This window comes from Chaetodon trifascialis, chromosome 22 (genome assembly GCF_039877785.1).
Source record: "Chaetodon trifascialis isolate fChaTrf1 chromosome 22, fChaTrf1.hap1, whole genome shotgun sequence".
NCBI classification, from domain to species: Eukaryota; Metazoa; Chordata; class Actinopteri; order Chaetodontiformes; family Chaetodontidae; genus Chaetodon; species Chaetodon trifascialis.
In genome coordinates, this window is record NC_092077.1 from 13,377,617 (window position 1) to 13,520,303 (window position 142,687).

Sequence of the window (142,687 nt, forward strand, 5' to 3'; positions counted from 1 at the left end):
CATATAAAAGATATCCGCATCGGTTTTTTTTTGTTTTTTTTTAACCTTTTTCCACTCAGATGCTGGGAAGAGAAGAAGAACCTATTGTATAAGCACTAAATACCTGTGACTGATATTGATATTGATTTGGGGCTGTCAGTAAAGTTGGCCAACCCATGGGATTCCTAATGACTGAGGACCACACACACACACACACACACACACACACACACACACACACACACACACACACACACACACACACTCATTCTTTTTCCTTCCATATTTACTCCCAGTTCACCTGCTCAGATGCAATAACACAACTCACACACCCTTTCTTCTGAACTCCCGATGGTTTTGCTAATTTACTGTGCTTTTGCTTGTTTTCTCTGCCTCTTTCCCTTCCTTCTTTTCCCTTCTTTTCTTCTCTCTCTTGACTCCCAAATGCACATGATTGTTTTCTGGTTAGCCTACAGCGTGAATTTAATCAGAGCTCACTTTCGTGCAGGCACCTCTCGTGACTGGGGAGGATTTAGGCCCACTTGGAGAAGGAGTGCAATTAGCTGAGACAAGGCTAGTTAATCTTCCCCATCTGAATACCCCCAACAGGTCCACAACACCTTTTATTTATAATCACACCTGCCGCTGAAAGACAGTTATGCGCGTTCGCCCATGATGTAGTCAAGCCAGGGAAGCCATCAAGACGATAATGTGGTGAATTGTTCCAGTGTAAAGTGTTGGTGTGGTGAAGATTCATTAAGGTTACGTTCTCCTCAAACTCCCGGGTGAAATCAGTTTTGACAGGTGTAGCTTATCTTTACACTTTGACAGTATCAGTGAAAACACTGATGTACAGAGAGATATATGCACACAGACAGACTCATCTTTGACTATACGGTGAGAGTGGTCCTGATTAATGCGTCCTCCTGAACTTCCTTAACATGTGCTGAGGGTCAGCGCCAGGGCAGCATGTAGCTCAGACAGCCCTGAGGCCAAAGCAGAATATACCACCTTTTATTGTACATCAATATACCATCACTCACACAAATGGCCACATGTAGTTAAAACTAACAAGCTTGTGCTTGTGACCTGCTCTGCGCTGCATTGCTGTAGTACCATTCACAGGAACTCACCATAATATCAAATTGGATGGAAAAGATTTCCATGAGCCTGATGAAAGGAAAAAGCCACTTTGCTGACACTATGCGTGCTCGTGAAAGCAGACGTCACCCCCCAATTTTAACATTTTACCCACTAAGACTGCAGAGTGAAGATTTAGAAAGATATATTCTACAGGGGTGCTGCATTTAAAACACCTCCTTTGTAGTCCTAGAAATGGTTGTGTGATGTTCTTCGTGGCATCTGGGGATTATTCAGACATGAGTTTCTTACAGCTTTGACGTTCAATCAGCCTGCGATGTCTCACTTTGAGAGGAGGGTGAAATTCTGGATGTCTGGTAAAAGACATTTATGATGACAGTTTATTGCAGATATATTTGACGCCAGACTGGACGGCCAAGTTTATTTATTTACCTGTGTAGCTCCTGGTTTGATTGTCGCATGCTCTTAAATGTATCCTGTTGAAAAGGTTTTTATGTTGTGTTCATGCAAACACTCCTTTTACAGATGCAGCTACAGCAGATGAACCATTATCTACATTTCCGTTGCCTTTGTTTGGGAACCTGGCAGTGCTGATGCATTCACTCTATACAGATGAATGGAGATGGCGGCCACATTCTGTATCCCTGTGAGAGGTGGGACTGGATGCTCTTGAGTATACATTATATCAGCAGCATTGCATTGTTGTACCGCCACGTCCCTACACACCATCTCGATCACCAGAACGTGCATGTGTGTGTGTGCATGTTGAGTTATAGGATGTCAAGACTGACAGCTGGCTAAACCTTATTAAACTGGTCACCGCATTCCTGGGGTCCACCATTAAAGGTGACCCAGTGCCCCTCAACACACACACAAACACACACCAACTGAAAGAGGCTTGTAAAACACGACAGATTTATCCTCCTTCCTCTCCTTTCTGTGTTGAGAAGGTGTTTGCTCTACAAGCTATTTTGGCTGGGTTTATATGAGTATACAAACCTTGAATACGGAGGTATGCAGGGATTACAAGAACTCCTTTTACCTTTGCTGTGTTTGCTATTTTGCCTATTTGATGTGACATATTGTGTTGTTAGGATGAATTGGCAAACGTGAGGTGCAAGTATAGTTCAAATCACAACAGGGATTTTTAGAATAAAAAATATTTTATTGCCAAATGAAACAACCGTGAGTAAATGAAACAAGCTGTAAAAGAGCGGGTCAGTAAGGTGTCAAATCTTCAAAATTATTTGCGCCACTATTTGCAGAGTTCGTCCGAGGGTTGACTTCTTTCTGCACGCGTGTGTGTAGCTGAGAAGGTTTTTAGTGGATTTTCAGAGTCATTACTCAAGGAAGATTCAACTTACAGTGTGATTGTGGGTGATGGCAGGCTTAACCTCCAAGTCCTTAACATCATTTTAAATAACTGCTAATTCTGTTACCCTGAGGTGAAAGCCGCTGTCTGTGTCTGCACCTCCACGTACTACACACATGCGCACACATGCACTGTAGAACAGTAGCAATGCATTCCTGGCAGGGTCAAAGCTCATCAGTAACCCCCACTTCTCTCTCTCTCTCTCTCTCTCTCTCTCTCTCTCTCTCTCTCTCTCTCTCTCTCTCTCTCTCTCTTTGTCTAGTTCTCTGTCTCTCTCACTCTCACTGAGCCAACAGGTTACAGCAGCTTCACCCCCACCCTTCTTCCCAAACTTTTCTGCGCCTCAGCAGAGTCCAGGAAAGCAAGTCATTCATCCACTCCTTCACACATTCAAACACAACTACCTCCTCTTTCACTCAGATACAGACACACACAGATACACACATTCATTTTCATGTGCCATTCGGTCGATTATCTCTGATAACACCCTCTGCAGGAATACAGCAATCCAGACTTTTTTTTCCCTGATTTGGATGAAACTTTTTTGTGTGTTTTAAGGGGTATTTTTCCCCTGTCGACCGGCAAGAGGTCACCTGCACTGGGAAGATAATGATGATTCACTTGTCTGCAGTGGTGAGTGAGAAGGTGTGGGCCCATTTTAGGGCCATAGTCAAAACCCATTACTTTAACTGCACTTTAATGTGGTACTTTGCAGAGTAGTTTTGAATTCTTAACTGCCCAGATACCCTTTGTTACAGGCAAAGTGTCTGGATTAAGGCCAGCATTTTTCATACTGAGCCTTTACTGCTGCTCTTTACTGTACAATTTCTCCTTAAACTGCATTGCTTATCTGATATTAGTACTCGCTGGTTGCCTCTTGCTGTCTGAATTGAATGTATGTGATAAGGTACAGCAATTGCTGGAAATGTGCCACTCAGTTTCAGACCATGCACTTTCAAATACACATATTTCCCATGCAGTGTGTTTGCTTGTCTTTGGCAGAAGTTAATGCAAAGATTTCGCAACTCTGAAGTCAACAGGAGCATAAAAACAAGATGTCACGCATTTTACGCTAATGCCAGCTCTAGTGTATTCATGAATAATACGAGCATACCAGGTTGTTTGTAAGAGCACTGAGCAGGAGATGAAACTATGCTGAATTAATTGTGGATTTCTTCCTCTCATGCATAGACTTGTCTGTGTTGGCTGACTGCAAATGCAAAGTGATATTAAGCCAGTGTGCTGCAGTTTGGGAGCTGTGTGTAAGCGTGTTTGATTTTATTTGTTGGAGTGTGTTTTAGCTGTAGATCTCAATTTCATTGCACCAAAGACATCTGTCATCATATATTGTAGGTCTGAGCTGCGGGTGTGTGTCTCTGTGTGTGTCTTTTCACTGTTACCAGTTTCCCACCTACAGGGATAATCCATCCTGTGAAGTGGCGAGGTGGAAAATGCCATTATGTAGAAATAGCTGACATGCAGTTAGACTTGCAGGGCATATGATGTGTGAGAGAGAGAGAGAGAGAGAGAGAGAGAGAGAGAGAGAGAGAGAGAGAGAGAGAGAGAGAGAGAGACAGAGAGAGAGAGAGAGAGAGAGAGAGAGGAAAGGAGATAGGGAACGGAGAGGGAGTATAAGGGCCAGAGACAGTAAAGTTCATTTTGTGACATTATTTAATCCTCCGGGGCGGTGATAAACTAAAGGCTTCGGACACAATCCACACACTGACAGGCTGGACAAAGTGCTTGTGATCCCAGCATGGTGTGAGTGATGGATGCAGTCATGTGCAAGTGTTTTTTGATGTGGGATCATTGCAGGTATGCTCTCTGAGTATCTGACTCAGCCTTATGATCACAGACATTGCAGGAAGGTATTGAGGTATGGTAGGAATAAACTGTGATTTTTGCCATGACTGTATGGATGGTTATGTCACTCAGTACGGCCTCCAGACTGAAATATCTCAACAGGTATTGTGTTGCTTGCTATAATATTTTGCACAGCCATTCATGGTCTCCTTTTGGTCCACTTTTCCTTTAGCGCAAACATTACACCAAATTTTTAATTTCCCCAATAATTTGGTTCATGATCAAACGCCTCCAAGCCTCAATCCCATTATCCTCACATGCTCTTTCTGTTTAGCGCTAATTAGCAAATTTTGGCATGTTAACAGGCTAAACTAAGGTGGTGAACATGATAAACATTATACCTGATCAATATCAGCATGTTAGCATTGTCATTGTGAGCATGTTAGCATGCTATTGCACCTCAGAGCTGCTAGCATGGCTGTAAACTTCGACCCGTAAATTCCACGAGGCACAGCTGCGTCGCATTCAAGCTAATCGCAGCCATTCCAGACAAAGCTTGTGATTCCACCAGAAGCATCCCAGACACGGCTCTCGAATCTGCTCCATGGCGCATACATTTCTAGTCTATTTTTGATATTATAATAATAATAAAAGGACAAAAAAGAAACCGTTTAGCTACATTGTCTACTTACCCAAACATCAAGGGAAAATGACCAAATCCACAAAATCTGAGCAATGCAACAAAATCAGGCAAGCAAGATGCTCTGTTTCTAAAATGCTCTCAGTGGGGTGAAGCAGCATGGAGGATGGAACAAAAGCCAGTCCCAGCCAGGTTAGTCTGTATGGGTGGGTCATGTTGTAACTTCACTGAATCTTTTTAAAATCAGCTGGACTCAGAAACACATGTAAGTCAAGCTAAAACCTTTTGTATTGTAATGTATTGTTGCACTTTGCTGAACATTAGGATTTGCTGCAGGAAACTTCTGACTTCTGATAACATGAAGAAAATAGCCTTCAAATGTATTTGCTGCTTTTCTTTGCTGAACACACTTGCAAACCTATATAAAAATCACACCCTAGGATAGATACAAGACAGCAACTGTGTACTTCTGCACTTGCTGTCATTCATCAAAAACACAGGTTTGTCCTCTCTGCACTTAAGTCATAAGAAGATACATGCAGAGACAGATCTTAGATCTGCATTGGTATGTGAGGGCTAGAGTGGAGTCTTTTGGCTGTGTGACATTGCCAGATATCACTTCCATCTGCAGAGGTTGTAAACTAGTCAGCCTTGAGCCATTCTGATTTTGTCAGACCAGGTGATCCAATCACACTGGAGAATATGCTGGAATTCAGATTGTTTCACGTTGATCTGATTTATCTTTCATGTCATCACATAAATTTATAGCCTGAAATATGCCCTCATGAGGAAACATTGGAAGTGATATATTGGTGGATAATTTGATAGATGGTATGTGAATCTTTTAAGCCAAAAGAAATCTGTTATGTTTTCATCTCATGTATAGTAGTTGAGTAAAGGCAGATCTTTCTTTGATGTTAAGCTTATGAATTTGCAAAAGCACATGCCCATACAGTGCACACACCCACAGACACTAGGCGCACATACACACTTGTGTAGAGATGTGTGGGAGTTAGCGAGCTAATGTAAAACATAACAGCATGAACCATTTCCTACATCACAGTTAATGCGTTGAACGTGTTGCTCTCTGATGGGGGTTCATTCATTTCAAATGGGATAATCCTTTACTGCATGATTCCTTTGCCAGTGTGTTGTGTGCTGATTTAAGTGTTGGATTTACTCTACTTAGGCACTGAGTATGCTCACTTTACTAAATGTTGTTGTAGTTCTTTCTGTTGATATATTTCTGTGGTCCTCAGTATGCATTTAAAGGAGGGTTTTAACACTCAAACATTTTGGCTGCAGGATCCTTGAGCCAAATTTGAAGTGGACCATTGAGCAGCACGCTTTTACAATAAGTTACGATAATTGCAGTATACTTCCAGAAATGCTTTTAAACATCACCTTCTATAGTACAGTTTCAGTGGGAGATACTATGCCAGTAAAGCAACGTTTCAAAGTGACTGAATTGCCAACACTCAGTGTATAATGCCAAGTCAAAAGCTGTAGACTTGGGGCTAATTTCTTTCATGCTAACCTGAAGTTTCCTCTGTCTCTTCAGTGAAAAAAGAGGAGGATGTTCTGTTTCCCAGAGCGTTTACTGTACCTCCATTTACTCTCGTTGGCGGCTCCAACTCTCCCTCCATCTAGACTGCTGTGAAGAACAACTGTGCATTCACAGTGAGGCTCATCAGTCTGAATGTGTACCTGCCCTGCTGTCATTGTCTCATCCAGAACTAAAAGCTAAAGCTAGAAGAAAGCTAAACTATAGCGTGTGTCTTGCAGCTTACATGTAGCTTAGAAAAAATTACCTTGTTTCCAAAATATGATCTCAGTGAAGCAAGTGTGATTGCATTTCCCCCCCATCTCTGTCTTTGTTTCTTTATATGCAAAATTGAGTAACAAATTTTACTCACATGCTGCCTTTTTTACACAAATTCTCTATGGTGTCACCATCAAACGTGAAACACCAAAACACACATATATACACACACGCACAAAGCATAACAGAGGGCAGGTGGAAACTATAATTAGACACACTTGTTGCCTGTTTAAGCAGATTTACCATGGAGCTAAATTTTTTTTGACCAAGCACAAGTGCATGCGCACTCACATTGGAAGCAATTAGCCATGCTGTCTCAGCCCTAGCTCAGTGGATAATCACCTCTGCAGTGTGAGTCCCAGGGCATGGCAGGCCCTCGGGGAGTTTGGCTAATCCTCAGTCGAGGACAGGTGCATGTGGTCTAGAGGTTTGACCGGTCTAAATATCTTTTTGCACCTCTGGAATCATACAAGAGCTTCCTTGAACCTGTCACCCAGGACTGTGCATCACTCCTCTTCCACTTTAACGGAAAGCTTTCCAGTCACTGCTGTGATTTTCATGCCATATCAGCAGTAGAGATTCTACGGATTGATCAGTCATATTCTGACATCTTTGTCTTCAGTCCATAAAGAATATTCTCGTTTGACTTCAACATAGCCTATGACAGTGCTTACGAACTGTCGGTTTCAAGTCATGAAGAGTTCTTCTCTTTTAATAATGTCATTTTTATTTATTTCACCTTTCTTTAAAAGAGAAGCTCTTAAAATTCGTTTTCAGGGGAGACCTAGCCGACATAGCATGTTACAAAGATTCTAAAATAAAACGTGAAGAGCAGACAGGGGACAGTTAAACAAAATGAAACACATTAAAAACAAACAAGGGACCACAGATCCATAATACAAAATCCACTGTAGGAAAAAAGCAATTGCACTCTTCAGTTGCACAGTTTTTTATCTGAGCTCTGAACTCTCACAGGGAGACAAAATCATTAAAATGTATTGCGCTCTGAAGGTTTTTCCAGGACCAGAATAGGAGAAAGCTGCTCTACCAACTTCTGAGCAAATCTTGGGTACGTGCTAGAGCAGCCATATATAACAGCTGTTGATGAGTGATCAGAGATTACACAGAGAAGAAGGGAGTTTACCCAGTATGGCTTTGTAAATAATGATCTGTATGCTGCTGTCTCCTAAGGCCTAATGAAGACCGGGAAACCAGATCATAATGTAAACCAGGACAATGAGCTGGATATAAAATGTAGAGAACTGTGACACACAGAGTTGAGGCAGCAAAGTGTAAAGGAGGCAGTATTCATATGAATAAGGGCCCCAGTATATGATTAAGTACATATCCACAACTTAGAGAGATAAGTGCTAAAAACTCACTGGTTTGATTCCTTTCAAATCTAAATATGTTCTTATCAACAGCCATTTATGCTGCCAAAAAGGCCTTTAAAGCAGACACTAACATCAATGAGTAACTTTAATGTCCCCATCAACAAAAAAGGGCAAACAGGTCATTTTAAGAGACTGATGAACAGTTACAAGTTAAACAACAAAACAGCGGCAACCATCCAGGTCAGCCTGCAGGTTGAGTGTGAGGGAAACCCTCCTATGTAAGACAGTTATTATAGATTACTGGGCTAGCAACTTTTATTGTTCATGTCCATAATGTTTAGACTTCCCTATAGCTGATTTAACAGCTGGGTTCATATTGGACAGTTTAAAAGCCCTTTTGATGCTTTTATTTCCATGGCATCATTGGAACCTGTTGTAAAACTGTTAACAGGAGGAACTGTCTGCAGTTATACATTTGCAATGATGGAAGCAAGTACAACATGGTGCCAGCCTAATGTATATTGGCCTGATTAATTACAATAATAAATCAACAAGAAGATAATTGATTTATTTTCAGTGTGTTTATTTTGGTGTAGGTCCTTCTGCAAAAAAGTCATGAGTCCTTTACAAATGGAGAAAAAAAAAGTCTGATTATGTTTTATCTCTGCGTGCCTCTAATGACTTCCCCCCACTCCCTATTCATCTGTATGCTTTCAGACAAGAGGGAACAAGACTTGGAATTGATGATTGTGAAGTGGAATTCAGGAATTCGCAAAGAGAAGAACTGGGAGGAGGAGGAGCAGGTGATCGAAGGAGCAAGAGGAGGAGAGGAAGAGTATGTGTCGCTCCTCTGTGTGGATTTTTCTGCTGTCCCTTTCTCTGTCCCATCAAAGCGTCGCAGCACAAGCTGAAGGTAACGGTCGACATTCCTACACCCAAAGGACACACTCAAACACAACAATTTGCTCCCCTGGTTTTGTGTTTAACTACCCATGCTTCACCATCTTCTTCAGTCATTAATTTATTCAGAATTTCAAACAGTGCCTTATGGTACCATCAAAGCCATATGCCTGATTTCCAGCAATGTGCACAGATCTATGAATTAGACGACTTGGATGTGTAGGCCAAAGAAAGGGCAGGTGCTCAATGAACACAGTCTGTGCGAGTGCTCCATCATTAAATCTCCACACATGGGTTGGTACACGGGGCAGACACTAACCCAGCTCCAGTTTCTCTCCAGACTGTGTCTAGTCAGGGAATTTAAACATCTGCTAGCCTCATGTACGGCACAGCACTCTGTCTGCCAGCCTGTCAAACCAATCCCCTAGATACAGACCTTAGCCTCAGGTGCTATTGGATGTCACCAAAAGGTCAATCAGCCAATCAAAAGTTAGATTCGCTCCACCTGGAACGTGGTTGGCAGAAAGTGATTGGTAAAGTTGTTGGGCAGAATTATGGAAGGATATAAATAGCCCAAGGCCATATTTGAAGCTACTGCTCCCTTGTACCGTTGTTTATTCTTGACAGCCTGGAGAAACCCTCAAAGGCACAATATGTAATATACATGGAAGATTTTTAGTTTAAAAGAGTCAAAAATTATCAACAGAATGTGAAGAAATGACAGTTTTGACATGATGTCAAAGACGTCTATGAAGTGTGTAAAACACAGTCCATTAAAACTCAACAGAAACAAAATAAAGCTCATCAAAACCTTTTTGGCTTGAGCCCTCAGTGTAAAGACCAAGACTCCCCTGTTGCTCCAAGGTCCCAGACCAGGCAGATTCCAGCTAATAGGGCCACAAGCTGCACGGAGCTAACTAGCCAACAGCAGCTAGTAGCTACAGACATAAATAGCTGCAGTAAAGAGTATAGCGAGCAGCATTTGGGGATACTTTGGTGATATGCTTCTCCCTATTTGTTTGAAGTGACCTTTGACAATTAGCCTATTCTTACACATTGCACCTTTAAGGCCTAGCTGTTCATATTACACACAAGAAGTTACTGTCAGGTGGCCTTAAGCATGACTGTAGATGAATGCTAACATTGCTACATGTCTACTGGGTGTGTCAAAGCATTTGCTTTAGCAATAACAACTTGATTATTTTGACCACTGCAGGGCAGCAGAACGAAGCCGTGAACACAACACCTTATGAACACAATACAACACAACACAAAACAACACAACAGTGGCAAACCTGTGAGCTATATGTTAGATATTTACACATTCAGCAGACATCAAGCAGCATTAGCATTCATTTTGAGTAGCGTTTCTATCCACCTGACAAATGCAAACCCAATATTCACTCTCCTCTTATCTATGTTTTGGTCTCCTCCGCCTCCTAAGGGAAATATCTGACTCTTCTGCTCTCTTTATGCTCCACTAAGTTCATCAGCTAATTGCTAACTTTCTGGGCAGGCAGCCTAGAAAGATGGAGTGATGCTCAGCGGAGCTGAGGTGAAGCTCAGAGTCAGATGATTCTCTGTGTGTTTGTCACTTTAACGGCCCTTTTCACATCACACATCGTCAGTGGTCCTTTGTTTCTATGATTATATCAATTAGTGCAGCTTTAAGAGAATAATATGTCATGGAAAGGGGTTTAGCAGCTTGTCGTGAAGTTCAGCTTCTCCCAAGTGAAGAGAAAATGAAATTATTGCAGCTTTTAACTGATATTTTTATGCTGTCACTTAGGTTGCCTTATGAATGCTTAATGTTGTCTCCACAGTGGGAGTGGTCAAAGGGTCAAAGAGCTCCATCAGCAGTTCATGATTATTAGAATATTGTTTTTCTGAGCAAGTGCATCTATTTGAGCTGCATTATATTATATTGTATCAAATCAGATTTCTTAAAACATGACAGAATTTATCATTTCATCTAAGAGTAAAGTTTATGTGATGGTGATGAGACAGTCGTGTAGACCAAACAATCTGTGCAGAATTGGAAACAACAATCGGTTCAGAATCCATCCCTCTGGTTGACCCGGTTGCAGCTTAGTTTCAGCCAGCTGTTTGGTACCAGGCTATATGGTTCCCTCTCTGCTTTTGTTTTCAGCTCCATAATTTACTGCGTGAAATTCAAATTAGAGCAACAACGTTGTGAGAAGAGTAGTAGACTGACTTGCTTGTTTACATCCAGTGAATGTCCCCAGTGGGGTAGGCACATGGCACTGGAAACAGATCCTGGGGAAATGACTGTGCGTTTGTCACACTGGCTGTGAGAAATGTTGTCAGTATTTGGTCTTTGGTCATTTAATATTTCAGTCCTCCACTTTGTAGCCTCCTCTGCAAATTACTGCAGTTTCTTTTCACATTCATTTGTCTGGATAAAACCTGAACCTGATGGCCCTTTGAGTTTCTTAGACTTGTGCTGTCTGATGGTTTACATATTTTCTCTTGATCTTGTTGGAGCTGAATCCAGTAGTACATCATTATTTCTCAGACTTTTTCTTTCGTGGCAGAATTTTCTGCAGCGTATACTGTAGTCACTGAGCTACGTCTAATACATAAATCAATGGTGGTCCAACACAGAGGTGTACACAACCTTTGAGATATCAGCATAGATAACCTTCAAGAAAACCATTCCTAATCCCTCAGCATGTGTTGTCTCCTTAGCCTTGGCATGGGGTTCTCACCTGCCAGCCCAGACAGACAAATTTCTGGATAATTGATCTTGTTTTCCACCTCAGTCTGTGTCGGTCTGACATAGACCAGCCTCCAGTTGCTTCTTTGCTCAAATATTACAGAAATTTAGGGAGTAGAAAATGTATTCCAATAAATGGACGAGTCAACATGTGTATTCAAGGTTTGTTTGCTGCCAATGTGAGGCTCAACTCAAAATGGAGGGGACGAGCATTGTATCCTGTTAATATGCATCAGTGGATTTAACTGTGAATCCACTGCTGAATTTATGACACTAAAGCTTATGTGTAGGCAAAAGATAGAAGCCTGGAGAAGCCTCCAGAATGGTATCCCAATGATATTTTGTTTCCTTGGTGTGTGGCCAGAGATGTATAGATGTGTGAGGAGGGAACATAATGTTAGGTCGCCATGGGCTGGAGACATATGTCACCCCCAGTGAATCCTGGGATTGCAGCCAAAGGAAGAAGGGCGAGATAATAGAGGCGAGAAAGCTCTGTAATGAAATAGAGGATAGTAGAGAAGCTGAGTTATCACTTACAGGACAATCAGTGGTGCCTATCTCTTATTCACTAGCCTAATCAATGCTGTCGTCACTGTTTTATTGCATATGCAATGCCAGAATATATTGACTCAGGGGGCGTTTGCACACGCAGCAGATTTCTGTGTGGAGCGTGTGTGCGTTTTCCCCGTACAGTACTGTATATCTCTGTGGGAACATGTGCAGTCATGTGCATCTGAGACAGAGTTGCAAGAGCTAATCTATGTATGTGTATGTGTATGTGCATGCAGTCAATGCATCAGCGCGTCTGGCTTTTTGACTCCACATTAAAAATGTCTAAATCCTGCCAAACGCAGCAGATCCATATGTTAAATGCGATTGTTTGCTTGAGTGAGGCGACTGACCCTGATTTTGGGTGTGTTTACCTTATTATTCTAAGCGTTCCTCATTGCTGTACTAAAGTTTTATTGCTGGAGTGCTCAGAATATTGATAGTCTCTTTGGCTCACTTGTGTCTTATTAAAAATTCATGGGGATTTGTGTGGTGCTCTGGCTGCATGACAGAGGTAAGTGAAAGGAAAAATCACAAGATCATAGAACAAGACTGCTATCTGGTGGTCAGTGTAGGAACACAACCTGAGGTATTCATTACAAGCCTTACCCTTTAACTTTAAGAAAGACTTTCATTGGATTTTTTTTGCATGCACCCCCTGCTCCTCCCTCCATGGTATTTGTGCACAGACTAATTCATCCACTCTTCTTCCCTCAGCATGCAGGACGGTGGTGCAGGCAGACATAGTGTTCCTGGTGGATGAGTCATTGAGTGTGGGCCAGACCAGCTTCTCCAGTGTCAAGGACTTCATCTCAGCTATGATCTCCTCCTTCAAGGGCAGTGTGGTGGGAACTGAGGGGGTGCGCTTTGGAGTCACTGTCTTTGGGGATGTCCCGAGGTAAAATTCAAATACAGACACACAGCACAGACCTATTTAACCAAGTGCCATCGAGCCTCTTTTTTGGGTATTATACAGAGCATTTTCCTGTTGAGAGTCCCAGAAACTCTAATCAGAGAAAACAGACAACATGAAGAGCCAAAAGGCCTGAGGCTTAGAACCAAATGTGACCGTTTGCACTATCTGTTCCATTATTTCTACATGATCCAGTTTTCCTGTAATCATTTCCTCGCAGGATGCGGATTGCTTTGACGGACTACAGCTCACTGGAGGAGGTCCTCAGAGCCATCAGAGACCTTCCTTATGAGGGTGGATCCAGGAGGATTGGTGATGCCCTCCAGTTTTTGGTTGACCCCGTGTTCAGCCCTGTCATCAGTCGAGATCATGCCCCAAAGGTAATGCTTCCGCCAGGAAGATGTGACCACCAACACATTGGAAAAAAGCCAAAAAAAAGTTCCCTTGAAACAGTCCCCCAAACTGGCTGCACTTCCTGTAGTTAATACCATGCAAGAGCAAAGGTAAAAGAGGTCACATCACTTTAAAATAAAGGTCCATGCTGATTAAGAACTGAAGGGCTTAAATCTTGTTAAATGTATGACAAAGTGTGGACACACAAGCAACAGAGAAACGATTGAATTAAGATTACAGCCCACAAAGAAAAGACTATTGCTTCCAGCTGGCCATCGACATGCATATATTGTATGTTCTGGCCCTGTGTGAAAGGAAATGACTAGTCAGGAGTCTGTATTTGTACTCCAAAGAACATTGTGGACAAAAACAAACAAAACAAAATGGTCTCCCATTTTCTCTCCACTGTGAATCTGATTAAACTGTCTTGCTCTATGCTTGGAATACAGACTGAGAATATGTCTGAAAGAAAGTTACGTCAGGCAAAATGTTTTGTTTTGCTTTGCTTTTTTCTTTTGCTTGTGGAGGAGCAAAAAGAAAAGGTGGAGACAATAAATTTCTCACCTGTCGATTCACTGTGTGCAATCAGCTGAATGGCTGTCGATAAGAGAAGACTAGTGCCAGCAGTGCCAGCAGTGCCAGACACTGGAACGAGTCCAGTTGATGGTCATCAAGTCCCATTGAGATATATTGGCCTGCTTTGTGGGGCTGCACGGTGGCGCAAGCAGGTAGTGCGCGTGCCTCACAGCAAGAAGGTCACCGGTTCGATTCCCAGGTCGGGCCTTTCTGTGTGAAGCATGTTCTTCTCGTGCATGCGTGCGTTCTCCCCAGATACTCTGGCTTCCTCCCACAGACAAAAAAAATTGGTCTAAATTGCCCCTAGGTGTGAGTGTGAATTTTTTGTGCCCTGCGACCGGTCCAGGGTGTACCCCGCCCGTTGACAGCCGAGATCCCTCCAGCCCCCCCGCCACCCCGAAAGGGATAAGCGGCGTAGAAAATGGATGGATGGATGGCCTGCTTTGTCACAGGATCTTCAAAAACATGTATCAAATTGGTTCTGGTCTTAACTTTTGACCCTAATCTAAATGCAATAGTCAGCAACTTACTAAACTTCTCTCATAAGTGCCTTGTCAGATACGCAGATGTCCTTCCAACTGCTCCCCATTTCTGGCAACTACATTTCTCTGACAGTCTAACACAGCGGAGTAGTCTCAGTATAACACAGCTGGTTAGCATTCCAATCATCTCTCTATCTCTGAGTGTGCGTGTGAATCATCTTGCAGCAGCACACTTGACGTGGGAAGGCAGAGAATTGAGGATTAGGCTGATATATTGAATTGTACAGCCGGAGCACATGCAGAAAAGCAGCTACATTCTAATATTGATGCTTTCCAGCCCCCCTCTTCATTGACTGAGGGATGAACTTTGAATGAACTGAGTAAATTTTCCTTAATAGGCAAATTAGCAGTCTTAGTTGCAAGCCAGCATCCTTGAATTCGACTTTGTTTGATTTATTTAATCACATATTTAATTATGAGTTAAACCGTGTCAAAAGTCCATGGGGCTTTTTGAGAATAACACTGTTTGCAAGGATGTTCTTTTTACCCAAAGAAAATGATATTTAGAGCGTGGATAAACCTCCATTGATGCAAAGCATAGATTTGGTAAAACCCAACACATTTTCACACTGAGCTACAAAAACAAACCATACCGGTATGAATTATTCTGCAGATTATTTGGTTATTGTTTCAAAACATGCCATTAATATTAAGGAGATTACACACTGATCTTTCATTATCTAATTGTACCAGTTATTAGTTATTGACCTTGATGCATGTACATGTATATGGCAGTGTGTGAATAATATATTATTATGTTCATTTGATTTTTTCCTGTCTCACTGCTGTTCAGATTGCAGTATTGATTACAAACGGGCGTTCAGACGACCAGGTCGACGCCGCAGCCAAGGTGGTAGCTGACAATGGGATTTCTCTCTTTGCAGTAGGTGAGCGTGGAACTTAGTATTGTGAATTCCTTCAACATCCCCACTGCAGCGGGCCCTCTGATTTTATCCACGCTCTGCCGGCTTATCTGCAGTGTTTGCAGTTAGAAATTCATGTCCTGTACATTTGAATTCATTGGCTTCAGTGTGGGTATTTGTAAAGCGTGGTTGAGATTCTTGTTTTGGAGTGTCTGGGTGCACTCATGCAGGTGTATGCACTGTATATATATGCACAAACATAGCACAATCTACCAGATATGCATGCAAGAATAAGTGAGTGATTAATTCAGCTCCTATAGTGTATAGTGCATTTTCTGATTCTGTGTGTTGCGTCAGCAAATCCACTTTATCCTCCAACCTTTCCCCTGCTCATGAATACACACTGCTGTTTACCCACAAGTTTACTTACACATATCTTACCCTTTTCTCCTACACACATGCATAAGCACACAAGCCCACAACTTACTCCTCTCAGCTGGGAGCGGTGCAATAATTACTGCTCATTAGCCGATGGTGTGCTAATCGCAGCCATTTTTCATTAGGCGATTCACTGTCCCCCGTCTGCACCTCTGACACTGAGGCCTACTCCTCTCATTTATCACTCTCGCGGAGAAACACCACATGCATCTTGTGTCTTAGTGCAAAACCAATATGCCTGGAGAGCCTGTGTCGCATGGATAACACGTTACGTGCAGATATATGCATCAAAATACATGTTCAACACATATGAACAGCAAGTAAGAAAACAAATGCACATTTACCTTATCTCCAGGTTCAGGTAGCTGTGAATTTACTCTCCCAAAAAAACATGCAACATGTGTCTGCTCCTGTCAAAATGTCTTCCTTATTACATTAATAATAGAGCTTTCAAACCCAGATTAAGGTTTTATCAGGTGTGTGGCAGGGCCCACTTCCACAAACTGCAGCCTGACAAACACACATATAATTTGAGATAGGTGCCAGAAAGTGTTTGATTACACCTGAGTGTATCTGCAATATGCATATGTATGGGTATGTACAGCTTCTTGTACTTGAAATAAATTACTTGTAATGCCACAGCTCCCCCTAGTGGTGTAAGAAAGTATGTGGAGAAATTGCAAAGAAGAGAGGAACGAAAATGCATAATTATTACTCCCACAAAATCTCACAAATATCAAAAGTCCCGCCATGTATGTACAGCAGGTAATTCAGCATTATGTTGCTTTTGAAGTGTTGTTTTTGTCTGCATTGGCAAATATAAGTGGACTCATTTTCCCATTGTCTTTTTGTCCATCCTGAGACCAGCTGTCAGGGGAGCTGATGAGTCAGAGCTGATGAGGATTGTGTCAGAGCCATGTGAGGAGCACCTATTGCTGGGCCCCGACTACTCTCTCCTTGAAACCGTCCTCCCTAAGCTGTCCCGCAGAGTGTGTTTTACTGCCTCTGAGCCACCACGTCCTGTGAAAACGTCCCAGCCTGGTGAGTCAATACATACCCTGCATGAAAAAACAGTTCTTTGTAACAAACTTAGATTTCCTTAAAAGAAAACTGCCCTTGTACTGACAGCTGTTGCATTTTTATATTGATGAAGTAAATTTCAAACTAGAGCTTGAAAAGTATAATAAAAATGCATCATAGTTTTCTCTTATTTCACTCTGCCCTGCGGCTCTCGCACTAAGATTGATTTATCTTGCAAATTGCATGCTTTATGTTCCTCTCCTCTTTTTCTCTCGTTTATTTTTTCATCTCATCCCTCTTTCTGTGCCAACTCTAGTCGAGGAGCGCGTGGTGGGTCCCAGAGACCTGCAGATTAGCGAGCTGGCCCACAGTTCCCTCAGACTGACATGGAGCCAGGCCACAGGTGATGTCACGGGATATCGTCTCCTGGTCACCCCTCTCAGCTCCAAGGGACACCTCCTCCCCGTACAGCAGAGACAGGTGAGGGGTTACGCTTGTGCATGATTATATGAGTGTTGCTACTGAGCTGGAGCGTAACAGAGCATAGACTGAATTATCATATTGGAGGACATATTGTTGTACCTGTTAGCAGTAGCTTAGTAGTACCTTAGATATGATTTCCACATAGACAGTAAACCGATCACTCTCCAAAGCTCACCATAATACTGCATTAAATGGTATTGTTGTCCATTCCCATTTCTCAGTTGTACCCTTGACAGAAAATTAGCTTACAATAAAAAGACAGGGATGTTTTAGTTTCTGCATTATGTTACTAGGCACAACACCTAATCTGAATATGAAGAATGAGAGGGTTTTGAACAGAAGTGTAAACAAAGCTTCAGGGTGCTGGTGGTTTTTATTGAGGTAGACACTCACTGAGAAGTGAAGATATAAATATATTTTTTACATAAGACAAGATATTTACACATTTCAGAAGTGTATCTGTGTATTTCCCTCTTCCGCTCTGACTTCAACACTTTCTTGATCAATCGTCTTTCGCTTCGTCTCAGTCTCTCTTGCGCTCTCCTGCTCACACACTTCGCTTGTTCTCGTTCTCCTGTGTTCTGTATATGGGACAGATTGATCTGAAGGCAGATGTGAGCACAACAGTGGTGACGGAGCTGAGTCCTAAAACAGACTATTCCCTCACCATCTATTCCATCTACCCCAACTTCATAGGAGACTCTGCAACAATCACCGTCCAGACAAGTGGGTGTCGCACATCACTGAATGCTCCTTGTAGACAATACATAAATACTTCTGTGCATCTGTTGTGGATTTCACTGTACCTCGCTTCCCTGAACAACACGTTTCTGTCTTTTAGCCCCTCTGCCTCAAGTGTCCAACTTCCGTGTTATTGAGGAGGGTCTGTTCTCTCTGCGCCTGGGCTGGACGCCTCCGTTAGGGAAGCTCAACGGATTCAAGATCTTCATCCCAAGATGTATGCTATGCAATTGTTATTCCATTTAGATTAATGCATCCAGTGTCACAGGAACAAGTTGTTTGGGATTTATATTTCCTGAGTATTGATTCTCCTGGATTTCTGTTCTGCAGCCAACCGACCAGGATTTACTTATGAGCAGCTGCTTCCTGGAGACACCTCTTCTCATGTGATTGACAGCCTGGAGGAGGATAAGAAATACATTATCAGTATTTATGCTGTTTACCCGCAAGGACCAAGTGAACCAGTTTCAATAGTGGGCAAAACATGTAAGTTTATTGGCTTTGATCAAAGCACCATAATTCTGTTAAAGCTGGGGTAGGCAGGTTTGTTTTGTGTGTCACTGGCAAACAATCCCATAATAACTTTACAGCATATTGTAATTCAAGTAATTTGAGGGAAAACTAGACTTCTGCACCACCTTTTGATTCTGTTAACAGGCTTTAGAAAATCTTGACCCTGATGCACATGTGCATCCCTTCAGATGGTGAAAACCTGATTCAGTGGTGGAAAAACACACGTAAATGCATTCGGGCTCCACGCAGAGCTTCAGGCTCATTATGTTTGATGCCACAGCGCTCATATTGACGATGGCAGAGAGGCATGATGACAAACAGTGGGGAATACCTTTTGTGGGAGGACAAAGGTGTGTGGGGTGTACTAGTTTCTTATCCCGCTGTTAGATGGTGTCACAGCTGCTTCTGAAGCCTCGGGCGCTCTGCCCTGGGGGTCACAAAGTGCTGGAGGGTCATCATTGAGGAGATGAGTCACTGCGAGAGGGACCGGGGTCTTGGCGAGGCTCATGCTGTGGAGAGCTGACCCTGCATGAGGTTTCGCAGGGCAACCAATTCCCTCTGCTGCCATTCAAACTTGTGGATTTGGTGGAAGGGTCTTAGCAGAGTGAAAGAAGTGGAAGGCTTTGCACATGTTTTGCCTCATGCAGCTTTAATTTACATAAACAGAACAGACAAAGATCAACCTCAACTTTTTCACACTCAAGTTCATTAATTTACCATATATAACACTCTTACACATTCATTACTCCAGATAACTATGAAAAAGAGCCTGGATAGCTGTACCCAATCAACAATTGCAGGACAAAATCATGCAATAGAGTTTGAATCAAGGCACAATGCAAGGCAGCAAAAGCTGCGGTGCAGTACCATAATATATCCACAGCAGGGTGATGTTGTTCTAGAAAATCATAGCAGCATTGGACTCTGATTTATCTTGATTTCATTACATTATTCTGCCATTACTGTGATTTTATGGATCACTAAATAAGCTCAAATGAAATTTTAAATTCATGTGTAAATTTGTGTATATGTGTGTGTTCCACAGTAAAGCTTGTGCAAGTTCAGCAGTTCCTGGTGCAAAACGCCACCACAGACACTGTCCAGGCGAGGTGGTCCTCCGTCAAGGGTGCCACAGGATACCGTTTGACGTGGGAATCCCCAGGTAAGGGGAGATAATCTTGGTTTATGAAATAAATCCAAAAAGTGTGATATTAGAGTTATAGATGGTGCCATCAGCAACATCAACGACAACTATTTTATGGCATTCAACCATTCAGCGCCTCTGTGTGTGTGTTTCAGATGGCCACATAGAGAACATAAACCTTGGGGACAACTTCAGCTTCTACATGATCCAGGGCCTCCACCCAGGCTCTGAGTACACCATCACCATCAACCCCATCTTTGGAGACACCGAGGGGCCCATCACCACCACCAAAGTCAAGACATGTAACTACGATACAGCTCAAAAATACAGACTCACGGTATTATAGATGTAGGAAAGACTAGATTTAAAGGACAAAAACTGTCTCTCTCTGTGTGTCAGTGGAAAGCAGTGCAGTACAGACTTTGAAGGTGTCCGCTGTGAGCACCAGTGCCGCTGTCATCTCGTGGAACAGCGTCCCAGGAGCCACAGGATACAGACTGGCCTGGGGACCAACCCCAGGTGATTTACCCTTCCTGTTTTGTTTACACCATAAAAGTATATCCATACATTGATAAGATCTATTTGACTTCTAGTGATGCATACATGTATAAAATATCTATACATTCTTGGACTGTGATGTCCTTCCACAGCAAGTGTCAGGTTAAGGTCATGTGCTTTAAAATGTATGTATGCATGCACGCCCAGGCTTTCTGCTGCTGTTGGCTTGCTCCCTCTCTACCAGTGACAGGCTCACTCTGATGAGAGCTTTTGAAATGCCACTGCTTTTACAATGGACACATCCACACTGCCAGTCTGCCAGGAGGATGTGACAGGTGGAATGAGGACTCACTTTGATGAAATACAAATGTCGAGTGAAAAGGAGGAGGATGTTGTTTTCCAGGGCACGGTGCTCTGGTGCTGAGCCAGAGTTGAGAGGAATGCCACGACGGTGAGGAAAGAAAGAATGATGGGACTGCACTGTCAATGTTAATTCTATTTTCAGAGTTTCTTGGTCGGGATCGTCCCAGGCAGTTGGCTCTGAACGGCAGCACCACAGAGTACCATCTGAAGAATGTCGCCCATGATACAGAGTACGTCCTGACTCTATATGTGCTGTTTGGATCTGTGGTGGGGCCTGGTATCTCTGCCACCTTCAGAACCTGTGAGTACCAGTATTCAATATGTCTCAAAGTATAAGGCTACACTGGTGAAGTTGCAGTACAGCTTCTTTGTTTCACTAACATGTCATATGCCCACTTTAACCACCATCCCAGTCATTGTTCAAAGGGATTTTTCATATTATTGGTGAAATCAGGTCATCAACAATGTATTTACAAGAACAAATAAAGCTTATTCATGTTCCATCTTCCTCTTTTGCAGCTCCGTTGGGCTACGTGTCCAACTTCAAGGTGATATCCTACACCAGTACCTCCATAGATGTGGAGTGGAGTCCCATTGTTGGAGCTACAGAGTACAAACTCTCCTGGAAAACAGGTGATAAACTTATGCAAATGTTTCAATGCTCCAGCTCAGTACGGGGACTATTTATAGTTGTCAGGCAACTTGCCAGCCCCTTCAAAGCCTTTATATTCTTTACATACAGTAAGTGAGTAGGAATTGCAGGCGTGATCCAAACTTCCTCCACTGTGTGTAATATTGTGTGTCTGCATGTTTGCAGGTGATAACAGCCCTCAGTCTCGTTACCTGGACCGCAGTGTTCTCTTCTACCATATCGAAGACCTGAACCCACAGTCCTCCTACACCATCACCATCTGTGCAGTGTACGGCAACTCAGAGGGACCCGAAATCTCCTTAACTCAGCTCACAGGTACAGAACAGAAGTGAGGGCTCAGGGTTTATTTTAACTGATCATGATTCATCTTCAGATCTAAATAGCTCTGTGCAGCTGGGCCCCACGTTGTAATTAAATGGGTTGGGACAGTGAGGTTCTTCACCCCGTTCCACGGCGCCCTGCTTGATTGACACGTCTTGTACTTTGGCCTTCCTGTTTTAACCACAGTTCCTGTCGTTGTCACTTGTAGTATGTGTCACTGAGTCCAAGTCTGCAGAGCTGCTATCATTTTATCACCGTCACTGTCAAAGTTAGTGTGTCACGCCAGGCTCCAAGTGCCAAGTTTATTACACTGGCAAATGATAGGGTGTGTGAATGAAGCCACAGCAGGTCATTCAGCGCAGATTTTGGACTTAATGAGATTTTTTGTCATAGAAATGACATCACCTGACGTGGTTGTGTGCCGTTATTTTTCAGCTGCTGTCTCAGATTCAGGACCAATCCAGGCAGTGAAGGAGGTGAAGGTTGTGGACATTGGAGTCAACTCCTTCACTCTATCCTGGAGGAAAGCACCAGGGGCATCTGGGTACAAAATCTCCTGGATCCCCTTCCTGGGTAAGGAACACACACACGCAGAGGCACACAAAACTCTTGTGGCTCAGTGCATCAGTTTAAACTGTAAATGTGTACTCTCACTCTAGGGGGCGATGAGAAGTCCCATGTGGTGTCTGCAGCCTCCACCACCTTCAACATCCTCAACCTGCGGGAGAGCTCAGCTTATAAGATCCAGGTGTCCTCCATGGTGGGCAACAGGGAGGGAAGCCCAGTCCTGGTCACTGCACGCACCTGTGAGTCCTGCCTGCCCAAAACAGTGAGCAACAGTATGAGATGTGTCTCAATCAGAGGTTCCAGGGAGATATTTTCTACAGTTATCAGAAGACACATTAATACCATTAATGTCTCTGTAGTATTTTAAGTCATAATATATGAAAGTTCAGAATCTTGTAAACTAGTATTTCCAATCACAGGATTCTCCAGTCATGTCTACACTGATGCCTTTTCTCCATCAGACTTCATTATCCCTCCCATGAAGAAATAATGATTACTGTCAGGGGTGATGCCGACCTTATTAGGCGGATCAGATGCGATGGGTCAAATTCAGTGCTTCCCTCATTTATTTGTTGGGTCACAGCGAGCTGCACAGCAATCCCTGCCCTTACATAAAAATAATGTTCCATGCAGTGTAGTATGCAGTTTTTATATTTGGAAAGAGGAGAGCAGCATATTCAGAAAAACTGATAATGATGGTGGTGATGGTGTTTTTTTTTCTTCCAGTGGATCTTCCAAAGGTAAACGGCTTTGCCGCTCTGAACACGACAGACAGCAGCACTGTTCTGAACTGGACACGTGTGGCCGGCATCTCTGGATACCGTCTCTCCTGGAGGCACATCTCAGGTCAGCGGTGAACCGCTGCAGAGAGTCATCCTTAATTTAGCACATGTTAACTGCTAACTGGCATAGGCACTGTTTTTTGTAAAAATGGTATTGCTGTGAGAAATCACTATTTATTTGAGTAAATTCTACGCACAATGTGACTGTAATAGTAATATTTTTTTCAGTTTCCCGCAGGATTTGAAGTGGATATTTAGCATGACACGTTATTGCACTGAGTATTGAGTCTCAGCACAAGCACTCTTTTGTCGGAAAGGGAAATATTAAGAAAAACATTCCCAAAACTAATTGTCATGTTTTATCATACATGCATGAGTTTTACAAGCTCACTTGGCAGGAAAGACAATCTCTCATGAGTGTGTTAACACAGTATTGCCGTCCTCAAATCATGTTCCTCTGTGTGGTTTTTCAGTGTTGGAGACCAAAACAGAGACCCTGGGCCCTGGTTTCACCTCCTATAAGATCAGTGATTTGCTGTATGGAAGGACCTACATTTTCACCATCAGACCTTTGTATGGAGAAGTGGAGGGCCCTATAAGCACGGTGTATCAGAGAATACGTAAGACATCTCTATTTGGCATGCTACAATATGATTATTCATTGCAATATTCTAGTTTAATACATTGATTGTATTGTGATAAATGCTTTTCTTTGCTGCACTGCTTTCTGTGGGTTTAAATGTAAAACATGCTGCACAATAACTTTATCCCCAATGAGAAATGTTTGTTCTTCATCAAGGTAAAATATGGCGTCAGTTAGCCAGGTTAGCATAGTCAGATATTTCCTTCTCATTCTAAACTGAATTCTACAAACTCTGAAACACATATAGTAATAAAATAAAGCAATACCTGCATTTAAAAAGGGAGTTAAGTTAATAAATTGCTTGGCTTTCCATTTTTGGCAGATATGTTGCAGCTCATGATGCTGCAGAGACTTCCTGTTTACGTAGTTGCTCGTTTTTGATTGGACAACATCCCGGACGTTTCCTGGCAACTGATTTTCACATGACTGAAGTCTTTATTAGTAAGACATTCTTTAGGTTTAAGCAGTGTAAACTTATTCAGTGACCAGCTAAAGAGTACAAAGAAGTTAGGAAAGACTTTACACACAAAGTTAAACAACTCAATAAAGTACATCCAGCTTCAGAGAGCAGTGCAGCTGCAGTTTACTGCCCTTACAATCCTATTTTCCTTTGCTGTGTCCGATCTGAAGCAAACAGCAACCAGTCTGCTTCCATCCAGAGACCTTTAGAGTTTGATTTAGCTTTTTTAATCAGTTATGTTATGGCTCTGTTCATCTCAGTGGGACAGGATCCTCCAGTGGTAACCGTCCAGTCTGTGCCAGCCACAGTCGCCCCTCACATCACGGCTGCCTCCATCACCAACACCACCACCGCTCACACAGCCATTAGGACCACCCGGCACCCCATTGTTGTGCCACAGACTAAATCCATAACCACCAAGAAGCCTCCAGGTCAGCCAAGTGTCACTGAAGCCAAGGCAGGAGTCACCACCCCTCAATTAACCACATTCAGTGCAGCAACAACAGCTCCACCAAGACCAGGTATTTTAGAGAGATGTTGCTTCGTGCATGTATATTGCTAAAGTTTTCTGATCTGCAGTGTGAAGATTAAGTAATAAAGTGTGTGTCTAGTCTACATTAAATTGTATGTATTTAAGGTTTGTGTGTTTTTCTGTTTTGTCAGTGTGTGGTAAGAGCAAAGCAGACATAGTATTCCTCGTGGATGAGTCCTCCAGCATTGGCGCAAACAACTTCAACAAGATGAAAGACTTCATATTCCGTGTGGCCACTTACTTCCCTGTCATTGGCTCTCAGGCCACACAGGTTGTAAAAACCTTCTTTGTTTGATCTTATTTCAGCTGGTCTCTTTGGCCCTAAGTTTGTTTAATGTGGTAGGACAATTGCACACTGGACTGGATTGCAGGGATTTTAAATGTTAATAGCTGCTGCAAGGTGGCAGACTGCTGCAGTGAGTCTCCTGTGCAGGCCAGTACCATTACCAAGAACACAGTCTGCAATTATTTCACCTAGTGGGACAATCTGACCCAAACATTGGCAGAAAGGATTGACAAGGCACGATGCCACATGGCTTGTTGTCGCTGAAGTGAAGAGTAGCAGCCAGGGAGCCAGCCTGTAAACATGCAGAAATATGTACAGTATGTGAAGATCATTGACTGTAATGAACTTTAGAATTTCTGTACAGCTCAAAGTGGCATTACATTCAATTTGGCTAAGATGATGATGTTATGATCATGTGTATTTTCTCCATTAATCTTCTCTTAGATAGCTGTGGTTCATTACAGCAGTGAGCCTCGAATTGAATTCCGTCTGAATGACTTCAAAGACAGAAACTCTGTGCTCAGGGCGCTCAGAGCCCTACGTTATGTAGGAGGCAACACCAGAACAGGTCAGTGACACTATCTCCTTAGCGTCTGTCTGCCACCTGTCATCAGATGGCATATTATTCCTAGCCTTCAACCAGCCTTCAACAGCTGTCATGTTGATGAGCAGAAAATATGCTATTCTTGATCATATAGATGCATTAATACTGACTGCTGACGTAGCTCGTACCACACGAGCTAACCTTGTTAAAGAAAACTTTTACTGTGTCATGTAAGAAAAATAGAAGTTGCATTTAATTGCGTTTGTTTCCTTAAACATCACAGAGAATTAAAGAGAAGGGGAACAAAATTTTGGTTGAACTTATTTGGAGCCCACAAGACCTTAAAGTGATCATTTCATACATGAAAAGAAAATAATTCCTTTTAATGACTGCTTCATGAAAAATAATGAATTTATCATTGTTATTTCTGGAAGATATCTTTGAAAATAAACTAGAACTGTTCCTCTTTAACCTGGCTTTTGATTGGCGTTTATCCATCCATCCATCCATCCATCCATCCATCCATCCATCCATCCATCCATCCATCCATCCATCCATCCATTTTCTCCCACTTATCCGGGGCTGGGTCGCGGGGGGAGCAGTCTGAGCAGGGACTTCCCTCTCCCCGGACACTTCCCCCAGCTCTTCCGGGGGGATTGTATTCTTGTTTTTATTGTAATCTGTTTAATTGTTTACTTGACAGGCATTTATCACAGTAATACTCCCCAAAGTTTAACTGTTTTCTCCTCATACTTTTGTGTACACCCAGGAAAAGGCATCAGCTACGTCCTGCAGGAACTGTTCCAGGAGTCTCTGGGGATGAGGCAGGATGTGGCCCACGTTCTGGTTCTCATTACAGATGGCAGGGCCCAGGACAATGTGGTGCCTCCCTCTAGAATTGCACGTGCTCTGGGTCAGCACAAGTCACTGTGAAGCCTCCAAAATGGTTTAGTGTAGCAATGTGGTTATAGCAGAGAGATGCATTTTCTTCAATGAATCTGCGATAAAGGTTTCTCTTGGTTTATCATGCTCTGAATCTGCTTCTCTCCAGGCGTCAGCATCCTGGCAGTCGGAGTCTCCAATGCGGACATTGAGGAGCTGAATAAAATAGCGGCACCCACCAGCTACAAAAACATCTTCTACGCACCAACCTTTGACGACTTCCCTTCCATAGAGAGAGAGTTTATCAATAGCATCTGTAGTGAGGAACTCCTCTCCGAGTTCAAACTGCAGGAAGAGGCAAGACAAACGCAAAGCGAAACTGTCTCATTGTTTCCTTTAGATTATTCAGATGTGGAGTTCAAACAGACTTCTTGAGAAGAAATTTGAAGCACCTTACATGCATGCGAATTAAGCCTTTAAATTACACATGTAAAACCAGACCACCTCTGGTGATGGTTAGGCATGACCTCGTATGAGATACAGTAAATGTAATGTAAGTCACTTTTTTAATTGACTCTGTGGGTGGAAACACTTCAGTTGTCCTGACTTTCCTGCCGTTTTGTGCTACATCCTGTTAGCTCTCCCACAATATCTGAGACCAGTCCGTAATTGATATTTTTTCCCTTGTTTCTATTTTCAGTTCGCTCAGTTAGACACTCCAACTGAAGACCCAGAGGAGCTCCTGAAGCCTCAGGGTCCCTGCCCGTCCACGTGTGCGAAGGTGAGGACAAAACCTTCCTCCCACCGCTGGTTTTCTCATTACTGTTCTCATTACTATCACTATCATATCAGTCATAGTTCAGCCATATGTGTGAGAGGGTACAAATCACCTCAAGATTAGAGATTCAACAGCATTGCATTGTGTCATTTAGCTGAACTTCTCATGTTAACAGTGGTTTGATTGATGAGTTCTCTTAATTAATGGTATTAATTATTTGTTTATCCAGGGCCAGAAAGGGGAGAAGGTGAGTTCACTGAAATGTATATAACATGATGATGAAATATTAAATAGAAATGTATGCAAAAGCAGTGTTATTCATACGACTCTCTTTCTTTCAGGGAGATGGTTTTGGTCTTGGAGGTCTGGTATGTTTTATCAGGTTTTCTTATGGCCCCTGTTTATGATAATACTTGACATTCTCCACCGTCCTCTCTCTGTCCTGCATTAATGTTCCCTCATTGATCTGAATTCAATTTTATTATCTTTATTACTAATTTACTTTTTTGTTTTTGTATGTAGAAATTTAGGCAAAGTCCTGGACAGTTTGATCCTTTCGTTTCTTCCAAAGGAGAAATGGGACAAAGGGTAAGAATCAGCACTACCACTACTATCATCATCATTGATAATCATTTGTTGTCAAGATTACCTCACTCATCTGCTGTCTGTTTGGCTGCATTTTTCATGCTTTTTGCATACAAGCAAAAGTGCATTTTTAAACTGTCACATCACATCAACTCATTGTGATGAAAGGGAGATGGCAGCATCAACAATCTGGGTCCAGAATGACTCACCCCACCTTTAATCTGCACATAATTGGAGCCATAAAGACACAAACTTTATGTAAAAAGGATCAACCCAGGACTGCATTACATATGAAGTGAAAGCCTCTTTACTCTGTTGGGCATTGACAGATTCACAGGTGAACAGATGTTTCCACAAACTGTGCCGTGTTTGCGATCGTGACTCATCAGCTCGAAATATTTACAGTGCAGATCGGTCCAAACGAGAGGTGACCCACGGCCTGTTTGCTGTTGTTCATTCCTTGAGTCAGTTACAGTATGAATGTAAACACAGCTCCTCTGTCCTCGCAAGTCCAGTGAATCACATCAATGTCGTCATTACTTTTTCATTTGAGCTGTATCCAATCTCACAACCACGCTGCGACTGTGTGGGTGAGTGCAGCTTTGCTGTGTGTGTCTATTATTTCATTTTCCAGCACAGACCATAATGTTTCAATATGACAGGGACCTCCAGGAACAGATGGTGTACCTGGGTTGCCAGGACGACCAGGGAGAACTGGACCACCAGGTTCTGCCGGCCAACGGGTAACTAAATTGGGGAAAAAAACAAAACGTCACACTGACTTGGTTAAAGTTTATTTTATTTAGACTCTGAAAACGAAATATATTTTTTCTTTTCAGGGCCCTCCAGGCGTTCCAGGTGATATGGTAAGATGGAAATGACAAAGAAATGTATGAAAAAAAAGCTTTTATTATGGAGCTTTTGTCCTGTCTTTAAATGTGTGCATCACCTGTTCCCTTTACCTTTCCACTGTGGACTTCATAAATATATGAAGTATCAAAACCTAATCTTTTTATTCACCTGCAGTAGACAACTCTTATTTGTCCTTTAGGGTCAGACAGGAAGTGGAGTTTTATATTCATCATTCAACTTTTTGAGAACATTTTTTCAGAGCCTTTACTTAATAAGAGACAGTGGAAAGGTCAAGTGATAAAGGGTGGATGCTGCACAGATTATAAATCCTTAAAGCGATTGCCATACATGGCCAGCATCTTAAACCCATCAGCATGCCTCACCATTAAACTTTTCCATGTTTTACTCATCTATCAGAATAATGTCTTGGTTAATAGAGTTTGTATGTGCTCTTTCCCTGGCAGGGTATACCTGGACCAGCTGGTTCAAAAGGACAGAGAGGAGAGAGAGTAAGCCTAACATGTGCATTTAATTTGGACTGATTGCTTTCTGCTACTGTATGATTTGAGCTCAAAACACAGCTATCTTCTGGATTTATTTTTCTGTGTTCTGTTTACGCGTAGGGAGAGCCTGGATATGTTATACCCGGCACGGACGCAAATTTCGTTCCTGGACGAAAAGGAGAGCCGGGATCTTCGGTGAGTCCTTAAAAAACTCTTTTGGAGTTTTTCAACAGTGAACTTCAGGAAAACTCAGTTTGTATTCACTGCATGTTACAGGGTCCTCAGGGACCTCCTGGTGTACCAGGGGTCAATGGATCTCCAGGACCACCTGGCCAGCCCGGACCAGCAGGGTCACCGGGAATATCTGTCAAGGTAACATGGATCAGTGAGCACTGTCACAGCATAATGGTGTCTCTCTGTTGATGATACTTGATTCATTGTACAGGTGTCACACCCTGATATTGCATCCTATAACATCAGACCAACTAATAATATTCAGTATGAAGTGTCACAAAATACCAGTAATGTTTTTTTTTTATGTCTGCACTTCGTAGGGAGAGCCTGGAGAGCCGGGAGCAAAAGTGAGTAGGAAGGCTGCTTATGAAAAGTTTGCACTAGAAGATTTAATGTGCAGCATAAATATCATGCATCACAAATGTTGAAGCCTATTATAATGCCTCAGACTCATATCTGATAATTATTCTTATCATTTTTGAAAGGGTTTACGTGGGAAGGCGGGTGTGAAAGGAGACAAAGGAGAGCCAGGAAGAGATGTAAGCGCATAGTTGATCAAATTAGCAGAAGTTGCAAAAGACGTTGCACAACACAAATAGAAGATTATTCAGAGCTGCCCTCTGAAAAAAACAAAAAAAAATCTTTTGCATAATTTTAAGTGCTTTTTATTCTCACTTCTTTTGTTTCTTTCCTGCTGTCACTCACACACAAACTCTGATGTACGCGCACGCATATGCAAACTGCTGCAGGGTATTGCAGGTTTGCCTGGTCCCATTGGCATTGATGGGGTTCCCGGTTTAGCAGGCCTGAAAGGAGAGAAGGTAACAGTCTCATTGATCGAGAAGTTACGACTTTTGCGCTTGACCAACCTGCTAAAAATACATGAATATAGACTGGCCTGATGAACATTTATTATTTACAGGGGGAAGAAGGAATCGGCATACAAGGTATTCAAGGTCCTCGTGGAGAGCCGGGGGAGAAGGTACATTACAATAACTTAAAACAAAAAAACTTCTATAGAGAGGGAGTATTAGAATTTTATTTACAGCAGAATGCAAAGTTCAGTGACAGCTCTGATATGAAGAAGATGTCTGCTCTTAGATGTTTACCACGATGAGAGCAACAACTTAGACTTAACTGTCTTATGGGGCAGATTGTTAATGTGGAACGTTGTCGCTCTGGATGCGTTAATATGAAATCCAATTTTTGTGTCAGTCTTTGAACTGTTGTGTTGCAGGGAAATATTGGCTTAACGGGACCAGTTGGCTCAAAGGTAACAAACATGAAAAGCACATTTGTACAGTAGTTATTTTCCTCTGAATGTGAGATGTTTTTGTTGAGGGCGTTTGAGGAATAATATTTGCAATGTCATTTATATTTTAAGGGTGATCTTGGAGAGCAGGGCATCCAAGGAATCATCGGGCCTCGGGTGCGCACTTCATTATTGTCTCCTGTTCAATAGCTAGCGACGACTTCCTGCATATTTTACCCTTAAATTCATATGAATTAATTCCAGCTTAGTCTAATGAGATGAAACCAAACCTATTAAACTGTGGGTGAATCTTCTGTAAGAATCAGTGATGAAAGGATTCAGAGCTACTGATTTATTTTTACCTGCAGGGGAAGAAGGGATTCAAAGGGGAGCAAGGGGACAAGGTGAGTTCATCCCCCACACATCCACTCGCTCTTCATTAGGCTGAAAATATGCGCTTTATAATTAATGCGAGGAAGTGAAAGAATCAATTTAATTAAGAGTCAAGCTAATAGGTGTTTGAATAACGCTAACATCATACCGTAACTATGTGAGGGTGTGCGTGCATACTGTATGTGTTCAGATTTAAGTGTTGAATTAAAATACATTTGTGTCTTTTAAGGGAGAACAAGGAGAGATGGGACCAATCGGACCTCGAGGACCCACAGTGAGTGAGGATTACATCTGATACGATGTGGTCTTAATTGACAATACACATATACGTTTGTATCTGCCTGCACACTGGAGCACATCATGAGCTTCTTCAACCCAGATTCCCCAGAAAAACATAGGACGCTGTTTAAAGCCTGAATTAAACAGAATGTGATCATTTGCTAAGAAACTCAACATTACAAAGACAATATATTTAATGTTTGACCTCATCAGCTTTGATTTGATGCCACGTTCCAACCAAGTTGGGACAGGAGCAACTAAAGACTGGGAAAGATGTGGAACGCTCCAAAAACACCTGTTTGGAGCGTTCCACAGGTAAACAGGCTCATTGGTAACAGGTGAGAGTGTCATGATTGAGTATGGAAAGGCTCAGTCGTTCACAAGCAAGGGTGGAGAGAGGTTCGCCACTTTGTGAACACATGATTGTACAAAGGATATTACTACATGGGCATGAGTGAACACAGTTTGTTTGCAAATGATTGCTTTGTGTCCTTTTGGAATCGCGGTTGTACTTACACACCTGAGCATATAAAAATCTGCTGTCTAATTAATTTTTAATTACAATGAAAGCCTGGTGCAGGATGCAGCATATCTGTTTGGGACCAACTCTCTGAAAAAGTGGGTAATAATCTATTTAATAACTGTTTTCTCCAAACAGACATTTACATAAATAAATGAACAAATGAGGAAGCCATTTTGTTCTGGATTATCAAGATTAGGCTCTATCAGAGATTTTAATGATTACACACAACCATGAGCCAAATTGTCAAACCTCAGTGGGTATCTTAAGCAAATGGCTCATTTTGTCCTGCATCATTGGTTTTTAATTTGAGGCAGCGCAGTCCTTTGGAATGCCCTCATGATGGCCATATTCTTCTCTTTTGTAAAACAGTGTGCAGTTTTCAGTTCAAAAAAGTTCAGCTTTGAACACAACAGCTACTAAAGTGATGGTTGACAGAGGATGGCTTCAAATTAACTATCAATCATAACAGAAATGGCAGTACGCAGTTCAGAGATCTCCCTCATTTCGTCTGACTTTTCCAGGGACTGACGGGACCACTGGGGTTAAAAGGAGACGAGGGTCCAAGAGGAGCCCCTGGAGATCCTGCCAAGGGTGTAAGAAAACTGTTTCACTCATTTTTACTTTAAACTAGATATAGAAGTCCTTGATACTCAGCACTCAGTCTTGTTTTTCCTATCACAGATAATTGGTCCAACTGGAAAGAAGGGTGCCAGGGTAAGTGACCAAAATCAGCATTTCTTCATGCAGGAAAACATGTTTTTGTGGCAGCGTGCACCACCACCACTCTTATCTGTAACTAAGGTAAACAGAGAAAAAGGTCCTTGTTAACACCCCAGAAAACCTGCTTTCAGTTACTTTGCTATCACTTTAGATATTTCATCAACAGCAGCCTGGCAGCTTAAATAAACAACCCGATAACTGGCATCACATTTTCATTCAGATGCTGCTCAACTCTACGAAGCTAATTCCTTTATAATGAAATCCAGCTGTGGTTTCGGCTGTTTAATCAGCTCCGCTCTACCTCCTGTGTGTCTGAATTGACTCACGACGCCATTTGCTGTTGTTGAAGGAAAATTACTCGGGACATTTGTGAGAAAATCACCAGCACAAGATATATTTTTTTACTTGTACAGGAAGACGTTCTGTACTGTCTTGTATTTCAGCCACACTGTGCTTGTTAGTGAATCGTAGGACGTTTGAAAGGGAGGAGCTCGGCTACCTAACGTTGTGACTGTGATCTGTTTCTATCGCTATGAGACGAAAAAGTGTCAATTCTCCATATTTGATTACATAAATTAACTAATTCAGCGTAACAGATCCTTGAAGTTGAAAAGGGTTGGACATCCGGTGATAATCAGTGCTTATTGCAAAATGAGTTTGGGTTTTTCTTGTCCATGTTGCTCACAAGTTGAGGTTCAAAGTTTGTTCATCAAAAACTGGTTTCACTCGACTTCTATGATTACATTTTCGTTCTTCTTGTGCATCATATACCTGCTGGGCTCTGTGAAATCTGCCTTGTTCCAATTACAATTCAAAGTATGTCCTTTTTTACCTGTCAAAATACCCTTGAAATGACATCTGTTCCAGTCCACTGAGGTTTGACTCAACCAATAAGATAACTCATGGCCTCCAGGAAGCTGTGCCTCCGAGAAATGTTTGGATAATTAAACCTTAAGTCTGCGATGGTCTTCACCTCTGAGCTGCTCAACTACAATCTGGAGTTTGAGAAGTTGTTGAAAGGAGAAAGTGGTTTTTGCAATTAGTCGAAAGACTGAAAGTTTAAGTTGTTTGTCTGTATTTACCTTAACTGGCTTAAAATAAGTCATCCCGCCAGAGGGAAGTGATTCTCTTAATGTTTTATTCCGTCGAGACATTCTTAATTAATTGTTTGGGGTATTCTTGCAGACTCAGACTCAGTCCTCTGGGTCTGCTCATCAAACACAATTAAGATTTTCTCTCATTAGCCCTTGCAGTGGGAGTGAATGCACCAATGAATGGGACTTCTTTAATCTCAGTCCACAGGGTACCATTTATCGTGAAGAGTTTTGTTTTGAAACTGCTCGGATAATTTGAATCATGTTGAATGTGTGCAAATATGTGCTTATTTTCTGTTTGTCAGGGAGACGTTGGTCCAGTTGGCCCCACAGGCCCCCAGGGGATAAAGGGTGAACAAGGAGTCAAAGGAGAGAAGGTTAATATTGAGAAATACTGTACATTGGGCTTGAATTTCATCTTTTCTGCATTTTGTAGAGTAGAACAAATAGCTGTCATGCTGTATATGAAGACATGGCTATGGTTGGCTCTCACGTGTGCAGGGCAGTCCTGGTTTTGGGATTCCAGGACAGCGAGGACCAAAGGGAGAGAATGGCGAGAGGGTGAGTCACCTGAAAAAGTTAAATTATTCCTTTTAACCCTGTTATCATAATAAAGGAACAGAAAACAGCTGTTGGTTGTGATTTGTGTTCTATCATTCACAGGGAAATGTTGGCTTGTCTGGAAAACCAGGACCGAAAGTAAGAGAACTGACTGTTTTGGACAAAGTTAGCAACTAGCTGGTGAAAACACAGTCAGATTTTTCACTCTGCGGTTGGTGGAGACCAAACCGAAGCTCATGTTTGTCAGCTGTTGACACACACGGCTCTAAATCAATGCTAATGTTGCTCAGATTCTGCTCTAAATGCTGGAGGCAACTTAAGCTTAAACGTTTATGCTTGTGCTGCTGCCCCCCAGTGGCCAAAAAATATTTATCACTTTTCTTTTGCAAATAATTTTGTGTATTTTGATGAAAGACTACTGCAAGCGTCCATTGTAGCTATTTAAAAGCCTATCACAGATGTCATGTGGTGTGTTTCCAGGGGCAGGATGGCTTCAAAGGTGAAAAAGGGAGTCTTGGTTTACCAGGCAATCCTGGAGAACCAGGATTAAGAGGTAAAGATGTAAGTAAATCCTGAATGGCTGCTACAGCCATGATACAAATTTTTTGTGCAATAGAATTCAGATGTACAGTATTTTTCTAACAACAGTTTATTTCAAAGCAGAAGAAAACCCAGAGTATAAATCAAAACATGAGATGGAAGAGTCAGACTGTGATCTGTACAGATGAACATTCAGCTTGTTCCTTTGTCACATTTATACTGTATGTTTGCACTCTGTTTATATTGGAGACAATGAGACAATTACTGTTGACTTTGTATGTAGGGTGCAAGTGGAACTAGAGGAGAGCAAGGAATTAAGGTACAGTCATCATGTTTACTTGATGTTTTTGTTTGTTCTGTTGGTCAGCCGCGTTGCTCAGGGGGTTAGCTTGCTCAGTGATGGCATATATACTCAATACAGTTATAAACACACATACAATCAATGCAATCGTGTACTCATTTGAAGTGATGGCATCCTGTTGTTTTTCACAGGGTGAACAAGGACCACCTGGAGAGCCTGGTGACAGAGGAATTAGGGTATTTCTTTGATGTTTTCCAAGACTACAAGCCAACATATAATGAAAACAAAGAAAAAAGAATAATACATGTGTATACAGACGTAAAATACCCCCAAAACAGCAGCAAAGACTAAAGCTGTCCAAAAAACATCTTTTTTCTATATTATTTAGAAGAGAAGATAAAGATTGTGTGACTCAGTGTGATGATGATGCAAGTCTGACTAAAGGACTAATTACTCTTCTGCTCACCATCCGTGTCTGAGACACAATCAGCAGCTTAATTTGCTTTGTTTATATTGCATTTCTATTTCTCTTCATTTACAATCTCTGGTTTTAGGGCTCTTATGCTAAAGGGTGCCATTTAGCGCCTTTAGTTAGCCCAGAATTTACAGTCTCCATTGTCTTTTTAAGGCCTTCAAACGTGAATTTGCATGGATTTGCAGATTTTTTCTTATTCTACACGTTTAAATTTGTATCGATGGTAATGTCGCTTTAAGGCTGCATCTTGTTTTGATTCCTTCGTTAATATTGATCAGGGTCCGCTGGGATTACCAGGCCGACCAGGAGACCCAGGAGAGAAAGGAGATCCTGGGAAGCCTGGTCTGTCAGTAAGTTCTTTGAATTTAATTAAAAGAAGATAACTATTTCCTTACAGTTCAGTGTATTATGGAGTGTAAATGTAACTTGAATTGCAATGTTTCAAGAGAACCTGTGCTGTTCATTTTATTTTGAAGGGCAGTGATGGAAAGAAAGGCGACAAAGGGGAGTCGGTATGTTTGTATTCACCACCATCTCGCTCTCATTTGATGAGCATGTGTATTGTTTCTCCTGCTTGACGCCTTCTGATCATTCTTCTGTGTCACTCACCATGTCACAGCCTCACAACCTGCTATCGTCCTGTGACCTCACGATTTCTGTTTTGATATGTTCAGTAATTAAGTTTTTGTGTGTGTGCCACCCTTCAGTGCGTCTGCTATTTTCCCTTTGTGCTGCCAATATGGACTGTGTTTAGCAGTGTGACATTTTAGATTTTAACTGTGCTTTCTTGTGCTCTTCTTTTTATCGTGCTGCCGTTGTCACAAAGGGAAAACCTGGACCTCCGGGAGTGCAAGTAAACAAACCTCTGTTATCATTTTTGACAGCTTCTCATCAGTTCAGCCATGTTTGTCAAGGGCATTCGTTGTAACAGAGCTCATAAAGAACAAAGGGAAAAACACAACTCTCCCATGAGACCTTGGAAAATGAATTTCTGCTCTCAATTAGCTGGAATTGTGTCAATTACCACGTTAACTCTTGATTTCTCATTTTGTCCTTCCAGATTGTTTCAGACAGCAATCTACTGACCAGAGTGATAAAGGTAACTCACATCCAACACGCTTGATGTCATTCTTTTCATTTTTCATCAGGGAAATTAAAGTTTTTTCTTCTCCCCTTCCCTTCAGGGAGAACCAGGAGAGCCTGGTCAGCCTGGTTTGAGAGGAGAAACAGGTCTGCCTGGACCAAGAGTGAGTGTCCTGCCTCTTGCTGCACATGTCACAAACTTCAGGAGCACACCAATCACTACTACCGTCAATAGCAGTGCAAACCCAAAAGCAATCAGTCCATTTATTGATTAGGCAGTTGGCAAAAAATTTTGGGGTATTTTTGTTTTTTGCTGTTATACAACAATAGTAATTTGAATATCTTTTTGGATTTGGACTGTTGGTAAGACAAGAAATGCATTTGGAGACATTACCTAATGCTATTTTTTGACATTTCTTGGACTAAACACTTGAATGATTAATGATTTAATTGAGAGTAACCTGTAGATTGATTGGTAATTGGGACAATAATAACTAAACTTCAATCATCCCATCGTTTGTCTCTCTCCACAGGGTCCAGAGGGGAAACCTGGACTACCAGGACCATCTCTGGTACGTGCGACATCATTTTAAATGGCATTTATTACGGTGCTGTTTGTATCAACTGGACTTGCGTTTGTTTAAAGATGTTCATGTCTTTCATGTGGTTCGCAGGGTGGTTCAGGAAGAGGTGGAGCAGATGGTTTACCGGGGACACCAGGAATGAAGGTTGTGTAAACACAGTTTGACTTGTGTTATTTAAATCTGCACCCGTGAACTGCGTTGAATGTTGACCATTTACAGTATGAACACCCTCATAATAATGATGTCTCATAATGACTGCAGGGTGACCAGGGACAGAAAGGAGAGCCTGGTGCGGTGAGTGCCCTGGTGTTTTATTATTACATCATTATTTGTGCAAAAAATCAGAACTAGAGATGTTTTCCAACATGTAGAATCTGTTTGACTGAAGCTGAACTATCTCATTAGTGGTTTCATAGAAGGATTAGCTGGTCATCCCTCGCGAGCTGAGTTGAAACTGTAAAGCGATAATTTGATTCACTTCAGTCCAGTTCACTTTGACACGTACTGTAAAACTCATCCGATCTCATTAAGCAGCTGTTTGGGTTTGTGACTCAGTTTGCTGTGATGCAACCTACAGACTGATAATGAGTTTCAGTACATTATCACACCCACACAAATACATTAATGAAAGGGAAAGCAAAGATGCTGTCATGTCCTTTGGAGCTTTATGCATTTAACTCCTCTTTTCTTTTATTGCGCTTTCGTTTTGCGCCCATCCACTTTAGATGTGTTTGTCGTGGTTCATTTTGTCTGACGTTTCGCCACTTTTACATTCGGATTCTGAAGAAACGTGGTTTGGTTTTAATTATAATTCTTCCAGCTGACATGGCTTATAAACTTGAAGCTTAGAACTTACAGTGAGCAAACTGCGCTTAAGCTATGATGATGTCTTTAGACAAACACAAATGCACACCAACTAAGTCAGTGGAGTTAACCTCCCTTACATCCTCTTAAATAGATCAAAGTACTTTCCACAGCTGTGTGACAGAAGTAGAAGAAACGCCCAGAAACTGCTTCTGCCTTATAGGTTTAAGAACTACTTTGATGCCTGTCACATAAGGCAAGAAATATAAAGATTTGGTTCCTGAGAGGGGAATAAAGGGTGAACAAGAGAAACTTATTTGCATACCATATGGATCACATACTCTATGTGTCTCCTTCATTTTTATACATCATATCCACGGAGGTATATTTGGCACCATGAATTTTGCAAGACTCCAGTTTCTCTCAGCTGTGGCTCCCCAGAGATGTGACAAACATAAAGTAGATGAAACAAGCAGCAGAGCCGAGACTTAAAGCTTCACGAATCAGATCAAATGACTTCGCGTCGCTCGTACTGACATCATCACAGATAATCGTCGCCCAGCCCTGAAGATCCCCCAGCTGATCGGAAAGTTTTACCCTCATCCAAGCCATTGTTCTGGTTTTACAGCTCGCAGCTTTGCTGTATTGGTTCACTGTCATTTGCCAAAAATCCAGCAGCAGTAGGGGCTATATTCAGTAATAAACCTCTGATAAATCAGCTGCAAAGTTAGCTTGATAACGCAACAAAGTATTCAGCAGCTAAAGAGCCAGATATTTGTCCCAGCTGTTGGTGGAGACCAATGCAGAGCTAAAAGCAGAGTGAGTGTTGGACTTGCATTTGCTAGATATGCTACTCCAAGTGAATGTAAATGTTGCTTGATGTATACTGGATGTCTAAATGAGCAGCTGTTTGCAAACATGTTTGCCATATAAACTTTGCAAGGTAGTGATAAAATGTATATGAGCAAGTAGTAATACCTACCAACCCAATTACAATTATGACAAAGAAGATAATGGAGTTAGAAAATAAAAGTCTTTTAGATAATTAGTTCATTTGCCCAATTTAATGCAACACTCATATGGACAGAAGTCACAGAGCTGTGACAGCATAATAATTGGAATAGGAAAAGTGTCAACTTAGTTGTACTGATATTACAACTGATATAATGATATTAGGTTTTGCAACTAGTTATTTGTCAGTGTTTTGTACAGTGTCAATATTTCAATACCATTGTTTTCATATGTGTGCATGTGAGCAGAGGGGAGACAAAGGCGACCAGGGCCGGGTTGGGATTGCTGGGATGCCGGGTTTACCGGGAACTCCAGTGAGTATCACTCTGAATCAATCATTATATATATTCACCCTTAATACAACCCCAATTCCAAAAAAAAATGTGACTCTGTAAAACATAAACTAAACAAAATGCGATAAGAAGCAAATCCTTTTTGACATATACTCAATTTGAAAACCATACAAAGCTTTTTTCTAATCAGGGTTGTACATCTCTGATTCAAACAGTCAGTTCTGGAGTCTACATTAAAATGAAATGAGCTGCAGCAATCAATCTGAAAGATACCTCCGCAGCTGGTTGTTTTATTTCTTCTGCTCTACAGGGGAGACCTGGTATTGATGGGAAGAGAGGCCTGCCAGCAAAGGACGTGAGGAGACATTTTCATCACTCCTATGCTTAAAGTCGATGCTATTTCGACATTTATGGAAACAGAAGTGCTCAAACTAAGTTAAAACTGAAATTGTATTTTCTTTTTGCAGGGAGAAAGAGGACCACAGGGAGATAGTGGCGAAAAGGTTCTTAAAATTTCTTGCATCCAGCTGAAACATCTAAGACGCTAGTTTCTAAATACAACTGTTAATGTTCCTCTCGTTCCAGGGGGACAAGGGGGATGCAGGCGCAAATGTAAGAATTTCAAAGATAAAAATTAACAAATTATTAAAAATGACGTTGTAACTTCAGAGCATCTTTCTTCCTTCACAGGGTAGAGATGGTAGTAAGGGGGAACCGGGACCTCCAGGTTTGCCTGGCAGGCAGGTGCTTGTCACTCCAGAGGTAAGTGATTTATGAAACAGATTTCTTATTTCCACTGTCTTTCCAAAGCAAAGCAGTAAATTAAGCAGCTTATTCACAGTTGTGCCTATAATGATGATCACTTATGGCTCATTTCTATTTGCCGGTGATTCAGAAAAACATTAACCAGGTCCACCTAGACCTGCCTGCCAGCTTGAATTTATTGACTTTCATGTGGATCTGTTCTCAGGGCGCCACCATTGATGAAATCCGTCAAGCATTTCCAATCCCAATGGGTCCTCCAGGAGCTACTGTGAGTTTAATACTTACACACAACATGTTTCTTCATACTTAGAGCTCATGATAACGACGCTGTATTTCAGCTGTTGCACGGCATAATTCATATTTGCACGCATGGCGTCTGAGTCATCATCCAGCGATGACTGAACAGATATAGCAAGCTTGATGTCATGCATTATAGATGCATGTTCCAATGTCTTGCTCCTCTGTTTCTGTGTGTTTAGGGTTCACCAGGAATGAAGGTAAGATGGTGATGGGGTTTATACTGAAACTCGGTTATTAAAATAAATAAAATATTGGCTGTGTAGCTCATTTGTCTTTTGTTATAGGGCGATAAAGGAGAAATAGGCCTGAAAGGAGACAAGGTAGTGCTTCAGTGTTTTCCCCACATGTGTATATGGAGATGTGAATCACACTGTTTTCACTGCACTCACTGTAATGTTCCTGTAGGGTGATGCTGGAGCTCCTGGAAAATCTTTTGAGATGAAGGTGAATGAAGGATTTAGTAATTCCTTGATTTAAATTACATTCTCGTTTTGTGCTTTGAGCAATATGTTTGTCCTCTTCTTTAGGACATCGAAGTGATGTTTGAAGCCTACGGAATAAGGGTGAGCTCTGAGCGTCACACTGTATGCGTTTCTAGGCTGGTAGAGTTTGCAATAGCATCCCAGTTTGACCTTCTCAATGAAAACCTTCTTCTCAGCTGCCTCTGCTGAAGGCTTTGATTGACAGGCTGCTGCAGGAGGGAATGGAGGAGCTGCTTCATGTGCTCGGCACCTCCTCGAAGACAAAGGAGGACACAGAATCTCACACCTCCAACATCATCACTGAGTACACAGTATGTAAACTCTACAGAAGAAGTGTGTGAAACTTAATGAATTAAGTGAATTTTATTGAAGTTTAAGCCAAATTTGCCTTGACAAAACAACAGAACAGCTGTCTGGCTGTGATTTCTTCCCTAATTCACAGTAACTTTCAATAGTTTATCCATCAACTCCCTCATATAGTTTATGTAATTAAACAAAAGATCACAAAATTTCCACCACAAAGTGCCATAAAAACAAAATGCTGCTTATTTGTGTTGTCTCAACAGAGTTCAGTGAAGTTCGACCTCAGCGGCCAGCAGCCGGACACCTTTGAGGACCCCGATTTGGACGACCAGCTTCCAGAGCCTTTCTCAGCTGTAAGTAATCTCAAAATCTGCATCTTGAGTCTTTAAATCCAGTTTAAATCCAATTGAGGAGAATAACACCTTCGTGCAAGATGTGATTATTCTGTCCTGAAGGCTCAATATGGGTGTAAATTACTCAATAAAGATTTGAATGTTTTCATGAGACACGGTGCCGTTGGCGCAATCATGTTTCATTGTATTAAACTACAGCAACACTTGCCACTCTCTCATTTTATTTAAATGTTCTTTGTAACATGTTGCATGGTGACACTGATGAAAGCAACGAGCCAAAACATGTTGGTCTCACAACAAACTTGTTCTTTATACTACAAGTGTTGAAGGAGTGTTGTTGTTTTGACCTCCTCAGACTATTTCCCTTCTCCCTGCACCATGCAAGTAGATGAATTTGTGCCAAGAAATCCCTACTCTAATTATACTCGCAGCTGTCTTCACACTCCCTGTGTACTGTATATTGTATTGGTCCAAAACTGCATCTTCTCTCACCTCTGCTAATTCTAATCATTTTGATGTGAAGGACCCTTTAAATGAAACTGCAGACGGTCCCACTTTATTGGCTGTCACCTCGCTGAACGGACAGCAGCAGCTCGACAGGATTGACACCAAGTTAAAGGGGTCCAGGGGGAAGGAGGGGGTGGAGGGGGGCAGTGACGCTTCCCTTAAAATTAACCTGACTGTAGTCAACTCTACTTTCAATTACACTACGACCCAGGAGGTAAGGACATTTTACAATAAAATATGTCAGCTTTAAATGTATGTATGAATTTTAACACCTTAAACCTTTGGAATCAAGCTGAGCAGCACATGTTCACACCTTTTAAATGTGATTACAGCATTACATTGCTGTTAACATTTTATTCTCACTCGTTACCATCATAAATACAGAAAAAGAATAATTGCGAGAGAAAAAAGTGTTCTGTGGAACCATGTGGAAGTACAGAAAACATGACACTGAAGCCTCAGATACAGGTTGTGTGGTCCAGCATTTATGCTCTGCTGATTACAAAGTAAAACAAATTAAAATGTGTGTGTCAGACGGTTTCAGGGTTACCAGAAACTGTGGTGGAGACTGTGCTCTTCACTCAGGAGGACTCCCTGAAGAAGAGCTTAGGACAGAAGAAGAAGAACAGGGAGCGCGGGAAGGTATGGACATGTTATTGATGACTGGGTTTGACTGATCAAAAATAAGCCCTGAGTATTGTTTCATCTATTATATTCAACATAAAACAAGTAACAAGTGTAACGATGTTTCTCACTCATTTAAAACTTAAATTTATATTATTAAAGGAACATACTAGTACTGCATGTTTTAGCCCAACCTTCCTTCATTCCAAGCATTTACTGATTTCAGTTCAGGCCACTATACAGGTGAAAATTACAGAGACTTTTTGTTTTTGTTAAATTATTGTTCCACTGTAATGCACATGGGATCAGGAGGTTTTCATGAAAACATCTGTGGACAAAATCGTCACTGTGACGGATTATCTACTTCAAAAAAGACTGACTGATTTGCTTGTTTAATTTCTAATTCAAAGCATTTGTGTCTTAGATGCTTTGTAATTAATTATGTTGCACCAACAATTTCATAAAATATCAGAAAATTATTAAAAACTGGCCAAATAATGACCTGAAATCAGTGGCTGTCTGGAAGGACAATACATTTCATCCCAAGTTAAACTACATGTGCTTTACTTTGAAGTGCATACATCACAAGTGATATGAATATATATTAGAATCTAACTGATTTATGGAATACCTCATCAATAATGTAAACTATATAATAATGGGCTGAAACATGCAAAACCTCCAGTGTGGTCCTGAACAAATAGGTCTAAACCATCAAGCAAGTTTAACACTAAGGGTTCCCTAAATACCTTTAAGTGAAGGTGTTGGATTAATTTTTTATATTAATTAACTAGCTGACTACTACCCCTCTTAAATATCTCCCTCCACTTACAGTATCAGCTCGTAGTTTCATACTTGATCATCAACGTCTCAAGCATGAGAAACCTTTGTCTCTTTTTCTCTCCGACTGTGAACTTCTTAACCAGGGCAAAGGAAATAAAGGACGACATAAGAGGCAGAGACAACGCCTGGTAAATGTCCTTGAAGGGGTCAAACTAAACCTGAAAACTTAACTCCACCAGAAAGACAACCAACTAACACAAACGTCTCACCCTGCAAGATTTAAACACACTGGCTATCGCTAACATGATGTTAACGTAATATTATCTGTGCAGAAATAACAGCTTCAGTGCTAAAATGTCCTAAAAATAATCAGAATAACTAACATTTTTTAAACATAACAAACAGAATTAACCAATTATTGTGTACATGGTGTGGCTAGTAAAACTAAAAGCATGCTTTTGTCTCAACGTCCACGTGCTTCTCATTGTGTTGATAGCAGGTTTGAACGTTTTTGATTAATGGGTTGCTTTGTAATCGCTTGGCATCGTTGTCTCCCAGCCACTGACACAGATGATAAATTGTGATGTGTAACAGTATCTTCCTGTAATTATTGTCACGTCTCCTTTATCTAAAGACAAGTGAAGAGGACAGGCAAGAGGAAGAGGAGGAAGAGGAGTTTTATAACGGTGAAGAATACAGTTACGAATACGAGGTGGGCAGCCGCAGCAACGAATGACTAATTCACGAACTGTGGGAAAGTGCTGATTGATGACGCGGGGGTCGCAGGCATGGAGCGCTGTGGCTTCTTATTAACGCACCTGTCAAACTCATAATCAGACCGCCTGTTTTTTTTTTTTTTAATATAGCAGCTTCTCCTCCGTGCCTACAATAAATGCAGAAGAGAGCTGATTAATGACACGCCCACTAACTGAATTAATTATTAAAAAATAAATTAGTTTGTCATCACAGCCCACTGCATCTGCTCTGCACATCAGCCGCCAGAGTGTCTGTAGGTGTTTAAAAGTTCCAGTGAAATCATTCTTTTCTCCAAACAGGAAGAAATTTACCCGGATGACCCCTCGGTCTCTCAGGAGAGCAGAGACAACAGACAGGTAGACTTGCTTCAAAGAGCATGCTCTCATCTGTTTCAGCTGGATTGAAGTAATGTCAAATATTGTCCATGTTTTCATCACATGCAGCTTGAAGTCCAAACGGATGAATTCCCCCATCGGCTGGATAACAAGGTGAGCATTAAGGATTCTGCAGCCCGGATAATAACAAAAACTCATTCACTGTTGCAAGACTGCGCTCTGATAGAAAGGCAGCAGAGACAGCTGAGATCAGTTATGTGCTGCTCTGCTGTGCTTGAAGAATAATAACATGTTTTTGGTCTTTGTAGGAGGAACTATTACCCATGCACGGCCCTGCCCAGTTAGAAACCTCCAGTCGTCCTCTGACAGCCTCCTCAGACACAGAAACTGCACTTAACGTATGACGCATTACAAGATTTATCTGAAACATTTAAGTCCAAGGAGCAACAAAACAGGTCCAAAAGCCATAATCCCTGTTTGATTTTTCTTCCCCCAGGTTGTCTTGACAACCACAGAGCCACCATCTCAAGCCATGGGCGATGCAGAAGAGGTATGAGGGGCATCTGGCCATGTTGGATCTTACTGGAAGTGTTCAACATTCACTTCTGAGTCGTTTTCACTGTCACAATCTCACCTATGCTTTATTGTTCTGACCAGGATGAAGCTTCACTGCCTACACCTCCCATCACAACAGAAGAACCAGGCAAGGTAGAGCTCTGCTTTTCGTTTAAATCATGCAGGCTTGAATCTTAGCTGAGATCCTTGCATGCCTTGGAATGCGATTCTTTTATTTACACTTAACACGAGAGAGTGATGGACAAGTGCTTGAATAAAATGAAGGATGGGCTTCACTTTCTCTCTGCCGTAACATGCATAAACCATAGATGAGCACTTGGCATCGTATCTCAAGGCCTTTTCTTCTTTCTACCTCCTATGAAAATTTCACCAGTGCAAAGTCTAATGTGAACACTGTGGGAATGTACCATCACAGAGTTTATAATTCACAAACCTTACCAAAGCATGAGACAGGAGAGCATTTTTGAGCAGCATGCTTTTAGCGTCACTTCTCCAAAGCTTGTCTGAATGGGAATGAGCACAAGTAGCAGCCTAGTCCGCCTCTTCAGGAATGATTTACTGGCAAAGGAACGATTCCAGAGAGTTACCTTTAATACTTTCTCTCTCTCGTTTTTCTAAACAGGACATCTCTTAATTCCCGAGACTGACTATAGAGCTTTAAGCACTCATAAGAAAGCACACGCCACATGGAGAGTGTGATTAGCTGTGAAAACTGTTTGGCTGGTGAGGAGCCCTGAACCTGACCAACGTTTCATGAGGAAGGACTTCTTTCCACACAGAGACGATGTCACTTGCCCAAACCTGTGGCGAAAGTTCATATCTTGTTTGAGGGCTTTAGAGTATGCAGAGCTCTATAGAAAATCAGGCACTGCAGTTAAACTCTCACAATTGTTTCCTCGTGTTCAGCTTATTTTCAGTCTTCACTTTGTTCCATGTGAACGCCAGTGCAGCCTTTGCTTACCTTGTCTACCACTCCTAATTTATTTATTCAGACAATTTTTGTATCACATTGGATGGAAACACAAAGCTTTTAGTCCAGGAATTTGAATACATATTTCCTTTTCAAGTTGTACTGAAATTTATTTATTGAAAGATGGAAAATATCTTGTGTTAGTGCTTCACCAAACATCTTTGAAGACAGTGGTATTATTCAAAATGTATTAATATTATAGCAAATTTATAGCCAGGTCAAGCACACTTTTCACTGGTGAAATTTTCCCCTGTCATGACAGTGTTTTGTCTGTGTTTAGCCTCTCTGTGCATGTATCCTTCAGTAAAAAATGTTCAATATCTCTCCAAGCAAGTCTGTGTCTTTCTTTCTTACAATGCATCAAAGCACACACATTCATTACTGCAGCTGTTTGACAGGAAGCATCAGAATTACTGACGCTAAATGTGCTCATGAGAAGTTTTGGGGGGCTTGACAGGTGCCTCGATCCCAAATCAGGGTGAAGAAAAGCGCCCCCTGGCCCGATTCCATGGTAAGTTTCATCTCGTTTTGGAGAAGGCAGATTAATAAAAATAATATTGAACGGCAGGAGTGATGATTTTTATATTTTAGGTGTTCATGCCAGGTGCCCCGGGCGGAAGAGATCGTTTCAAGGAGGCACAAAAAGTAATCATTCTTCACTAGATATTTCCCGTCTTTAAAAATTAAAATTTCATACATGTGAGCTTGCATCAAATAAAATATGAAAATGCCCCTTTATGGAGCATATATGAGATTTCCCCTTCGTTTTAATTTCAGCATCTGTCCTCTGGAGCTCAAGATTACAACAGCTGGAACGTAAGTCTGTTATCGACGGTAAAGATGAGTTTTATTTCAAATTAAGATGAAGCAGCTTATAAAAAGACTGCTTTGTGATATACATCGTGTTTCTCCAGAGGAAGAAGCAAGAAAACCCTGACCTTCAAACACACTCCAGGAAGCAGAGGCAAGAAAGAAAGGACAGTCAACAATACCGTGATACAGAAAGAGAGGTTTATACAGAAACACAAGGAGGAGGAGAGGAGCAGACTAAAGCTGGAGAGGAGGAGGAAACGGAACAAGAGAAAGGAGTAGAGACAGATGGATATTCAGAAACAGGCCCTGATTCTGCTGATGGAGAGGAGGAGAGGAGCGGAGACTACGACTGGGAGACAGAGGAGGACGTTGATCGAGAGAGGGAAGGAGAGGAGGAGGACCTGGAGAGGGAGAGAGAGAGGGATAGGATAGAGATGGAGAGAGAGAGAGAGGAGCTGGAGAAACAGAGGGAGGCTGAGCTGCAGCTGGAGAGAGAGAAAGAGGAGAGGGAGAAAGAGCTGGAGAGGGAGAGGACGGAGCAGGAGGGGGAGAGAGACTTGGAGAGGGAGAGGGAGGAGTGGGAGAGGAGAAGGGTGGAGATGGAGAGGAGGGGAGAGGGGGGTTATGATGAGGAAACCGGACAGCCATACCCATACCCTCCAGAGTATTTTCACCTGAAGGTAAGGGCACAAAGTGTGCTATCCGTTCAAAATTAGGCAGAATAAATGTCCAGTTTAATCATGCAGTGCTGCTGATGTGCTGTGCATTTCTTATGCAACAGGGGCAACCAGGTGAGAGTGGACACCCAGGACAAAAGGTGACCGATCTTTTACACATTAAGAAGAAACTCTATCGAAACATAACTACCCTTGTTAAGCCACTAGACACTATCCATAATGTATAACAACTCATCTCTCACTTGGCCATGTGATAGTTTTATTTGATCAGATACTGGGATACGTCTCTGGGAGATTTCTGCCAAAACTGAATGGAATTTGGTTTGTGGTGTTCAAAGGATTTAAAAGGCTATATGTACAGTGGTGCTTTGAGCAGGACATTAGCCTGCTAACGTGGTCACAACAACAATGCTAAAATGCTGATATGTAGTAGATATAATGTGTATGTTCACTGTCTCAGCGTGCTAACATTTGCTAAATATTGGTGCTTTATTATTATTAAGATTCATTATCTGGAGAACATGAATATCTGTATAAGATGTGTATAAGTATTCAGATCCTTTTCCAGAGTAAAAGCATCAATACCACCCAATGAAAATACTCCACTACAGTTAAAAGTCCTGCTTTCAACACCTTGTTTAAAACTATATGTTTTATCATCAAAATTAACTCAGAGTATGAAGTAAAAGTACTCATAGTGCAGTAAATGCTCCCTCTGTGTATTATTATTATATCTCTTTGTGTGATCTGACCCTTTCGACTGGAGCAAGCACTTTAGTCATCAGGATTTACTGACATCACCCCCTGATCAGCTGATTTGAAGCATCATTATCATCATCCTCAGATCACAGAGCCAGAATGACAGTCGCCACACGAAATGTGCCACCAGTTCATAAAAATATCATCGCTGCTCTCCCCGCCTACCCACAATGCATCAGCACATGACATCAGAGCTCAGGGAGAACTTCTCTCCCGTCTCGCCTGTCAGGAAAGCCAGTTGACTGCAGGCCTTTGATGTCCCCTCTGCTCTATTTCTGTTTGACTGGGAGACAGTAGATTAAAGCAGACATTAATAATTCCCCTTGTAATACACGCTGACAAGTTTTTTTTATTTCAAATTCCTCTGTGTTGGTTTATTTTGGCTCACAACATTCAGAGGTGCACTTCAACTGTCTGACTGATATGGGCTCTTTTCGTCCGCACTTTTTCAGGGTGAAATTGGTGAAAAGGGACAAAAGGTAAATGTGATGTTTTTCCATAAACTGTTATTTATGTAGTTCCTTTAGCTTGTAACAGTAAAACCTGGGTGTTGAGATGTAAACTGAAAGGAGTGACAGCGAAACATTGTGTTTGTTCTGTGCTTTTAGGGAGAGCCAGGCATTGGCCACAGGGGTCCTGAAGGCCAGGCTGGTCCTCCAGGACAGAAGGTGAACCAACATATTAAAAGAAAAGGAAGCAATCTCTTATTTATAACATCCCTCTAATTCAATTAATCCCCACAGTCTTTTCCATCGCGTTCACTTTGATTGACTTTGGTTCCCATCATGGTTTTAATTCAGGGAATTTAATTGGCTCAGTGACTCACTCACTCATTTAAAATTGTGTTTGAGCATAAATGTTGATAAAGGAATGAAGGGCTTTATTTGAAAGCAATTATTCAAAAGGAATAGAAGAGCTGAATAATTACATTACATGAAAGGAGTGACCTTTAACTGTTTGTCTTCCAAGCATTTCATTTGTCTCTAGCTTTCCCTCTCTCTCACTTCTCTATTTGTTTGCTTCAGGGTGAACCAGGTGAGCCAGGGCCTCCAGGTGCTCAGGGTATCCAGGGTATACATGGCAACCCAGGCATCCAGGGCTCACCGGGTTTTAGGGGTCCACCAGGGGACCCAGGAGAGCCGGGCAGAGAGGTACATCATCATATATCACAAGTTTAGCTCACTGTGATCGGGAAAAATGAAGACAGTGATAGTATGTGAATGGATGCTTTCTAATTGTGAATGGATGAAGAAATTGGCAGCTGAATGTGCTACTGGGTTTGAAGCAGAAGATGTTTTGTGTGTTGGTGCAGGGTGACCGGGGTAAAAGAGGGAAGAATGGATCACCTGGAGCTCCTGGACCTCGAGGAGCAGCAGGACCTCACGTAAGAAACGACAAATGATCTGAAGGATCTCTACAAGAGCTGATTTCACAGATTTTTCATCAAACACACGTAATGATATTTTCTTTTCTACAACTGCATCTCTTCAACAAAGGGTCCTCCAGGGGTACCTGGAGAAAAAGGAGAAAAGGTACAAATACTGTATATATGATAACTGACGCAGATAGAGATGAATCTCTATCATTGCTCTTTTATAACATTGTGTAAAAAAGTTGATCATTACTTTGTCTCATCTCATCAGGGTGACAGTTTTCCTGGAGAGCCTGGTGCTCGAGGGTTGGCTGGCTTCAAAGGCAGAGGGGTGAGTCGTCTCCAGCTTATGTTTTGTATCCTCTGTAATGTCGAATATCACAAGATCACTGTTTCCACAAGTTTGTGTGACAGTTAAGGATTATTAAACGGTTCCTGATCTACCCATTAAAGCTTCTGACGCACAGTATTTAGTGCATTCCTGTAATGTTGCAGGATTATGCAGAAAACTTTAAATATTTCTTTTCTTTTCAGGGGGAAAAAGGCACTCCAGGCGTTAAAGGAGCTCCTGGGCATTTCGTAAGCAGCTTTTCAAAACCATACAAACAAGTCTAATATTTGACTGAAGACTATCCTCGCTTCACTAATGTTCACTTGGAGACAAAATATTTATTACCAATTAAGTAATACAGATGACCTTTTTTCACTAGGGTCCAAAAGGATTGCGTGGCAGCAAAGGTGAAAAGGTGAGCTTTAACACAGTATACCTGCACATTTAAAAATGAACCTGTTAATGGGATTTCTTCACTTAGCTCACTCATTTAATGAATCATATACTAATACTGGAATACTGCATGTTTGACACCAATTTGGAGTAATTTCAGCAAACAATACTTTGTAAGTTGTTAAAATTCCTTCGAAGTGATGACCAAATACAGGCTGCAAACCACATGTTTCACCTCCTCTGAAGGTGCCCGCAAGGTTAAATTGAGAAGCTGAAATTGCCTTTTACGTGAGCAGAAAGTGCGGTTCTGAAAAGACGCTTCTTGTCGTCAGCAGCGTTTCATGAAATTTTGCTCGTTTTAGCAAGGGACCCAATGTCAAGTCACTAATGCGAACCTGCGCTGTTGCCAGCAGGGGGGACAGGCAACAGATTTTTGTACCCAGACATCGATGAACCACGCAACATTCATGCTGTTTTCTGACCTCCTTCACCACCAAAGTGTGTTCACCCAAAGGCCCGCAACTAGTAACTTGATGTTTATCGACAGTTCAGCTTCTGTCAAATCTTCCACACCATGGTGCACAAAAAGCAGGACGGTGCTGCAGTTTCTGAGACGCTGGAGCGTCAGTGAACTTCTTGACCTTGTCTTTCTTCACGCACTTAGTCTTTATTTACACCTGACTCACTCTTTCTCTCTTGGTTTTGCGTCAGTGGTGGCGTATATGGTGTGAAAGAAGAGGCCAGCATTGACATTTGACTCCTTTTCATTTCAAACATAACAACATCCCACTCAGTTTGAAGTGTCAGCATGTCCAGGCCGTGTTGTTAGAAGTGAATTCAATTGTCAGTCAGACTGTTTTCATATTTGTTTGTTTGTACTTGACGCAACTGAGTGACTCCTGTCAAACTTTTTCCATGTTGTGCACCGCTCATGACATTTTATCGATTTTATTGTATTGTGAAGGGAATTATTAATTTTCCCATTGCAGCACCAAAGCAGTGAGATGTATAAAGAGATATATCCACTTTTGTTGACGCCTGGAAGTGAAATAGTCATGTTCAGAAAGGCGTTTTAATAAACATTTTTCTTTGCAGGGGGATCGTGGGTTACCTGGAGTCAGAGGAGAAAGGGTATGATCATTTTCCTGTTTCTTGTCAGAGAGTATTTCGCCTTTGCACTGATTTTTATTACACGCAGTTTGTTTGCTGGTAGCACATATTGTGTATCACACACAACCAAACAGACAGAGGTATACATGATTCATGGCTCAGTGTATCTATAATCTCTTCCTCTAGGGGAGTGTGCTTCAAATCCAAGGACCCCGTGGATTTAAGGGTTCTAAAGGAAACGCGGTGAGAGCCTCTTGAAATTGTAGTAATTTATGCTCTTGCTTATTATATTTACATTCAAGTTAAGAGTGACAGATGCTCCAATGAGGGCATGTGTACTCAGTATCTCACTACTCAGGCTGACGAGAAGAAAAAAAGACAAAGCTGAAACAATCAAAGGTTATAATCTTAAAAGCTAGACATTAAATTAGGAATAAATGCATTAATAAATATTATAAAGATTGAAACATATCAATTAAAACACATAAACACATAAAAAGATGAAGAGCTGAGTAGATGTTTTGTTTCAGGGAGAGCGAGGCCCACCAGGTTTTGATGGAGATAAAGGAGAAAAGGGTGAGGACGGTCCACCTGGAGTCAAGGTAATGAGTCCTGAGGAAAAGATCTAAAAAAATGAAGAAGAACAAAGCTTGTAATTCTAGATTTAGAGCTTAGAAATGCAACCATTATTAGCTTGCTGCATACTTTATAATAAACTGGACTAAAAAACAAGTCATGACTACAGACAGCATTTTAAATTGTCTCTATAAGGGCCTGAAGGGTGATGCAGGTACGAAGGGTGCGTTGGGCCGGTTTGGAGCACGAGGACCAGTAGGCCAAAAGGTGAGTAAAGGTTCGGTTCAATATCAACATTAGTTTCATCAATCAATACTTTCATGGTGGTACGTTTTTTACAGGGCGACCCAGGAGAGGCAGGACTCAATGGAGTGATGGTACGGTCGAGCTGCAGTACAAACATAAGCAAATAAACATTTTGGAGCCAAAATTCAGTGCTAGCTCCAGCAATCACATGCAGTCATACCGTGATGTGATTTAAGGGGCGCAACGGGGACCATGGAGTGGACGGGGCCAAGGGGGACAAAGGAGATATAGGACTGCAAGGCCAGAAGGGCAGTCAGGTACACTGAGAATTAATATATAACCAATCAGGACCCTTTTCAGTTTCAAAGATTCAGGATTTTTTTGTGTTTTTTGGTCCCCACAGGGTGATCGAGGAGAAGCAGGCTTACCAGGAGACAAAGGAAAAAAGGGAGAAAAGGTGCAGCTTCTTTATTTGCATGAAGTCTCTATTATGACTTCTGTTTGTGCAGTCGTGTTCTTAAGTGTTACCTGCTGTTACAGGGTTTCAGAGGTTTACCTGGACGCATTGGGAGTCCAGGCCTGGATGGAGAAAAGGTTAGGCCTCAGTTAGCATCTGATTGACCACAACAGAGCTATCTAACGATGTCATCTGAAGAAATCCTGCCAATAATCCTGGTTTCTTTCCAAAACAGGGAGATATGGGGTTCTCCGGCACCCCTGGCATACCTGGACTGAATGGACTCACAGGGCGCAAGGTAAACATTCAAGTGTGCACATATTTCTCTGTCTGTCTTCAATGAGCATATAAAAACTCAATATTTTCTTTGCTTTAGGGTGATAAGGGAGCAGGAGGCATCAATGGTGCTGATGGACAGCAAGGAGAGAAAGGAGTAAAGGTTAGTAAATTAATACTGCTGGTTTCTCATCACGGTTGTGTGTTATTTTATACAGAAATTTGTCTTTCAGTTATGTTAAAGAGCATCATAATATGTTTTTATCTTCCCCAGCACACAAAGGAACCCTCACGTGTTGGTGTGTTAATTCACTTCCTCACATTGTTCTTGATCTGTGCAGGGTGCAGCAGGTTTCCCAGGTTTCCCGGGGTTCAAGGGGTCAGCAGGGATTCCAGGAAGGGATGGAGATGAGGGACCACCAGGGCCCCCAGGACCCCATGGGGGCGCAGGGGCTAAGGTCCAGTGTTTCTGGTGTTTGTGCTGCATTGATAATGCATTATTGTGCTGATAATATAGATGAAAAACACAGGCTAAAGAGATAAATTATCTAATTTATCAAGATATCAAGCTTCTCTCTTGATTGCGAGCCTCACTGCGTCACTCCCTCAAGATAACATCGATAGTAGTCGAGCTCTTCTCCTTTGACAAGGTCTTATTTGAAGGTTATCTCTCTCATCGGTGGCTCATCTCTGATTGTGTCAGATCCTCATTACAGAAGAATTGTTGATCAGTGATCTGTCAGGCTGAGCTGACATGGATAGACCACAACGAGCACACTTCAAGTCATGATTTCATTTATGAAAACAATGCTTGACACGTCAAGAAAACCATATGATTAAATATTTTTTTGGGGATCATACGGGCAGGGTTGAAGAATAAATATGCCCGTTTAAATCACAATTAGCTTTCTTGAGATGCAGTTATTTTACATGAACAGGAAGTCATTAGCTCACAATTATAAGCCCCCCAAAATTATCCACAATCACTCCAAGCTTCACTCACTTTTGCGCACACATGAATCATTACTTTAATGAAGTACGCACATCCAGAAGAAGCCTAATCACCTTTAACTGAACGGTGCAGTCACATCGCAGCCACTTCTTTAACGAACACTGAGTTACGGCGGCACAAAAAATCCCTGGGGCTTAAACATACAGTGTCTGTACAGCAAAGCATTTCTCCTCAGGGTAAGATATATCTATCAGTTTTTAAAAGCTACGTTTCTTCCTCTGAGTGACGAGGAGGAGGAGTGAAAATGTGACAGAACACAATGAGCAGAAGGCTCGACTGAGCTTGATTACAGTCATCGCCATGTCTGTCTTAAAGAGAGAGACTGGCAACATGTATACTGCAGCAGAGGATACAGCAGAGACATGTCCTTAATTAACGCACACACATACACTCACACACACAGGTCTATTTCCGTCTGCAGCTTTCAAGTAATATCTTACTCAATTAGCTCCTTTCAGCTACAATTACCACACTTTCAGAGTTGACAGAGTGGCTGGAAACCTCTAATGAGGATATTCCAAGGATGTACCTAATTGGTCTGTCTTTCATACTGCTTATAAGTGAGCGGTTGGATGTGCTGCTGTGGATTCTTGTTAGCGTAGAGGTTTTATGTGAAAGAATTTCTAAACTCACTATCTGTCAAACAGGGGGAGAGGGGCAGAAGGGGCAGATCGAAGCCGTGTCAGAGGGGAGCGCCCGGGACTCCAGGACTCAGAGGACAAAGTGTGAGAGTCGTACATGAACACAGTTCTCTCAAACAAGCTCTTCTATTTTCTACAAACACCTATAACGTGATAGAATGTAATTAATCCCATGGATTTGTAAATGTGTTTTCACTATAGGGTGCAGTGGGTATCGACGGAGGAAAGGGGGAAAAGGGGGAACCTGGACTCTCTGTACGTGTTCGTCACACACAAACATTCACACAGAGAGAGAGTGATGGCAAAATCAATGCGAGAAAGAAATGACTTTGAATCTTGTTGCTGTCTGTGTCAAGGCTGAAGAGGTGAAGGAGCTGGTCACTCAGGAGGTGGCAGAAAAGTGTGGTAAGATTGTGTTTGTGTGTGTTCATCCTTGCTCAATGAGGACCAAGTTTTTAACCAACAGAGTAGGGACATTTTTGGAAAGTGAGGCCATTTTGGCAACTCCTCACAACTTCAAAGGGCTGTGTGACGCGTCAAACTCGGTTTAAAAGGTTAGGCCAGACTTAGGTTTAGGTCAGGATTCGGCGTTTAGTTGTGATGGTTATGGTTGGGTGAGGGGCTAGAGAATGCATTATGTCAATGATTGTCCTCACAAGGACGGAAGTGCAGGTCTGTGTGTGTGGGTGGGTTTGAAGTGGATTTCTTGGTGTGTTTGTACTTTTCTGTACATTTAACCGAGAGCGAATAAACGTGTGCCTCTAGATAGGCCCACATATTGTGCGAGTGTCTGTACGTTGTGTGTGCGTGCGTCTGCGTGTGTGTTTCTCTGCGTGTGCGTGGTTGTTTGGTGTAGAGCTCCAGCATGGCAGGAGCACGGCACCCGTGGGTGTTGTGCCATCTGTTATGTTCTCTCAGAGGAACACACGCCATGGTGCCACCAACAGTGGAGCCATTCACAAACACAAGACTGCCATTAAGTGGGACGCCTCACCAAGAATCCACTACACACTTAAAAGACACTTAGAGGATCATTTGTCAGCCTTTCTGCTATCGACCTTCTTCACAGGCGACATTTTGACATGTTAGAGTGGGAGAAGCACAGGTGTAGATTATGGTGCACTCAGATCAGCCAACTCTGCTGAGTGTTTTAAATCTCATCTCAAATGTTTATTCTCTGTTTGTTGCATCAATTTGTTCTTTTCAACACTTTTGGGGTTTCAGGAGGAGGAGCTCCACAGGGAAGTATAAAATAATGAAGTTGTTTGGATGATGTAAAATACCTGAAACTGTGATTTTAATGGTCTCAAACTTTGCCCCTGGCTATTCTATAATTTCAAAAGTATGTTGATGTAAATATAAAATTAATTCTTATTCTGTGTTCGTTCATGTGAAATCCCGTTTGTGTCATCACAGGGTTGGAATACAAGTTAATGGTCAAGTCTGTGGATCCTGATGGAACAACCGCAGTGACTGAACACGAGCCAGATGATGTGCTCCCATTTGTCAACCGTGACCTGAATAAAGAAGGTGAAGAAGAAGAGAAGGAAGAATACGGAGACAAAATGGGAGAAATGACCAGTCCTGCCCCTGTGATCCGCGAGGAAAATGGGATCCTACCAAACCGCACTGGTGATAATGATAATTTCAATATTACACAAAGAGTGAATGCTGTGGGGGCCGAACACACAGATGTCTGAGATACCGTCATTTTCAAAACTGCTTAATTGACTCCACAACAGGTTTATAGCAAACATAGCTAAATGTATGTCATACTCTTAGTTTTTCTACTGTGTGAGTCCAGACGTGGGCACTTTGCAGCAGAATTAATGCACTCTGAGCGCAGCCGTAATCATGTTGCTGTAGTTGCCTGCCACGGTTCAAAAGATTTAAAGCTAAGCTAAAGGTGGCGCTACTGAGCAAACTCGATCTTGTTGACAGTAACTTAGAGCTTGATATGGATGATGCTTTGATGAACACTGTGGGGTAACGCACAGCATATATTTTGCACGAGATGTTAAAAAAGGAGGTTTACTGCCATATGCTGTGGATGCAAGCAGAGCATAGGGGTCAGAGGGAAGCATCGTTTTCCATCCAGAAAAAAGCTCAGTGGCTAACATTACATCACAGCTCAGCTCCTGGACTGCTCCCACGACTGCAGCTATCAACATCAAGACAAAAAGGCAACCACAAAGTGAAGCAAAGGGTCAACATGTGCCAGGAAATCACACATTTCGTGAAGCTCATTAGCGAATGCAGCCCACAGGCATGAATGGCTGTCTGCGTCCCAATTTATTTTAATTCTTGCTTCAGGTAAACCACAAAAACTAATCAAAGAGAGCCCGTCATTGCCCACTGTCAATGTCAGGATGTTTATCCATAAATTACAGTCATTAGATGTAAGATTATGACATTCAGCTCATTCTGCCTACAGACTAATGAATGTTGCACCAGCACTGTGGGCCACAGTTCAATATTTGCACTTTAATATGGAGACTTTAAACAAATTAAATAAGATTGCCACTTGTACCAGCCTCTGCATTGCTATGGCTCAATGTTTTTCCAATAAATCCATTTTATTGTTTTACAGCACAGAAAGGAAGATTAGCAGTGTCCCTTTAGCACATTTTTATTAATTGGCCTCATTAGAATATCTCTCTCTCCTTTCTTTCCACTGTTTGCTCATCAAAACACTCAGTAAAGTGGGAGATTTGCGTGTCATACATTGTTTAGTTCAGGCTGAGCACAGAAGTCGTGCTAGCATTAGCTGGTTAGCATCGGCTGCTTCATTCATGCCTGACTGTGTGGCTACCAGCTGACAAGGGACATCCAATCATATTCATGCAGGTGTACAGCGCATTCCTTTTCATTAGTGTCTTTGACTGAACTGACAGTTTGTTGTTAGAGATATTGTTTGATCAAATCGTATGAAAGGAGATCAACCCAGCAGACTTAGAACAAAGAGCTAGAAACTGTGCGTGCTGCTTTGTACCTGTAAACGTGTTCCTTCCAGCTCTTTCAGTTACTTTTTAATGGATTTCCACTTTCATCCGTGGTTTTAACGTTAGCACCGTATGATTCGTATGATTGTGTAACAGTAATTCCCTCGAACCAAGTCTTTGTTTGCACAAAGAGATCAAAAAGACTACCAAAGACAGCTCCGTGTTGCTCAACTGCTTGGAGAAACAATTTAAAATGAGTCAAAACTCCGCTGGCTTTCATTAAGTGTCGGTGCAGTCAAAGTGGTTCCTTCCTGGTCTCTAATGACTGAATCCTCAAACCTGTAAATCTCCTCATTGATGTTGTTTTCCTTCAGATTCTCCGGATGCAGAGTGGGGACAGAGGAAGAAAAGGAGGGTATTTGGAGCAAACACTGCTGGTGAGTGGCCAAGGCAACTGATTTCCTTCTCATCTTTCTGCCTCCCCTCTTTTTTCTCTTGTTTACCTCCATTTTTGTGTCTGTTTCTCTTCATATTTCATAATCTATGAGTAATTAGTTTGTTTGCAGTTGTTTGTTAAAAGCACAAGGTGGGAGAGAATGATAAAGCCAAAACTTAATCCATGAATATTTCACAGCCTGTGCTAGATTTCATGAGGTAATTTAGGAGGAAGAATATGCTGTGAGAAAGGTCTGAAGTGTGATGAGGAATGTGGTGACTAAACCTCGAGTGTAAGTCAGAAAGATAACAATAAATTGATAACATTAAGCAGCTCAGTTTATGGGTACTCATTCATATTTAAGGCTGTTTAGCCTAGCTTAGCACAAAAACTGGAATTTGGAAGAATATGTTGTATCTTGTATGATAGAAAACCAGCCAGCAGAGCATAAAAACAATCAGCAAACACTTTCACTGAAGTGGCTCTGATGCTTAAACTAGCTTAGCACGCACTTTATGCACAAATACCATGTGTGACAACTAAATAAGACAACTTATTTACCCTGTGTCTTATGAGATAGCTGTTTTTCCCTCATCCAAATCTCCTTAAGAAAGCAGGTATTCTTTTTACACAAACACTTGTCTCAGCGGCGCAGCAGGTGAGATCTTCTCAGACATATTCTCATATCTCCTTACAACTCCTCTTAGTCATTGCTATACCAGACATTTTGCACGCAAGTGGTCTCAAGTGATATCTCTACATATCTTATTTTCTCAGTGTTAAAGACTTCATCACGCAGAATCCCACTTGAAACATTTTCTTCATTTTTGCAGCATATCCAACACCTGAAATATAGGAAAATACAGTGTTTTTAACCTATTTTCTGCAGTTCCAGCGACTGACCGCTGCCTGGAGCCAATGTCGGAGGGGGCCTGTACAGAGTACGTTCTGCTCTGGTACTTCCACCCTCGCTCAGGGGAATGCAGGCCATTTGTGTTCGGGGGCTGTGGTGGAAACGGAAACCGCTTCTCCTCAAGACAAGAGTGCCAGAGTTGGTGTGAGGTGGAGAGGAGAGGAGGGGGGGTACCAATCAGATGACAGATGAAACGTGCATTGTAACAGCTACAGAAAGGGAAGAAAGAGTTTGGGTGTACAGTATGAATACTATAGATGTAAAAATGGTCATTTAAGATAATGTAATATTCTGATCACCTTTGTCATCACACGTGCAGTATTTACACTTCATCGGGTACTGACTCCAGACCAACCCCATACAAGAAAATCATTTTTGTACATAACTGTGTAAAATGTTTAATACTGGATTTATTTATATAGTTTTTCTTGAGTTTCATTGACAGCCGGGTTGCAAATCAAAATGTGAATTTCAAAAATGTTTGTTTTGTGATGTATGTATGTTTCTGAATCAGACTGACTTTCGACCGAGTTTACAACTGAAATATTAAATCCGTCTTTTCTTTTGTGATGTCTTTCTCGTGCTTGTGTCTTCTCTCTCCGTCTCTCGAGTGTCTTTACGGAACGCCCAGTCATCTTTCTTGTGTTTTGTCAATTGCCCTGCATCCTGTGCGGTGTGAAAAATAAGAAGCTGGCAGCTGACTGCCTGCTGTCACCTCCACCACTACATATGCTCCTTTGGCAGGGGGTGTTATGGGTCAGGCTGGGAGCCAGATGAGGGGCCAACAGGGGCCCAGTGAGGGAGATCACGCAGGGACTGTTTTAGAGGACTCTCCATCAGACCGACGCAGCAGTAGCAGGGGATTCCTGCGTGGGTGTTGATGTGGGGGCAGCACGCATTCAAGGTTTTTTTTCTGGCAGTGGAAATACACGACCCAGCTTCGACTCTCCGGTTGCCATTGGTTGATGTTGGAAAGGGGATACTGCAGTGTGAATGCTCATGTCAGTGTTTTTAATTTAGCATGCGCCACATCTTCAGTGCAACATGCTGCACCAGCTCCACCACCAGGTTTCTCAAACCCGCTCACTGACAATACTCTGTATTCGAAGCAAAAACGCCATTCACCTCAAAGTGTCAGACGAGTCTTTCACCAACAAGCCTCCGGAGGCTTTCGTCATGTTAGTCACGATTCTTCACTGTAATGTACTTCAACATGCTGAGACGCTTTTTTGATAAGCAAAATGTAATAACTCAGTCTACAGTCGCAGGCTGTTATCACTGAACCACACCCCCTGCCAAACTCAACTAGTGGAGACCCTTTTTTTTTTAATTAAAATAGATCTACTTCTCCTCTATCTCCTCTAGAAATAGATAGTAACTATTTTTCTTAAAGCCCTGAAAACTTGGTTTCATCTGTGTCAAGACAATTAGATTAAAGAACAAGTTCAGATGTCTTCCATCAAATAAGGAATGAAAGCACCTCATCTCAGTAGATAGATATTCTTTTACTTGCTAAAAATAACATTCTGTACCAGAATAAAAAAGGTGAGGTCAACACTCACCAGCAAAAGCCCTTAATGGAGAACTACATCCTAATAGAAGTGAGTAAAACAACATAATCTAGCATGTAATGAAAGTGTTTTTTCCATTGAAGTCGAAGAGGAACAAGTAATTCCATTTCAGAGATCCATTGCAGAGCGGATGTAAAAGTGGGAGGACATCTTACTGCACAGTGTGTCACAGACTGTGATTACTCCAGCTGTGAGGACTTACAGTAATCTCACAATGAAGTTGCTCATTAGAGCTTGACCCAACAGCCTTTGATCCTCTCACTCCTTCCATGCTCTCCCTTCATTTTGACATGGTAACGTTCATCTCTGCGGGCGGGTCCCATGGCGTGTGTTGAGTTTTTAATCAAACCACGATGTTGTCCACATCTCAGATGTCAGTCTGCTTTTGAAATTAAATAGCCACATGTGCAGCATGCAAATTAAATATATGATAGATACATTTCAAACACAGTTTGCATGTTGTCATTCATTTGAAGCTGTCACATATACTAAAAGAGGAGACAATGTACATTATTAATTCCATATGCATGAGTGAGTAATATCAGGAGTATTATACTATGATGAGGCATTATGATATACTATATGGGAGCTGGCTTTGTTGAAAAAAAAAAAGTTTCTAAATAAATTATATAATTTTTAAAAACTATTTATATTTACATTGTAGCATATTGGTTAAAACAAGTGTCACCACTTTCCAATAGGATGCCTCGTAATGGGCTTATAAGCAGTAAATAATGACTTTATTAATGATTACATCATTTTTGCAGACTTTGATCATTCATCAGTGGAGCCACTTTTGGGTTGTCCCAAGATGATGTGTTCAGATTGCTTGTTTTATTCAACCATCATCCCAAAACATAAATATATTCAGTTTACTCTCATACAAGACGAAGCAAAGCATCAGATCATCATGTTTGAGAAGCTGGAAACAGCAATTATTTGACATCTTTGCCATTAAAAGCAGCGTATTGATTATCAATAGTTGCTAACTAATCAAACTGATTAATTCATTTTATGTTTAAAGATATACAAGCTTTATGTCACAATATATCATCTAACAATGTGTCTCTCATAGAGAAACAAGCAGTCAGTGACTTCATGGTGAAAATAAAGACTTTCCGTTTTATATTTAAGTGCTTTGAATTGAAAGATGAGAACTGTCCCTGGTCCTGAACTGGAACTGTCCCTGCAGCATCTAACATGTCTTTAAAACTGTTTAATTTAAGACGGACTACAATAAAAAAAAAAAAAAAAAATAACGTGTTAATGGTAAAAACACTTCAGCTGCATGTAGAAGACACACAAAAGTCCTCGGCTGCGTGAAAAAACAAGTTCCTCTTCGTATCCGTGGTCGTGATGTCTCATGTTCACCGACAGGAGGTCGCATTTACCAACTTTTTTTTTTTTTTTTTTTTTTAATGTACCACTACATCACCGCATCACAACCAATGGGGTCCCTCACAGCGAACCGAAATGTCAGCGGGATGACGTTGTTGCTGGCGTAAGGCTGCAGTTTGATGGCTCCTACTAAATGAATGCTGTGGGAATGGACGAGCAGGACACACTGCTGGTCAGACAGTGCGCGCTGCTGACCTCCGCACACGTTTGCAGTTTCTCAGGATTTCTTAGCAGATTTTGACCTGCGAGGATTTCAGCCTGCTTGGTGTTTTTCTTTGCAGAGATACGTGTTGGTTGACCTCCCTGACTGTATTCTTTATTATAGGACACGAGTGGTAAGTTGTGCGAAATGTATTGCTTTCATATTTGCGAGTGGTCCGTAAATACATACGAAATGTTCTTGTGCAAAAGCTTGAAGACTTTTTTTTTCTTTCTTTTTTTTTCTTTTTTTGGAGACGCAAGCAGAAGTTGTTCTGAACTATTTATCTTAAAACACAATCTCAGAGTCCTTAAACCACATTTCTAATAAGAGAAGGGAGAAATGAAAGACCAGTTCATTCGCTTTCAGTGTAAATCATCATGTTTAGTTGACTCCATTGGAAAGACAGCGCTTGTGAAAGCAGTGTTGAAACTAAATGCACTTTATTTTACGATCCACTTCACTGTCAGTCCGTTTTTTCTCACTTTCTTTAAGATTAATGCACTTAAATGCCGTTCAAAATCAAATATCTTGTTCAGATGGAGGGGGGTGTTGTTAAGATGTTACAGACTAAATGGCGTGTGGCAAACTTTTTTTCTTCCATCTCCCTCTTCACCTGTGTCGGTCCCAGAGGACACAGCATGCTGTCGTCCCTGAAGACCCTGCTGCTGCTCTCGGTCCTGTGCACGCCGACCTCCAGCCTGTGCCTCCGCCTCTACCAGTCCCGCTCCGATCTCCTGTGCGACGACCAGCTGGCTGTCGGGGTCCGGAGCGACGAGGACGAGCCGGGTTACTCCCCCCTGGACGGCTGGGGGTCCCTCCTGCAGTCGGCGGAGTATCTCTCCTCCTCTTCCTCCTCTTCTGCCGAGTCCAGCCGGGAAAAAAGGACTTCAACTCCCGCAAACTACCGCTTCATGAGCCGGACGAAGCTCAGGGGGCAAATGCTCCGCAACAGCAGCAAAGGGGACCGAAGGAGCAGGCTGACCTTGTCCCTGGACGTCCCGACCAACATCATGAACGTCCTCTTTGACGTGGCCAAGGCCAAAAACCTGCGAGCCAAAGCGGCTGAGAACGCGCGGCTGCTGGCGCAGATTGGACGGAGAAAGTGAACATGTTGGACAAGTTCGATTCAACCGACAGCCATGACCAGTGTTGGCCTCCTCGTTACTCAAATGTAATGAATTACTTCTTATTATAAGTAATGGTGATTTGTTTCTCCAGGGGAAGCGTGTTTTCTTTCCACTCACGGTACAGATTAAAGATTTCTAATATAATTTAGTCGCTCTCATGTGAAAAGTCCTTGGACTCAAAGTCTCTGATAATATGATTTTTCCTCCAATGAAAACGCTGGAAAAAAAAACTCCATTAGGGACAATAAACGATGTGAACTAATTAAACTTTGTGACTAAAAGCGGGATGATGATTCTTCAAACTAAATAAATGACACGTTTGGTTGATAAATCTGGTAAATCTGAGGCAGCAGATTGTTCATGCTCTTATGTTACAGTTTGAGTTAAAACTCAGCCTTTGTGGTGAGAATCGTGCCTGTGTTTCTGAAACTTTGAAGCAGCAGTGACACTAACCTAAATCAAGACAGAACAGAGCAAAAGGGATAAAGTTATTTTACTTGTATCAAGATAATTGATCATTTCAGGCAAGAAGACATGAGACATCTTTTGCATTGGACACAGATTAAATTGTCTTCGCTTTCAAATCTGAAAAGAAGATTTTAAGGCTTTTAAAATTTCACTTTCAACATGGACATGGGTTGCAGTAATGCAGGACTGCTTTTAGCTCAGACAAGCCATTAGATTTTTCTTTTTCAGTGAAATGAATGTTTAATGTGGTTAGTTTGCCTCAGCATCATCAAATTTTAAATCTCACTCTAAACAAGAAGAAGAAAGCAGTTGGCATGATTCATTCTCAGCAAAAGACCAGTGAAATATTTTGTAATCCTGTTGCATAATCATAACATTATTTGAAATATTTTTTTTTTTTCCCATCCTCTTCGCTGCTTCATTTATTTATCTTTTAAGAGGTCTGCTGTTCAGACATTGACATGGGAGCCGATAATGATTCCAGATTCTAGAGTGAAACACAGCACTGACCCTGAAATATTGTACAAACCTACCGCAAGATCATGAAATACAGTAAAATGCAAATGCATGGGAATGTATGTGTTCATCAGATGTCTGTTATTTTTCTACTCAAAATAAAGGATTATTTTTCCTCAAATAAAGCAGATGTAACTAAGTACATTTGCCTCTTTTATATAGATCCACAGCTTTTTGAACAATGGGATCCAGAAAATATTCCCCTTCCTAGGTTAGTTCCTAAGTTTTCCTCTTTTGTCTTTTATTGGCCAGTTTAAGGTGATTATACATATACTGTAGTATGTAAGTATGGATGTACACTTGACCATCAAGTAACGAGAAATTACAGTACAGAAATGTTTTAAAATAAGTTTACAATATATGGTAAAGATTAAAAAAAATTAAATAATAAAAAAAAGGTATATGAAACATCAGTATCAGCATCTGTCAGGCTCCTCTGTGTGTCCATTAAGATGTCAACAAATACGAGGAAACATATTAAAAGGCACTGAGACTGTCATTAACATGCAGTACATCAGTCTGACTTCAGTTAGTATAATGTAGGCGGTTGAAATGTCACCAGTCAAATGCTGTTTAATTTTGTCAGTAGATGAGGAGTTTATGTTTTTCCACCCAATTTAACACTTCAGTAGCTACTGGCTTTTCTCTCCGGGGTCATGCAGTTCACCCACCTGAGACGAGACTCAAGACACAGAGCAATGTCGCCATCTAGCGGCCATTTGACCGAAAGACACCTCAGGTTATGAGTCATCTCTGCAGGTCAGTTTGCTGAGCGCGTTCTCCCTTTTCATTCGTTTGGTTTGTTTTGTGAGATTTTGATGATTTCTCCTGTTGCTCTTTCAGCTTTTTTCGTCCTCCCATACCTTCCCATGCCCTCACTGTCCTCCATAAGGTTGAATTACCAACCAACAGCGGTGCAAAGTGCATTTACTCAAGTACTGTAGTGTTTGAGGTACCTATACTTTACTTGAGTCTTTTCATTTTATGCTACTTTATACTTCTACACCATCACAGTTATGATGTAGTTTAATGGATGAGATAAGGCTTAATTAATGTCACTTGGTAAAATTCACAAGCCACCCAGCAGTGTGATGTGTAGTAAATAAAAAAATTGCCCCCATCTTTACCAGCTGTAACAGTAATTATATATAATAATATAATAAACATAATAACTGAGTAAAACTGTATGTTAATAATTGTTAGTAGTCCTAATAATGGAATTTGTGACTCGTTAATTGGACATGATAAACGCAGTATAGACTGTGCTGTGTAGCTCATGAGCAGCGCCCCCTGCCGGAATTGATGCTGAATGATTCTTGCGTAATTTCCGTTGACGTGGAGTTTCAACGGGAAGACAGTTTTCATTTTGGCTACGTGGAAGTAGCTTCTGTGTTAACCGAGGCAGAGAGCATCTTTTGCCCTCGCTCGTCAGCTTCATTCCGGCATAATGATTAAAAAGTTCGATAAGAAGGACGAGGAGTCTGGTAAGTTTGGAGAGTCATAACTTTAAATAGTGACAGTGTTTGAAAAAGGAAATTTGCGTTTGGACTGACAAGGTGTTTGACGCTTTGGAAGCTAACGAAGCTAGCTGGTTACAGTTAGCCGACTAGCTAAAGTTACCGATAGCTGTCAGGCTAAATTAACCTGGCCGATTACTGTGGCTTGCAGGCTACTTAATATTTATATATTAAGCAGATATTTAAGATTAGTCGTAACCCGATTTGTAGCTGCGTTAAAAATTTTAAACGCTTTTATTGATGTATCAGCAACACCAACACCAGTCCTGCGGTTAGTTTAGCGTTAGCATTGCAAGCTAGGGTAGTGTCAGCTGGATGTTGTGATGATAATTTGGTTTTAACATTTGCTCAAAATGTAGATGCTTGAAACTTTCTGCGGTGATACTTGAATTAAATCGAGACCTGCCTCCAAGTTTGCATGCTTTTTTTGGCTCAGGATCCATTTGTGTTAAGTACATATTAGCATTAGCTTACGTCAACTCTTCGTCCTTTTTCGTGTGTTTGCTTTAAATGAAGTTCATTAAAACAAGAAAATATGGTTTAACGGCACAGACATCTGACTCCACTGTTTTGACATTTAGGAAGTGGGTCGAACCCTTTCCAGCATCTGGAGAAAAGTGCCGTGTTGCAGGAGGTAAAGTCTGCATTTCATATTACTTAATACATGTTGTGCACTTGCATGAGTCAAAACGTATGAATCTCAGAAACAATATCTGAAAACCTGAAATGAAATTAAACTTCTCCTTCACAGGCACGTATCTTCAATGAGACCCCGATCAACCCAAGAAGATGCCTCCACATTCTCACCAAGATCATCTACCTCCTCAACCAGGTAAAACGTTGTTTGACTTAAAAGTAGAACAGCTTTTCATTGGTGTGTGTCGAGGTGGCACCTGTCCACCCATCTTAACCTCTGAACTCTGTCTCACTCCATGTTTTTGTTCAATTAGGGAGAGCATTTTGGGACCACGGAGGCTACAGAGGCCTTCTTTGCGATGACCAGGCTCTTTCAGTCCAATGATGTAAGATATTGTCCATTTATCAAATCAGTCATTAGTTATAAGCATTTCTAGTGTATGTTTGTTGAGTCCAAATATATATTCTCTGACCTTACATTCTTCTTTTTCTCCCAGCAAACCCTGAGGAGGATGTGTTACCTGACCATCAAAGAGATGGCCAACATCTCCGAGGATGTCATCATTGTCACAAGCAGGTTTGTACTATGATGTTAAAGTGTCACCTGTATCCAAATACTGGTACCTCCTCCAAGAGGTGTTGTTCCTTAGCTGATTGGAAGTACCTATGAAAGAGTTTGTTTACATTTGTTGTGTTACTGTAACTGTTCATCATCCAGCAACACCAGGATACATAAAGTGACAGATCTGCCTTTGACGTTGCAGTGTCTAGAGTTATTCCTTGTGTGGTATTTTGCAGCCTGACCAAAGACATGACAGGGAAGGAAGACGTGTACCGAGGACCTGCTATCAGAGCCCTCTGCAGGATCACAGATGTAAGTGCTGCTTCATTTCCTTCTCTTCCTTGACCTTGTCCTCTCATGCAAGAAAAAACATCCTGCCTGTATATATTATTTTATTCTTACAATTAAGAAACTGAAGCACTGTTTGTTGAACTTTCTGTCTCTTTCGCAGACCACCATGCTGCAGGCCATTGAGCGATACATGAAGCAGGCTATTGTTGACAAGGTGCCCAGTGTGTCCAGTTCAGCCCTGGTCTCCTCACTGGTAAATAAATGGCACAGTTTCATATTTTACTTCGAAATCCAGAAACATTTTTTTCAGTTGGGTCTGGATTTCAGTTTATTTTTCTGGTATTTTGTGCTTCTGTGTATTTGAGACAAAGTCGTGTAATTGCATATTGCACCACTGCTGGTGGGTATTGAAATCTTTTCTTTGTGTGTGTCCAGCACATGGTGAAGATGAGCTATGATGTGGTGAAGCGTTGGGTGAATGAAGCCCAGGAGGCTGCTTCTAGTGACAACATCATGGTCCAGGTGGGTAATACAGACATGCTTAAAGACTTCAGGGTTCATGCTGTTTTGAACCATATCTTCAAAGTTGTTTGTGTGTGTCCTGTCCTCCAGTACCATGCCCTGGGCCTGCTGTATCACCTCAGGAAGAACGACCGTCTTGCCGTCACCAAGATGCTCAACAAGTTCACCAAGTCTGGCCTCAAGTCCCCCTTTGCTTACTGCATGCTCATCAGGATCGCCAGCAAACTGCTGGACGAGACAGAGGGCGGGTGAGTGGACCTGCACTGATCTGATGCTCGAGTGGAAACACACAGATAAATGATCTGTTCTCACCTGTAGTGTCTCCGAGTGGGACTAAAGACATGGTGCCAAGTGTAGGGTTGATGTGTTGCCTTTTACAACATTTTTATTCTGCCTTTATGTTCTCAGTCACGACAGCCCCTTGTTCGACTTCATTGAGAGCTGCCTGAGGAATAAGAATGAGATGGTGGTGTATGAGGCTGCCTCTGCCATTGTCCATATGCCCAACTGCACTGCCAGGGAGCTGGCCCCTGCTGTGTCTGGTCAGTAATTTACTCTCACCTCATTCATTTCACATTTCTGCCTGTGTTACTGACAGGGCTGTGAAATATGACTTAAACCTCATGTCCTGATGGAGGTCATTTCATACCCAGATAACACACCACAAAGATATATATTCATATTGCACAGCCCCAGTTGTTGACTGAAGGAACAGAAAGATGTGCTGACTGTTATGATATTTTACCAACTTATGAGTCTCATTGTGAATGTGTTTTTCTTCCTGCAGTGCTGCAGCTCTTCTGCAGTTCTCCCAAAGCAGCCTTGAGGTACGCTGCAGTCAGGACCCTCAACAAGGTACAGCTTCACCCTCCATCCCTCCTTCACAGGGCTTGCTTTACTATATGTAATCACAGATCACTTTAATTGATCAAAAGCTAGTCTTATTGCTGGCCTATTTGGTAATTGCACATGTATTGAGGGCATGATTTCTCAGCTGGATACTTGAAAGATAAAAATAGATTGTAACTGAATGATCTACACTGGTGCTTCCTTTGTCCACCAGGTGGCCATGAAGCATCCCTCGGCTGTGACCGCGTGCAACTTGGACCTGGAGAACCTGATCACTGACTCCAACCGCAGCATCGCCACGCTGGCCATCACCACTCTGCTGAAGACCGGCAGTGAGAGCAGCGTGGACCGGCTCATGAAACAGATCTCCTCGTTTGTCTCCGAGATCTCGGACGAGTTCAAGGTCAGGCGCTTTAGCTTTCATTTAGCTTTGTTTAATTCATGCACAGACACAACCTGCTCAGGTCTTACATTACCCTTGTTTCCACTCCAGGTGGTGGTGGTGCAGGCCATCAGCGCTCTGTGTCAGAAGTATCCCAGGAAGCACAGCGTCATGATGAACTTCTTGTCCAACATGCTCAGAGATGATGTAAGTGGACCATTGACTCGTGGTCCCTCACACTTTGGTCTTTGCCTCATGGAGGAGCAGCCTTATCAGTGATATCCTAACCTGTGCAGAAAACACGCTGAAAAGATAAATGTAGTAGCTTGCATGCAGCATTCAGATTACTTATATCTGGTTTAGGGTGGTTTTGAGTACAAGCGGGCCATCGTGGACTGCATCATCAGTATCATTGAGGAGAACCCAGAGAGCAAAGAGACGGGCTTGGCCCACCTGTGCGAGTTCATCGAGGACTGCGAACACACAGTGCTCGCCACGAAGATCCTGCACCTGCTGGGTAAAGAGGGCCCACGCACCCCCCAGCCCTCCAAGTACATCCGCTTCATCTTCAACCGAGTGGTGCTGGAGAGCGAGGCAGTTCGTGCAGGTGAGACAGAGTGAGGTGGACCACAGCTTTGAATTTTTGATGATTTCACTTATTTTATCCAAACCTTTGACGGCTCCGGAGGCTGACATCTAACATTCGAGCTGAGCATCTGTGTCCTCACCACTGGCACTGTAGCTATTTTCATGGCATTTTATAACCAGTTAAAACATTTATTTCCTCTTCCATCCTCAGCTGCAGTCAGCGCTTTGGCTAAATTTGGAGCTCAGAATGATGATCTGCTGCCGAGCGTCCTGGTTCTCATGCAGAGGTGCTCATTTCATCTATCTGAATGCAAAGAAAACACTGGTTAAATTATCTATGAATATGATTGTGAGAGTCCGTAGATGTGTCATATATCCTGTACATTTGCCTTTTCTCACAGATGCATGATGGACAGCGATGATGAGGTGCGCGACAGAGCGACGTTCTACATGAACGTGCTGCAGCAGAAGCAGAAGGCTCTGAATGCTGCCTACATCTTCAACGGTACAGACACACACTTTGGTTACACTGCCTGGGATTTTGATGAGTGGATAACTGTGTTTGTGGCTCATTAGCGTTAACGTCTCCCCTTTTGTCTGTTGCTCTCAGGTTTGTCTGTGTCCATCCCCGGCCTAGAGAAGTCCCTGCACCAGTACACTTTGGAGCCCTCGGAGAAGCCTTTCGACATGAAGTCTGTCCCTCTGGCCACCACTCCGATCACAGAACAGAAAACAGGTACAGCCACATGACATATTTACTCATCTGCACAGAGTTTCTCTTCATTTTTTATCACTGTCAGGAGTCAGATGGTTAACAGGTGGCAATGTATTTTTTTTCTTCCCAGAAATTGCCCCTATTGCCACCAGCAAACTGCCAGAAAAGTTGGCCCCATCACGCCAGGACATTTATCAGGGTAAGATTGGAAACGCTGTCCGTCCCTTCAAGATGAGTACTGATATTTTGCCTGATACAGTTAATAAAATGCCATTCTTGTCTTTCCTCTGTCTTCATCGACAGAACAACTGGCAGCCGTCCCAGAGTTCCAGGGTCTCGGCCCGCTCTTCAAGTCTTCGGAGCCGGTGCAGCTGACGGAGGCTGAGACAGAGTACGTGGTTCGCTGCGTCAAGCACGCCTTCGCCCAGCACATGGTGTTCCAGTTCGACTGCACGAACACTCTGAACGACCAGCTCCTGCAGAAGGTACCGGCATTATTCACTTAGGTTTTTCCAGAGACCTCTGCGAGACTTCATTTGGACTAGTCATCGTTTATTCCAGGATTTTAGATGCAACAGAAGTGAAACTGAAACACAGGAACAAATTTGATATGAATGCATCGTGTCACTCTTCAGGTCGTAGTGCAGATGGAGCCATCGGAGGCCTATGAGGTGATACACTACATCCCGGCCCCCAGCCTCCCCTACAGTCAGCCTGGTTCCTGCTACACTCTGGTCCGCCTGCCCGACGACGACCCCACAGCTGGTAAGATCACTGGGATGTTACTGGGCTGAAAAAGGGGTTTGAATGGATTGTTAAGTCATAACTTTCAGATCACAAACAGGTTACTCAAAGTCACTCAGCTGCCCAGCATGCAAACACTGAAAGGAGCACCTTGTGCATGAACACGATCCAAAATAGTCACGTTTAATCAGCAAGTTGTGAGAGAGTCAATGTCTGTATATAAGAAGAGTGTGTTTCCATGTCCTCCGTCTGTCCACAGTGTCCTGTACATTCAGTTGTACTATGAAGTACCTGGTCAGAGACTGCGACCCCAACACAGGAGAGCCTGACGATGACGGTTACGATGATGAATACGTGGTACGTGATCGCAGCACATTCACAGACTATCAAACGAGAACGAGTTGTGCGTATTTTCAGCAATGTGCATGATCTTTCTCGTCCTGCTCTCCTGTAGCTGGAGGATCTGGAGGTGACGGTCGCGGACCACATCCAGAAAGTGTTGAAACCAAACTTTGGAGCAGCGTGGGAGGAAGTGGGAGATGAGTTTGAGAAGGAGGAGACGTTTGCGCTGGCGTCTGTACGGACTCTAGACGGTACGCAGAGGCCAGAAATTTAGGCTGAAATAGTGAATGCACTTATTCAGAATTCAGCATTCAAGGCTGAAAGACAGAGGTAGCATTTACACACCATGTTAAACAATGTTTGGTTTATACAATAAGCGAAACCCAGTGTAATCTGTGCTTCTCTTTCACAGAGGCGGTGGGTAACATCATCAGCTTCCTGGGAATGCAGCCATGTGAGCGCTCCGACAAAGTTCCCGAAAACAAGAACTCGCACGTCCTCTTCCTTGCTGGTGGGTGTTGCATGGCGGCGAGCACAGTGTTTGCTCTTTACCAACGTTGTTTTACACAATAAATCATTCAACAACAAATATAAATAGTAGTTTGAATTCAGATTTTAGTGGATTCCCACTTTGATTGGCTCTCCTTCCCTCTCCTCCCCAGGTGTGTTTCGGGGAGGTCATGACGTGCTGGTTCGTGCTCGCCTGGCGCTGGCTGACGGCGTCACCATGCAGGTGACGGTTCGCAGCAGCGAAGAGACGGTCGTGGACGTCATCCTGGCGTCCGTGGGCTAGAGCGCTCACGGTGCAGCTTCGTGCCAACGCAACCACCAGACCCTTCATCTGTCTGAGACGTCACATAGTTCTTCTTCAGAGCTCTAAAATTTAATGTATACCGATATTGTGATGATGCTGCTGACATCAGCCAACCTGACAACCAACCTAAATGTTTTATTACTCCAGTAAATGAACTAAAGTGTTTCTTTATTCTGTCTGCTGTTTTCTTTGCAGTAGGAATATCTTCTGTCAAATCTTCAATAAAATCTGTCAGAGTGCATCAAGTTTCATTCATTCAGTTTTTGAAGACACTTTCTTTTTTCTTACAAAACTAGTTTTATTTGAAGAAAAGTTAACGTTTAGTTAATTCATTGACATCAAGAGAACTGTAGAAAATCATATCAAAATTTCCTCAGAGTGCAGCTGACTGCAGAAATCCACAACCAACAGAAGATAGAGGGATTGAAAACAGTGTCCCGAAGTGATCACACAACCAAAAAAAAAGCTGTCATGCTTCCTCTGAGAGCTCATAAATGAACAGTCTCCATTAGCTTAGTCAATTAGTTGCATTAAGTACAATTAATCATGTCTTAGGTCACATTTGATTTTTTTCCAATGCCAGTATTTGACATTTTAGGGCTTGATGCTGGTAAATTGGCCCAGCATTTATGATGAAATCACTCACATGCAGCGTCTATCCTGCTGAGAATCATCAGGAAAGGTCATTTATCACTTTGAAGTGTTGCAGCAGTACCAAACAGCTCGCGCAGGTTCTTGAACACAGGTGCTGCATTTGGTTCCTCTTCAGAAAGAGTGAATAAAGTTGAAATAAGCGTTGAGGAAGCCAGTGGGATCCTCCAGCTGAGGGTAGTGACTGATGTGTTCATCCAAAATGGTGATTGTTGACCTCTGGACCAGCTGCCTGCAGGAGCAAGATGCATATTTAAGACATGTGACATCATCACAGACAAACGATATCAATACTAGAAGTGAGGAATGATGCTTCAGTGTCTGATTCCTCTGGTGGGTGAGTGGTTTATGCTGCTGACTGTAAATCATTATTTTGTGGGTTCAAATCCAGGCATGGACGTATATTGCAGGATTATTGTTTTCTACACAATGTTGATACCATCTTTTTTTTTTTTTTGATGGATAAAAAAAGGTTTGAGTGCAGATGAAAAGGCACTGAAGAACAAACTTTTGTATTACTTTCATTCTGACAATCGCAAGAGCGAACCCATATTTCTGACTACACGCTATGAAAGAAGATAAACCGATGATGCCTCTGCAATTCTCCTGTGGTCTAGTGGACATGTGTGAGGTCTCATTCTCTGAAGGTTGCAGGTTCAAATCCCACCTAAGGCATTTTTTTATCCCTGAGTTTGTCTTCTCAAACACTCACTGCTGCATTAATGAGGACAACTAGTGAAAACGAACTAAACCAAGTGCGAAAGACGGTGGTTGAGCGGAAAAGTGTGCGCCTCTCAGGTGTGACGTTAACGGTTCGAGGCTGGGCTGAGACTCTGAGGAGACACTCAGGAGCAAATGAGATTCCCAACTGTGTGCGAAACTGACAAAAGATGGTGGGCTGAGTCTCTGCAGAGACAACAAAAGAAGGGGTGAAACTAATGAAAGATGGTGGACAGACTGTGCTGACACTCAGCAAAAAACAAACAAGATTCCAAACTGTATGTGAAAGTACAGAAACATGGTGGCATAACTGAACGCAGTGAATAAACTAAGTAAATGAGATTCCAAAGTGCCATGAAGAGAGCAAATGAAACAGACAGCAATGGTGAAAGTGAAGAGTCAAGCAAAGCAAAGGAAGAATTAAAGAAAAATTGACAATTTTTTGTATTTTTTTGCAAAAAAAGCCCATTTTTAAAGCCTAACATTGTCTTGACTTTGCCCAGGATTCAATCCCACAGTCTTCAGGTGCCTAACCCCTTTCTTTACCTCTACACCACCTCCTTCACATGCAATTGGTAGTGTCAGATCTATTTGACAGAGAGGAGGCATAACAGGTGACCAAAAGAAAAAAAAAAAAGTATATACCTACCAGAAACTCCTCTAAGGCCAAACGCAAAGCCTCTAACTACAATTTCCTTAATACAATACTCATTTTGAACATGCATTTGCAAAGTGAGACCTTTTTCCTGACTTACAGGCAAATCACAGAGAACAGCAGAAAAGAAAAGAATTCAGACCACACGTAAAACCATCCTTTTCTCTTGCACTTCATGCAGGAGATGAGCGTATTACAGGTAATCTGAACGCGGGTTTAAGGATCAGCGGCGGGGGCACTCACTGGTAAAGACGGATGAACTGGGGATGAGGGTTGACTGGGTCCAGGGGGCCGTAGATCATGTGCACTGAAAGACAAAGAGGGATGAAAAGATGGAGGAACGCTGAGAAACGTGAAAGAAAAGTGTCTTAAAGGAGACACTCCTCGGCTCCTCATAATTTAGCTGCAGCACATGGCAGTCAGCATGCTCAGTTTGGAGAAGCAGAGAGTAGCACCAAAGAAAAGGGCTCTACTACTCCTACTATCTACTGCATAATACACTGACTGTGTATAAGCACCTCATACAACCCCACCTCAGAGAACCTGAACTATTCCTTCAGCCTGTGAACTCTTACAAAAAGGTATAAAGACAAAGCAGCGGCTCTGTGAGGCTGTACTTTGAGCTAAATGCTAACATCAGCATGCTAACATGCTCAGCAGGTATCATGTTTTCAATGTTGACCATCTCAGTTTAGCAAGTTAGCAACATTTTCTAATTCGCATTAAAGTGCTGCAAATTGAGAGCATCATTAGCTTTCAGGTAGTTGGTCATACTGGACAAATTAAACGGTGGGGATATTTCAGTCTGGGCCGAAGAGTTTTTGGTGCAGATATAATCTGATATCTTGCAGGATGCTACATTATACTTTTAACCGTTTCACCTTCACCTCACAAACCCTGGCTCGAGCCTCAAGGTCTGTGTCAGTAGCACACATCCCTCCCCCCACCTCCCTCTCCTGAGCTCAGGATCACAGATGGACTGCAAGGCTTCTCCTCGTAGGCTAAGCAGCTTTGCATCAGTGGCCCTCTGGCCGAGCTGCTGGGTCACTACACCTTAAGGAAGTGCATGGCCTCCACAGAAAAGCTTCCTCTCTCATTCATCAACACGCACATCACAACGTCTGACGAAACTGTGAACTCACATGGGACGAAGGTGGAAGTGAGCGCGCCCACCCATCGCTCTCTGTGTTTTAATCTCTGGTTGATGTACTGCAGGATACTAAGTGAGAGGGAGAAGACAAACATCAGAAATGACAGAGATGAAGAGCAGGAAAGATAATTCAACTCAAAGCAAGCAAACACACACACACACCTGTCCAAAACTAGGTTTCCATCGTTGTAGCGTAAACCCGTCCACATGTCCCAGAACTCAGCGTCTGTGGGCTGCGTGTACGGACCAAACACTTCTCCAATCCTGCCAGTCAGCAGAAAACAACACCAATCAAAAGTCTATTCATGCACGAACACACAGTCTCCCAGTTTGGACCAGTACCTGGCTCTCTTACCCCTTTTGGAAGATCATATAGTTGGTGAGACGCATCAGAACTGGAGCCAGAAAACTGGAGTCCTTCAGAAGCTATTGGAGACAAAACAACCCAAAAAAATCACGTTCAGCTTTTTAAAATCTTCCACAATTCCACACGAGCTGAAACACAGGATGAGGAAAACAAAAGGTGACTTACCGTCTGCAGCAGCCGTGGGTAATGTGTTTCTGGGAATAATCCTGTTGGAAAAAAAACTGACTGTGACTTCAACAACAGCACGATCGCATTTGGGTAAAATTATGGTGCTAATTCAATTATTTCAGTGCAGGGCTGCAACAGATGATTCCCAGAACACAAGGTGACGTCTTAGAATGACTTGTTTTGTCCCACCATCAGTCCAATAAAACAAACAAATTTACACAACTGATATCGAAAAGATAAAGGCAGAAATTCCTCACAGTTCAGAGGCTGGTTTATCCTTTTACTCCCTCACAGATTACAGGATATAAAATCCCTGCTGTGGGTGCAGAAAAGGCACGAGCAAAGAACAGAAACGGCACTGTACCTCCATTAGAAAGACACAGGCTGTTGAAGGTCAGGTGACCTGTGCGATTTTGGTCACTCCTGGTTTGTTGGCAGGGCAGAGGAACAACGCGGGGGGGGGGGCTGGTTAGCAATACATCATTTTACACTGCTTTTGACAGTTTGGATAAATACACCGCCACACACACACACACCTGTACAGCAGCTCCAAGGCCACAGTGTCTCCATAGTCGTGGGACACCAGATTCACACGCTGGTTGCTCAGACCCAAGTGAGCCACCAGGGCCTCCACCACACTAGCCTGCTCGAAGATGGAGTACCTGTGGGGCCGCTGGGAGAAAATGAGTTCTGGGTAAGTGAAGAAACAGAGCATCGTGCAGGAAATATAAGAAACATGAACTGAGCTTCATGATAAACACAAATCTCATGGCACTGTCACTAATTCGACTCACTGGCTTGTCACTGAAGCCAAAACCCAGGAAGTCCAGTGCAATGACTCGATGGAAGCGCTGGGTGAGCGGCTCCCAGATCTGTGTGGAAAAAACACACAAGTTTGGGCTCTGGCTGGTTCACATTACAACAGGTGTGTGTTGATCAGCGGCCGAGCGCATGCGGCGGGCACCTTGTTCCAGTCGTAGCTGGAGGTGGGGAAGCCGTGGAGAAGAAGGACGACGTCGGAGCTTCCCAGAGCACCATAGGAATCTGGTTTGGAGGCAAAGAGGAGGAGTCTTGACCTCAGAAACAGCAGCTAAGAATCCACAGGGTCCATTTAGTAGCTGTTCTTGAGCTTTCTGTCATATCACATGATCATCCTTTAAGTGCATTTTTACACCAGCAATGATTAGAAGTCCTTAAAGGTGCAATATGGAAGAACTGCCCCTCCAAACAAAAAGGGGCAGCAGATCACCAGAGTAACTACAAGCTGCTGCTAACTGGAGCTGATGTCGGCTCGTTAGCTCAGCTAGCCGTGCAGCTAACTGTGGTCCTATTAGCTGAGTACTGAGGGAGAGCTGGTGTTGTTTACACCATTAGCACAGGAGCTTTGGACCACCGGGGGAAGTTTTCAAGACCTTGTCAGACCCGGGACAGCAGGGGGGGACTCTGACTCCAGGGACGACAAAAACGGGACAGGTTCACAGGAGAGGAGCCAGGGGGAGGTTAGACATTAATAAGCACCCACCCACCTGCTGATGAAGACCATGTGATATGACTGAAAGCTACTAAATGGATTACCCAGTCCAAAATTACTCCACTCCGACCACCTATGGAGGTAAATTAAGCCCCCCTCACCTCTGTAGAAGATCTGCCTGCCCCTGAAGTCGAAGACCTCCCCGGCGTTGTGCCACTTCTGCAGGGCAGGTGACAGCTGAGGGGGCGGGATGTGCAGGTAGACGGCTACCAGTGGGATGCAGATCAAACCCACATGAATCCACCACTCTCTCATGTTGAGCTCAGCGGTGGGGGAGTCTCATTCCTGCCTCTGGGAGATGGCGACAACAAAAGACAACATTGTTCACGGACAATCCCTGCAGGTGATTGATCATGAATGGAGGCGTGCTCAGAGGCTAACTGCACTGCAGACTGTAATACAATATGATAAGCTAATATACATCTGTGGGGGGTTTGATGACAAGAAACGGCCAAGAAAAGCCAGTGCAGACGACTTACACCACTGTCATTCTAATACAAATAAAACGTAATTGTAAGTTAGCTAAAAATGGTGGATTTCACGGGAGAAAGCAACAACTCACGAGAGCCAAACACCTCTACCGTTAACTCTCCTCCGCTAATACTGCTTATACTACTGTGCTAGTTATATGTATTACGTTAATGTCACACGGTAGCAGTTTCCAGAACTTACAGAAATGCTGCGACCTGTCACCGTCACTGTCAGACCTTCGCCCTGTGCTCAGGATCCATAACTGCAGAATACATTCCTGTGAAGCGGAAGGGAAAGACGGTTTGCAGAGAGGAGAAAAATAGCAGACGTCTCGCTCGTTTCCTACTTCCGGGTTCCCAAACTTCCACACTGGGCAAAGGAAGCAGCGTACTTGATGTTGTTGGCGTTAGTCGCCAAGAAGACGAAAGCAGCTCAGTCATCCTTTCAATAGACAATCTTTGTTTGGAGAGTGACAGGTAAAGACCCGGAGAGAAATCTGCTGCCCTCTGCCGGACTGGTAGTGTAACGACATATAATTAAATTCAATACATTATATCTAGATAGAAATTAAAAGACCATTAATCAACATAAACAGAAAAGTATTTGACAATAATTGTATAACTTATTAACTTTTTGGAATTATAGAGCTATAATTTGGGAAAAAAATACTTTCAAAGCCCATAAAAAATTGGTTTTAAATCTTAATCTTTTCTGTATAATATTAAATATTCATAATATGCTGTGATTGAAGTTAAAATTTGGAAAAACTGTTAGTATTGACAGTGCTGGCATCATGAATCAAACCAGATGTTATCACAGTTTGATTAAAATCCTGATTAGCACACTGAAGTACATGACATGACCTTTTTCCTGCCCACTTCACACCAGTAAGTTCAGCAAGGCAAGCAATTAGGATATAAAATTAATGTTATTATGGTCTATAATTGTGCAAAAGAAAAAAAAGAAAAAACAGCAAATGCTTTTTACAGAATTTTTTAAATATGTATTTGTTTCATCCATGTTGACGGACTAAGACAAATACATGCATTGAATTGTATGTATGTTCATACATGACAAATACACATCCAAAAGAACCCTTTTGCAATGGCTATAGCACTGTATTTGTGACAGATATTAGTTGGATTAGGCATTATTTGCAAATAAGATTTTTGTTTTTTTAACAGTTAATACCTAAAATAGCTTTTCTAAATAATGTCTGTCCATTAATCTTACAAAAAAGCTCTTATGTTTAAGAATTAAAAGGTAATGTTAGCTATTACATATATTTGCTTATGTAGGATATTCAGAGAATGTGAGTTTACACTATATTTGGCTCCTCTGTTTGTTAGCTATAATCTAATGCAGTTCTGCAGAAAAGGAGCTTTCTTGTGAGAAAAATCACACAGATTTTCTGCAAAGCATTTGTTTGCTTTGGCTAAAGAAACAGTCTTCACTCTGCTGCGTCCACGTTTCAATGCATAACTCCATTCCATAAATCCTGCACGGTAAATGAAAAACATGGCCCTGCAGTTAGGCTAAATACATTTTTTATTTTTAAAAACCATACACATTACTCGACAAGTTTCAAATGTAAATCCAATCACGATATCCATTTAAAATGCTCAAGATAAACAGACATGAAGTACTCTTATTTCCAAATGTTAAAAGATAAAAAAATAATAATCCATAAAACAGATGGAAAAACATTCATTCCCATTACAGGAAGAAGCTACAGAACAAACTCCTTGTATGGATTCCGCTTGTCTTTTGGATTTCTCACTTCGTATGCAATCCTAGCTGCTATTTTGTCATCTGTAAAACAAGGAAAACAAACCATTTCCTCAGAGAACGCTGTGATTTAACATCTCCACTTCCTTCCCCTGTCCACGGCCCTTCAGGTGAAGACGGCCAGAAGGCTGCAGGAAGAATCTGCAGCCTGCTGCCCGAGTCATCCTGTGCGGTTGACGAGCACCGTCCCAAACATTGAATCGAGTGTGGTAATATACAAACTAAAAGAGGCCTGTTCTCTTTCACACCATTTGCACCCTGAGATGAATATTCCAGAACAACACACATTTTAGTGGCCAAACCCCCCCCATATAATGTGATCGGTGTCAAATCATCCAAAATTGGTTTAGTACGATGAAAGGTATCATCGGTATTGTCATAAAAATACAAAGGTACACTTTTTTTATTGTGATTTGTATCAAAATTATTTTCCCCCAAGGAACGCTATGAAATAAAGTACCCTGTGCAGATAGATACCAGTGTATGCCTAGTCTTTATTCTTGAAAAATGCACATGTCCAATTCTTTAGCGTTTCCAGTACAACAGGTGTCAAAAATATTTTACAAACAAATCAAATGCAGCAACATTTATTCATGGTGAAAGGAGTCTTATGGACAGGGTTGAAGAAAAAAAGAAAAAAAGAAAAAAGCCTTTTCCCCTCCTCCATTTTTGATTTTTAAAATCTCAACAAACCAGAAATCGGAGGAGTAAAATTAAGTTTTCCCTAAGGCGTGATCTTAAAGACTGAATGAAATATGAAAATAATTCACTTGCTTTTTGACCAAGACAAAGTTTTACTATCTAAATACACAAAGTCTGAAGTTAAAAGGTTCTTTCTTTATAGATTCCTTTTAAATTAAATACTTTTTCTATGCCTGAGTAAACAAATGTCAATATTGTACATTGGCAGGGGGCTAATGCTTTGCTGAGAAAAAAAAAAAAGAAAAAAAAAGAAGAAATTAAATGCACCACTTTTTTTTTTTTCTTGTTACAAATGATGACCAGGGTCCATACTTATCAAGCATCCATGAAACTCAAGTCATAACTGGCCCAGGATTATCAGAATGAGGCGTATTTGGTCCTACGTTTAGCTGTAGGAGTAACAGTTGCCTGCAGGTGGAAAACGATCAAAGCATCGTCTAAATTGTTATCGTAGCCAAGGCACATTCACGTTTTGTCTATATGAACTAATTCTTGAAAAATAAATAGGCGCACTGGCTGATTAGCTCGCAATAAAGCTCTAGATTGAACTCAAGTGGTCATAGAAAAAAGCTGTCAGTCATTTTAGTGCTTTTATGAGTTTTGGCAAAAACAAATTTTTAGCCTGAATGTGCTTAAATGATCTTATCGTACACCCACGAGTGAAGCTGTTCTTTAATAATCTGGATGAGCATCTTTTAAATGTAACTAATGTTAACTACGAGAAGATTGTACGGTCACTGTACGGTCCAAAGGGGCGCAAACCACAAAAATCTAAAAACGAGAACTTCTACTTTGTGCTGAAAGTGAGTGCAGGAGGCTTGGTGAGGACCTCGTGTCCGACTCTGAGGTAAGACTTTGTTTCCTCGTCCAACTTTCAGCATGATTCTAGGTCTCATCCTGAGATGCTTGCTAAATACAGGCCCAGATATATACTTAACTCCCTTTAATGAGTGAACCTTTCAACATGTGGAAATCCTTGAACACAACATAATGAATGAAAAGAGAATCCAGAACTCCAGAAGGTTTTGTGCACATGAAAACTATCAAAGAAATGGAAGAAGTAAATATTTATAGCAATGTTAGTGGACAGAGGCCCGAATCGTCTTTCCCGTCCCGTCTCCTGTGAAAACACCTCGCCTCATGGACCTCTTTTCTATACAAGCCTTAGTGTTTATCGGTTTGGCTAGAAGGTTCTACATTTATCTACAAATATATAACAAATAAAACTTGCAGGCAAAAATAGTTAAGTTTCAATAGAAACACCCTTTTTTCCTGAAAATACAGCAGTATCTGAAATAATCCTCTCATTCATTTTTTATTCTGTCCCAGTTTTCTGCATCATACATCAGGAAGCTCTTTTGCCTACAAACAGAAAAAAAGTATCTACAAACTTTGTAAACAGACCTGCTTTTTCCAAAAACATAAATAACTCAAAATATTAACAGCCAATGGAGCAGAAATAAGTTTTGAATGAGCAAGGGCCAAAGAGATAAATATACAACACCATTCAGATAAAAGAGAAGCTAAAGGTTTCTTTCAGAATTCTTACAGACGATCTTCAAGCCAGGAGGAGGACCTCCCCTTCTCAATTAAAATAATAATAATAATAACAATAGAATAATAAAAACAGGTCACTTTCAATCTGAGTTTATAATCACCCCTTGTTTACCGAGAAAAACAAGTTACCAAGGAGGGAGGGGTGGAGACAGAGTCCTCGTGTCGCAGCGGGGGATTAAGAAGAACCAAAAGTAAAAGAAGACCAAAGCATCCACACCAAGCCGTACATTCCTCTGAATGTTTGCTGTTCTTTCAGTCCAGCCCAAGCCGAGCTCACACAAGACTCCGCTCTCCTTCTCGCCCTTCGTCTCTCCTCTCCAAGTGTTCCTTCGTTTTGTCTGAGTTGAGCTCCTTGGTGGCGGGCAGAAAAGTGGTGGTGACGTGTGGAGCTGGGGTCAGATCAAAGGGAGGTCTCCAGGCTGTGTAGGGGGCTCCCTGGGGCCGAGGGGGTTCCTGATTTGGGGCCCTCTGGGAGGAGGTGGTTACTGCTCTCCACAGCGTTATTGTTCTGGTTTGGGGAGGGAGAGAGTGGCGCGGTGGGGACTGTGGTGGCGGGCGTGGGTGAGGGCGGCGTGGGCGTGGCGTTGCGGGGGCTGGCGGAGTTGCGCTTGGTGGGAGCGTCGTCCTCCGCGTCGGTGTCGTCTATGAGGGGAATATGGGGCTCAGAGTCCTCTATTCGAAATTCGGGGTGGGTCATGAAGTTGTGGATCGATGTTCGCGACTCGGGCTTCTCCAGCCCCTCATAGAGGGAGATGGAGCTGCGGAATGCATTCACCACCCGGATCTGGAGGGAGGGAGAAGGGACAGGGAGCAGGAGAGGCATTCAGTCACATTCAGCAATGACACGCGCAACCTCTTGAACTTCATCACCTTTGTAACACCACAGATATAAATGAGTTTTATTGGTCAATAATAGGTGAGTTTTAGGGGCAAAAAATCAGTGAGGGGGGAAACTCTCAGAGACACGTGCAGATGAGCAGTTATGGTGAGTTGTAAATTTACAACTTGTAACCTGTTAACTAAGAATAGTGGTTTGAAGTAGAAGTGGAAGTAGTAATTTGTCCTCAGCCATGGTCTAGACTATGTTAGCCTCAAAACCACAGCAAAATTTTATACTGGCTTAAAAGTGGAAACAGGAGCATTTCAGTCTCACTTCCTGTTTCTCTAAGTCACCCTCTGTCCCACTTCTCAGGCACGAGCTAGACCTGAGGCATAAAATATGACTTTAAAAAAAGGCCAGTTCAGAGCGCAGCGCTGATTAAAATAAAGTTTCTGAGAGATAGAAAACTTGAGTTGCATCCTGCGGATACAAACCTGACGATCGACTCCGTGCTTGCAGAAAGACTATACTTAAAATTCATGTGGTGACTTCAAGAAATCAGCCAATGTCTCGGGAAGGGCACAAACCAGTGTCAAACCCAATGCCATGTATGGTTTTTTGTTTTGTTTTGCTTTGTGAGTACAGTAGTAGTATTATACATAACATTTGGGAGAGGCCTTTGTCTGATTAATCAAAATGCAAAAAGGAAACCAAGAGACAAAAGGAATGCTGTTCTTTGGACAAGAACACATCCAAGAAGGACAGAGGCTGGACACAAGAGTTTACTACTGTTGGACATGCTTAGGAAAGAGTGAGGAGAGAAAGACAAGACAGGAAGAAAGAGGCAGAGGATGAGAGACAGAGAGAGAGACAGAGGAGGAGAGACAGAGAGGGGTGGTCAGTTATAGATTATGTTTGTGAAGTAAAAACAAAAAAGCTGCGGCAGCCAAGCATGTCTACAAGCTGGTTTAACATGTCAAAAACAGCACAAAGAGAAAAAACTCACAAACGAGACCAGAGACTTTGAACCCATGCAGAGCGCGGCGCTACCTTGTGTTCAATGGTAGTAAACCTTTGAGTATAGCCCATGACACATTTCACAGAATCTAAAGGAGAATATGTGGGGAGTCAGTGGTATTCATTCGTTTCAGGCAACACTTTGCCAGGTGGACACTTTCTGCTAACAAACAAGTATGCACATAGAAATGAAACAAACAAAAGCTTCTCCTCCAGAGCACCTGAAAGGAAAAAGAGTGTTTAGAAGGGAATCACCTGCAGGCCCCTGAACGTCACGTCCAAAGGATTTAAAGGAGTCCCACCTGAGACAGAGATCTAAACCATTGCTGTAACATTGCATAAGTGTTCTATATGCCAGGGAAAAACACTGCATCTGCTGTTGATGTGTCTGGGAAAGTACCACATTTTTACATTCAAGAGCATTTATTCAATTAAGCGCTTTTCTTTTGACATCTGTTAGACATTTAAAATCCACTGCTGGTCAGACGGTCTTTGCCTGGGGAGGATCTGAGGGAGAAAAAGACTCGCCGTCAGGAGCCACCACCAGTAAGGGCTCGGTAAAGAGAGAGGCCTTTGGAAATAACGTCATCCAACGCTCCGCTCTCGACGTCGCGACCCTCCCCGCCGAATGGGCCACTGGCCTGACGGAAAGCTGCCAGACCTTTTGAAATGACGCACAGCCTTGCATCCAAACACACCAACAACCTGTGCCATTATCAGCTGCAGCTGCTGATCCACCTCTCCCTTGCCACCCACTCTCTTTACACACTCAGAAAACAGCCACAGCTGGAGAAGAAAAGGTCATTAGTTCACCACCGACTGACAAGACAGCCACTGACACCGGATAGATTTTCCTCACAGGGAGGTCCACGTCATGGTTTGTCTCTATTGTTTTAGACCGTGATCATGGGCGTATACTCAAAACATTTACCCGTCTAGGGACTAGAGAGCTGTGACACAGACCCATGGGTGCTACAGGGGCACAGAGCAGACTGAGGCAGCTGCAGACAAACCTGGTGACTGTCAATCCAGAATGTAATTTTGGTCAAATAGTAAATACACATCATCCCCCCCCCCCCCCCCCCCCCCCCGAAGATACGAGTAAAACCTTTCCATTTGTGAGACCAAAGCAGAAGCAGAACAGAAAACATGATGACACAGAGAAAACACCTTGACACTAGAAGCGACCTGGTTACAGGGTACATATATATACAGCAGTGTTATCGAAGCAATATGGAAGATGTGGGGTTTTTTTGGTGTCTTTTTTTTTTTTTTTTGAAGAAAACGGGTGGGGGGACATTAGGAGGAAGCATGAGAGAGTAAAAGTGTCAACGTTAGGTGAGAAGAAGAGTGGAGGAGGAAGATGTTAGAAGAACAGAAGAATAAAAGTCTCATGCACTAGAGGAGAACACGCACTCACACCCCACAGTGGCAGAAGCGGTGTTGGCGGCAGTGGCAGTAGTGGTAGTAGTAGAAAAGGCTACATGTGTAGGGCTAGAAACATTGGTTACATCGTGCTGTTGTTGGCTGGAGTTGGAGGCCTGCCGCCTTAGAGCCCCCTGAAAGGAAGTTCCACTCTGGAACGCACTCACTACATCCATCTGCAAAGAATCAGACAGCATGACAGGAGAAAGCCCAGAGGAAATAAAACACAACACAGCCAGAGGAGAGAGAAAAGAGAGAAAAATAAAGAAAAGGCACCAGCAACCATAGAAAAAATGTCACTTGGAAATTGGATTTAGGCATTATAGTTAAAAGAGAGAGGAAAAGGAGGATAGCTGGGTTTAAAGGCACTGATCGCAGGGAGCTCCGCCTCCAAAATCTGACCTCACTTTCACTCTTTTCTCTGCAGAATCCTTCAGTACTTCCAGCTATAGCCATGCCAGTTTTCTTTGACATTCAGCTGTTCTAGCGTGCTCTCCGTCCAATCCAATTCGCTTGCATCTCATCAGTACCTTCAAACTGGTCGTGTTTTAGCAGATCGGTTCAGAACCGAGTCAGAAATAGGCATAGGAACCCGCTTTAGCTCAGAAGCAGAACAGAAAAATTAGAGGGAAGGCTTTTGTTTTTAGGGCACAAGCCATTCTTTGAGAATGCCGAGAGACAGAACAAAACATAGATTTTTAAGCTGGAGGAGCAATAGAGAGTTAAAGGGTTTATGGCTTTTGATTCCCTTGGTGTTGGTGCGGTGTACGGTGCAACACGGGAAGGTCTGTGGATTGTTACCTGAGTCTGGATGCGATTGAGGCCTCGGAACCAGAGGATCTGGCCTCGGCGGAGCTCCCGTTCAGCGTGGTCAATCTCATCCATGTCCTCCAGCTCCTCCAGCTCCTCGTCTGGGATCTCCTCTTTCTGGGTGCCATGGCCCGCTGTTTTCAAGAATTTTAAGCGGCTGGTGGGTATCGAGGAGATTACCTGGAAGACATGAGGATTTACATGAGCAGCGCTGATTTATGAGACTGCTCAGCGAGATGAAGTGACCTTTCATGATGGCAGGACGCGCCACACTTCTGGGTCCATCGCAGATATTAAGCAGCCAGTGACCTTGAAGGTTAGCTGCCCTGACAAAGGTGAGACGCTCAGTTCGATGTCACCTGGTTCACTCAGACCAAGTATTTCATCAAGGTAACTTCTACCTAAGTGCTCCATGACGATCTGATGAGAGCTGATTCAGGACCTCTTGGGAATTAGTCATCGGTTTTTAACCTGTTCTTGTGTCTCAAAGCTTTCCTCTTTCTCTTCGCTTGTTCTTCATCACTTAGTCACTGAATAATATTATCGACTTAGAATTTCAATAATTTTTCAAGCAAAAATGTCAAAACGCTCTCTGATTTAAGATTCTCAAATGCTGCTTATTTGTGTCACACGTGACACAGGAACAACTGCACAGAAGTAGATTAAGTATATAAAAGGAAAAATAAGTACGAATAAATGTGTCTGTGCTGAACTTGTTCACTGCACACCGTGGACCTATGGAAAGTAACATTTCTGCATCCATTTAAAAGCAGAGGGCAGCAGCAGCTCAGCACTCACAGACGCCGTCTCTGCTTCTAAGGCCAGCACCTTGGTTAATGGAAAGACCTTTTCTCTGGACAATCTCTGGTTTGGAACTGGTAATCTTGGTCCTCCTACAACACAGCCGCCTTCTCGGCTCTACAACTGTCAGCTGTTTGAACTTAGAAGCACTCAGCGCGGCCCTGTTGCTTTGTGTCTTGTCAGAAAACGTTGGCGACGTCGCTCTTTTTGAATTGACGAGAGTGGATAATGACATATTATGTGCGCTGCTCTGTCGGATGAGTGTGGGCAGTGAGAGCAAACTGGAACTACATCAAACATCCATTATGACTCGGTGCCTTTTTCAGCAGCAGTGGCATGGAACCCTCAATCTCTGACAAACAGACAATTAATTTGAACTATAATATGGCAAACAAACTGGAATAATAAACTCCAAAGTATTATACAAAATTGTTCTAAATTAAAATAACAACATTGATAAATAACATCTGTTTATTAGTTTTGAAAGCAAAGAATGCACCAGTGTAAAAGGTCTTCTAAAGCTATGCACTTTTTGGTTCAAAACTGACCGAAGATTAATTTTAAGTGTGGGAGTTTACCCACCTCTTCAGAGCAAGTGAACATACCGTACTGTTCCACCTATTTGCCACTGTTTGACAGCCACTAAGTCAACTCCAACACAGGGGGGCAGTGTTCTACCATATTTCTGTATCTGGCCAACTGAAGGTGAAGCTCAGCTGAAGTCACATCATACCTGTCCCCATAGAAGAGAGCCGAAGCCTAAGAAAGTGCACCATAGCCACTGGTCGATGGTCAGTCCAACGCAGCTGAACGGCTTCCCTCCGAACTGCACAATGACGATCTAGAGGAGCATAAAGAGAGGTGGAATTAATTAGAGTGCAAACTTTTAACATTTGTAGGTTTTGTGAGACCAGTCATCCTTTTTTTTTTTTATGCATGAGTCACCACGAACAGTAACAAAAACCCAACAAGATAGCCACACTCTCCAGTCTACTTTACCTGGATAATGAAGGTACCAAAGACAATACTACAGAAGATAAGGTTGTTGAAGATGCCTTCAAAGACATTCCTTTCACCGTGGATCTTTCGGGCATTGATCTCGTTGAAAAGCTGCATCATTACAAAAGTATTGAAGACAATGGTGTAGTGTTCAGAGGGTGGGGCGTGGAGGGGTGTATTCCTGCCGCTGTCGATGTCAAACAGTTTCTCTCCTACAGTCAGAGATAATTTGTTTAAATAAATTATGGTTTTATCCAGGATACATGCAAAAATCCACTGGCTCTCTAAATAACTACACCCAGAATGGCTTCTTACCGGCAAAGAGCAGAGTAAAGATGATGACTAGCTGATACACGCCCTGGCCCAGGATGTTCTTCATCATGGTGCGGGAGATGAGAGGCTTGTTGCGGCCATATGGCTTCCTTAGCAGCAGGGCTTCTGTGGGGGGCTCTGTGGCCAGGGCGAGTGAAGCAAAGGTGTCCATGATGAGGTTGACCCATAACATCTGCACTGCTTTCAGCGGGGAGTCCTGGAGGTAGAGAGAGGGGCACCAAATTAGGGTGAGAAAAAAAATAACTCAGCCACAGGATTCGTGTCTCTGTCACACATACTGTAACATCTCAAGCATCCAGGAAATTCTTATTAGAGATGTTTCAAATGACATGAAGCAAATTGCATATGGAAAACAATTTTTTTTTCCTTCGAGTGCATGTTTATAAGCTGTGGCAGTACGAGTGTGTTTCATCTAAGATAGAAGATAGATAAAAAAATTACACTTGGTTTGTGTACACCAATGTCAAAAAAATGAGGAGCTGAGGTTCCAGGAGAGGCTTTTTATGGAGATCAAGACAATTATGTTTGAGAAATACACTGAATATTTAAGACAGATCTGTGATACTTTGGCAGAGATACAAAAGACACTTAATTCACTGCCTTAGGCTGCAGAAAACAGCTCGAGTAGACTCCAAAAGATCAAAATTAAAAAACCATTAAGGTGCTAATAATTTCTGATGCATGAGGAAATTCAATGAATGGGCCGCTTTAAAAACAGAACATAGTAAATGAGCCAATTTGAAGGTGATCAGCACATGATTCTTCATATTAGATGCTGTTTCCCCTTTGACTCGCCTTTTATTGCTCCACAAAGATACAGAGAACTGAGACTTCACAGATTTAAGCTTTAGTTATTTCAGTCTGCTGCTGCCAGCTGTACCAACTCCATTCCTGTGAGTCAAAGTGTGAACTAGCGAACAAAACTTTTCACAGTTTAACCACCTTCACACCAGAGACCAATGCCTTTTTTTTAATAAGACTGCTGGTGCTAACCTGTGTGATGCAGGCGCCAGTGAACGCTACGATGACAGCCACCACATTGACAGTGAGCTGAAACTGGAGGAACTTGGAGATGCTGTCGTACACGTTGCGCCCCCACATGACGGCTTTGACGATGCTGGAGAAATTGTCGTCAGTCAAGATGATGTCGGACGCCTCCTTGGCCACGTCTGTGCCGGCAATGCCCTGAAGACAAAAACGATGGTCAAGAATCTGTCTGCGTCTGATCATAACACATCTTTCTTGGACTAGACGTCTATTTTAACTAAAGACGGTAAACGTGGAGAAAACTCACCATAGCAAAGCCGACATCTGCTTTCTTCAAGGCAGGACCATCATTCGTACCATCTCCTGTCACTGCTACTACTTGTCTCTGTTCTATCACTGTGCTGTCAATAATACCTAAAAAAACAGGAATATTCAAAATCAAAACTAGAGTCAACAAGACATTTTTCATATATTTAAACCAAACCAGAAAAAACTAAAGTACCTTTTACTAAGGTGTGTTTGTCTGTGGGGGAAGAGCGAGCCAGTACTCGTAGTTTGGGCCAGATCTTGTCAATGCGTTCTTGTTCAATCTAGAAACATGAGACAAAACCCTAATAGAATCCAAACAGCACATTTTCAACAGTCTCTGAGGTACGGTATTTTGCTCAGGCCCACCTCTCCTTTTTCATTGCGTATCCTTCGGTTGAACTCTTTGCCCTCCAGGCAGATGAAATCGTCTCCAGGCTGTAGGATGCCGCACTTTGTGGCAATGGCTCGAGCTGTGTTGATGTTGTCCCCGGTCACCATCCGCACCGTGATGCCGGCACGCTGGCATTTCCTGATGGCGTCTGGGACCTGAAGGAATGTGGAAACGCAATGGAAATGCACGTTACTTTTGCATATCACAGGGGATATTAAAATTATAATTCTAGTGAAGCTATGGTTTTGTCTTTCAACACTGAATCAATACTTCCCCGTTTTCTGTAGGAGTCATTAATAAGGACAAACTCCTCAGCTCTATGCAGCATTTATGTACTTTAGAATTTATTTGGGTTAAAATTCATATAGAGACTGCATGGTGGTGTCTCACTGCTCCCCTGAAGCTGCTTCCAAACCAGTTGTTGCCAGCAAACAAGCGGAGTGTGTGCTACCCGCCCAGCACAAAATGACAAAGAGCCAAAGTAAACTGAAGAGGAAAGTTGACCATCTAGCAAGCTAATGAACCAGTTCTATTTCAAACAGTCATTTAGATGCCTCACTGTGGAACCACTCCCTCAAAAGCCTCAAAGTCGTAACTCTGCACTGGTTCAGTATTTGATGCCAATGCCAAAGTGGAGCCACTTGTCCTGTTTAAAAATGGCTGATGCAGCATGTCCTGACATTCGATTTTCTTGCTTCACTCAGGAAGCCTTGGTGCCCAACAGTCCAGTGGAGTGAGCTAAACCATTAAGTTTGCCAGTATGCGTCTTCGGGACTGCTTCTGAACTGGAACTTTCTGAAACCCAAATCCTGACATTCACACTCATTTCACATGTGACTGATCATCTGTGTGGAGGTCAGAAAGGAGCCAAGGTTTAAACTTCTCTCTCTAGCTCTCTTTTTTCATTCTTGACAGAACTATTTCTGTCAAGTGCAAGAGTATGAATGTCTTCCAGGAGAGTGTGGCTCGTCGGACCTTTTTTTTTTTTTTTTTTTTGGACAACAGGTCGTACAAACTATTACTCTTTGAGCATCACCTGACCATTGGTTACTGAACGCCAGCACAACATACACAGAGCCAATAAAGACAACAGCACAGGCCCAAAATACAGTAGCACAGAGCTGCTTGACTTTGCAAATCTTCCTCCATGTCTAAGCAGTTTATCTTAAGTGCTGCATGGATATTGATGCACTTTCAGTGAACACGCAAGCAATTCTGTCTATGAAACTAAGTTCTCTCTTCCTGTTTCAATTAAAACAACTTTGATGTAACCTCGCCACTCACCTCAGGTCTCACAGGGTCTTCAATGCCCACCACGCAGATGCAGGTCAGTCCACTGAGGATATCATTTTCATTGTCCCAGTCGGGTTCACCCTCAGAGGCAGCAAAATCTCTGTAAGCGAGGCAGATGGTCCTCAGGCCCTCTGAGGCCATGGGCTCGATCACCCTCTTCACCATGTCATCTCTGTCCCGTGGGCGAAACACTTTGGACTCACCGTTTGCCGTCAGGATTTTATAGCACCTGGGAGGTGAAAATATATTAATAGTATATTGTAGAGAGGAGGACTGAAAGAAGAAGGAAGAAAGGCATTAAGAGAGATACAGGTGAGTAATGCAGTTGAAGACGGAGATAATATAGGTAAGGAGTCATGAATGGAGAAAATAATTTTGATGGGATAGTGCTGAGGAGAAGACAAAGCATCTGAATGGTGAGCTGCAGGAGTAAGAAGTCACACTAAGCCCTCTGTGGGTTAAAAAGAAGCCTGCTTGGTTAAGAGGCTTACAGAGTTGTTACCGGCTCATTTTCTCAGCGCCAGTTTTTAAGTCGCAAAGTAAGGGGCTTGGGTGGGATGCACTTGAACTTCTTAGCTGCCTAAGCCATTACACGTATCATTTACTGCAACGTCTGCCCAGTTGGAACAGGACCTTTTATTGAGTAGAACTGATCAGACATCAGTACGTTTCCCATCAATATAACATTCCAAGAGGAGCGCAGATAAGAAGATCAACCGAAGCATTTTCTTACTTTTTTAGGAGAATTTCCGAGGCCCCTTTGCTGAACATACGGTAGCTGCCATCAGCCATCTTCAACACAGTGCTCATGGACTTGCGGACTGAGTTGAAGGTGTAGACTTTGTAGAGTTTCTCTTCAGGGATCTCGGTGCGAATGGCCTGGTAGTCGCGCTTCAGGTCATTAGAAAAGCCAAGCAAGGCACATTCGGTCTTGTTGCCCACCTGCCGCGGCAGGCCCCCTTCTTTCTCCGGAGGCTGCAGGAAAAGATGGGAAAACAGTAAGTAAGGCAGTGTTCTCGGTAATATAGGGTGTATTTTAGAGCCACGATGCTTTTCTCTGGCCTACCATGATCTTAGTAGTGTAGGCGCAATTAACTGCGATGCCCAGAATCAGGATGTCTAAAATGGAGGAGGGGATGTTCTCGGGTTCGGGGACCTTCCTGTAGTGTTTTTCAGCGACGAAGGCCTGCACCACAGTCATGCGGTTCATGGTGAGCGTACCAGTCTTGTCAGAGCAGATGGCGGTCGCGTTGCCCATAGTCTCACAGGCATCCAAGTGACGTACCAGGTTGTTGTCTTTCATCATTTTCTGTCAGAAGATAAAATAATTTCCACCTAAATTCAGCATGAGTGAAATTTCATTTTAACGTCTAGGCCAAATAAATGCATCTGAAGGCTACAAGATTGAAATTAATAGCTTCTTGATTGGATAAAGCTCTCTGTTGGCTAACACCTTCAGCACAGGGGATCATAGCTTGGCTTTAGTGCATCAGTTAGCCAAGTCTCCTTGTCTTAATAGCCTGGCCTGCTAGTTTTAATAGGCTAACGTATAAGCTGGTCAGCACTGGACACAGGTCACTTGGCTAGGAGGACTTTACCTTAACGGAGTACGCCAGGGAGATTGTTACAGCAAGTGGCAGCCCTTCAGGAACAGCCACCACCAGAACAGTGACGCCAATGATGAAGAATTTCACAAAGAACTGAATGTAAATGGGTGTGCAGTCCTTGACCCAGGGCAGATTCTGGATCCAGAAGGTGTCTACTACAAACAGCACCACCAGGATGATAACAGTGATGGCTGACATGACCAGTCCTGAGGGGAACAAGAGCCAATAAAATGAAGTTAATGAAGGGACAAGAGTCAACAAGCACATAAAATTGTTTAACTATCTACAATTCATTCAAGTGTTTTTGTTCAGCTCACCCGCTTTGCCAATCTGTACGGCTAGTTTGGTCAATTTGCCCTGGAGAACAGACTTCTCCTTCTTTGGCAGGTTGGCTTTCTTCTTCTCCTCTGCATCAGCTCCCTCGTCACTGTTCAGAGGCTGCATTTCCATTGCAGCACCATCCTGTGCTTTAGCTGCAGCAAAGAACAAGTATAAATTACGAAATGATAAAAATCGAAAAATGGCTGCACTTCAGTATCGACCATTACATTTTAGCGGTGTCAAGTGATGCACACAGATTTAATGTGCACAATTAGATTTTTATACAAAAGCAACATATTCCAACAAATTCCAGGATCTCTGAAAAGCGCATGTGTCTGAAATGATTTCTGATCAAACAAGTCCAGCAGTTGAACCAAATCAGTATAAGTCACACACAAGAGCTGCTTCTTCAATCAGGCTTCAAATGAAGCCGGTTCAGATTTGCCTATTTGCTTACTTTCACAAGACCTGAGATAACCAAAAAAAAAAAAAAAAACATTGCTGTGCACCAGTGAATGAACAAACACTATGTGGTCAAAGAGTATTTTATTTGGGTACTTTCGCCTTTACTAGTTTTATTTCTACATGTCCTGTTAAGAAGAACAAGAGGAGGCTTGGATTATAGTTTATATTTTCTAGATTTTTTTTAGCAGGTATCAAGTCACAGCAAGTTGCTGCAGAACAGCATGACAAAAACAAAACACTGCATTTCAAGTATAAGACAATGGAGCGGATTAAACCAACGGATTAAACAAAAAGTGACCTCCAAGAGGAGAAGAGATGTCACATCACTCAAAATGCTAGCATGATTTTTTGCTTCCTCTTTATAAATGGAACCTGGGAAATGTCACTGTAATTATGTTTGCAGCGATCTGACTGCACAGTAATTAGCTGAAAGATTTGGAAGTGTAATTACCGCACTCCCACCTGGAGATTTAAGAACAGGTTAACCTGCTGGCAGCGCTGGGATCTGTCTGAGGAATCACAGGACAAGCAACCACAGCGGTTGTCGCTAGTTAAATTCCCATAAATCTCTTTCATCTCTCCCTCAACATCCCTCAGGACCACCCTCCCTTGCGGAATCCCAAACCCACATCTAACCAGGTAACCTTGGAGACACAAAGCCTCTAATGGTGAAGGAGCGAGGAGAAGCAGCCAGCTGGCCAGCAGGGGCTAGTCTCCATCGTGTCATTCACTGTGCCGGACAACGACTCGACTGCTGCTGCAGGGCAACTGACACAACTTCTCAACCTCTCACTTACTGTCATTTTTGCTGATATTATTGCCACTATTTGGGTGTTTTGTGAAATTTCTGCAGCATTGCTTTTCATAAGCATATCAGGCAGCCCATGCTCAGGTAGCCAATGCTAAAAGAAAAAGCTATGGACTGTAGCATTGTATTGTTTGTGAATATATGTACCAGGAAGAGGAGGGGCATTAACACTGGGCTACTGCAGCTGCCGTGGACTGTGGCTTGTTCTGCACTTACATGGCCTGTGTAATCTCAGTCTAAAGGATTACTGTTGATTCCTGGCAGGCAGAGGGAATCTGTGCACCAGGGACTAGCGCCAGGGTTGTGGTCACAGACCCAAGCACTACTGATCATAGTGTCCCAGCAGGACTACAAGCCTGGCTAGCTGGCTGAGTTACCACTAAACAGCCTCATTATCATTGCTGTCAGTCTGAAATTGCACCAGTGCAAGTCTTACAGTTTGACTCTGAATAGTTCAGATTGGGACATCAATAGAAATCAAATTGTGGGCGCCTGAGGGAGAGTCGGAGAGAGAAATGGGTGGGAAAGCAGATGTTCTGGCCCCAGAATTGTTGCATGGCTTTAATCTCCTCACCACTAATCGCTATAACTGGATTCAGTAGCACCTGCTGCTCAAAGCGCAATGTGCCAGGGAAGGACGAGAAAAGAGGAGATAGAGACAGAAGGGAGGGCCAGACAGTACAATGGATAGGCAAGAACAGCCAGTACCGAGTATACGCTGACACGGGGTCATGCAAAAATATGCAACTCCTCATTACTTGCCTAAAACCTCTGTAGGCAATTATTAACAATTTGAGGCTTTAACCTTCATCCAGTGTTGTTGAGTGGGGAGGGAGACACTGATAAAGCTAAAGGCTAATACGTAAAAGTAGGCGCTAAGCTGCAAGGCAATTATATATGGTTGTGTGTGTGTGTGTGTGTGTGTGTGTGTGTGTGTGTGTGTGTGTGTGTTTGTGTGTGGGCCAGCAACTTACCTTTCTTACGATTTTCCACAGATCCATCCTGCTTCTTGTCTGTGGAAAAATATAGCATGTCAGTCAGTGGTGCTCCATGTGGTGGGTAATATGAAGCAACTGTACTATTGACCACTAAAGTAAAATATTATGTATGCACATGTATTATGACAATTCAGAGTTAAAAAAGGGCAAATTTAAAGAAGCAGAAGTACAGCACTCAGTTAATTCAATATTAGGTGAGAATGCCAACCATTTGCTGGCTCTAACTTCTCAAATTAAAGGTTTTCCTTTCTGCTGGGGAGAGTAAACTGAATATCTTTGGGTTCCGAACTGTCAGTCGGACAAAATAAAGTACTTTTAACTATTTTCTGAGATTTTATAATCTAAAGAATGAATTGAGACAATATTCTGCAGTATTAGTCAATAATGAAAAGAATCATCAGCTGCAGTTCAGCCCTGAGCTCCTGAGGAGGCTGATGCTTGCATAAGCAGTCAAACCTGTGTTCTTAGCAAATCAACAACACTTTGCTGAGCTCTTTCCACTCCAAAATATAAAAAAAAGTCTGAATGGAAGATGATGGCATCTTTGTATGAGATGCAAAACTGGTGGCAGAAAATGGAAATGTCTGTGCAAACATGTCCACCCGCTGTGCGGACAGATCAATACCAACACAAATAAAGGAACAGAGAGAAGCAGTGAGGATACTGACTTTTTCTCTGCTTCTTCTTCTCCTCCTTTTCCTTTTTCTTCTCCTCTTCGTCCTCATCATCATCCTCGGCACTCCCAAGTAGAGTGAAGATAATTCCAGTTTGAGAGTTGACACCCACAGCAGTTACCACCATTTTCCCTGAGCCTTCCATTACATGGGTGCCTTTGGGCAGAGGAGGAAAATAAAACGTCAGTCAATAAAGGAGGGAGGGAAAGGGCATGTACAGTATCTCTCTAAATCAGGATGTTTCCAAGATGACTTATACCATGTTTCTGTTTATACTTTGGCAGCAGCTTTAAGCCTGAAGAAATATACATTCCCAACTTATTCGCTGCTTGGTGCAGACGGCCTTTGGACACCGGGGGTGCTTTTTATCCATGTGATTAACTCAGACATCAGCGTATTTTTAAACTGTTGTTTTTTAATTAGTAATTCCACACAAAACTGAGCTTTCATACAGCAAATACAGGCAGCAACCAATCACGTTGCACATCACATCACATCTCCTAATGACGACGGCGGACCTGCTGACTGCGCCTCTCATCACCCTTTATTATATGACACCAAAATTATAAAGGCAATAAAGTCAAGGACAACGCTGGTCACCTCTTCCCTCCTCTCCTCTCTCCTCCTGTGTTTGACTGAGGGCATCGCTCAGCTCCTCCCCACACACAGAACATAACAGAGAGGCCGCGGCCGAGACAGCGAACCAGGTCAAGCGAAATAAAATGTTGAGTGAGGAGGAGGAAGAGGAGGACAAGATAATAATCACTGGATGATGCTGTAGCCATCATTTTGTCTGAAGAATGAGCCAGTGCAAATTTATTTGAACCTTTTGTGGAACAAGTGCTGCAATCTGTCACAAATTTGCATCGCAGCCAGTGCGAATAGTTTTGTCCCCGGTGTGTAAAAGCCTTAAGTGCTGGGCTGGATTCCTTTGCTTACTGAGAAGGTGGTTTAGCCAGGCTTTCAAGTGGCATGTTCAGCTACACACAAGAAGGAGAAAATAAATGCAGGTTTTCAAACGGAGGCAATAAATACAAAAGGAACTGTGCACGGATGCAAATCCCCTCCACAGCTTTAATCAACAGCCTTTAATCAAAAGCCAATTGTCAGACCGGGTGAATTAAAGGAAATCTGAGGGGCTACAACAGAGTTTAATATCTCTGAGTCTCCCTCCCCTTTCTGGACACAGGGAAATCTTGTTGATTTGTACAGAAAAAGCAAATAACAGAGGAGGAAAAACAGAGAGAAGAGACCAAAAACAGACAAGTGGAACACTTATAAAAGTTCTCTCATGCCTGTGTTAATTAGAGGATGCTTTCCTTTCATTCGTGAGAGTGATGGCAGAAGGGATACAGCCTGTGCTGAGGGAAAATCAAAAAGCAGTGGTGGAGCAATGTGTAAACACACACACATGCCGAGTAAACTCCTCTCTCTTGGAGGCGTGCCAGCAGAGAGCCAGATGAACTAAACAAGAAGTGTTTCTCCAGAAGCCCCACACTCTGCGCGGAGCAGTGACGACAAAGCTATCTGACAGCACAAACACGCCACTGAGGGGGCTTTGTGGACATGGAGTGGACTCTCAACACAGCAAGAACTATTACAGCTTCACATCTGTGGAGTGTTGGATGGCTGATAATTGATTAGACTGAGCAGCGGGATAGGGACACCAATTCACTTTCAATTCCTAATCCAGTTTGTCACTAAAGCCATGCAAATTAACACCACAACGCTGAATACACAGAGACTTATCTTTAAAAGCTTAAGCAAATTATCATCAGTGAGTGTTACACTGAATACTGATGAACTCTACGGGGCCTTTCATTTTCAGACTGCAGCTGTGACGGCTCATTTGTGAATAATCAAAACTGAACTGAAAATTCAATGACAGGTTTCACCGGTTTTACCTGATTTCAGAACACTTTTTGAAACATTAAATGCGGAACACTCGGTTAGCCTGTCACTAACGTGGGAGAGTCCCTGCATTACAGATGAAGCATCGAGCCAGTGACCCTCTGGCCACAATAAAGCATCCTGTGTCAAGCAACAAGCCTCGCTGATGACAGTACGCTTCAGCCTATCACACATCTGTTTTGGGTGCTTTTAGTCTCAGATGTCTGAGAAGCTGAAGACGGCAGATTAAATATCAATTTAAAAATTGAGCCAATTTATGAACAATGGCATTTTAATTAGCAGATTTAATTTTTTAAAGTCAAATTAGGGTCAGTTTCTGTATTGAGCTCTGTGTGCATGTGACCAAATTTACAAGTCTATAAAAAATGAACTGCTTTTTAATATGATGAAACTGCACACAGGTTATCTGTCAATCAAATTTAATAAGGACTAAACTCACATAAAGCCAGATTTTGAAGATGATGATTATTGTATTATTTACATTTACTCAGCTCAGTCTGTTTCACAGATGCCTACAAGCATTACAGACAAGTTTTGTTTTCACTCAAAATCCTAAAATTTCACAGCCATTATTTTCTTCTGGCAACAACCAGCAAGAAGAGTATCTTTTGAAAAATAAAAGCAAAATTGATGCGTTGTGTTACCTGATAACAGCATTGGATCTTTTTCTTGTGTTTTTTTGACATGGTCCGACTCCCCTGTGAGTGAGCTCTCGTCAATCTTCAGATCGTTGCCTTGGATGAGAACTCCGTCGGCAGGCAAAAGGTCACCTGAAAGACAGGCAGACAAAGTACATGTTTAATTTGGAGGAGCAGTAGTGTGCAAAAAATTTTAATTGTGTAATATTTTTGAATGACTTTTGGATGAAGTGATATTCATTCAAAGCATTCTGTCTTGACAAATTCTATTTTACCCATAAAAGATTTAATTAAATGCCTTAGTTGACAATCTCTTACCATATTTTACTTGTGCAATGTCACCAACCACGATCTCAGCCACAGGAATTTGGATAACTTGTCCTCCACGGACGACAGTAAATTTCTGTTCCTGCTCAATGCGGCTCTGGAGGCCCCTAAACTGCTTCTCTTTACTCCAGTCGTTGAACGCTGTCACCAGCACCACACAGATAACTGACAGAAGAATGGCAGCACCCTCGATCCAGCCCGCCTCCGACTCATTTTCATCCTCCACGCCGCCAGCAGCCCTTCCACAGTCTGCAGAGGAACAGAGGCAAATCTTAACACAAAAAACTTCAACGACAGATTGAATCAGAGTCACCCTGTCTTATCACATCATCCCAACACCGAGACACAATGAAATGCAAAGACTGAAATGTGAGAGAGGGGGCATTTCATTAGATTCTACCATGAAATCAATTAACTGTACAAAGTGACTGAAGTATTTGTTAAACATTAACAATGTTATCCAGATCTAAACTATTCTAATGACATCTCAACAGGCTCATATCCATTAACTGCAACGTGTATCAATACAGAACAACAGGAAATAGGATCGTAATGAAGTGTTATTGCTTACGTTCTCTTTCGGCATCTGGAGGTCTATAAAAAGAAAGGCCTAGTGAAACTATGGCTGCCACTTCTAGGATAATCAGTGTGACATCCTGTAGCGCCTCCCACACTAACTGTAAGAAAGTTTTGGGCTTTTTGGGCGGTATAAAATTTTGCCCATACGCTGTTTTCCGCTTCTCGATGTCTGCAGGCTGCCCACTTAGACCTGGGGAGGGAAAGACAGGACAAAAAAGTATTTTATTCGTAAGATTTTCATTTTCAATCCATCTTGGTATTTACTGTTAGCCTGCAAATACGCACATCAAAAAACGAAAGCCTTAATTAAGTGCCACATAATTTGAGCACAGATGGACGCACTACTGTCTGCATTTTGTTCACAGGAGGAGGGCTTCGCCTGTGCTCTCATCATTGGGCCTCCAAAAACATTATGTCCAAAAGGAATCAGCATTTCTGACGGGACACTATGGCGGTGACAATGCTGGGCAACAATGACACATTCTGTGGGCATGACAAACCATTTCACCTCTTTCAGGCGTGCAAGAGAATGTGAGAACAGGGGTCAAATCTAATCCCATAAACTGCCTTTTTAAATACAATGCCCGACTGACCAGAGAGGTTGAGTCGGCTTTAGAGTCACAGGTGCCTATGTATCCTACTGTCGCGTTATACAGTCATCTCTCTGACACATCGCACGTCTGGTTGGCCGGAGCCCCATTCATCCATGTGCACAGAGAGCATTCTGCAGCCACCCATTCAAATGCCTCCACATTCAAGGCACAGTCATATATTCAAAAGGGCCTTCGCACATTTGATGATGCATGACAGTTTTTCACTTCTATTCATGCCGACTGACTCTGTGTGGGTGGCTGTGCAGGCTGGATGGAGCTGTGTGTGCGTGTGGCAGAGAGGAGGTGGAGCAGAATTGGGGGCCAGGGAAGAGTGACTGCGTGAAACTGCTACTGACAGGCAAATGGGGGTGGGTGGGAGTGAGGGTGCAAGGGACTGAGACTAATAAAGAGTGGAGCTACTGACGGCTGGAGGGAAGCTGCGCTTGGAATTGCAGCATCTTAATAGGGAAAAGGATCAGTAGGGTAAAGGTATGGACAGACAGAGAGGACGGACAGACATCACACATGCACACAGACTAGAGGAACAATGCAAATCATGACACCGCATTTGGATCATCTGTGCAGTGACAGCAGCATGGAGACTATGTTGCCAAAACTGACCACTGATGGTCGGAGAGCTACAACAATCAGTCGATAAAGCAACTATTTTGATAACAGATTCACCGTTTTAGTCATTTTTCCAAGCAAAAACGCCAAACCCTCCCAGGTTCCAGCTTCTCAAATGTGATAATTGGCTTCTTTTGTTTGCCATATATATGAGAGTTTTTGACTGTTGGTCTGATAGAAATGGAAATATGAATACACTGACAGGTATTTTCTGTTGTGTTGCAGACAAAACAATTCATCTTAAATATAATGTATGGATTCATCTATAATGAAAATACCAGCTAGTTTCTGCCCTGCAATTAACTGTTGGTATTTGTGGCATTCTTTGTAGATATGAGATCTCATTCTCAGGTAATGAAAACACAATTCTTCTTTTCACAATTATAGAATAATGAAAACACACAGCATACTATATTCCATTTCTGCCATATACTGCACAATAGATCCACCTGAACCTTAAACACTGGACCTTCTAAATATTTTTTATGTTAATCAGTCAGCATGTAAAATGTTCACAGTAAATGCTTGCTTTGTCCGATCTACAGCTTAAACAATTATCAAGGATGTTGATTAATTTTTTTCCAACCAGAAAACTAATTAATCATTCAAGCTCGAAATGATTTCAAACACTTCAAATAAATAAAATGAAAACTGCATTTACAGCCAATTCAAACTGCTTTGTCCTTGCTGATTCTCACTGTAATGAACATTACCCAGGCTCATAATTACATCGCAGCGACGCCACTTTACTCCTGAACGAACTGCTTCAATTTATTCGGAAAATGGAATATACTGAAGTCAGTGTTAAGCAGACTGCTGCTTGCTATCACATGTTTAGATCCAACTTAATTAAAACATGGCCCCTCTGTTTCATCTTTCACATTTCTACCAACCACTCACTTTCAGTTTTGGTCAACTTCATTAGAGAGGAAAATAAGCCTGCATCACTAGGTACATTGTTAATTAACATTACAAGCTAACACTAACACATACTTTTCTAAAAGGGAGGTGAGAAGAATGATGATGACTCATCAGCACAGCACATTAAAAGGCTACGGCGTTTATCCTGCATAGCTGCCTGTTGCTGCTCCCTGGCTGTCTCTCACCGTCTGCTTTGATTCTCTACGGCTCTAATGAAAACATGCTGACAGCTAATACCCCATTCAATTTTACACCACATTTTCCCTTTGCATTAGAGCAATAAATACGAGTGACAGAGGACGATCAACATGTCGTCCCTCCAATGGATACACAAACAGAAAATAGGTTGGCTTTGGCCCCTCACATCATTTTAGCACCCAGAGTCTCTCTCAAGTCAAGCAGCTAATCATTAACCATTTAATTTGGATGCTTGTCCCCGGCTGACCCTTCTGAGTACTGTCATTTTAGCCACCAGCGAGAGGTCAAGGTAAGCCTTCACTCTGGTCCTGTCACAATTGAATTAAATAGGGTCACGATTTTGCTTTTACTGCCTTCACATAACTGTGTGTAAGCAGAGATGTGGCTACACACTGTCCAGTACAAAGGGACACAGTGACTGGACAAGCTATTTCAAACCAATCTCACCTCCAAGAGGACATGGATAGATTCATCTTGCACACAGTCTACTTGCTTGTGGTACACAAGCTACCTTCTTTGCTCTTTCATAAAGTCCCAGACTGAATGACATACGTGCGTCATAACATTTATAGTCATTACATGTCAATCTTACAGGACCCTATTTCTGTAGATGCATCTGCTGAAACTGTTAGTTTACTTAAGAATATGTTCATGTTGTTTGCAATACAAGCAAAAAACAAAAGAGACAAAAATAAAGGAGTAAGAGGAGACAAAGGAAAGGTTAACCCCAAATCTGGCTACGTTAATATAATATAATGTTCATCAGAGTCCAACAAGGACAACTGGATTATGTGATTCCCATCATTTCTGCTAAGGTTATAGTATTACTTTTATCATATAAAGACCAGATTATTAGGGTTTAGACAAAGGTCGAGGCAGATGGCTGCCCACCCAGAGCCTGGTTCTGCTCGAGGTTTCTGATGTTTAAAGGTTTTTCCTTGCCGCCATTGCCAAGTGCTCACTCATGGGGGAATTGTTTGGTAACAGTACATTAAAGAGTATGGTCCAGACCTGCTCTATATGGGAAGTGTCCCCAGACAACTTTTGTTGTGATTTGGCAGTGTATACATTTAACTGAACTGAACTGAACTGAATAGTGACCTACTGGCTCTAAAAGAGGTCACTTCAAGGAGGTGCATATTTCACTTTTCCTGCTCCTCTTTGCCTGCTACTATAAAATACTAAAATCATATTTTAGCAGTTACTTCCTGATGCCTTACTCCATTTAGATGAAATGATGCGGGCATTTTGGGTGTTGTTGCACATGAGCAGATTCTGTGCTAATGAGCAGTGCTTTGCTCAACAAATGGAGCAATTGTGCTGCACCCTCATCACTGTATCATCATCATTTTACTAAAAACTAGAATTACCGCCTGGTGGTTGTATGCCTCTGGACTGGAAGTTATCACTATGTTAACATGTAGGATTCCCGTGAGGAGTACAGAGGACTGATGGAGAGCTTTGTCATATGGTGCAATGACAATCAGCTGAAGCTCAGTATCAGCAACACCAATGAGCTTGTCATTGGCTACTGCTGTATGTCTATTACGTTCAATGAGAGAAACAAAAAACAGAGTTGAAGTCCTTGTAAGTGTTCATATGCATGACCAATAAAGCTGATTCTGATTAAGCACCAACAGCTACAGTAGAACGTCGCTTCATATATGGATGTTGCTGCAAAGAAGCGTCAAAATGAAAAAAACATGGATGCTTCACAAACATCTTCAACCCGGCGGCACAGATGATCGACACAATCACCACAGTTTCAAGGTGGGAACCAATGATAAGTGTTCCAAATTCCAGCCCCTCCTGTTCCTGAGTTACGGTGTTGAATAATATCCAGGAAAGTGTTTTTGCACAACATTATGATGTCACAGTCAAGCTGCCCTTAGACCTTTTGCATACAAAAATGTCATCACTTCATCAGTGTATCCCATTGGACAGTTGTGGGAAGTTTTGTCATGATTAGCCAACAGGTTCTTCAGTTATGGCAAAATATGTGTTCTGTGTGGTCACAGTGACCTTTGACCACCAAACTCTAATCAGCTCATTCTTGAGTCCAAGCGGACATTTGTGCCAAATTTGAAGAAATGTCCTCACGGCATTCCTGAGATATTGCATTCTTGAGGATGGAACGGAAGGACGCACGCAAGCACACATGGAGAGACATCCTGAAAAACTCTGAACAGTGAATGAGATAATGATCCGCCTAGCAATCGTAAATAAAATCGGGCTTTAACTGGAATCCACGTCACAGCTGATGATTCTAGAAACAGCGAAGCCATAACATTTAATCACCAAACACAAGGAAACACACCAAATCAATTCTTAGCTTCACTAACAGGGTCTGGCCATATGCTACGCTATCCACTCGCTGCCTGAAGCCCATCTCAGCACATCATTTTGAATTCAGACATGAAGACAAGCCATGCCAGCCCTCTGAATTACAGAGAGTAAACTATCATTTAACAGTCTGAACCTTCCCATTGAATTAGGGGGTGTGGTGGCTGGAATGACAGATACTTGAGCTTGTCAGCTTTTGTGAATTGCAGTCCAATTGTGTGGCCCATTGGATCAATAGGCTGGAACCCAAATATTTGACTGCACTAAAATAGCCATCAACAGGGAATAACTGAAAAATAGGGGAACACTGTCAATAATATTGATGTGGAGTGACCCTACCCATTTGTTCAGTCTCATTATAGAGAGGAAACAGAGGATTCCATTGTAAGTGAAGAGATGCTGCTGTGTTCGGAGGGCTTGCTCAAAATACTGACACTAAGGTGTTATTTGATTTCTTTGTGAATAACAAGCAATAACTCTGCTCCTCTTTGTATCTTTCTAAGTGTTTTCTGGCCATCTACGGCTGCTTAAAGCCTTTAAGAATCAACTGGTTTGGGTGGTTTGGAGAAATCATCTCCAAGCCTAAATGCAGACATCTGGGTACACTTTGGAGTACAATGCTATGACCCTGAGCTGTGATATTCAATGCTGAGAAAATGTGGTAAAAGGATGGGAATTTTGTTATAACAGTACTTCAGTGATTTATTTTCCTCTTTCAAACAGCTGGGGGACTCACCAGAGACAAATTAAAAAAACAAGAATGGTCACACGACTGATGCAGCAGAGGCTCAGATGTCCTGACTCATCAAGCAAGACCATGAAAAATAAGTAGAACCCGCACTGCTTCCCTCGACTTGGGGCGCGCCGCTGACAAATCTGCCAGCTCTGACTACCTAATCTTGTTTGTAAATGGGTCTTAGTCCAACATGAAAGCTCCAAAAATTTAGATTCTACTTCCCATACTGTAACTCAATGCAGCCTTCTCATTGTACCCTCCCTGCCTGGTAAAACATGTCTGTCATGTTCCATGCACTGTGTACGTAATGCAGGCTTCCAGTTAAAATGTGTCATCCCTAAGCCCAAGCCAAGGTAACCCTGCTGACATCACTAGTTTTATCTTCTCAGGCTTAACAAAACTCAGACAAAAGCCACAGATAACATCATACAATTGTTTTCACAAGCCGAGCAGTGCTTCCCACGACAAGTACACTGATTTTCATGTGTAAAAACCCTTTTATATGTTACTGACATTTACAAAACTCACCATGAGATAAATAGAGAGACGGAAAACTGAGACTTGACTGGTACTCATTTCATGGTGGTTACTTTCTGAATCAGAGAAAGCGCCAGAAAAAAACACAGAGAGGAAGTGAACTCATACAAATAAGACCAGGCCGACTGCCACAGCTTCAGGTACTGGTGAGCTCTCTCTCCACCACACAAGGGGATCCTCACCACTATGGAAACAGGGTTGTTGTAGAAGTGCAACGTACTTGCAAAGCTGAGAGAAAACGTTAAATCAAACAGTGGAAATAATCAAAATATCATGTCAGTGTTGATGTGTTCTATTTGTGATTAATACCCTTCAGGCTTCACCTTATATTTCCTTAAACTGCAGCATTGTGACTGGGTTAATGGTTTACGTTTGTCAAACAGTCAAAAGTAATAGCTAAACAAGCTTTTGGCAGCGTTCGTTGTCACAATTTAGACAGCGCATTGAACAGTGTGCGTAATTTACTCTTTTCAAACTAAGAGCATTGGTATGTTAATTACTAAAATCAATCTGAATCACAGCCCCATGAACTGAAATCTAATTGAATGGGCAGATTTTAGAGGCGCCCAGCCTTACGTGTAGCATGGAAAACAGCAGTGGCAGTGCCATTATAAATTACACTTAGCCTAATCCAAACAGGCCATGCTGAAAACTAGTCAAAGTAGAGTGGCACGTCCATGCACAGCTGCAACAGAGAAGTTCAGTCAAACTTCTTTGGGCGAAAAAAGGAGCTTGGAAATGCAGAGGATTAGCAAAGGATTGGCTTAAGAGGTTCGAGAAATGGCCAACCAGCTAATTAGAAATCCCTTTTCAATTGTCAAGCTCCTGTAATCTTAAATGATGGCTTAATTTCCCAAGCCAATGACGAATGAGCTGATTGAAAGTGGAAGTATCAACACTCAGTGGCTGCGTACCAAGTGGAACAGCACCTGCTGCGAGGGGAAACAAAATGTGGACCTATTCAAGCTTATCAGTGCGGTGCAGTGGCGAATGACTGCAGAAGTAAAAACAAATATTTAAAAAAACTGGATGAAAGTTGCCTCTGTTTTGAGAAGTAGCAAGCCATTTTATCAAAGGTTTTGTTTTCATTAGAAATCTAAAAGAAGATTTTTGATAGCCTGAAGACGGTAGAGCATTGATAAAGTGCATTCGGCTATGGCAGAGACTGAAAGCATGCTGACAACATTCTGGTCCCTTACCTACACACAAACTAACTGGGCAACCAACACCATGTTAAGACTACTGCATGCTTTGTAACATAAAGAGCTGAAAAAGTTCATCAGCACCCACATTCCTTTCTTCGCAGCATAGACTAGGCGGAATGAGTGTACCTATGAAACAACTGATGTCACTCACGCTACAAATATGACAGGACTCTACATTCACCAACTCGAAGCAGCCACATGCATGTTTGGACAACTCACGCTCGCTCTGAACAACCAAATACCTATTCAGCAATTTCTCTTGAGTACAGACAATGGCCTACTGGCCTGCATCACAGACACTGAAAGCAGCAGAAGCACGGCATGGTGTGCCTTGTACACTTGGCACCATTGTCAATAAATGAAAGATCAAGTGTTGAATAGCAAGGTTGTAATTGTTGAATGAGAGATGCTTTGTGCAGTCATATAGCATGATATTCACCACAGTCCTTTGGGACTGATGAAGCCTAGGAATTTTTTTTTGCTTTGCTTTGAGACACTGAACAGAGGACTGTTGCTGCTACAGTGAATATGTGGTGCTGTTTTAATCTGGGATCAAACTGAAAATCCCCTCCCATAAGAGTTCAGTCAAGGTCATACTGGCGATTAGGCAGACTGTCTATAGAGAGAGGCAAACTGAGACAGAAAGAGAAAGAGTGGTCGAATGGGGAAAGAAGAGAGGCGATATCAACCACCGCTGCCCCAGTGGGGTTCAACTGTAACCTGAACAGGAATTTATTCAAAAACTCTTCTGTGAGTTTGTAGTATCTCTGTGGTGAAGAGGTGGTGAAAGAATAACACTGACGAGACATTCAAAAGATGAACTCACTTCTTCCCTAACATGCACAAGTCATTACTACCCAGCCTTAGAGTCTCCTTTTTGTCCGCCACATGTGGGACATTGACCTGCCTGCAGCCTGGTGCTGTGCCCAGGAAGACAGCTGGTCTGTCTGAAGCCTACACACACACACACACACACACACACACACACACACACACACACACACACACACACACACACACACACACACACACACACACACACACACACACACACACACACACACAGAGACACAGAGGTGAAAAGGGAGAGAGGGAGGATATGAGGGACATATCCACAGGCCTTGAAATAGAGCAGGACCGGCCCAGGTCAGAGCCAGCCTGCCCGGCCACCTGTCTGGCATATGAGTTTTCCAAGGAAGTGATGTCAAGGTATCCACTATGTGGATGACATGGCCAATGACACGCCTCCTAAACTATGTGTGCAACACATTAGCATTCCAACAGCTCTCGCTACTAGCGCTGATGTGAAAACATCCTGCATTTGATCCAATTAAACAGTCGTGTTGAGTGTAGTGGAAAAGTTACTCTACCATCTACAGGTGATGTTTTTAACCGGTTGCAGAGTCCTTGAATATCCTCATAAGATTCCCCAATTTTGCTTAGCGCCTCTGCGCCTCTCAGTTCCATAAGGGAGCGCAGTTCTTTGAGCGTGCAGCCAAACTCTCCATCGTGGTTGGCCTCCACCATGGAGTTCTTCACCCCACTGTACGAGTTGTTCGCCATTGTCTTGCCGTGTCCCCGCACTAGTGCAAAGCGTTGCTGCTTTGGCTTAACAGTGGGGGGTTAAAAGAAAAAGAAAAGGTGTTGTCCTGGAAAAACTTAAATCCTCAAGAGTGCAAACACAGTGGTAGTTCCCATAAACAGCTGATGGGCCCTTCAGAGGCAGGTGGAGTCATACGGCAGGTAGCAGGGCAAGGATATTACAAAACAAGCCATTTCCCTTGGAGAGCTGAGTTCCTAGTCTTTCATGGTGACTGAGGCTCACCCACAGAGGCGGAGACCACCATGCATGCAGATCTGAAAGAGAAGAGCAAACATTCAAAAACTTTAGTGGTGACACTACCAAGTGTGACTTCATGTACAGCAGGCTTCTCCACACGTGTGCTGATATCACACTGACAGCGATATTTGAACAAACTGGACAGGATACATACATTCCCCATTTCCACAACTAACAAATTACAAAGAACGACAATCTGATGGTGAGATTCTTGAAGCTGAGAGATCCATGGCTTCACTTTGTCTAAGATCTTTAACACAGCTGTGTTCTCACAAGTAACCCATAAGGAAACAATGTTCTGTAGCCTCCAACATAAGGATTCATCATTTATTCACTATGTTACGTATCATATACAATGTTTTTTCTGTTGTCACAGAACAACAGTACACCAGCACAGACACTTATGTTGAATTATTTCACTCCTGCATAACAGGAAACATGGAAACCCTTAGACTAAACCACTCAGCTGAGACAAGCAGCTAAGTAATTAGCAAAACTGCCTCCAGCCATGCCAAGAGATTCTGATTAGCTATACTTGAGTTATCATAAAATAATAATAATTTTGTCATCTGCATGAAACACTTGTCAAATAATGTGCACTCTGCTTCCCCGTCAAAGGGTGAGAGCAGAGTGCAGCATTAGCATTGAGCAAGCTTTCTACTCCGAGCTGCTCCCAGGGTTTTCCCTGCATAGAGAAGTTAAAGGTTACTCCTTTCTCCACTGCAATATTTATCAAGTCTTAATACAAATGTCTTGCAGCTGTTTCACAGTAAACGACTTCCAGCAGAACCTTGCCTTTGCTGGATTTTTGTTTGACTCACTGTGTTGGGCTGCATTTGCTTTTGGTAACAGAAAATGAGGCATAAAGCTCATGATTTGTTAATAATAATAATAGCAGTAACAACAACCATGAGCCAAACTAATAACTATTACAGAAAATACTCTTTCATAGTTAATTTGAAAATTTGATTTGAATGCTGTTTTGTTTCTACTGCCTTATATGGTTGCAGAACTTTGCACAGGGGTATTCAAATTCAAATTGCGCCAAGCAACTATTCTATTGTCCACGTAAAAGTGCATGGTGCCTGTCTTAAAGGGCACTTTTTATTTACAGAGTGACAACACAGGTATTTGGGGCTGTAATTAATACTGAGGTAGTTAGGGAAAATTGCAAACATGCTCTCAATGTTACTGAATAGTGGGTGCAACTTTAACATCATCCCAGCTCCATAATAGACTATTATGGCTCACCATTTCAATTTTGTACTCTTACTGTTCATATCTTAGATTTATATTTATTAACATAAGATTGTTAATAATCCTCTTCCTGCTCTCCACCCCCACAGAGTCTTAAAGGAAAAGCAGAGTTTGATGATGATCTTGCAATTTAATGTTGAGTAGAAAATTACAGTTCCTGCATGATAAAGAACAGCGGTTACCTCCTTTAGTCTGACTCGGTGTCAAGAAAAGCATCACAGCTAAATCCTTTCATCTGCAAATCCATGTCCATAATACTGTAGCACAGTACGCTGCCATGTTCTAACATATACAGGAGGTCTGCCACTGAAAAACATCAGCATGAGAGGAGAGGCACCAGCTTCCCTGCAGTGTAACTGGTGGGGTAACGTAGTGAGCAGGGACCAAGTGACTGATTACCTCAGGAAAAGCCTTCCGTTTAATCTAATTAAGACTATCTGTGGCATCAGGGAGCTCCATGGCGCTCTACATGGGAGAGTCCATTCTGATGAGAGGCTGCTGTCCATTCAGCTTTAATCAGCCTAACACAATGAGGCTGATTCATTCATGTCGACCAAGTTGATAGGAATTTGTCTTGGTGCAGCTCAAACACAGGACTACGAGCGCACAACACTCCAATTACAAAGGCTGAGGCACTGCAGGTTTCGGAAGGACTTGACTTGATGGATTTCTTAACACGATGAAGAACAAAACTGGATTTACTGGAAAGATTGAACCAGACGGACTTGACCTGTAGTCTGAAAGAGCTCTGTGAAACGCTACACACACACACTGTACTTTCAGGTGGAAGGCCATGTCAGACTATCATTCACACTGCACAGGGCAGCTGGACTCCGCAATCTGATCCATACAGAAAGGCACCAGAGCAGGCAGCATTTTTTCCTTGCCTGGAAAAAATGCTGCAGTTATCTCTCAGCTGGGGAAGTTTTACTCACTCTCTGCGTTTCTGGCTATAGCAGAGACCAGAGCAGGTTTGAGAGAAGACTTTGCATCAAACAGGGCTTCAAACATGCAACTCTAAACTAACATCCAAAACTGAAAACATGTCAGAACTTTAAACTGGGACGCAGATGCAGAAGGAGAGAAAATGTAGGCTTTATTACTGCTCACTGCACAATGAATGCTTGCAGCTTATTCCATTGAGATTCTTGGAAACTATTCTGTCACATGTTGAGATTCTATTTGGAGCCATCTGCCATGGAAAACGGGACAGAATTTATTATTTATTACACGGCATAATTGCAGGGCCGGGTGTATTACCGAGGTGGGAGAGATCGCAGAAATCCCTATTTTGAAGAGGAAATACTCCTGCACCTCTTGTACTGACCACAGGTTTAGGGCGAGGTCTTCAGTGCATGTTCATAAGTCATCACTTATTATTTTTCACACCACTGTTCGGAATTTCCATGAAAAACATAAAAAGGGATTTTCTCGGGGCTTGGACAGAAATGCCAAGGAATGCTAAACCAGCCTTTTAAAAAAGGATTTCTTGAGGTTCATCTCACTGTAGCCTAAGTTAGATCCATGGACTGCAAGGTAAATTACACCAATATCTTGGATTCTAAATCATCCATACGGAGTTCCAACGCACAGTAAAACATAGACGCTATTTTCTCTCAACCTATTCATTTTGATGACTGATGTATTTTGATGATACATACAACCTAAAAATCACTATATGAGAAGGCTGATATGACTCAGCTCCAAGATACACAGAATGTTTTTCATATTTTAAAACACTACGTACTGTTATGTAACTGCTGATTCATTGGTTAAAGGTTAATTATTGCCCATATGCCTGACACCTTCAAGCTAAAAATGAATAAATAAATAAAAATACACAGAACAGGGAATAAAAAAAACACTCAGCAACATTTTATCACAAATTCCAGCAAACAGACAAGTGAATTTCAGGAGTCATGCATGCCAAATTACACTTTGCATTAACATGTGTCTTTTTTAATGTGTGACTGGTCTCTACATGACATGATCTTCAAGGGGCAGGAATATTTCACTTGTCTTTGGTACAACATTGGCAGCCTATAGTCAGAAATGCAATTCTCTGCCTTCTCCATTTCCCTGTCTTCATGTCTTCCTCTATGAGCCCTCTCCCACATTCACACCCCCTAACCCCACGAGCAGCAACAACGCCAAGATGAAGGAAGTGCCAACATTTGCTGTGCTGCGACAGTTTCGGGTTGCGGAGCAGGTCACATGTCACAACAGTGGAAAATCATTGTGATTGGATCTCCAAGCCAACAGCTGGCATGGTATGGTTGAATGACAGAGGCTAAGGTTAACCCTTTCCACACAACAGCTCCATCACCACAGCTCAGCGTGAATACGAGGTGGTTTTACCCAAGGACCAGAGGCTCGCAAGCCACAAGTCTCTTCTCTCTACCCAAGCTATTTCAGGCTGCTTTCACACATCGGATGCAGACTACAGCCTCCACCAAGAAGGCTGTCACAAGTAGAAGCAAGTAGATAAGACAACAGTGGTGGGCATCTCAGAAATATACTCATGTCTTTGTTTCCACGCTAAGGAAACCCTCTGGCAGTTCGTACACCTCGACGTGCCAACAACTCGATGCAAGTCAAGGATAGCAATTCTAGGGATCCCTCTGCAATGGAGCTGCCTAATGCGAGGGGTGGTATTTTTAGCTTTCCCCAGACTTTCCCCTCCCCCCACTGCTAGCCGTTGCTGAACTGGGTCAGGCCATGTAAATGTGGAGGGTACAAAGCAGAGACACCCAGCCCTCCTTGTGCTGCATGGCTCGCAGCTGAGAGCGCTACTTCACCCCACAGACTGGAACCGCTACACGGCTCTCAAGTGCTGTCAGGCTGCCAAGTCATACGAACGCACAGCACGCCAGAGGTGTCACCATCAACACGCTTTTCCTCTTCAGCCGTCTTACTTGACACATGGAGTGACATGTAATGGTCTCGAAAATGAAAATAAATTGGAATATTTTCATCCCAGATCTAAGGCGCAGCAATTAACTCGAACCCAGACATTTACTCGCGTACGAAAGTGAATGTGTAGTCACTGTAAATAGTATTTTTTAGGATACTTTTAATACTGATTTGCTTGATTTGGTTAGGAACAGTCATGCATTTTTGTGACATGCAACCCTGCAACTGTTTTATGCTACTAAATAAATAAGTGTATTTTGTTGATGAAATTCGGTGTAATTTCTTTCAAACAAGTTATATCAAAGAAGATGAAGAGAATCCAGTCTCCAGTTTGCAAACGCGTCAATAAAAATGGAAAGATAAATTACAAATCCATGCATGTGAAGCACACGCTAGACGTAGAATGGGGCAGAATTTTCACTACTTGCATTTTACGCTAGAGACACAAATTCTAGCTTTTGATGCTCTAAAATTTGCAGTATGGAGGCATTTAGACATGTCAAGAATGACTGGCAGGTTCTTGCAGAGTGCTTTTAATTACTTCTGCAAAAACATGTCCATGAAAAGGGACCAGTCGAAAAGATCAATCCAAGATCTCAAGCTCTCAATCCAATCCCTCACGTGAAGGTGACAGAGTGCTTCCTATTAAGTCAAACTGTCACAATTAACAATATACAGCTGCTGTGAAAGCTGGGCATTTAATGTAAGCCACAGTAAAAGCAGGACAATCCATGACTTAGCATTTTAAAAACCTCATCAATGCACCAACTAAGATGTCACATAAGGTTTATAGTACTCCAGTGTTTTATCACATCAGTGCAACTTCTACTCATTGTGAAGAGGTCTGCGTAAATAGTGAGAGGTCAGATGGTGCAATCACTTACTTCTCATTTGCTCACCAATTTCAAAGCAGTGCTGAGTCCTGAAAGATTATCCGGTTGTTGAGATATAATTAAAAGCTGACACCATTTTTACATCATTACAAAATATGTTGTTCTTGCAGCACTGAATGTACTATAAAATGCTTTAAGTACCAAATATTAATTAGATTTGTTCCAGCCTCAGTACCGTCAATACTGCAGTCCTCTTCAAGCTGCGATTGTGAAAATATTATATTTTTCCTTTCGAGGAAATAAAACCAAGAGGAGTGGTTTTATTTAGAACATGAAGGACGGAGTGCTTCATGTCCATAGGATGGAAAATATTCCAAAATGGAGCATCTTTCATCACGCCACTTTGAAGATGAGAAGCTCTCTGTGTTCTTTGTTATGTGTGATTCTACATAACAGCTCAGTGGCCCGAGGTCCTGCCGCCCTGCCATTTGCTGCAACAGTCTGACCTTGCTGTCCTTACCATTCCAGTTTCAGGACGCACTAGTGTTGAGCATTAAACACATTTTTGGTCTGACTAAAATCTGCATTTATACCTGTGTGTGTTACCTTTATCCCACAAGACGGTTTTCAATCTAATCATCCTTGCTTTCACTGTCAGTGAAACTGCAGTCAGCAGACTGAGCCACTGTTGTAATGGCAGCATCACCACATAGTCCGACACAAAACTCTCATAGAAGGTGAAAAATGTGCTATGAAGACAAGAAACCCGAGAGCTAGATTTCAACAGCCTGATTTGAAATATGGTTTTTCTTATTTATTGATCACCATGATTGGAATTATTACAAAATAACTCATGATGATGGAGTTCTGGGAAGTTACTTTCTTATGGAAATACGTTTTAAGACACCTGCATGATAAGTAATTAGCTACACGAGTATGACAAGATTGCCATTGGCCTTTTTCCACTGACCTGGTGTAGCAAGGTTTCACACCACTGCTACAATGACCATCTGGATGTACGCAAAAGATTACACCAACATAGGACTGTGTACTAAATGTCACCCCTGATACTGTCCATCATTAGGAGCAATTCTTTGCTTTTAAACAAATTTAGGGTCTAGTAGTCTGGTTATGTTTCATAATCCCAATGCTGATGCCATAAAGTTTAAGAAGAAATTGTTCTATCCTACTTTAAAAATGTATTTTGATCGGTGCATGTTAAGCGATGAAGCCCACCAGCTTCTCAGAAATGTCAAAACTAACATAAATGCCCAGTAGCATAATAAGACCTTCTAGCTGTTTTGATGACTAATTTATGATATTTTGCCGTGTGTGCCTTATAATTGTTAGAGTGGGCAGGATCAGGGCTTATCCAATTAGTCTGACCAATTTCTCCAAATTATAGTCCCCTCGGTCGCCCTGCAACTATAATGTTATCTCTTGTGATTTAAAGCAGCAAATTAAGTTTATTCACACCTATGTTGTTTGTTTCTACAGACTTGATTTGAATGTATAAGTAGTAATGATAGAGCCACTAATGAATGAGTTAGAATGTTCGGAATAACCTTGGTCTTACAATTCATACAGAGAGAGAAAGATAAGCAAAGCTCCATCATAAGTAGTACCATAAATACATTGTACTTAATGGTAAAAAACCATACTATATTTAGCTTCCCATGTCGGTTTACATGGGGCTCAATGTCACCTTAGATTAATGACCTACAGTGGCTTGCTCTCTAAAATAATGCTTTATACTAAGCACTTACAAGAATTTCACAGAGGAATACAGACTGAAGTGAGGACACACATTAGCAATTGTTGCTGTTAACAATATTAATTCGTTTTTTCAGGCTATGCTTGTAACTGACTGAAGTGCAGAGCATGACAATGAAATCAGTGGACATATCAAGCAGCTGTAAGGGGGACTCATCCGTGATGAGCTGGGAACAGACTTGACAGGCGATAACTGCCTGGAAGAAAGTGTACTCACTACACTGCATTACCTCGCAGTGACTATGGCTATGTGACTACTAAAACCTCATATGCCAGGAGAATCGGCATTTTAACAGCAAGCTATAATGTTGGATTAGTAGAAATGACATCCTGTGCGGCACGGTTAATTAATTTCAGATGCACTGCATTAAGGATGAAAACCTTGAGTTGTAGTCTTGGAAGGTTGTTGTATCTACAAATGTAAGAAAGGATACCACTATCCAGCTGAGCCACACTGCCACAGAGGTCAAGTGATTTTGCTTCTGAAATATAACCATTTTCCAAAACAATTTACAAAACAAGTGTTAGAACTACTGACCCATATCATTTAGTCAGGGCGAGCAGCACTGCCAACAGTCAGCCATTATGAAAAAGCACGGCATAGCAAGGAATAAGAAAAGATATTTTTGTCATTCTTGAGTGACAGCAACAGTCTCAGTTCAAAGGGCTCAGACACAGCAACAGATTGTGTTACTGGTGGTTTACGTGAATGATTAAACAAACTGAATCTCTAGATGCTGAGCAGGGCAGCTCTAATGAAAAATCCCTTTGTTAAAACTGGAAAATATTTGCCTTAAGTAGTAAAATCTAGAAAAATCAGATCAAGAACCGATTTCCAACAACTGCCACTACATCTAGCATATACTCTGCAACAAGATATTCTGACTATAATGCATGGCCAAGGATTTCCTTAGCTGACATTATATTATGTAATATGTCTACAGGTAACTATACCATACTACAGTGACTGGCACATCCTGCATCACAGAATCACAGTCTGTTGACCTTCAGCTCGAGCTAAATCATGTGTTGAAGCGTCATCTTGATAGAACTCCAACATTATTTACAATCCACTGTAGGATCACAAGTCATTACACAAACACAGGAAGACACTGCTGGCGCTGCAGCAACCCCGGTGCTATTTAATTGGATAAGGAATGATCCCTTCAACTTGACACCAAAAGGTGCTCAGTGGCTGCACTCCACATCAACCTGGAAACTTGCATGCAGTGTTAGCAAGGGCGAAACTGTATTACACTCCATCAAAGGCAAGACAGTCATGTTAATGTACGCAGACAACATGCAGTAGCCGGAAAGCATAGGAAATATATAGGAAGAGATTTACGTTACCGTTACTGTTACTGGGTAATTGACATGGTCTGTGAAAGCGTCATGCTACATTTGATTTGCCGTGCTGGTCATAAAGCGGACGGCCTTATCTTAATAGTATTATAACATGCACTGATGAAAGTGGCAGGTTTCCACTGTTACATTTAGACTTGACAAGATAGGCACGGTGCAGAAAAGCGTTTCCCGTGAGAGACCCCCTCTGTGGGTTAAGAGGTTGGGGTTAGGGCTTGGGGTTCATCGTCGACAGGTTGACGCTGCGGTTTAAGGCTGGGTTCAACATAAGGTAAGGGGAAACAGAATTTGACACAACGATGGTAAATGATATCCTGCGAGTGACAGCATGGGGAGACGCTGCCGCTTGCCTGAGGACGGTGCTGATTTTCGCATAAAATTACACATTTAGCGTGTCCACTCTGTAATGGCAGCCGGTCGACAAAATAACTTTAATGTGCCTCCACGAGCGCCTCTCTGAGCTGCCCGAACTGTCCGCGTGAGCAGCCGCAGCGCGTGGAGCAGTACTCGGAGAATACCGTTCCAGGTCGGTTAACAATATTACTACACTAACGGTAGCTTACTGACATTGTCTTTCGGTCTGTAAAGCGGGATCCACATAACATTACACAGACTAACTGACAGCTCGTAAAACGCAGCCCTATGCAGAATGAAAGAGGTAACTTTATAGATGTAATGTTATCGTGTTAGAGGTCCGTATTTTAAGCGGTTAGCTTTATTTCACCGGCTGTCTCTAAATGATGAGCCACAAAGTGTAAACGACAGTCTGCTGTCCACGAGACTGTCGCATGTGCAGTCCATCGTTAAAAAACAACGTTCCAGGCTAGCGTACAATGTTAGCCAACTAGCTCCTAGGCGTTAGCTTATGTTGGTTGTAAAGAAGGAAAATACACAAAAACCACTTTCAGTACATTGTCAAGTGGAAAAACTTCGCCCAGGGCAATGCAGAGGTACAAGTAAACCAAGCACTCGCAAAGAAAATCTGGCAGCATCCCGGTCGATTAGCTACCTGGACTGGAAAACGAGACGCCCAGTGTCAGTATGCATTCAAGATATAACGTAAGCTAACGATGTTAGCTCCGTATAAAGCTAACTACCCAAGGCAGCTACCCACCGGTGGCTGGCCCTCGTTGATCACTGTTCACAAAAATGAAGACTTAACTGACAAGGCTCCTCTTTGCAACGTCTAGCACACTTGGAAGCAGTCCTTATCGTGCGGCATTTTGCCGCGCTAGCACAGAAAATCTACCCAAAAATACTTACTCCGTTCTCTGAAGCGCACCCCAGGTCCCTTTCTCTCTTTAACTCCCCCTCAGTCTCACCAAAGACTAGACTCTCTCCCCTGATCTGAGGTAAAATCCCGCCCACTGCGCTGTCACAACCACAACCAAAGTCTCCGACGAGAAATGTCAAGATAGTTCCCATCCCATCTGAGCCCGTGGAAACCCATGTCCACTCCGGAAACCATGACACATGCAAACAGCTGTTTATACGACACGGCGAACTAATATGCCTAACGGCTAGCATATTTGAAGAATACTAATGAATATAATAGTAATTCATAAAAGATAATTTCATCATAGAACAGGTACATACCAAAATTGAGTGCTTTTGTCATTAGTACACTTAAGCGTATCTGTCTTGTAACGCTATCGCTACTTTTCTAAGATTTTAAGCATTAAAATCTATGTGAAAATATACTGGACAGCATATGGGAGACAAATAGCCAAAGGATAAAGGAGTTCAGCTTCCTGACATCGGTTTTGACGAAGGCGGAAGTACGCTGACAAGAATCATCTCGCCTAGTCTCGTTCCCTTCTGTCACAACACCGCCAGGGACATGTGATGCACGTCAAAAGGAGGATGGGTATGGACCGCTGGTGTGGATTCCCATTGGCTTAGCCAGCATATCAGTCGCCTATGGAAACGGTTACGTCATGATCCCCTCGTACTCCCTCTTTGCTCCCGTGTCGCTTTATAATAACAGGATTATTCAACAGCCCCCCCCCCACCCCCCACCCCGTTCCACCCCCCAATAATATGATGCAGCCAGGAAGAAGTACGCACCGAAACCTCACCGCTGCATCGTTTTTGCTTTCTGGCTGCTTGAACTCCACCTAGGCTACACAAGGCTCTCCCCTCGGCGCCTAATCAAACCTGACGTCATTCTTTCCATGACGTAGCGCTTTTTTTTCTTCTTCTTCTGTGGACTCAATGGCTGTATTCTTTGCCATTCTTTAGTCCCGTTGAGAAGGAGTCACACACTCCACAATAAGTCTTCCTATTAGTGGAGCCAAATGTCTGTGAAATGCAATGAACTGCACTGCACTGCATTACAGTGAAAGCTGAGGTCCATCTTTCCTATTACCATTCCTTTAGACTTTTATTATGCAGGAGAAATCAAACAGCTCCTTGATACTGGACAGAGTAACTACAGAATGTGCTTCACAATTATTATGCAGCAAAAAGTCCCCTATGATCACTTAGTACACTGCAAGACAAATATAAGTGCAGTCATATGAGGTGCAAAGCTCCAGCAGGCTAACAAGTTAATGACTTAGAAATACACAGAATTTTCAATACATGCCCAAGGCCAGCTAAAAAAAAGTTGTCCACCAAGGTGGATCACACATCTTGTCTTTGCACAAACCAGGTCATGTGAAGAAACTGTCTTTTGACAAATTAGTTAGTTTTATGACTACATGGTGGACCCCAGTTTAAAAACAGACACGAGTGGTGGTAGATGATAAACAGAAAACAACTCCGGTTAAGGTCAAACCTCAGTGTAATATGCTTGCTGTCTTGACAAAATGGGATTTATCATTAACACAACAGCCCTAAGTGCACAGCAGCATTCACCTCTTCAGATCTGTAAACAGGGGAAAAGTTCATGTTTATGCCTGCTTGCAATTCCAAAGTTGGAAAATGTTTCAGAACTTGTCGTGTCACATCTATGTCAAGGGAAGAAGACGTTTGGAAAGAAAGAGGAAGAGAAGGAGCAGGAAAAAAACCCAACTTGATTTATGTAAGTTGACTTGTGCAATCATTTGGCCGTACGTCTGTTTAATCTGACTGGAACTGGTTCAGTCAAATGATGAAAAGAGGAACAATCGAATAGATAGATAGATAGATAGATAGATAGATAGATAGATAGATAGATAGATAGATAGATAGATAGATAGATAGATAGATAGATAGATAGATAGATAGATAGATAGATAGATAGATAGATAGATAGATAGATAGATAGATATGGCACCATGTCGTTGTGGTTAAAACATTCAAGATTTGAGAAGTAACACTGGTAGAAGTTTGACCCGATGTTTGCAAAAGCAGCCATCAGTGAGATGATGCAGACAGTCAAGTCTGGGTGTCACATATGCTTCCCCACACCCTTCACACATTTTCAGCTGCCAGTCAATCATCTGCTCTCAAACTTCAAACTCCAGCTGTAGCACAGCAGCGCTTCAATGCTGATGTTTTTCTTGTGCATCCAACAGTAATACAGGCCTCGGCTGAGCTGGGATTGGCAAACAGGCCTTCAAACCCCGCAGTACCGAAGTAGAGACGAGACCTATTTTTATGCCTGCCATTTTTCCAGTTCAGTGTCAGTGGTTTTGGTGGCTTCCTGATTGGCAGCCTGCAGTGTTTTGTGTTTGGCCAACCCTGAGCAGATGTCCCCCTAATGTGACACTGATGCCGCCCATGTCTCTCTGTCTATCTTTGTCTGTCCATCAGTCTTTGCATTTTCCCTCCCTCTTTATCTCTTACTTGTTAAGATACTTCAGAAGTCAGCAGACACACTTAACTAGAATCTAATGGTAGAGATGTTAATATAGACTCGAAATGTCCTCTCAGAGACTATTTACAAGGTCATGGATTTCATGAAGCAAGATCAATTTAATATATCCAATGAGAAGACGTAAATTGAGGAAAAGGAATAGTTTGACATTTTGGGAAATACACTTACTTGCTTTCTAATGGAGGCTTTAGAGAAGAGGATCAATGCCGCTCTTAAGTAAATCAGTAGCTACAGCCAGCAGCCGGTTAGCTTAGCTTAGCACAAAGACTTCCAACGGGAACAGCTAGCTGCTGGCTTGAGCCTTACATTTAACTGAGAGTGGTATCGTTCTCCGCATCTAACTTCCCGTCAGAAAGGAAATAAGCGGATTTCCCAAAATGTCAGACTATTCCTTTGAAATGCATTATATTTAAGCACATAAACAAAATAAAAATCACACAAACATGAGAAGAAATGCGCTCAAGCATGCACACAGAGAGACACACAATTACACTATAAGCCATTAGAAGAGTTCATAAAAATTTCTGTATATGAAGTAAAAAGAGAACTCTGCACGCACAACTCAACTTTCCATGACATCTTCCTTCCAGTCAGCGGCTGATGTTTGTCTAATCTTCATCTAAATATGACAGACAATAAATTGGAATTCTGCCTTGTGTCATCAGAGCCTGTTTGTTCAGTTGAAACCACTTAATCTCTGCGTCAATCCATTTAAACACTTTGGGACCGCAGAAGCGAGCAAGATGGTGAATCCCCACACGAGCAGCCTTTAGCTTTAGCTACACCAACAATCTGCGAGTTGTCTGGTCTTTTGACTTGTTAATAAAGAATGAATTATTTGCTCCTGGAAAAAAAATAAAAACAAACATTTTTCTGCAACAGAGGGCAGAGCAGCAATCCCAAGAAATTAACCAAAGCAGAAAAACTTATTTCACGTTTTATAAATTGAGGAGACCAATCATTTTCCCCACAGCTGTTGTCTGAGTCCTGCTGTTGACTCAGTTTCTGGGTGGAAATTTGCCATATGCTCTGGAGCATCTTGTGAACTACAGTAAATGTCAAGTGTCATTAGCCTTTGTGCATGCTAATGTGTTGCTCACGCTGTCTGAGTAAGCATTAATGATGAGGCATGCCAAAACTCTCCCAAAAGGGGATGTTGCCTTCAGGGTAATTTATTAAAACACACTGAAAGCAGAACCGCTTTATTAATTTAGGTTGAAAGAGAACACGTGGTTTCATAGAGGAAGACGCTGCAGAAAACAAACAAACCAAAAAAAGTTAGGAACGTTTGAGAATAAATAAGATAGCTGTGGTCGTGTCTGCTGTATGTGTGTGTTCATCCCAACATAGAACTTTAATTACCGGGGAAGAGCTCTACACACCATGAGACAAGATAGCCTGACAAATAATTGCAGGTTCAAGTCAAAGAGTGTCTCGCAACTGCCACCGTGAATGCGAACGTGTCTGCTGCTCTAGCCCAGAGAGGAACTTAGTTGCAGACTTATCACGTTTTCAGATAAGACGAAGCTGTGAGCTGATGAAGACATTTGCACAAGTAACAATGCACAATGGAAAGCCTGAAGGGAATGGAAAAAATAAATCATAAGCCACAGAGAGATTATCAGTTATTTCCTAAACAAATTTTAAACAAACATGACTGCGGTGGAAATGCCCATGGTGCACTTGGAGATCATGTGCCTCTTGAGCCAAGGCGAGTGGAAAAAACGAATGTGAAGATGTCTCATTAGTTGACTTACACAACCAGGTCTCTATCAGTGAGGACACGCTGTATGAATATTGCTTCCTCTGGTCAACCGATCTTTCTACACCACTTTGTTTCTTGAACGGACGTCGGATTTTCCACTGGCTCAGCACATTGGCAAAGAGTTAGACATGGGGGGGGGGGCTTCCTTCTTTTGAAGAGGAAGAGGAAAAACTGTGTTGCATACTTTAGAGAACGACTGCTGATCAGAGATTGATGATGTGTGAGAATTTTCCAGTCACAAATTAATCAAATTGTTGTTAAGCAGTTCTTTCATTTCTTAGCTCAGAGAGAATATGTCATCGTCTTGGCCTTAGTGTTAAGACAGCTGCATTAACATGGGACTGTTTAGACCTATTATTCAGGCAGGACAGTAGCTATATCAATCAGACAGTTTATATTAAGGATGGGTCTCGCACATTGTAATAACAAACCTTTCTTATGTAACACGTCATTAGTCGGCCACAATTACTGTAATCACATTTTTCCTGAGGTCCAACCATCGGTTTATGTCTGCTGGAGGAATCCCCAATTATATGATTAACATTTGCACTCTGCTGACTGGCAAAACCCTGGAGACAGAGACGCATGAATTACACCTATGATGCAGGTAAACATCTAAGAGAAGATCTGAAGTGAGACCTTGTGAAGCAGCCAGACGCACAAAGACCCCTTGTGTGAAGGAAAGCTGAGAGAGAGGCAGCGGCGGCGGTGGTGGTGGTAAGGAGGGGTCTATCACGACCGAGCTGCTCGTCCTAGGCCTGTGCATGTTTGTGTTTCCAACTACCCCTGGAATTTACTGCAGGCAGCGAGGGCAGCCGCAGAGAGGTGAATGGCCTGCAGGAGAAAGGCCAGAGTTGTTGGGAAAAGAGCGGTGGGGAGAAACAGAGAAAGTGGTGCAACAGAGGCTGGAGAAAGGGGAGAGAAAGATGAAGGAAAAGCACGGGCAGGAGAGACAAGGAGTCATTGTAAAAGGCAAAGAGTCAGCAAATAAGTGTGAACTGGAAATAGAGATGGTAAAACAAAAGCTGTGTGTGTATAGGGTGTGTGTGTGTGTGTGTGCGCAGGGACGGAGACAGTGGTCTTACTCAGCCCTGAGCCAGCAGCATTGAGATTATCTGGCCAAGTTTCCACTCACAAACAATAATTCACCTCAAGTGCCCATTGAGGCTAGACTCTGTCAGGGCAGCGACCCACCCAGCCCAATATGAGGGACTGTGTATGGTTATAGTATGCCCTCACCATATAAACATGCGTATGTGTGTGAAGTCAGAAGAGCCATACAAGGGAGTTAGCGGGGTTGGTGGTGCCGTAGTGCCACTGCCCTCTAGGACGTGTTTTCCATGGTTTGTTTTCCGCCAATATCTGCTGTATTTACATTTGGTTCGGCCAGCGGTGGAGCTGGAAAGTGTATTTCATTAAGGCCAGTGAACATCTACATGTCATAAAATGTAGGGCATATAAATAGTCTTGATTCAATTACCGCCAAGGCAGAGAAACCACCTGAGATTCCACATTTAGACGCAGTGCAGTGCTCATGGAAAACGCTGCCATTATACTCCAACAGGAATGAACGTGGAAAATAAAACATACAAGACAAAAATACTGCAGAATCAAAACACTAGCTTTGGTGTTTCAGGCTCAAATCTCGCCAGAAATCATGGCCACATCATCAGAAAAGGCAACAGTTTAAAATGTTTGTACATGATTTATCGATAGAGGGGACAAATTATAAAAGAGAGGGAGCTTGTGTGTTCAACTGCAGCTCAGCAGCGAGGGCTAGTTAGCTTTCTGGCTGAGGTGACTTTGGGTGAATTAGCGACAACAGGCAGTAATTAAGAATCGTTTTCACTGTGTTTAGTTGTTCAGTTAGGCGTGGAACCCATCAGCCCTATAAATCTGCTGTTCTCTTCCCCGAAAGTCTGAGCAGCGTCACCCAGGACCAGGCAAAACAATTAATGGCAACTTAATTACAGTACCATATCACTTTTTTTTTTTTACTTAACCCACAGAATGTGCAGAGAGCAAGAGAAGGGGCACATTAAAAGTGCTTGTTTCCTCAAGCCGGCGCAGTGCTTTTGCAATGTCCAAAGCGGAGTGGCATAAACTGGGCACAGATGGGGTATAGAGGAGTAGATCCAATGGGAACTCGGTGCCCTTTACACCCCATTTCTTCCTTTTCGCATGGGGGCTTTTCCCCTGGGAGGGAAAGAAGGCACGGGGAGGGAGAGAGAAAGGCTTACAGACTTGGATCTATGATTCCTGGTGCAAAAGAACCCTTGAACACATGTGAGCACACACTCCAGATGCACAGATGCACACAAACACACACCTTGCCTGCAGTAGGTGATGGCCTTGACCTTCCTGGTGCAGGGAAGAGAGCAAGAGAACATATGTGTGTCTGAATGAGAGAGAGGGGAAAGAGAAGCAGCATGTGATGTGACAGGCAGAAGTAAGTTAACTGCACAACATACAACATACGGCGTATACATTATATATCAAATTACAATTTTAAAGCAACAGATATTTATTTGGGAAATATGATTATTTGCTCTCTTGCTGAGAGATAGATGAGAAAACTGATACCACTCTCATAACTGTTGACTGTTTCAGCTACAGCCAACCAGTAGGTGCTTAGCATAGCTTAGTTTAGCTTAGTGCAATCATTGGAAACAGGGGGAAATAGCTAGCCTAGCTCTGTCAGGAGGTAACAAAATTTGCATTCTAACACATCAACAATTCAGTTATCAAAATTTTTGTTGTTTGTTTAATACATAAAAATAGACAGGCTAGCTGTTTCCTTCTGTTTCCACTGAGTGTGCTAAGCTAAGCTAACCACCTGCTGGCGATAGCCTTGCAGTGAGAGTGGTATCAATATTCTCAACTCTCAGCAAGAAAGCAAAAAAAAAAAAAAAAGTCCCCAAATGCTGTGCTGTTGGTTTACATATTCATCTAAAAACAGGGCTAGGTATTGAAGTTAAATACTTTTTGGCTTCTTCTCAAATGCGTCTGCACTACCAAGTATCAACAACTCTCAATTAGTGAAAATCCTTTGATCAGACAGTTCCCGATTTAAACATTTTTCCAAATTCATGTTATTCAGGAAAAGGTCTTGTACATTTAGCATTACACAAGCAATGGAAACAAACATTTTGAAGCTATTGAACTGATGCAGGGAACATGGAGGATGTATAATATGCAAGCAACAACAGGCACAATTCATAAAGAATCAGTCCTCCTTATGGGATTAAAGGATTTTAAGAATTTTAACTGTCTTTTTCATTTTATTGCAAAAAACCAGGCCAATATGACATGTGGCCCCAGAAGAGATGTAAATGTGGGTAAAATCATAGCCCTGCTTAGTTACCAAGCTGTGATCAACCCTGTGATTACATGTCATGTCCCCATCATCATTACCACTGGCACACCCCTCACCCCGATTTAGAGAGAGAGTGAGAGTGAGCGAGCGGCAGATCCAGCATGATCCCACCGTAGCAGATGGATATGTCAGATATGCCTGCTTGGGCTTATGAAGATGCTTAGTGGTAAATGTAATGACCTGTGTGGGTGTGTGTGTGTGTGTGTGTGTGTGTGTGTGTGTGTGTGTGTGTGTGTGTGTGTGTGTGTGTGTGTGTGTGTGTGTGTGTGTGCGCGTGTGTGTATGTGCGTGCATGCCTACCCCTCAATCCACTGTTCCAATTACCCTGGGTCTGTCTGGGGAAAACTCGGTCACTTTGCTGTGACAGAAAGGCAGGACAGAGCCAGAGCCAGTTCTAACTTAGATTCTCCCTTCCTGTCTAAGAGACCAGTGAGAGGAAACTTTTGTCAGTTTGAGACAGAAAGAACAAAACAACTCTGTTTACTTTGTTGGTTAAATTGACAAATTGCCAGCTACTATGGCTGGCAAGATGACAGGGTGAGGAAAGCAAAAATGTTCAAGGTTAGAAGCAACTGTGTGCATCTCTTGGAGCACCATCAGCTGCATGACAAATATGTAAACATATGTGTGAAATCTGAGGGCTTCAGCTTGGTGGTTTGGGTGAAGATTACTCTTCTTCAAAAGTTCTACAGAAAGGAAGCAAAAAATCTCTGCCTATGCCAGCGAATCGGCTGTCATGTGAATTGAACACGCTGGCGCTGACCTGATGCACTGCGATTCAGGAGGTCAGTTTGGTGTACTTAAGTTTAAAAGACACACAATGTGCCCTGCAATTAAATTATACACTGACAAGGTTCAACAAGGCTGTGGTTCAATTCCTCTGAGTCACAATATGGGTGATGTCATTTGAAAAAGCACTCGATCCTTCACCATTTTCCCTCAGCTGTTCGTTAATTAGAAGCTTTCGAGGATGAATTTAGGCACAGATGACCTTTTCGACAAACTCTGTAGAGATCTGGTTCTCCTGAAGGTTTTCCTTCCATCCATCCTTTCCAGAAATGTTTGCTTTGGTTACTTACAAGACTGCACAATTCACTTTAAACACATATTCAGTTTGTTTAGCTTTGCTCAGAAATATCGGCCTGAATTTCCTCTCTTGTCCTTCAGCCTTCCCTCTCTTCTAAAGTCGTAACCTTCAGCTAACGTCCAACGGTTCATGGAAACTTTCCTCTCTGTTAGCGTGTCATGTGAAGGGCAAGGCAGGAGTTTTCCAGTGCTCTGTCTGTAGAAAAACACCCTTCCCCTGTGTGATGCATCAGGAGCCTGGAGAAAGGAGGGCATGTTTGTCGAAGCTCTTTTGGTGGGCTTCCTGTTTTGATCTACAGGAGCGCAAGGGCTTATGCTTGGATGTATGTGTGTGTATATTCTTTGGGGAGGAGGTGTTTGGGTTCTACCCGCCATCGGAACGTGTTCTCAGAAGGCTTTTTTCCCCCCATGCCACCAGTGATGTAACAACTACACCTCATTTCACTAATGAGGGACACAATGACACAAATAACATCTCAAAACTTAATCTGTGAAACGGCTCACTCAGTCACGGAGCATTGAAGCTAGGCTCTCCGTGATCATACCTCTGCTTGGTATTTGTTAAATGTCGGCCGGTGCAGTCTATCCATTAGCCTTGTCTATGTAAAATTCCACTCAGATCTCCAGTATGTGAGAAACCATAGAAACAGACTGGCCTTTGTTTCTCGTGCAAAGGAAAGTGTCCTGTGAGCTGAACTGAGTAATACTGCTGTGGCAGATGACTGGCCCACTCACATATGCAGTGTTGAAGAAAAAAATGGGTGAAAAATTACATTAATAAAAGGTGTGACATTTTGAAGGGCTGAGGATGATTTTTCATCAATTCTTCTTTGTGATAAACTCTCTCTTCAGGAAAAGACTCTTTGTACAGGTCAGAATCCTGAATTGTGATGTTGTGGAAGACATGCACATTTTTGAAAATGATGCTTTTTGCCAAGAGTTAGATGGGATGCTTGATACCACTCATACACATTGTATGTAACCCCTCATAAAATGGCAGATTTTGGCTGGTAGGTGGATCTTATTACTCTTGGATAGAGCCTGGCTAGCTGTTTCCAGTATTTGTGCAAAGCTAAGCTAACCAGCGGCTACCTCCAGCTACATATTCACTGTACAGACATAAGAGGGGTATCAATCTACCTAATCTAACTTTTAAATAAGCATATTTGCATATGCAACCCACAGTTCTCCCGCTCCTGTCCTCCCCCTGTTATGTGTGACTGTCTTTTTTATGTTTCTTGGACGGGATGTAACTGAAAGGCAAGTTCCCCTCCGGGGGATCAATAAATGTATTCTGTATTCTGATTCTGATTTCCCAAAATGTTGAATTATTCCTTTAGGAGTCTACATGTCAGTAAGTTGGCACTTCGATTCACTTTTAGGGAAATAGACCTTAGCCTCATTAGAGTGACCAGACAACATGAGGCCTAGTTGGAGTAGTGTGCATATAGCCTAGTTAAGGGCTACCCTACTTTCAGCTCCAATAGCCCAGTTACAAAAACACCCAGAAGAGTCAGTCTCTCCATGAGAACGGAGTCCAAATAAGTGATGGCAACTCTGAGCTAACGCTGGAGCTACCCTAAAATAAAGAGGGAAGATTGGGCAAAGTTGTTACAGAGAGCCAGAGCTGGGATGGGATATATTACATTAATATTTCAGGCAGCGATCTGACAAGCTCGTCCCTCAGTGACTTATAGGATTCTTGCTCAAGGACACATTGGCAGGACATAATGGTTGTTAATGTGCACAGACTGCAGACTCCCTGGAAAGTTCAGTGACTTTACTATATTTCATTCCATATTATTTATCAGGCTTTAACCTCTGCTGTGTGCGAAATCTTCTGCTAACTGTATCATTGTATTTTCATCTCTCCTTTAATAGCTGCACGTCTAACTCTTTTCAAGGTCTGGTTGGCCAACATTAGCCGAGGCCGTTGATGTGCTCCATGCTGGAACTAAACATGGGTTCTTTCCAGTTTAATTTCCAATGTCAAACAAGTGCCTCTTGACTGTCAACTGCAGGGGAGCACTAACCAAATACATTTCCCAGAGCAGTAGCATCGAGGAACTCCTTGCTATAAAAGGGAAAAAGGACAGAGGAGACTCTGGTTGGAGGCTGCAAGTCATCATTAGTGTTATTATCTGGAACTTAATGTTGGATGTGCTGCAAGCCGGCACAGTGCCAGTTTTAGTAGATGCTAATTGCTATTATTATAGATAGACTGTTTGCTCAAGGTATAAACTGTGGTGCGCTGATGTGAAATGGAAACTATCCACTGATAGGAACACCAGGCAAGATAAAATAAATGTGGCTTGTTTTAAATCATAATCATCATGATGATCACATACTCTCACTGCTCTGCATCATTTCAACCCTCCTTCCTCTTGTTTTCTGTCTCACTGTCCTGTCTTTCCTCTGTCTCCCCGAGATGTTGTCCCTGCTCCTGGTTTATGTAGGTCACAGCCCAGAGAGATGATAAAGAAGCTCCAGGGTGGTGGAGGTTTCTGGCAGGGCAGTGGCAGCGGCAGTGGAAGGAGAGAGCATCGGGAGCGTTGGTTCCGGAGCCATGTGGCATTGTACCTGCTCATCCATAATGGATGAGGGTCAGCAATAATGGATGAGGCTGGTGAGTAACCTGAGGATGCGGTAGGACATGGAGACTTGCTTCAGCCTTAGCCTCCTTTTCCTCCTCCTCCTACTTCTCCTGTTGTCGGCCAACAAGCCTTTCTCAGAACACGCAGAACATGATGCTCACCCGGACCTGACCGCTTTGAAAACAAACATGGTGGCACACAAATAAATCCAAATTAGCACTCCAGCAAACAAGACGGCCAAGGGTACATTTATGAGGGAACACTGTGATAAAGACAGAGGAGGCCCATGTTCTATGTCGTTCTAATTGGACTAAATTTTTAATCCAAAATCTATCTGGTCGTGCCACTGTCTATATTCATTCATTATGCATTTATCACTTGTGCACTACAATAAAAATTAAATGGCAATGTGAAAGGAGTTGCTTGTAGTGATGAGCCTACAGAGAATTGTCACCTAAATCTGGACCTCTCCTCGGCAACAGAGTTTCTGTTAATTGTTTAGCTCTCTGGACCGCAACTTTACTGTTCTGGTCCACTCACACACACACTTTTGACCACAGCAGGCAGCTGTTTGCAGTGAAAGAGCTCTAAAAAAAAAACATGGTTACCTGCTCAGCACAAACAGCAGACACAGTTAGCAACGAGCTGGTGACCATAATGGCACATTTAGCAGCTAAACAGCCAAATATTTCCCTCAGGAGTTGGTGGAGACCAAAAACAAAGCTAAAAAATAATTAATATATTCACCAGATGGGCAGAAACACAGCTCCAAATAAATGCTGGATGTGCAAAATAAATTCACCATATCAACTTAAAAGGTCAATGGTGTGTTCACCACTTGTTTCGAATCACACAATGCAGGTTTAAATCTCACAGTTCTGCTTTATATTATGAAAACATTGGATATTCAGTACACAAAGCCAAAAACTGACCTGAATTTAAGGGTCACTGTTAGTGTTATAGACTTTAGCCATACTAAGGATTAAAAGTCTTACAACAGGGATCCTTTCAATCTTTCTCTTGCAAGTCCCCAGACTTGAAAATGCAGCAATAAATTACCAGAGAACCCCATTAAAGGCAGTTAAATTTAGCCACTTTACTGTTCATACTTGAGCTGGGTGGGATGAATCAGCCAGTGATCCAACAGCTAAGAATTCACTGTCCATGATGAGATCTTTGAGTCAGCTGGCGGCTACAAAGGGAGCACTGTACCCAAACAGCTGCCACTGCCCACACCAGCACCACAGTTTACGGCAGTCATTCGAAATTCAATACCACAGGGCCCATCCCACCTTACAGTAGCAATCAATGACCAGCACTTTTGACAGGCAACACTGCTGTCTGCTGAGTGGAGGGTGACAGATGGGAAACAGGGGTAGCTCTGTGTGTGTGTGCCTGTGCGTAGGAGGGACGGTGGGTGGGGGGGACTAGTGAACTAGTGAGGCTCATCCTCAGTCCTCACACTGACAATGGCATGCTTAGTCACATACCTGATGGACTGTGAGAAAGAGAGTGTGTATCCACATGCAGGCAGGAGTCAGGGTGTTTCAGAGGGTGACTGACTCATGGCTGCACTGAGGGTGGGATCCTGTAAAGACAGATTGTACTGCCCTCTGCACTCCCCCTCTCACCGCTCTCCTCGTCAAACTCGTCCCATTCCCCAACAATGATGCGCTCCATTTATTTAATTAGAGCCTCCTCACTCCTAAGTGGCTGCCGATTGATTTCTGCAGGTACACAAAAGGGGAGGCAATATCATCGGTGAGTGGGCCAAGAGCTGATGAACCTTTAGGTGCGAAAGTAAAAAGGATTTCCAACATACTTTGTGTGATTACATAGCAAAGCTTTTGGCAGTGGGTGTGTAGGCATAGATCTGCCAGAAAATCGATCATGCACTGCCAGCATAATACCATGTGAGCGTATGAATCGTGAGTCAGTCGGAGAGGAATAGGTGTTGGTACAGAGTGAGTGTGACTATCAGGGAAAATGAGGGAGAGATAGGGAGAACAAGCTGACAGTAGATACAAAGCAAACCATAACAATGGCACAGTCATTCACAAAAAGCCTGTGATGTTCAGCAGAAAAAGTTGTGGAGGAGGACTGCGACATCTTAGGCATGGAACTGAAACATATTTCAACTAAAAGATTCACAACCATAATGTTTTGTTCACCAACGTAAAAAGCAAATGTATGATTTTCCATGTACTATCTTGTTCATGAGAATTTTGCAAATGTGTGAACAAATAGTTACCTCTGTGCATGTTGACATTCAGAGTGGACCTGGGAAACATACTGTATCAGAGACACGTCAGAATTTGCATGTTACCCAGACCTCTGTGCCGCAGGCCTCATTAACGCAAATCAAACACATTGTAGTCCAGCTGGCCAAACTTGACAATAGATTGCAGATTAGCTGATCAGTAAATATACAATTTACATCAGCCATGCAGGCACCTGAGCTGCCAGCATGTATTATAAGGCGCACTTGAATACAGCTTGTGTTGATTCTAATTCATGGGTTGAAATCTTGACAAAAATGCAGGGTGGTTGGTAGAGTTGGCAGCCATAGTATTAATATCAAACACAGCCAGAGAAAAGTTTGACCCCCACAACTTTTCTATAGAACTGCAATCAAAACAGGAATTATAGCACCCCTCAGATTGTAGCTGTTACTGCACCTGACAAACCTTAGTGCTACAGTGTGACACAGCTTCCACAGACAGCCAAAAGTTTGCAAGCTACCCTTCACGCATCTTCTGTTGCAACTCTATATTGATATAGAGCTCATGCTGAGTAGGGCCTCCTTCTCTGGTTTCCTCTTCAAAACAATCCCAGAACTGCACAACCCTTTCAAATTCGCAGTGGCCACCTTGAATGGAGATAACAGCCAGTTCTGCTTTCTCCAAAACATCCTCTAAGGTTGGAAAAACTTCTATGGAACCCCATTCCACGTGACCACACCACAGGTCAAACCTTTTCCTGAATGCACAGACTTTATTGTGTACCAAAGCGACAAGGAATTCTTTTCACTACAGAGCACATTAATCCTTATATCAGACAAATAGACCAAACCTCGCCACCCAGTTCATATCCATCAAGAGTTTTACAGACCAGAGTTGATTTGTTGTCAGATAAGGGAATATCATTCAACTTTGCCACGGCAGCTTCTCCCATCATCACCGAGCACATATCCTTTGCAGAGGGGAGGTAAGGGTTTGCCAATTTTGTGGGGGCCTCTCAGCTTTTGCAGTATGTGTGTCACTACGTGGTATACTGAATGTTTCGCCTATCTCTTGCGTATCTTTGAGTCCTTTGGCTTTGTACTAAAAAAATTCAAGCAGCTGAGGCACCACACTTTGGTGCTTAGCCTCGAGATACCTCCTTAGTTTGCAGGGACTCATGTTACCGTTAGTCAGCACAAAGCACACATTGTGGCCTTAGAACATCGGCAGGCCTGATGCAAGACAATTCAAACTTTAAATATACATCATCATACTTTCTGCCATTTCTGCTGGGTTCAGACCTCACACTTTGAAAAACTCTGCACGTGGTTCTCAAACACATAGGATGCTCTGAAAATCAAGGAGGGTCAACAAACAATATAAATATAAGACTGCACGGTGTAACAGTGCAGCATGTCGAGCCTTCTCCATTTTTGTGTGTACTGTGTATCACTGATTTCATCTTTCCTGCAGTAAAAAAAAAACTGTTCAATTTCTGTTGCTGAACTGATAATGCAAGGCCATGAAATCTCACTTCCATTTGACACCTTCAGATTGCACATTCAGTGCCATGTCAGGGAAATGATTTCTGTAAATCCATTTCCCAAGTAGGGAATGACACATTGTGTGGCTGCACCCCAATGGATACCTCTTGTGAAACACTTCATTAGTACTTCAACTGATTCACAAAACCACAGTTAAATACTTTTGCAAAGTACAGGAATGCATGCAGATATATAAACACACCATCTATTTATGTGATTTGTCACTTTTGAAAGCTTTGCTGAATTTTTGCTGTTGGGGCAGCTCTGTTTTAGTCATTGCTTGCCTTGACTTGACTCAGACATTTTCAGTTACCCAGTTACCATCAGTAGATTAGTCATTTTTAATTTCATTAGTCATTCTGCAAAGTGTGTGCCCCACAGATTAATATAGGCGCAAAGCTTTTCACACACACACACACACACACACACACACACACACACACACACACACACACACACACACACACACACACACACACACACACACACACAGTATATTTTAATGAATATTTAATCCACATGGTAATTTTGTGGTTACACTTAAATCATGTCTACATGCATTGGTCTCACTTACTGAAAATGGTGGTACGAGTCAGTTAAACTGAAAGTCAGAAGGCAGAGCGGGCACCTTCCATTCAGTGTTTTGTCAAATGAAATGTTTAAAAAGTGACACTGTAAAAGCGTTAAGATAACATGGCATTGACACATGTTGACAAACTACGTATATTCAATATGCTTTTCCACATTAAGACAAAGCTCCTAATTAACTTTAATGTTTTTGTGCACATGCAAGTGACTGTGTTGACAGAGGAGCATCTGACCTGTTGCATACTTTACTACAAACACCACTGCTACTACAACCACTACTATAACTATTTCCTTTTCCAGACCCTCAAAAGCAAAGTGTGGACCTGTAGTTTGCATATGAGAATCATCAGCAATCAACTTATTAGAAAATACCCATTAGATCTTCTGAACCAATTTATTTAAGACAAACTATTCCATCAGTGGTAGAACCTTTATTTGGCCCTGAACTGATGAAATATTTTGGTCGGAGAGATATTTGACATCTTCGGTCTGATTAAACAGGAAGATGAAAAATTCTCCCATCAATCGGATTGGACGTGACACTGGCAAGGTCCCTCTGATTGGATGTTTAACTACTGACAGTGATTGATGAGTCATCACGGGCAGAATCACTCCCCACTGGCAGCGGCACCTTTGGGTTGATTCCTCCTCAGATGAAACACGAGCTGAATTGTGGGTAGACATGGGCGGGACATCAGAATAAATTAGAATGGGGCTATTTTGTTTAAATCTAAATCATTATTTAAATGTATTCATGGGAAATGACAGCAGGTCTCGTGTTGGAAATGAGCATAGCTATGCAGCCCCCGCAGACACCCACTCAGTTGAACATGTGCACTAGAATACACAGACACAGACACACTGCTGCTCGGCCCTACAGGTCATCTCATTTCAGTAGCAACGTAGAGATGGCTTAACATCCCTGAGCTTAACTGTTCTCTATACAGTCACCTCAGTACAGCAGCCAGTCACAAAAATTCTGCAGTGGAGTACAATGTAAATATTTCTAACGAGAAAAAGTATAAGTATATGGTGCATTCTAGCTAAATCATGGCATCTGTGAATTGAAAAAATCAGCAATTTTAAAAAAATAAGGGTCTTTAAGTGGTCGTCTGTGCGAACTGACATGGTGGGATGAGTAGCGATTAACAGAACAACAATTAATTCATTATTCTGTGTGAAATATTGGATCTGTTCTGTGTAATCTTTCACGTTCACCACAAGACTCGAAGTTTCGACAAATGAGCGAAACAGATTGCCTGTGAATTCTAGCTCTCGAAAGTCACAAGTTTTCTGTCTTCAGAAGGACCCAAAAAACCAAGGCGGCACTTTGGTGCTGAACGCGGTTATACCCTCACGCATGAAACGCTACACTTTCTGATCTGGTCACATTCGACACATCATGAGAAACCTTTTTATCGTCACCAAATCCTCCAGTTAATTTTCAATATCTAATGTCCTGATGGGCTGTGGCTGCATCTGGTAATCCACAGAGATGTGATTGGTGAATATCTCAATATAGTGACCTATTTTCTGGTAAGTTAACACGGCTGGCATGCCAGCATGGCTTAACTGATCATATAAACCTGTAACTAGATGGTCTCTTGTGTTGCAATAATGTAATTTGTGCGGCTGTTTTGGTGCACGAGTATTTCTAACTGAGCAGAAGCAGAGCCAATGTGTGTATGATCTCTACTCCTTCTGAGTGTGTGTGAGAGAGAGAGTGTGTGCGCATTTGTTTCCATGTGGTGACGTGAAAGACAAATACAGCACATGGCTTAAAGGAGGAGAGTAACTTGTCCTTTTATTGTATGCAGAGTCACCATGGCAACACAACAGGAAGCAGTGCGCCTGTAGAGAGGATGTGACCCCAGTCACAGAATCAAAGGTAGCATCACTCTTTCATAACTCTCAGTCTAGCACTCTCTCTCTCTCTCTCTTTCTCTCTCTCACACACACACACACACACACACACACACACACACACACACACACACACACACACACACACACACACACACACACACACAAGTCTGAATTGTTTTACACATAATTATATATCTATCTGAATGCAGGAGAGACCCAGGACAACCCTGGAAAGCAACAGGAGTGTGTGCCGTGTCCTCACTGGGATTCGGACGTAATGGGATAGGGTTGGGAGTTGTGAGTACCCTTGAGCACAAAACACTTTATAAATAACTAAGAGGCACATGCCCGCGGCTCATTAACATTATCATTCCAACACAAGTATGTACACACATGCTGATACACACACACACACACACACACACACACACACACACACACACACACACACACACACACACACAGAGGACATTCAAGATATTAATAACTGTCAACATGTGTAATAAGAAGGAGCAGCAAGAACACAGAACAGGCCACAAGTTCCACACTAACAATCCACAAGAAACTATCAGGAAAGCTGTGATGCCAACTAAATTTGAGGCTAGAAAGGCTGTAAATATATATATAAAAGTGACAGACTTTCTATGTTCTTCTATATTACAACAAAAGTCTCTGTGAGTTACTCTTAGCTAAATACCAAGTCTGCAGTTTAACATATTCACAATCACCATGCTAACATGCTAATATTAGCAGATTGTTTAACCTCTTCGTTTAGCATGTTAGCGTGCTAACATTCGCCAGTTACCACTAAACACAGAGCGCAGCTGAAGCTGAGGGGAATAGTCCTGAAGACATTTGGTTATAAACTAAATGAAAAATCAGGGGATCAGCAATATTTTTATAATTCATATTGTTCATCCTGAAACTTCCATGGCAATCCATTCAATACGATGATTGAGCTATTTCATTCACAACCAAAAATGTCAACCTCATGTTGGTGCTAGAGGAAAAAAGTCAGGGGAAAGTCATTAGGATTCATCCTCTGGGGAGCGGATGTAGAGAAACAGGAAAACAAGAGAACATTAGTCGTGAGTAAGAGAAGTGTTGAGCAGCGTAACTCAACCACTGCGACTGAAAGAATGTTGGTTCCAAGAAAAACGGATGCAGGAATGTGAAATTGAAGGGTTGAAAAGTGGAAAGGGGATCAGTTTGTTGCAGTATAATCAAAAATGAACGTCCCTGTGAGAAGCAAGTAAACAGCAGTTTCAGTTTACGTTCTGGTTTGAGTGAATCGCATGTCAATTGACCACAACAACAACAAGCACGCCAACGTGAGTCTCCCCTGTGGTGAAATGAGATATGAGAACTGGCAAGGACGGGGTGCAGCTGGGGGATGGGAGGGTGACAGAGACACCGACAGCAGACAGCGTGCAGGTGAAGGTGCACCATGGGTAATAACGCAGATGACAAGAAAATGGACATGTTTCTTCCACTTCAGCTGACGTCTTTTCTCAGGTTGGCAGACTGAGAAAAGATGTGACAGAAACAATCGTCTTTTTTTTTAGCCGAGCTGTGAAATGAATGTGTCAGACGACGCACGTCTGAGTGTTTATTTCACTCATCACCTGAAAACATTTTCTTCCAGCCAGAATCTGAAATACTACAGCGAGACATCACAGACCTCTAAAGACATTAAGTGTTAGAAACTGAGAGTGTGACAGATGCAAAAATGACAACTCCAATTACAGTTATTTTCACTGTGGATTAATCTGCTGCTTATTTTCTTGATTAATTGATCATTTGGTCTATAAAAAAAGGAACACAATGTGAGGCCAAGCTGACAGAATCAAATTGCTTAATTTGCTCGACTAATTAAGAAAAGCAGCACATACTCAACTCGTGGAAGCTATAACCAGTGACTGAGGATTCTGCTTAAAAATGGCTTTAACAATTGATCAATTATCAAAATTAATTAACTGCAAAATTGATTAACCTGCTGCTTGTTTTATCTCTACATTAAACAGAATTTTTGAACTCCTGTTTTGTGTAAAACAGCATTTTACATTAAATATTTCCTCTCAAAATAACATGCTTTTCCTGGTATCTTTAGTATATAAAAGAAATACTGCATATAATGTGTTATACTACACCAATTATTTGAATAATGAAAAGCAGCTGCTCAGATGTCCTCTATTGGATTTAAAAAATCAATAGGGATCAAAATGTCTAGCAGCTTGTATGGTACATTGTACATACATTGTAATGTGATGTATGTAAGCTTTATTTTTTTTTTTAAGGCAGTATTTGGGGTCTTGGATTAGTGAGATCCATCTACTGTACATCCTGTCGGTTAGCGCTCACTGCTGACACTGCAGACAGAATTCAGACTGCAGCCCTCTGTCACACATTCTTCTAGGGCAAATTCACATTTTTTGACTTTTTCCATCCATAAGGAATGCAGATTCCTGGCCAACATGACTACGTGTGAGCTCGACTGTGTGTACAGTAGATCTGTGGGGGTCTGTCCTGAATTGACCCCGGTTAAGTGATAACATCGTTACTCTGCAGAGCTGCTACCTCCACCGGCCAGCCTGCCGTTTCCAAGGCAATGAACAGGGCCACTCACTTTCCACCTCAAATGCATTACGGGATGTGTGTGTGTACTGTGTGTAGTCCTGGCCATTGCACATTTACATACAGTACATGTGAGCAGTGGTATCCATCTGTAGTGTAAGAATGTGCCTTTGTAAGTATGAACACGTCTGCAGCCGCTTCATGTTTAACCTTTGCAATTCCTCTGTAATGTCGGGAGGGTAAATACATATTTGTGTGTGCGCATCTGTGTGAGTGTGACCATCTAATGTAGGGCTGAAAAGAAATCTGGATCAACAGAAGCCGATAGATTTACAGTGCCTCGGGGCAGGAGAGAAAAACACACACACACACACACACACACACACACACACACACACACACACACACACACACACACACACACACACACACACACACAAATGCGATCACATCGTGGCTGCTGAAACACACAATACAGATAAGATAAAATACATTTGTGTGGCTGTCCCTTTCCTTCCTCAGTGCAAGCTCGTCAGCTACTCATACAAAAATCCAGAGGACATTTTACAAGCTGCTGTGCTGACACCGGGCATTTTCCACATTTTTAACCAGGTCTCAAATTAGTGAGAAGCCAGCCATAAGTACATTGTGTGTGTGTGTGTGTGTGTGTGTGTGTGTGTGTGTGTGTGTGTGTGTGTGTGTGTGTGTGTGTGTGTGTGTGCGCGTGCGTGCACGCGTGCGTGCGTGCGTGTATAGGCCTGGTAGCTCCTGCAAGGTCTCCAGGTAATGAGAACCAGGCCAACTCAGCTCGGGTAATGATTGCCAAGATATTACGTTCCTATTATACACTTGCCGTGGAAGCTTTATGACGGATTTAATTGGATTGAGCAAGCAGGAGGCATGTGTGTGTGGCTGTGTGTGCACTTGGAGGCTCCTTTTAAAGCTGTTCGGTCATTATTGATCAGTAATTAACTGAGGCTAAATTTCTAGAAATGGCCTGTGGAGACCTGGGAGGCACACTAATGTTCAGTTGGGGAAAAAGGCAAATATGATATAAATGAAATGCTTGCAAATATATGAAACATTTAATAAACAAGTAAGTTAATTAGAAGTTAATATGGCTTTGTGGTTACTGAATGTGCAGAAATTAGACAGTGCATATTTGAATTCAGATTAGAAATAAGAGTGAAGAGAGGGGAGGGCTTTAATGGTTTAATGCCTTCACTGACACCACTGTCACATGGCTGTGGGTGGACGAAAAAAGCGTGATCCCTGTGGACATGCAGTGTGTGCTCCTATGTAATTAACTGCAAATAGCAAAATTTCTGATAATCGATTAATCAGTTAAGTCTTGTTTTTAAACAAAAATGCTAAACATTTGCTGGTTCCAGCTGCTCAATTATGACAATTTGGTGAACATCTTTAGACTTTGGATTGTTGGTTGGCAAGACAACAAGACATTTGAAGATGTCGCTGTGGGTTGCTTTCACATTTTTTTTTACATTTCGTCAATTTTTAATGAAAAGAATTGCCAGATTGTTAGATAATGACAATAATCACGAGGAGCTGTTGCATGGTCCACATCTTCATAAAGCATGAAACCTATTTCTAACTTTTCTCACATGTTTGAAAGAAAATGCCATCTCCTAAAACTCACTGTCAAAGACGGCGGAGAAAAGCAGGAGAAAGGGAAGAGACAGAAATAACAAAAGACGAGACAGAGAGCTGCACATGATACAGGTCGGTTTTCATTGAGCAATGGAAACATGATGTAAGGGGCGAAGGCCAAGCAGTGTGTGTTTGTGTGTGTGTGCGCAGGGAAATGTGGACAAGCAACAAGGAAAAGGGTGAAAATGTGTGCCTGGGTCTGTCTCAGTACTACGATCAAGCTCCAACAATGGCGTTTACACCAGATGAAGGACCTTGGGAGTCATCTGTGGGAGCAAACAAGACTTGCAAGGTCCTCAATACAAAAAGAAAATACAATACTGTGTTCAAGACGAACAAGGCTGAGCGGCTACAAACCAGCATGACACATATCGACAAGACGAACAGGTGCAGGCCTTCTGTATGTTGGCTATGTAGGCTCAAGGGGAGCAATGGGAGAGGTGCCTGAGCAACAGTTGGCTGCTCGGAGAGTGAATGCCAGGACTACTTCAATGATTCTCAAATTTAACAATATTTCTTACACAACGGGTAGACACTGAATAGTGGTTAACATCAAAACAAGTCTGAAAAGACCACTGTGTTCTTAAAACTAATGTTGACTGAAGGTTAAAAAGATGCAAAAATAGTCCTCTTAAGGACGTTTCTTTTGTCCAGACTCATCACGAGCTCTGGTACACAAACTGCAACTTCAAGAGTGGTTACTTCAGCTACCCACGAAGGCATACATGATTTATTGGTTTGTCCTTGCAGATAAAGCTCTTCTCTTTTGTATGCAGGTATGTTTAGAAACACAACTGTCTTTAAAAGCCATCACAATACATTCATGTGGAGTGTTCATTATTGCATTCAGACTTGTGTGTGTTGTTCTTAAAAGGCATTTCTTACCTTGAAAGCATTGTGTTTGTGGGTATAAACAATACACTCAATGTGTGTTTAAAAGTGTGTCCGTGTCATCACATGGGAAATACATGTGTATCTGTGTATCAGCTCAGTCTGGGTGTACATCCTCTCTCTAAACGCTGTATATTAGAAAGTGATGATTGGTCGGCAAACATGTAGAGACAGCAGGTAGGAAATAGACACATGCCCAGAGTTGGGTAACAGCCAGACATGCTGGGATTGATGAGTCTCTGGGCAAACAGATGTCCTTCCAGAGCAACTGTGGCAAGAATATACTGCTTAGTGAGGAAAAATGTGAGTGTGAGAAAAGGAGGGAGGAAGTGATAAAAAATACACATGGGGGTTTGTGATGACAGTGTGTTTCGCACTGACAGTAGAAGTTTACTTGTGCTGAACGCCAGGAGGAATCAGGTCTTTGGGTCATCTTTGTTCATCCTATTTTGTGTAAAATATGTTTACTTGTTATCTTAGTGCAGAGCCATGCTCTGTTTCTGCTCTTTGTGCTAAGCTAAGCTAATCAGCTATTACTGCAGCTTCATGTTTAGGTTATGGTGCAGACATGAGAGCTATATCAACCTTCACATCTAACTCTTGGCAAGAAAGAAAACAAGTCAATTTCTCTATCTTTGACAGTAGGACAGCAATTCATAATTATTTCAACAATCTGTTTGGTTTAAAAAAAAAAGTGATTTAATCTACAAATGTGAAACACGGTGAGAAATTTTCCAGTGCTTAAAGTGAAGCCTGAAAATAAATTGTTTTGTTCGACCAGCTGTCCAAAACAATTCAATTTCCACTGATATTAAGCAGAAGCCGAAAGCAGCAAATGTTCAGCAGCCTAGATTTTGCTTGAAATACTAAAATACAAGTAACAATCCTTGCTGTACTGTACCACTATCACACTAACACACTTCCAGTTCCGACACCTCTGCATACTGGACCTGCTCTATTGTCTTTTACACCGTAGGTACAGAAATGCTCTCCTGAGCTGTTTCCTGTGTCAGATTTCAGGCATGTGTGCTTTTTGCTGTTTGGGGAACTTTGCACAGATTTAGTTTGCAAACTTCAGGCTCAGCAATTTCCGCAGGGACGAGGTTTATGTAAGTAGAAAAAAGTGGATGGGAGAAAAACTGCAGAGGAATTTAGATTTTAGATTCAATTTGGGTGGCAGATCTGTGAAGATGGAGCCCATGGCAATGTCCTGTGGGCCTCCCACACAGCCAGAAGCCAACGAGCTGTGTAGGAGTGAGACAGACTGATTGAAATTCGCCTCAAAGCGCCGCTCTGCCCTCGCTGACATGCAGAGGGTGGACTTCGTCCGATTACTTTATGAGGTGAAAAGAACATGCTGCGTTCATTTTCATCGGACTGTTATGTCGTGTTATTTTACTGAGAGGCCAATGCGTCTGCCTTGTTTTGATCTGTAGAACTCACTGTATTTGCAGAGCAGGAACAAAAGTGAGAGATATGCAGAGGAACGTACAGAATGAAAGAGAGAGGAGTGAGGATACCGTGCAAACAGTGATTTTTTTACGAAAAAAAAAAAAATTCTCAACTAGGACTGATTTTGCAGAATTTTCTGTCCTCTAACCTGCACTCTGGTTTTGGCTGCTGGATTGACAAACCAGTGATTCACCCTTGCTCATAGTGAGGATGTAGCAACCATAATATGGCAGGAAATAGTTTCACAAAGAATTTAAATTTTGTAATGAAGACTGTCGTTTGTCCAGAAAAACACTCCTTTCATGGCCACAAATGCTTGGTCTACCTCTCGGGACTTTTCACTCCCGTAACAATTACAACGTGTGAAATAGAAGTTCCTGTGACCCTGAGAACCTCATTAACTCTGTTTATTGTCATCCAGAGGTAGTTTCCCTGATCTCACAGTGACTGGATGAAAGGCGCATTTTCTACGCCGTGTTCAGCCAGTTCCTCCATCCCGCCAACTGGGAATAATCTAATTTCATCCTTCCAGTTTATTTATTTTCTCTCAAATACAGAACATAAACACCTTTTATTGGGTCTAGGGAGTTCATAGAGGGCTCCTAATAAAAGTATGGTTTAGATTAGAGCACTGTGTG

General features: G+C 42.4%; 6 protein-coding genes across 10 annotated transcripts; 4 read left to right on the plus strand and 2 right to left on the minus strand.

Moving 5' to 3' along the window:
• The first annotated feature begins 8,888 nt into the window (after window positions 1–8,888).
• On the plus strand, window positions 8,889–53,447 carry col7a1l (collagen type VII alpha 1-like). Its single transcript, XM_070992618.1, has 101 exons — window positions 8,889–8,964; window positions 12,955–13,135; window positions 13,371–13,530; window positions 15,455–15,548; window positions 16,830–17,003; window positions 17,299–17,462; window positions 18,062–18,191; window positions 18,307–18,423; window positions 18,537–18,692; window positions 19,765–19,881; window positions 20,019–20,165; window positions 20,263–20,382; window positions 20,867–21,025; window positions 21,244–21,357; window positions 21,542–21,691; window positions 22,133–22,270; window positions 22,357–22,503; window positions 22,991–23,110; window positions 23,520–23,666; window positions 24,410–24,670; window positions 24,813–24,952; window positions 25,412–25,535; window positions 26,281–26,424; window positions 26,563–26,750; window positions 27,094–27,174; window positions 27,401–27,418; window positions 27,513–27,539; window positions 27,694–27,759; window positions 28,419–28,499; window positions 28,596–28,622; window positions 29,073–29,117; window positions 29,232–29,306; window positions 29,388–29,483; window positions 29,666–29,692; window positions 29,831–29,884; window positions 30,095–30,166; window positions 30,268–30,327; window positions 30,583–30,618; window positions 30,730–30,774; window positions 30,966–31,001; window positions 31,220–31,264; window positions 32,314–32,385; window positions 32,474–32,506; window positions 33,912–33,983; window positions 34,108–34,167; window positions 34,270–34,305; window positions 34,648–34,728; window positions 34,991–35,026; window positions 35,200–35,244; window positions 35,762–35,833; window positions 35,960–35,995; window positions 36,310–36,336; window positions 36,544–36,582; window positions 36,668–36,730; window positions 37,100–37,138; window positions 37,241–37,294; window positions 37,412–37,444; window positions 39,214–39,279; window positions 39,569–39,613; window positions 39,726–39,761; window positions 39,844–39,870; window positions 39,949–40,020; window positions 40,229–40,291; window positions 40,503–40,520; window positions 40,608–40,643; window positions 40,729–40,767; window positions 40,851–40,886; window positions 40,982–41,116; window positions 41,372–41,461; window positions 41,985–42,182; window positions 42,503–42,610; window positions 43,519–43,563; window positions 44,010–44,087; window positions 44,431–44,487; window positions 44,575–44,619; window positions 44,775–44,864; window positions 44,963–45,016; window positions 45,124–45,174; window positions 46,470–46,523; window positions 46,604–46,657; window positions 46,790–46,828; window positions 46,927–47,505; window positions 47,607–47,642; window positions 48,714–48,740; window positions 48,870–48,929; window positions 49,287–49,412; window positions 49,574–49,645; window positions 49,758–49,793; window positions 49,905–49,964; window positions 50,168–50,212; window positions 50,344–50,379; window positions 51,453–51,488; window positions 51,654–51,710; window positions 51,998–52,069; window positions 52,239–52,310; window positions 52,385–52,420; window positions 52,526–52,606; window positions 52,693–52,746; window positions 52,830–52,883; window positions 52,982–53,185; window positions 53,364–53,447. The coding sequence occupies exons 1-100, from the start codon at window positions 8,889–8,891 to the stop codon at window positions 53,087–53,089; spliced, it is 8,340 nt and encodes a 2,779-aa protein (XP_070848719.1). The 3' UTR covers window positions 53,090–53,185; window positions 53,364–53,447.
• A 1,459-nt stretch (window positions 53,448–54,906) lies between these two features.
• Window positions 54,907–59,536, plus strand: LOC139350415 (uncharacterized). The gene is made up of 4 exons (XM_070991774.1): window positions 54,907–55,080; window positions 56,092–56,307; window positions 57,992–58,054; window positions 58,943–59,536. The coding sequence occupies exons 1-4, from the start codon at window positions 54,999–55,001 to the stop codon at window positions 59,149–59,151; spliced, it is 570 nt and encodes a 189-aa protein (XP_070847875.1). The 5' UTR covers window positions 54,907–54,998; the 3' UTR covers window positions 59,152–59,536.
• Window positions 59,537–61,997: 2,461 nt separating this feature from the next.
• ucn3l (urocortin 3, like) lies at window positions 61,998–64,672 on the plus strand. Its single transcript, XM_070992091.1, has 2 exons — window positions 61,998–62,270; window positions 62,766–64,672. The coding sequence occupies exon 2, from the start codon at window positions 62,776–62,778 to the stop codon at window positions 63,241–63,243; it is 468 nt and encodes a 155-aa protein (XP_070848192.1). The 5' UTR covers window positions 61,998–62,270; window positions 62,766–62,775; the 3' UTR covers window positions 63,244–64,672.
• A 908-nt stretch (window positions 64,673–65,580) lies between these two features.
• copg2 (COPI coat complex subunit gamma 2) lies at window positions 65,581–72,451 on the plus strand. Of its 2 annotated transcripts, XM_070991905.1 has the most exons (24): window positions 65,581–65,732; window positions 66,347–66,399; window positions 66,517–66,597; window positions 66,716–66,787; window positions 66,899–66,978; window positions 67,200–67,275; window positions 67,415–67,507; window positions 67,690–67,776; window positions 67,867–68,024; window positions 68,185–68,318; window positions 68,564–68,631; window positions 68,840–69,028; window positions 69,119–69,214; window positions 69,371–69,614; window positions 69,807–69,882; window positions 69,997–70,100; window positions 70,206–70,331; window positions 70,441–70,509; window positions 70,614–70,795; window positions 70,946–71,075; window positions 71,314–71,411; window positions 71,509–71,647; window positions 71,809–71,907; window positions 72,059–72,451. In XM_070991905.1, exons 1-24 carry the CDS (start codon window positions 65,696–65,698, stop codon window positions 72,187–72,189), a joined length of 2,622 nt encoding a protein of 873 aa, XP_070848006.1. In that variant the 5' UTR covers window positions 65,581–65,695; the 3' UTR covers window positions 72,190–72,451. The 2 variants fall into 2 exon arrangements, with proteins under 2 accessions (XP_070848006.1, XP_070848007.1); XM_070991906.1 differs by lacking the exons at window positions 71,314–71,411; window positions 71,509–71,647; window positions 71,809–71,907; window positions 72,059–72,451 and adding an exon at window positions 71,155–71,265 and having other exon boundaries at window positions 65,596–65,732; window positions 70,946–71,091.
• A 45-nt stretch (window positions 72,452–72,496) lies between these two features.
• On the minus strand, window positions 72,497–78,371 carry mest (mesoderm specific transcript). The gene is made up of 12 exons (XM_070991907.1): window positions 78,125–78,371; window positions 77,554–77,743; window positions 76,886–76,965; window positions 76,716–76,793; window positions 76,458–76,594; window positions 76,286–76,344; window positions 75,919–75,959; window positions 75,742–75,812; window positions 75,549–75,650; window positions 75,379–75,455; window positions 74,480–74,543; window positions 72,497–73,093 (listed from the first exon to the last, which is right to left on the minus strand). The coding sequence occupies exons 2-12, from the start codon at window positions 77,705–77,707 to the stop codon at window positions 72,976–72,978; spliced, it is 981 nt and encodes a 326-aa protein (XP_070848008.1). The 5' UTR covers window positions 77,708–77,743; window positions 78,125–78,371; the 3' UTR covers window positions 72,497–72,975.
• Window positions 78,372–79,453: 1,082 nt separating this feature from the next.
• On the minus strand, window positions 79,454–118,102 carry atp2b1a (ATPase plasma membrane Ca2+ transporting 1a). 4 transcript variants are annotated; one of them, XM_070991767.1, is made up of 22 exons: window positions 117,885–118,102; window positions 108,014–108,500; window positions 99,476–99,673; window positions 98,896–99,153; window positions 98,584–98,709; window positions 96,023–96,184; window positions 95,331–95,369; window positions 93,080–93,235; window positions 92,754–92,968; window positions 92,222–92,464; window positions 91,889–92,130; window positions 91,147–91,384; window positions 89,838–90,017; window positions 89,665–89,752; window positions 89,470–89,576; window positions 89,169–89,360; window positions 88,158–88,371; window positions 87,843–88,054; window positions 87,577–87,684; window positions 86,034–86,222; window positions 85,319–85,408; window positions 79,454–82,754 (listed from the first exon to the last, which is right to left on the minus strand). In XM_070991767.1, exons 2-22 carry the CDS (start codon window positions 108,204–108,206, stop codon window positions 82,371–82,373), a joined length of 3,834 nt encoding a protein of 1,277 aa, XP_070847868.1. In that variant the 5' UTR covers window positions 108,207–108,500; window positions 117,885–118,102; the 3' UTR covers window positions 79,454–82,370. The 4 variants fall into 4 exon arrangements, with proteins under 4 accessions (XP_070847868.1, XP_070847871.1, XP_070847869.1 ...); XM_070991770.1 differs by having other exon boundaries at window positions 85,228–85,408; XM_070991768.1 differs by having other exon boundaries at window positions 117,736–117,894.
• Window positions 118,103–142,687: the final 24,585 nt, after the last annotated feature.

Excerpts from the sequence above, each read along its gene's own strand:
- col7a1l (XM_070992618.1), top strand. The coding sequence starts at position 8,889 with ATGTGTCGCTCCTCTGTGTGGATTTTTCTGCTGTCCCTTTCTCTGTCC. Across the intron at positions 27,540-27,693 it reads GTTTTGGTCTTGGAGGTCTG|AAATTTAGGCAAAGTCCTGG; the intron begins GTATGTTTTATC and ends TTTTGTATGTAG. Across the intron at positions 36,731-37,099 it reads CAGGTCTGCCTGGACCAAGA|GGTCCAGAGGGGAAACCTGG; the intron begins GTGAGTGTCCTG and ends CTCTCTCCACAG.
- LOC139350415 (XM_070991774.1), top strand. The coding sequence starts at position 54,999 with ATGACTTTGAATCTTGTTGCTGTCTGTGTCAAGGCTGAAGAGGTGAAG. Across the intron at positions 55,081-56,091 it reads GGAGGTGGCAGAAAAGTGTG|GGTTGGAATACAAGTTAATG; the intron begins GTAAGATTGTGT and ends GTGTCATCACAG. Across the intron at positions 58,055-58,942 it reads ATTTGGAGCAAACACTGCTG|TTCCAGCGACTGACCGCTGC; the intron begins GTGAGTGGCCAA and ends TATTTTCTGCAG.
- ucn3l (XM_070992091.1), top strand. The coding sequence starts at position 62,776 with ATGCTGTCGTCCCTGAAGACCCTGCTGCTGCTCTCGGTCCTGTGCACG.
- copg2 (XM_070991905.1), top strand. The coding sequence starts at position 65,696 with ATGATTAAAAAGTTCGATAAGAAGGACGAGGAGTCTG. Across the intron at positions 66,979-67,199 it reads GTCATCATTGTCACAAGCAG|CCTGACCAAAGACATGACAG; the intron begins GTTTGTACTATG and ends GGTATTTTGCAG. Across the intron at positions 69,215-69,370 it reads CCAACATGCTCAGAGATGAT|GGTGGTTTTGAGTACAAGCG; the intron begins GTAAGTGGACCA and ends TATCTGGTTTAG.
- mest (XM_070991907.1), bottom strand. The coding sequence starts at position 77,707 with ATGAGAGAGTGGTGGATTCATGTGGGTTTGATCTGCATCCCACTGGTA. Across the intron at positions 75,456-75,548 it reads GGAAACCTAGTTTTGGACAG|TATCCTGCAGTACATCAACC; the intron begins GTGTGTGTGTGT and ends CCTCTCACTTAG. Across the intron at positions 74,544-75,378 it reads CACTTCCACCTTCGTCCCAT|TGCACATGATCTACGGCCCC; the intron begins GTGAGTTCACAG and ends TTTGTCTTTCAG.
- atp2b1a (XM_070991767.1), bottom strand. The coding sequence starts at position 108,206 with ATGGCGAACAACTCGTACAGTGGGGTGAAGAACTCCATGGTGGAGGCC. Across the intron at positions 92,465-92,753 it reads CCCTGGCGTACTCCGTTAAG|AAAATGATGAAAGACAACAA; the intron begins GTAAAGTCCTCC and ends ATCTTCTGACAG. Across the intron at positions 89,361-89,469 it reads CAGATGTCGGCTTTGCTATG|GGCATTGCCGGCACAGACGT; the intron begins GTGAGTTTTCTC and ends TTTTGTCTTCAG.